The 144179-nt window shown below is 38.3% G+C and overlaps 3 protein-coding genes across 8 annotated transcripts; 2 read left to right on the plus strand and 1 right to left on the minus strand.

Moving 5' to 3' along the window:
- Positions 1 to 136: 136 nt before the first annotated feature.
- Positions 137 to 21951, minus strand: LOC132111699 (cysteine-rich protein 2-like). Its single transcript, XM_059519252.1, has 8 exons — positions 21794 to 21951; positions 10334 to 10428; positions 7812 to 7869; positions 4499 to 4633; positions 4184 to 4252; positions 3979 to 4073; positions 483 to 540; positions 137 to 230 (listed from the first exon to the last, which is right to left on the minus strand). Exons 1-8 carry the CDS (start codon positions 21834 to 21836, stop codon positions 163 to 165), a joined length of 621 nt encoding a protein of 206 aa, XP_059375235.1. The 5' UTR covers positions 21837 to 21951; the 3' UTR covers positions 137 to 162.
- Positions 21952 to 42426: 20475 nt separating this feature from the next.
- LOC132111700 (metastasis-associated protein MTA1-like) lies at positions 42427 to 98335 on the plus strand. Of its 2 annotated transcripts, none has more exons than XM_059519253.1 (18): positions 42427 to 42721; positions 64063 to 64130; positions 66152 to 66245; positions 82992 to 83118; positions 84911 to 84974; positions 85435 to 85552; positions 87224 to 87326; positions 87603 to 87702; positions 88926 to 89114; positions 90261 to 90335; positions 90429 to 90487; positions 90604 to 90731; positions 92798 to 92949; positions 93234 to 93423; positions 94126 to 94215; positions 94302 to 94475; positions 97593 to 97735; positions 98203 to 98335. In XM_059519253.1, exons 1-17 carry the CDS (start codon positions 42694 to 42696, stop codon positions 97700 to 97702), a joined length of 1869 nt encoding a protein of 622 aa, XP_059375236.1. In that variant the 5' UTR covers positions 42427 to 42693; the 3' UTR covers positions 97703 to 97735; positions 98203 to 98335. The 2 variants fall into 2 exon arrangements, with proteins under 2 accessions (XP_059375236.1, XP_059375238.1); XM_059519255.1 differs by having other exon boundaries at positions 94302 to 94454.
- A 2765-nt stretch (positions 98336 to 101100) lies between these two features.
- On the plus strand, positions 101101 to 111155 carry LOC132111702 (transmembrane protein 229b). 5 transcript variants are annotated; one of them, XR_009424841.1, is made up of 3 exons: positions 101101 to 101333; positions 105377 to 105482; positions 105644 to 106393. XR_009424841.1 is itself a non-coding variant. In XM_059519257.1 (3 exons), exon 3 carries the CDS (start codon positions 110344 to 110346, stop codon positions 110908 to 110910), a length of 567 nt encoding a protein of 188 aa, XP_059375240.1. In that variant the 5' UTR covers positions 101101 to 101333; positions 105377 to 105482; positions 110334 to 110343; the 3' UTR covers positions 110911 to 111155. The 5 variants fall into 5 exon arrangements, 4 of the variants coding, with proteins under 4 accessions (XP_059375240.1, XP_059375243.1, XP_059375242.1 ...); XM_059519257.1 differs by lacking the exon at positions 105644 to 106393 and adding an exon at positions 110334 to 111155; XM_059519259.1 differs by lacking the exons at positions 101101 to 101333; positions 105644 to 106393 and adding exons at positions 103273 to 104624; positions 110334 to 111155.
- Positions 111156 to 144179: the final 33024 nt, after the last annotated feature.

The raw sequence follows: 144179 nt of genomic DNA on the forward strand, positions 1-144179 counted from the left end.
GAGCCCAAGGGACTGTCAGTGGTGCAGTTGGAGCTCAAGGCAATGGTTGTAGTATGTGCCGTCACTTTCTGCAGAAAGATCCATGCTGGCACATGTTCTCCGTGATAAGGCAAAGAGTGGGGCATATGTAAAAGTGTGTTGGGCTTCCCAAGGACTGAAAAATCAAGGCAGAGCCTCTGTGTTGGGCTCCTTGTCATAGATGTAGCTGCCAACACCCCCAGTGTTTACACCTACAAATCCAAGAGAGACTGGGTTATTAACTAATTAAAAAAAAAGTTATTTAACTGGGACTTATCAGGTTTTCAGCATGCATTATTAAATTATGATATAAAGAAAGCAGGAGAATATATAAAAGATGTATAATTGCATGTATATTAATCTTCACTCTAAATAAAGAACTACAGCACTAATTTGAAACAATGTCATATTTTTTTCAGAAAATAAAGCAATGGCTCCCCCTTGAGTTGAAACTCTCACAGTACCTTTTGGGCCGAAGAGGACTGCATAACATGGTTTATGGCAGTAGGGCTGACCATTGTGCTACAACACAAAAACACAATTTAGGGTAAATTCATGCACTTTCATTGTAATATTTTTGTTAATACCTTTAATTTTTTTAAGACCTGCACATCAACTTGGTACTGAGGTGCTCAAAGTGTGCCAAGAAAATATTCCCCACACCATTCACAACCACCAGCAGCCTGAACCACTGAGACATGGCAGGATGGATCCATGCTTTCATGTTCTTTATGCCAAATTCTGACCCTACCATCTGAATGCCGCAGCAGAAATCGAGACTCATCAGATCAGACAATGTTTTTCCAATCTTCTATTGTCCAATTTGGGTGAGCCTGTGTGAATTGTATCCTCCGTTTCCTGTTCTTAGCTGACAGGAGCAGCACCCGGAGTGGTCTTCTGCTGCTGTAGCCCACCTACTTAAGGGTTCGACGTGTTGTGTGTTCAGAGATGGCATTCTGCATACCTTGGTTGTGACAAGTGGTTATTTGAGTTACTGTTGACTTTCTATCATCTCTAACCAGTCTGTCCATTCTCCTCGGACATCAAGGCATTTTCGTCCACACAACTGCCGCTCATTGGATAGTTTCTCTTTTTCTGTCCATTCTCTGTAAACCCTAGAGATGGTTGTGTGTGGAAAATCCCAGTAGATCAGAAGTTTTTGAAATACTCAGACCAGCCCATCTGGCACCAACAACCATTCCATGTTCAAGGTCACTTAAATCCTCTTTCTTCCCTATTTTGATGATCGGTTTGAACCTCAGCAAGTCATCTTCACCACATCAAGATGCCTAAATGCATCGAGTTGCTGCCATGTGCTGATTAGCAATTTGTGTTACCAAGCAATTGAACAGGTGCACCTAATAAAGTGGCCGGTGAGTGTGTATATATAGGCTTCTACAATAATATTAATGGTAAAAAGTGGTAATATTCTTTTTGTTTAATTTAAAGGTGCAGTGTGTAATTTCTAGCGGCACCTAGTGGTGAGGTTGTGAACCAGTCCCCCTGCTCACCCCTCCCTTTAGAGAATCTATGGTGGTCGACACAAGTAAAGATGTCATCCGTAAAGACAGCAGAGAGCAATGAGATTTCTTTACAAAGGTAAATTAAGGAATTGTATTTAATTATACAATTAATCAGTGTTATTGTACTTGTTATTCATTGTGTCTCTGCTTTATTCAAAAGAACAACAAAATGACGAAACGCGCTTTCTAGAGAGCAGTTTGACCATTTAAGGCTACTGTAGAAACATGGTGGCGACTTCCATGTAAGGGGACCCGCGGTGTATGTACTGTAGATATAATGTAATATTGTTCAATCTAAGGTAATAAAAACATAACGGTTCATTAAAGGTGCCATGTGCAAAAATTGAGCTAAAAATATTAAAACAATTACCTACACGCATCAAAAGTATGAGAAGAAATAAGGGCGATGATGTCATTCAAAAAATGTAAAGTTATAGTGCTGCAGAGATATCAACCTTAATCAGCAGTAGCATTACTAGCCCCGGCCCGACAGGTGTCGTAATACCAGTTTCGGCCATGGGAGGCGGTATGCGGGCAACATAACCACCAGCCAACCTGCAATACACGAATAACTCGCACGGCTTGTGGGCGTAATCTAACCTGATGTCAATCAAGCGGAAGGATGGTTGAAGCCCTTGGCAAGAGACCACCACCCGCTACAGGGAAACAACCGCGTTCAGAATCACAAATCAAATCCGATAAGAAAAGGAGCCGAACCAGAGTAAACATCGGCACTGCTTTCAATCGCTGGAGACAACTGATGGACCTGAAAGAAATGAGGTGCGACACCGAACTTGCAACATTTCTTTTGGATTGGTAAGTTAGATGCTGTTAGTATTTCGCTAGAAGTTTGTTTTAGATGTTTGTGTATTTTTTTTCGGGAAGTTATAACATAGAAATGTATCGAAGGCTGTTCTATAAACGTGCTAATGTTAGCGATGGCTAACCGTAGCTGCGTTTGATAATTAGCTAGCTATAACTTACCCATATTTTTATATCATGAGTAACCTGCTCTGTCTAGTCTGTTGGTCTCCGTGTCCTCCTTGCTTCGTGGTTTTTCTGTACGTGAGAAAATTGATGTGTGGCGTGAAAGCGTGTGAAAAGAGTCAATTGCGTGTGTCTCACGGTGAATGCTTGAGAGTTGGCAGCTCTGGTTACGCTAGCTTGGTCAACATCAGCTGTCTGATGTTGAAAAATGATGTTGACAGAATGCTGTCTGTCAAATTAATTTAATTCCAATAATGTGTATACAACTCAATGTAATATGAACAAAATGAATATGAACATATTCACTGGTAAAGGTGAAGGGGAGTAGCTTGAAGATGTCATGTTTCAAAATCACTTGACATTACCCAACGTTCCTCTGGAGGCAAAACGTCCTCTTATAGCAGCGGTCATCAATTCCAAACCTCGCACCCCACCTCTCTGCATATTTTGCACGTTTCTCTTTGTTAACACACCTGATTCAGATAATAAGCTCGTTAGAAATGAACTCCGTGCATGAACTGTTTTTCAAATGTTCATTGCTCCCTACTCTCTGAGCAGGGGAAATCTGTTGAAGTTTACCTCACATCGAAACATTCATTCACTGATTTGTGCTGTGCAGCGTCTTTAAACATGGACAACTGTGACATCATATACCTCTGTAAATCAATACAATTTAAATTCATGTCTTGCACACTTTAATGCACTTTGATTGGAACATATAGCTACGTTCACTTCGAACTGGAATCATGGCTGAATATCCTGTGATGACCACTTCGCAGGGCACTTATGTTCGAATAGAACAAATGTCTGAAGCTCTAAGAGAAATGTTCAAAATGTGCAGAGCAGTGGGGCGCGAGGTCTGCAATTGAGAACCGCTGTCTTATAGGCTTCGGCTATGCTCTAGTGTTGTTGTGAAGGTAGGGGCGGAGCATAGAGACTATGCCGTTTCTCGTTTGTTACTCTAGAGTAGACCAATTCACTTTATTGAGGCATACTGCCCCCATCTGGTATGGAATGTGGAGTATGACTTGATTTTTTTGCCAGATATGACAGATGGCACCTTTAAGTAAGGCCTTTATACACATCTGAAAACATAGTTATGTATATTATATTGCATTTCTGTAAATAGATAGTTGTAAATATTACACATTGGACCTTTAATCTAATTATCACAAGTCATATTGAGATTTCAATTTATTTTGATTAATACAGCCATATTCCCAAAGGAAATATATAAAAATAAAAACTCTGTGAACTTTAATTTAAGACTTAATTTCCAGGAAACTTATTTATAACCTATTGATACTTTTTAATTATCCACAGATGCAGCACAAGTTATTCAAGAAATTCAAAATATTACATTCTTTTACATGAAAAGAATCAATAAAAAAAAGAATCATGGCAGCCATCTTTAACACTTCTACTATTAGCAACTTCATCTTCCTCTTACCTCTGCGTGGCTGCCTGCTGCCAGAGTCTTACTACATCTCTCACAACGCAGGCATGGACGATGCCAGTCCTTCCCCAGTGATGTCACCTTCTCAGCTGCCATAAGTAAGCAACGGGACATGTCATTATACTAGTACTAAAGGCAGCATGTCCCATCATTAAAATCCAAGCCACGGTATGAAATGTTAGGATAGAGAGAGGCATACCAAAATAGACCTTCTTGTTGCATCTGGGACACAAGTTGGCTTCCCCAGAGAAGGTTGTGATGCTTCCAGCTGAAGTGAAAGATGCATACACTTCATGATCCAAATAAACACTGTGCAGTTTGTCATACGTCTTATTGCAAAACATTTAGAACGCAATGATTTGTAGCTAAAGGAAGATGCACACAAACTACAACCTTTATGTTGTGGCCTTAGGCTGACATGATTCAGCGATAGCTGTCGTTGACAGTAATACACACTCAGCCTGTTTTAGATCAGAATATGTCAGTTGCTGTTGATCTCTGCTGCTGTCTGTACCTTTAGATGGCGGCCTTGAAAATGCTTGGACCCGTTTCTCCTGAGGTTTTGGTGCAGAGTCCACATTGGATGCAGGTGGGGAGGGGTTGACAGGAGCCTCATACACATATGAGCCTGCACCCCCAATGTTCACACCTACAAATTAAACAAGGTTTCATGAAAATATCCCACTATCATACAACATTCACAATATGAAATGTTTGAGATTACATTTGTTCATTAATTAAAATGATTTCGGTATCATAAACTAGCAATACATTTACCACATTTATTAAATCTAATTTAATGTTGATCTCTACTGACACGAATATATTTTACTATGTTAAGCTGTAGCATTATTGTACCATATAAATTTAAAAATTAACAATAGCATATAAATGAACAATAACCTACATTAATAACATTGAACCTTACTGTAAAGTGTTTTCAGTGATTTCTTCCTTAAAGGGATGGTTCACTTAGGAAATTAAATTTGATAAGTTTTAGCTTACCTCAAGGGCATCCAAGATGTAGGTTTCTTTGTTTCCGCAGTATTTCCCATTTTGATATTTTTAGGTCAAACCATTCTTGTCTGTGACTCACATAATGCAGGTCTATGGTCACCACCTCAAAGAGCGGGCACAGAGAAGTCCAAATTAAACAATTCCCCATCATAAGGACACATTGATGACCTAAGACACGAAACAAGCGGTTTGTGTAAGAAAACGAACAGTATTTATATTGTTTTTACCTCTTGTACACAACCACATTCAACTGATCTGAGTGCGCGAGTGCTTCCTGATGTGACGTGTGCGCGCTCTGGCTTAGTCTGCGAAAGCGCGGAAAGCGCCGGAAGTGATCTCTCGCGCATGAACGTCACTCATTGTTTACACTTACTGTCTATGGTTTACACAGAGATTTCGGAAGTGTTACCTTTCACTGTGAAGATCTAAACATATTTAGACGTACAGGAAATTGCAATGGAAGACAATTTCAATATATCCATAGACAACGTTTAATTTTTTTCACAACCATATTTATTTGAACCAGAATACACAGATCAAGTACTCAGGAGCGATCCGCTGCAGCAGCACGTCTTCAAGCCTCAGAGAGACGGAGATCTCTTCAAAATTGGTGGTGTTTTAGTAGCAAGTGTTGTGAGATGCCAACAGAAGTGGAGAGCATATGTTGTCATGAATGGAACAACTACAAGACGACAACGAGGACATTGACAGTATCGCATCACACACCTGTCTGACTGAAGTTCCTGAGTTTTCTCCGCTGTTGAGACGCAGAGTTTTGCATGTTGTGTTTAGTTTGCCACGTAAAAACTGGAGGCGACGTCCAATGCCAGAGGGACCCAATGGCACGCTGTCAATAGAGTGAGTAATGTGTTGTATTTTATCATAATCGCAACGATTATAAAGTGCATTATAAACAAATTAATTAATTACAATTACTGCATTATATTTCAGACAGTGCAGATTGGTGGTGTATCGTGTGGTAAACAGTAAACAATGAGTGACGTTCATGCGCGAGAGATCACTTCCGGCGCTTTCCGCGCTTGCGCAGACTAAGCCAGAGCGCGCACACGTCACATCAGGAAGCACTGGCGCACTCAGATCAGTTGGACGTGGTTATGTACAAGAGGTAAAAACGATATAAATACTGTTCGTTTTCTTACACAAACTGCTCGTTTCGTGTCTTAGGTCATCAATGTGTCCTTACGATAGGAAATTGTTTAATTTGGACTCCTCTGTGCCTGCTCTTTGAGGTGGTGACCATATAGACCTCCATTATATGAGTCACAGACAAGAATGGTTTGACCTAAAAATATAAAAAAGGGAAATATTGCGGAAACAAAGAAAACTACATCTTGGATGTCCTTGAGGTAAGCTTAAACATACCAAAATTTAATTTGAAAGGGAACTATCCCTTTTAAAACAAGAATGTTCCTAATGCTCAGCAGAGGGCACTCTTTAATTGTTCAAGAACTAATATATATATATATATATATATATATATATATATATATATATATATATATATATATATATATATATATATATATATATATATATATATATATATATATATATATATATATATATTAGTGCTGTCAACGTTAACGCGTTAACGCATGCGATTAATTTTTGTCTGGTTTAACGTGTCAAAATATTTAACGCAATTAACGCAGCATCCGTATTTTCTGCCATCCGTTGGCTAGCTTTACATTATATGATCACGCTCTTATTCATTTAAATGCTTTTAAACATTTCAAGCGCGGCAAGACAAAAGAGAATGCGCTGTCTGTGAATGCCCTTATGTGACACATACACACGTACACACACACACCACACACACAATGCATAGACAGGGCGCCAGAATTCAGTTCTCTTAAGCGCTTGAACTAACAATAAACATCCCAAAGTGCCAGTTTTGTCGATTATACTCATAAGAGCAATCTTAAATGATTTATATAAAGTCTAAAATGAACAAAAAGAGTTGTGAGAGAATGAGGCGAGATCCATAGACAGTATATAAATGGTGAGATCCGCGTGTCTGTCTGCTCTTAAAGGGACAGCAGCCAATAAAGCTTCCTGTCAGTAAAGTTAAAAGAACAAAGGGAAAAGAGAAAATGACTCGCTGCTCTTGACTAAATAACTTTTGTAGCTTTAATAAGGATTAACTATTTAATTTTTAGTTTATGCAGTGCAGACTGCATATAACTTTGATAACTTTATTAAATTTCGGTATATTTCCTAACTGTTAAGACAGGAAGGGCAGGAGTAAACATGACATTTATTATGGGTTTATGTTAGCATTGTTTTAAGTTTACTTAAATTAAAAACTGTTATATTTTTGAAGCCTAATAATAAATGTAAAAAAAAAAAAAAAAAAAATCAGTAGCTGTATTAATATCAGTAATACTGGCCTTCATTCATAAAAAGATGCCATTTAAACAAGTATTTAAAATATACTGTCTTTATGTTGTTTCTACATTAATTTGATTAACTGTGAAATTATTACATTAAAAAATATATTAAAAACGTACAAAAACATTTCTTTTTTTATTGCGATTAATCACAGAAAAAAAATGTGTGATTAATCTAGTTAAAGTTTTTAATCGATTGACAGCACATATATATATATATATATAATTTACTCTTGTCATGCACTATATGTACAAAAGTGCAAAATCTCGGTCAAATCAATCATTTCATAACACAACATATTGTACATATATACAGTAAACGGCCAGAGATTACAAGTTAGTTCCATGTCACTGTTGTTGTCACATGATTTGTTGTCACATGATGTTATCTCATCTCACCTTTTGGTCCAAAGAGGGCAGCATAGCATGGCTTGTGGCAATACGGTTTCCCATCATGCTGTTAGGATTTAAAAAAAGAAGAAAAAAACATGGTCATTCCAGGCTTATATTTCATCATTTAAAGACTCTACAAGTCAATGAGTCTGCACTTGTTGGTCTAAGTTTGCAATTTAATTTGCTGCCTGTAGACCATCCTTAATGTATAAACGACACAGACGGTGCTTATCTTGGCGTCCCCTCCCTGATAATACTCACAGCAGTAATAAGGACATGTTCTATGTTGATGGAAAATGACACCAAGAGTGTTCTATGTGTCTCTGTGTGCCTTGAGTTTATCTGTGTGTACATGGAAGGACTTGGAAGAAGGAACATATTTCAGTGGCAGTTGTTCCCAGAGCCCTTTGGTCAGGGCCATGGTGGGAAAAGGTTGCCATGGGAACCGTCAGACGGCAGCTGTGTGACCGTTACAGCTGCGCAGGACAGGATAAGGAACGGAAGCGACTGAGAACTGTGGCCTCATGCCATTACAAAAGAATGCTAGGGGAATTTTTTTTTTAATGAGCCCCACATTCCAACAAAGACTAGCAGACTCCTTCCTGCCTCAATTCCAATGACCGGAAAACTTGTTGATGATGTAAGAAGTGAGTACTTCTAAAAAAAAAAAAAAAAAAAAAAAAAAAAAAAAAAAAAAAAAAAAAAACAAAAGCCAAAAAAAGTTAAGATCCTACAGGGGAATTTGAAGTGTATGGTTAAGGAAATCTACTTGCTTTGTTATGAAGCTTCTCAAAGATTAAATGCCATGAACCTCTCAAATGTACCAAATCCAATGACTAGTTCTTCTGTGGAACTGGTAACTAAAGTGTTGACAGTTCAGTCACCCAATAGAAATAGAAACCTTTAATCCTTTACTTGACTGCAGTATCCAATAGTATTAGGCAGCAGATCACTCAAGCTTTACCATCTGTACTCTCACTGGTAATGACCACATAGAGTCGCTCTGCATTGGCAAGTAGTAATCAATGGTTTCGGGATTCATGTCACTTCAGCTCACCCACTTCTGAGTACTTTTTTTTGGGACATCGCTGTCAGTTGCACGCCCGTTGTCTGTGGGAAATTGCCAATCAAAATCAGATCTTGTTTTTTTTTTGAGAAATCTCTTGGCATATTGTGTGCAATATATATCAATGAAAAGTCTGTGGGTGTGATGTCTATGCCAGATACAACGTTTAGTCCATCAGCTCCCATTAAAGTTCTCAACGGTCATAGAGCAGCATACAAGCCCACACTTTTCCCAGAGCCTCTCACATTCTGGTAACGGAATCCAAACTCTCTTCATTCTGCATGTATTTAACATGGCTATTCCCATAAACCCTCTCGCTTTACCCTGCCAGGATCCACGGAGGACACTAAGGGATTATCATCTTATCCACAGGGACAGTTCTTGTTCAGTCAATGTTCTTATAGAAAAAATTGCTGCACCCGTCTTCACTTTAGCCCATCCTCATTCCTGTACTGTGTAACACCCAACAGAAATCTCCCCATAGATTTAGGCTGATGTGAGCAGTGAAGATGCTAATGTACTTACGCACAGATTACAGAGAGAACTCCTTCTATTTGTGACTTTTCCTGGAGGTAAATGCAACACTCAGGTGTTTCCTTCTCTTACTCTTATTTGGAATACAGGCTCAAGGCAACATGATGACTGATGATAATGATTCCTCTGGCTATAAAACATCACTGCTCTGTCCTTTGCCCTCTACTGCCATTACGATCTAGACACAGTCGTGAGTTGTCACTGTGTTATGTAATGGGATGCTTGAAAGGTCATAGAGAATTTCATTTGGCTTGCCTTGCAGTCATGCACATAGGGACACTCTGGATGTACAAAACTGGCCAGCAAGCTTTTAACAAACCAATGAAGACACAAGCATCATGAGACACGATTACACACAGCTTTCCAAAAGAGATAAGGTGGGGAAATACTTGTTGTAACATGCTGTAGGTTTTGATATGTTCAGTTGGCTTCTGTATTTTCATATACAGGTGCTGGTAATATAATTAGAATATCATAAAAAAGTTCATTGATTTCACTAATTCCATTCAAAAAGTGAAACTTTTATATTATATTCATTCATTACACACAGACTGATATATTTCAAATGTTTATTTCTTTTAATTTTGATGTTTATAACTGACAACTAAAGAAAATCCCTAATTCAGTAATATAGAAGTTTCACATTTTGAATGGAATTAATGAAATAAATCAACTTTTTGATGATATTCTAATTATATGACCAGCACCTGTATCATATTTACCCCTTAAATTGTGTTTATGTCATGCTAGCTCCCAACACTGCCGTCCAACACACATAATGTCACGTAACAGGTTCTGGACTCTTTAAATAGACCACTGATCCTCTGATGGAAATGGAAAGCGCCATAAAGTCAATACTGAGCTGTCAGAGTTTAAGTTTCCCCAGATAGACTGCAGAGAGGTAGTGTGTGATCTCTGATTTACTCACCTCAGCATGGCCACCCGCTGTGAGGGTCTTACTGCAGCGCTCACACTTCAGACAGAATTTGTGCCAATCCTTCCCCAGTGATGACACTTTCTCAGCTGGGAGATAAGAGAGAGAGAATAAAAAAAAAAACATATATAACGTATACAATTGTACCAGGAACTTTTTTCCCCAGGAACTATTTTCCCCCCAGACCTGTTGCTTTCTGCATTTCCACCGCAGTCTAAAGTACCGGGAAGATTAGGCAAATAGTCTGGTGATGTAGGTCTGCGTGCGTTTCTCAATATCAAGTACACAAATTTTGGACTTGCATCCTCGGTAGTTCAGACTTTCCGTATTCAACTCGGGAGTGTGATGTCCGCGACAACGGAAATCCAGTAATTCTGCAAACAGCAGCGTACTTGATAACATCAGTCAGCTCACCTTGGTTACTGCAATTTTCCTCACTTTATATTTACAATGAAACATCTACATTCTCGCCTGAAATACTTTCAAAATTACATTTCATGACACAATAACAGTAATATTTTGAAAATGATCCGAAAAAATGGTGGTCAACCAATCAGCATGTTTACCGCCCAAGTCCCGCCCCTGAAAGTTCCGGAACTTTGAAAAAGTACTACCTTGCCAGCAGGGACTTTCTGAGGGGAATTTATTTTTTACCTGGAACTTTATTTAGTTCCTGGTTCCTGCAGTGGAAACACACCAGTACCAGCCCAAAGTCGCTAGTTCCTGGATAAAGTTCCTGCGGTGGAAACACTGTTTATGATTGAGGCATTGCTATTTCACCTCTCAATTTGAGGTTTAATAATTAGGTTTGTTCAAATCTTTAACTTAATTGATTAACAATAACAACGATGCTTGCCTTAAAATATATATGAAATTCATATGTGATGCCATAATTTGTATGCAACCTCATATAGATTTTATATTCAAATGGTACAGTATTTAGCATGATTTCTTTTGATATTTATGATAGACTATGGCTGCATCTGAACATGCATCTGAAATACTGTATACTAGGCTCTGAAGTTCACTGTATGTGAAAAGAGTAGTATTTCCTAATTCACAGTGTTCATAAAACAGCAGGCGAAAAGTACACGAATGACCTACTACTTCCAATGAGATTATGAAGTTAGCATCCAAAGGACAATTTACTACCTCATGAAGGCTCAGGAGAGGATTTGTGAATAGCAATGAAGCAAGGAAACTGTTCCTGGTAGGTCACATAACAATGACAACATATGACAGAGTCTGGATTATGTCCATACTATACACAGTACAGAATATGCAATTTTAGACACAGTCAATGTCGTATTGTGATAATAATGTGTTGCTGCCCATAGTGGACCTGCCCATAACCACACCCCAGAATCTTTTATCCACTAAATGTGGGTAGGAGCTTTTTATAACTTTTTATAACTTTTATAATTAGTGTATAAGAATTTAGATGTTACTTTTACGCTGTGAGTTACCCTTCCACTCATATATTGATGGCTGCAGCCCCTTATAAGTTATGAATGTGCCATAATCAATGAAAAGCATTGGCCGCATTGTGAGTGGTCACAGTGGTCCATTCAATAGCTGAGATGTGTTGACATGAAACACAAGGAAATGCAGTGGCGGAGGCTAATTAGAACCGGACAGCTAATTGACGACACATAGTACAGAGACCCATTTCTCCATTTCCCCTCCTGTCCCGTTTCTTCAGGAGGGTCCTAGGAGACTTCACCAGACCTAATATTACTCTTTCCAATTATATACCTCACTCTCAAGACAATAGATAAGTCAGGGCTGCTGGGAAAGCTCTCTCACTATGGAGGAAACACCTTAGCTTATCAAAACAGGGCACAATCAGCAAAAGAGAACAATCCGTTTCCTCCTGCTCTCCCCTGCTTCCAGCTTTCCCACCTAGAGAAGTATTGTTTTTGTTCGGTCAGTTTTGCAGCCCTCTTTGTCCGTTTCTCTGGGGGTCTAGGTCAGTACAAGGTCTGTAAAAAGTATGATAATCTCTGGGACAAATGTTGAAAAAGTTGGTTTAACTTAATCTCAACATTTACTGAAGAAAACTAGTGATATTTGTTTGTGCAATAATTGCCACCACACTGCAAGGGCACTGTTAGTGGTTGCCAGGAAATTGCAGGGCAGTGTAGTTTGACGCATTGCTAAGTGGTTACTACTAGGGCTGCCCGATATATCTAACGATATGATCATGCGCATCTAGTCAGAAAATCTGGTTCTGAGATTAGTGCTAAATCGCCATTCTCTGCTTTCAAATGGAGCAGCACTTAATAGACAGAGCCGTAGATCACTGACAAGCTACGCAATATCGCGTTCATTATCGCCTTCGATAATCGCCTTCGATAATGAACGTGATATCACGTAGCTTGTCAGTGATCTATGGCTCTGTCTATTAAGTGCCGCTCCATTTGAAAGCAGGTGATGGCGATTTAGCGCTAATCATGGAACCAGATTTACTGACTAGATTCACAACTCTCCTTACCCAGACACGTGATTTGAGGAACCATTGATGTCTGAAGCACACTGATAATACTCAGATCAAGATTTTACACAAAAGTATAACATGTACGACTAGGGTTTTTTTTTTTTTTTTAATTGAAGAAGTCACATACTATAAATGTAACCCTATTACTAACACAAGTCTCATATACAAATGAATTCTAAGCTCACACTGGAGAGAGGGAGAGATCCAGACAGCATACTGGTATTCCAGCAGGAAGCTAATCCAAGATAAGTGAGATTTCACAGTCAATGGTCCAACTGGGTATAATGAGAGAGAGCATCTCCGCAGGGTAGATGGCAATGCCAGCGAGTACTGTACAACGGTAAGTGTGTCTACGTGGTGCAGATGACTAGAGTTGCCATTAAAAGGGCTTCTGTTGTTGTACAAGTGGTTGCTGGGGGGCCTATTCAGTTATTGGTGTAGCTTTGCGTGGACGGAGGTAATCGCTTATCGCTCATCAAGCTGAACAGACACCTGGATGACCTCCAGTTATGCTCTAACACACATTCTTTTACTTCGGCTAAAGGAAATCAGTGTCTTCGGTGGTATACTTACAGATTTGAACGCAGTCAAAATTGCAAGCCTGGTTTCTGCTTTCCAGTTGAAATGGTGCGTCTATAGCAGTATCCTAAAAGCACCGTCATCTCGTATGTCCCTAAGGGAATCCATTTGACCAGAGAGGTAAGAGACGGGAGACAAGAGAGGGCTTAATTAGAGAGTCAGGTTACCTTGGATGCGAGGCATAGAGGCATGAAAGCTGTAATGGACGGTTGTGTAAGACTATATGAGTGACCTCCCAGTGTCCGGCTCTAATGAGCACACGCAGAGGTTACAGTGCAATATGTACAACTGATCGCTCATAAGCACCTTAGTGCTTTGTTTTGAGATACAGAGGTAATCTCTTTAGTCCCACGGGTACCGCCTGTAGAAGTAACATCTCCTGTTAGCCATTAGATCTTTTGTTTTCCCTTAGTTTAACCCACAATTAAATCAGACGAAAACACCTCAAACATCAGGTCAACTGATCCGTGAACAACACAGAGGTCTGTTTAATGTGTTTTGGTTGGCATGCAAAGGGAGGGTAAACGAAACCCTCAGCACCTTCACATGAATGAGCTTGTGCCATCTCAGCAGGACAGACACAGATGCAGGTTTGGATGTGGGCTAAAGAGACTATACACTGTGCAGTCAGCTCTAATGTCGAAAGCAAATCAGTCACAACAACAACAACTCTCTCTACCCAACAAGAGTCATATGAGATTTAATGAAGTCAGCATTACCAAGATTTATCAACCTACAGTAATATCATGTAAATAAGTCTCTCTGTAAACATCATGCCCAATATCCTGGGGTTGTTTCAGAATTAAGGAGGCTCTCAAAGAGTCTTACTTTGCCATGAGAGATGCATCAACATCAATTTCAGTTTAATCACTCTTATTACGTTTGTCTAGGCACAACAGATGCATTTATCTCTCTGGAACATAGGGATACTGTGTTTGTAATTGTTCAAGTGTTTTTCTTTAGACAGCGTGGCTTATTATTTTTTAAACCACTGTATAATTGACTCTTCCCTTTTTTGTAACTAAGGGCTCATCCCAAGAACATCCAATGGCATGTACTGTATGTAATTGGCTATATTATGCCACTATTATAGGGGCAATTGTAATCTAATGGTTAGAGTTGGACTTGTAACTTTGAAGGTTGTGAGTTTAATTCTCAGTACCCGCAGGAAATGAAGGTGGGGGAGTGAATGGAAAGCACTCTCTTCTACCCTCATTCTCCACAACTGAGGTGCCCTTGAGCAAGGTAGCTAACATACAATTGCTCTCCAGGCTGCCCCCTGCTCTGGGTGTGTGTGTGTCTGTGTTTAAGGTCATAGTAATAGTTTGCCCTTTGTTTTTGATAGAGTAGTTGAGAGGAAGTGATAGGAGAGGGAAACAGATTGAGGGTCAACAAGGTGGGTTTAAGCGTGGTCAGTACAAGGTTGTAGTCAAAAGTAGGTTTATCCACTTTATTTTTAATGTAAGCGTGTGCATGGCCATTTTTTACTTAAATGTGCAAGGCTTTTGGAGTCTACCACTAACAGTTATTTTAGCTGTACAAAAACAGTTTGCTATGCTTCTTAATATTACTATCATTTTATTTTATTATCATAATTATAAACACACTGTACGTAGTACCCTAAACAATGCCTAAATAGCTGTTTGACTACTGATTAACATTATTTCCTGGCTTTTGGTTTAATTTCAGAGGAAAGCAAGTTGTGCAAGATAAAAGATTGTGTAGACCTTTTTTTGCATTATATATAAGACCAGGAATGTGTATTTAGAAAGTAAATGTCATTTTTCATAAAAAAAGAATATCGAATGATTAGTTCTGCACTAAAGAGAAAAAGAGCTTGATATGCTGTTATATGCTAACCCCGTCTGAGATGTAATCACCACTAAACAGCGCTGGGCCTCAACAACATTTACACAGTTGAACACCCTATGTGCTCCACAGCAGGAATTCACTCTGAAATCTACTTCATCATCCTCAGCTGAGAATTTTTCTGTGTTAAAATTGATTTTTATAAAACTTAAAAAGCTAAATGACAAAAAATTATAAACAAACAAGCACTTTCTGGTTGGTACAGGGTTGACATTTACTTTGAACTGTACTTGATTTGAAGAACCAGCCATGCAAGTTCCTAACAGAATAGGATTCAAAAGATGGGCAAAATGACATGCGCTATATATTTGTCCACTCACTGTGGTTGTACAAATAGGAATCAATTTGAAAGGCAGAGATAGATGTGCTTTAACTTCAGCAACCATTAATACAATACTGTTCTCTACCCTGACTGTATCCTCTCATACTGCAAAGCATGCACGCCATCTGGGTCCAACATGGTGCTTCGCTTCGAGTCACTGATTACAGCCTGACCCGCTAGCCTTGCATCTGAGGGCCTGCAGGCCTTAGCCAAACATGTACAATCACACACAGAGATAAAACAAGGTCAAATGTGGCTTGAATGCAAAAAAATTCATTGCATGTCCTTCCTGGCTCCAATAAGCGTAGAGAAGATTGCTGTGGTTAGTTCCCATGATCCTCAGCTTTTTTAGCTATAAGCAGTCCAGATGAGCTGCATTCAAATCATGTTCTGTAGCTTTGTTAATGACCCTATACTCTTCTATGATGGCAAACAATGCCTTTCTTTCAAACCCTGCCCACAGCCATCAACTCCTGAGTGGCAGTTCCTTCTCCAAACAAATCTCAAATAGGCATCTGATTGCATGCTTGGTTTTCCAATTTGCAGTGGCTTGTGAATTTCCTCACAGTAGTGCAGAAAAGCCGGGTGTGGTTTGGGCCATTGCTGACGCAAGGCACAGCAAGATGTCTGTTTCTTCAGTCTAGTGCAGTTTCCTCTTGATATAAATTAAGCAACCTCATGATTCTCAATCGTCTGAACTGAATGAGAGCTTCATGTGCCTGTGTGCTACTGTAGTGCCCATGGCTGTCAGTACAAATCAATGCTGCCTCGTGGAGCTCGAGCTCATTCAGATTCCCTGCAGCCAATATGCAACTGTACTGGTCATCACATTTGGTGGTAGGGTGAATAACATGAATTCTGTAATGAACAGGTTGGATTACATTGTATTCCAAAATCAAAATTAAGAAATAAGACATTTCTGCTGTAAGATTTTTTGCATTGTAACACTTTCATGACAATTAAACATATTTCCTCTTCCAATTCTCATTATAGTAATGCAACAAAATATTAATGACTGAATATTAAATGTAAATTATAAATATATAATTTATGTAATTTCAGTGTAGTTTAATTGTAATCATTTATGCCAATTTAAAATTAAAATAAATAAATATATGACATTAATTTTTACTGTAATATGTTTTAAGAAATGTATAATCAGCATTGGAAAATAATGTGAAATGCTGATAAGAAAACATCTGGCTGTATTAATAATGAGAATTACAACAAAGAATGCAATGCAAAAAATTATATATATATATATATATATATATATATATATATATATATATATATATATATATATGTACACACACACACACACAGGTCTTTCTCAAAAAATTAGCATATTGTTATAAAGTTAATTATTTTCCATAATGTAATGATAAAAATTAAACTTTCATATATTTTAGATTCATTGCACACCAACTGAAATATTTCAGGTCTTTTATTGTTTTAATACTGATGATTTTGGCATACAGCTCATGAAAACCCAAAATGCCTGTCTCAAAAAATTAGCATATTTCATCCAACCAATAAAAGAAAAGTGTTTTTAATACAAAAAAAAGTCAACCTTCAAATAATTATGTTCAGTTATGCACTCAATACTTGGTCGGGAATCCTTTTGCAGAAACGACTGCTTCAGTGCGGCGTGGCATGGAGGCAATCAGCCTGTGGCACTGCTGAGGTGTTATGGAGGCCCAGGATGCTTCGATAGCGGCCTTAAGCTCATCCAGAGTGTTGGGTCTTGCGTCTCTCAACTTTCTCTTCACAATATCCCACAGATTCTCTATGGGGTTCAGGTCAGGAGAGTTGGCAGGCCAATTGAGCACAGAAATACCATGGTCAGTAAACCATTTACCAGTGGTTTTGGCACTGTGAGCAGGTGCCAGGTCGTGCTGAAAAACGAAATCTTCATCTCCATAAAGCTTTTCAGCAGATGGAAGCATGAAGTGCTCCAAAATCTCCTGATAACTAGCTGCATTGACCCTGCCCTTGATAAAACACAGTGGACCAACAACAGCAGCTGACATGGCACCCCAGACCATCACTGACTGTGGGTACTTGACACTGGACTTTAGGCATTTTGGCATTTCCTTCTCCCCAGTCTTCCTCCATACTCTGGCACCTTGATTTCCGAATGACATGCAAAATTTGCTTTCATCCGAAAAAAGTACTTTGGACCACCGAGCAACAGTCCAGTGCTGCTTCTCTGTAGCCCATTTCCTGCACACGCCTGTGCACGGTGGCTCTGGATGTTTCTACTCCAGACTCAGTCCACTGCTTCCGCAGGTCCCCCAAGGTCTGGAATCGGTCCTTCTCCACAATCTTCCTCAGGGTCCGGTCACCTCTTCTCGTTGTGCAGCGTTTTTTGCCACACTTTTTCCTTCCCACAGACTTCCCACTGAGGTGCCTTGATACAGCACTCTGGGAACAGCCTATTCGTTCAGAAATTTCTTTCTGTGTCTTACCCTCTCGCTTGAGGGTGTCAATGATGGCCTTCTGGACAGCAGTCAGGTCGGCAGTCTTACCCATGATTGCGGTTTTGAGTAATGAACCAGGCTGGGAGTTTTTAAAAGCCTCAGGAATCTTTTGCAGGTGTTTAGAGTTAATTAGTTGATTCAGATGATTAGGTTAATAGCTCGTTTAGAGAACCTTTTCATGATATGCTAATTTTTTGAGATAGGAATTTTGGGTTTTCATGAGCTGTATGCCAAAATCATCAGTATTAAAACAATAAAAGACCTCAAATATCAGTTGGTGTGCAATGAATCTAAAATATATGAAATTTAATTTTTATCATTATGGAAAATAATGAACTTTTATCACAATATGCTAATTTTTTGAGAAGGACCTGTTTGTTTTTATATATATATATATATATATATATATATATATATATATATATATATATATATATATACACACACATTTTGTGAGATTGACCCGGTTAAAATTCTGAATTTATATTTAAACAGATTCTTATAGATACATATATGGGTTGATTTATGAACAATCTAGAGGGAAAACAGATACACGCAGCATTACATTCTCCCCGTGTCTCCAGGTAGAGCAAATATATGTTGTTAAATGATGCATGGCCGCAGGCCTTCAGGTAGGTTTATTAGAATAATGTCAGTTTAAAGACTAGTCCCATAAAACACAAGTAATTACATGATGGCTTAGGTCTTGTCTTCTTTCTTGCTAACCTTGCAACAAGGGCAAAAAAAAAAAAAAAAGAGTTCATGCCTGACAGACAAGGCAAACGGCCTCCAATTCTGACTCCCAGAATTACGCAATGCCCCTAAACAGTAAGCAAAAATGGAAAAAGTGGCATTATATAACAGATTCTACACAAAGACAGCTTGTGAGGCAGCCATGTGGAAAACACAGGGTTTTAATGGGTACAAGTAGTAAAAGTAAATGTGATATAAACGTTGAGAGATGGGGACAGAAAGAGAAAAAAAGTGAGGGGTGGTATAGACAACTCCCAAATAAACCAACTATCTGTCTGCCTGAATCTGAAGCCAAAGGATGACATAATGGACATGCCCTCTCACATTTGGATGTAACTGGCATCTAAGAAAGAAGGCATTCCTACCTTCTATTCAAGAATGAATTGAGGCCTTCAAGGGAGAACCATGAAAAATAGAAAAGAAAAAGAAAAAAGTGAAAAGAAAAGTGAAAGAAGCAGATTCCTTGTTTTGCCAGATTCAATCTCATCAATGAGATTTGATACGAAGTATAAGTGAGCTCTCATCTGCCATTAATAGGGACAGGTTTTGGATGATATAAATGTTCAAAATTTGTTGTAGCATTTACTTACAATGCTTCCTTTAATTTTAGACATACATGAATTGCTTCCAAAGGTTGTGTTCAAATGTCCCGCTCATTTTGAATAGATGGGAAAAACAGGAAAGTACAGATTCCATGTAAATGTGAGAAATTAAGCTTTTATGCTTCTTGTGTAAGAAAACCACAAGATCTGCTAACAGCTGTTCAATACATGAATAAAAGTTTCAACCAAAAGTTGGGAAAGTTTCCACTCAATACAGTGGCTTACCACTTAGGTTTGAAACAGGATATAGTCAGAAAGGAATTTACAGGAACACATGCACAACTCCCACAAACTCAATTTGGAAATACAATCTGAAGCTAGGTTTGCAACCAAACAATTTAGTTTTTTTTATTTAATATATTACATTTAATATTGAATATAAACTAGGAAGGTTAATTAATATTAATAGATCAATTAGAAAGAAAAAAGATTACTAAATATTAATATTATTTATCATGATTATTTATATTATTTAACAGAGCTTTATTGGTGATTTTAGCTCATTGTATGTCTAGACCGTGAATCTGGATGCAACATTCAGAGTCAACCTCAAATATTACACTATTCAAACATTTCCATATTCAGAGGAAACACACTTTGAGGACCAAAAGGGAAGAACCGCACCCCTGCTCTTCCAGAGCTTTTATGGAATGTGTCTTGGCTTCAACGTGAGTCTAATAAAAGCACAGTCACCCACATCCATCTCAACAAACTCTCTCATGACGTAAACCGAGGTCTTGGGTGAAACCCTGAATTGTCTTTTCTTCTGCCCTATGGCATCATCCACCAATAAGACTTCCTCCCTTGTGCCCAATAAAATAAAAATGGAAAAAAAAAAAAACAGCTATCATGTCTTATTTACACTTATTTAAGCCTATGATTTTGCATACATAAATGTTGTTGTCCAGTGTGAAATCTGGAACCTGAAGCAAACCAAGCTGAAGAACATTAACCTTATGAATATGTGAGCATGGATGATAAGGTCAAGTGGCAGAGAGGCTATTCAACTGTTGAATGGATTGAGAGGTATATATTGAGCAGACATCAATGCTGCTGGCCTGAACATAGAAATAAATAAAAAGAAGAGGTCCTTCGTTCACTATCTTTCAGTTGCCCAAACCTCCATAGAGCCACATGCAGTGTTAAGATAACATCCACGTCTATAAAAGCAATAACAAGAACTTTCAAGCTTTCATTTTAGTGTTTATAAAAGTAGCCAAAAGAGAAAAATAGACCCTCAACTGGTCATGTAAAACAAAATGTTTTTATAAAATGTATATATATATATATATATATATATATATATATATATATATATATATATATATATATTAAAATAACAACAGACAGGACTTAGACAAAACTGTTTGGTATTAATGTTCACAAAAATGGGCAATAAAATTATCTGAATATAAGCTGGCTGTCTTTGCACTCAGACGTCTAAAAGTAAAAAGCTGACATTCAAAGTTTATATTTGCATATTTATTTCTATTTATGGTACTTTCCACAAATACAGTATACAAAATAGGTTCAAAAATTTAAATTGAGATTTTTTTTTTGTTTCTTAAATGGCTAGAGGCTAAATGTGATTTGCAACATTGCATCTGTGTATATAGAGTTTAAACCCATGATTTGTCAGACTTTGCCACATTTTACACAAAACATAATTAAATCTATAAAACTTATAAAGTAAAGAATTTATAAATAAAATTTATAAAATAATATAAAATTTTAAATGTTTTACAATAAAAAACTGCATTTATAAAATTTATAAAAAAAAAAAAAAATATATATTAACATAGCTTTATACAATGAACTGATATCAGTTCAATATATTGTGGAATAAATATTTAAGAAGATCAAGACCTAAGTGGAACAGGCCAAAAATGAGCAGTTTGGGGGGATAAAAACATTTGATTTGTTTAAAACTAGCCTAGTTACTTTTCATACTTAATTTACATAATTTATAAAACACGTCTAATAAAGTTAGATATACCATGAAATGTATACCTCTAAGCTTGGCAAAAGTCACAGGAAGCCGGTTGGATGGAATATGCCGCATTTTTTCGTTATCAAGTTCAAGAAATGATTTTGGGGAGTTTTGAGAGAGGTGAGTGCACAAAGTATTTACTGAATTGCTGAAGGCGGTGAAGTGAGGGATTTATGCGCAAATAAACAGATTTTACGATCTATCGCAAACTCTCAGTTGTTTAAATGAGTTTTATCAACACCTGTACAAACATACCATTGCTTTATGCATCGTGTAAGTCATGCATCATATCAAAACATAACGGTGAGTATATTTTAAATAGAGGTTCAGAATAAAACCGAAACGTATGACAAACTTACCAAAATAAACAGTCTTTTCGCATTTAGGGCACTTTGAAGCCATGGTCTCTCAAACTGGATTCTCTCAATCAGCGTGAGGTTTGTCTTCCAGGCGCGCGAGTCGACCAATGGCTGAGAGCTGAGCGCATCCTACTGAAAGCGCCTCGCTGGATTTGCATAGCCCCGCCCACATTCACAGGTCTTCTTGAGGGATTCTCTCTTCGCTTCTCTCATTGGTCAGGCTAGCGGTCAGTCACCAAGTGGGCGGGGTCCTCTGGCTGCCACTGGCTCTTCCTTTTTACATCCTTCAGCCGGAATGTGAAAGGCGTCCAACAAAGGTTCCTTTCACGTCTCATGAATAGAGATTCTTCAGCACTTGCCAGACCCTTACTAGTGGAAATAAGATGGAGAAAATATATTGGCATGTCCCAGTCATAATTACAACACTTCTCTTTTTGTTTGGGGTTGAGGTCACTGAATGGCAGCTTTATGTTTTTGACTAGTTTGTCTCTTACATCACCACGCCTAAAAATGTCTGTCACCCACATCTTTTTTTAAACTCAGGTTTTTGCCAGCTCTTACAGACTTACAGACCTCTGATCAGTCAGAAGAGCAAATGTCTATCTTTTCCAGACTCCTTCACAGTTAGATGCAACTTGTCCTTGTCCTGTTGTCTTCCATAAATCTCTAAATTGCTCAGGCGACAGAACCCTGACTACTGCCGTTAAGTGTCTCTTGATACTTAAGTGAATATTGACTTGCTGATTTCAGTGAGAGGGATGTGAATCTTGCGGCGTCAAGTTTATTTAAGTTCATTTGTGTGTCAGTAAGTTTGCTTTATTTGCTGGTATACATTCAGAGAAAAGTCAACTACATAATGAAGGTAGATTTTAAAAAAGTTGTTTGGACAAGGGTATATAGGTATGTATTCAACATTTACATTTAGTCATTTATTAGATGCTTTTATCCTAGGTGACTTACAAATGAGAACAATAGAAGCAATCAAAACTAACAAAAGAGCAACAATATGAAAGTGTGTATATATATATATATATATAAATATATACACACATACATATATACACACATACATACATACACACTCACTTAAGGGATTATTAGGAACACCATACTAATACTGTGTTTGACCCCTTTCGCCTTCAGAACTGCCTTAATTCTACGTGGCATTCAACAAAGTGCTGAAAGCATTCTTTAGAAATGTTGGCCCATATTGATAGGATAGCATCTTCCAGTTGATGGAGATTTGTGGGATGCACATCCAGCGCACGAAGTTCCCGTTCCACCACATCCCAAAGATGCTCTATTGGGTTGAGATCTGGTGACTGTGGGGGCCATTTTAGTACAGTGAACTCATTGTCATGTTCAAGAAACCAATATGAAATGATTCAAGCTTTGTGACATGGTGCATTATCCTGCTGGAAGTAGCCATCAGAGAATGGGTACATGGTGGTCATAAAGAGATGGACATGGTCAGAAACAATGCTCAGGTAGGCTGTGGCATTTAAACGATGCCCAATTGGCACTAAGGGGCCTAAAGTGTGCCAAGAAAACATCCCCCACACCATAACACCACCACCACCAGTCTGCAAAGATGTAACAAGGCATGATGGATCCATGTTCTCATTCGGTTTACGCCAAATTCTGACTGCTGCATACCTCGGTTGTAACGAGTGGTTATTTCAGTCAAAGTTGCTCTTCTATCAGCTTGAATCAGTCGGCCCATTCTCCTCTGACCTCTAGCATCAACAAGGCATTTTCACAGGACTGCCGCATACTGGATGTTTTCCCCTTTTCACACCATTCTTTGTAAACCCTAGAAATGGTTGTGCGTGAAAATCCCAGTAACTGAGCAGATTGTGAAATACTCAGACCGGCCCGTCTGGCACCAACAACCATGCCATGCTCAAAATTGCTTAAATAACCTTTCTTTCCCATTCTGACATTCAGTTTGGAGTTCAGGAGATTGTCTTGATCAGGACCACACCCCTAAATGCATTGAAGCAACTGCCATGTGATTGGTTGATTAAATAATTGCATTAATGAGAAATTGAACAGGTGTTCCTAATAATGCTTTAGGTGAGTGTACATGCACCCAAAGAAAAACAAGTAGAATAGAAAAAATAGAAAGCTACATTTTGTTACTATGATTTTATTTATAACTGTTACTTTAAAATTTCAGTAAAAAATAAATAAAAAAAAGATATTGTCTTTTGGTAGGTTTCCGTTGTGCCAACTTGTGTTGTGCCATGTGTTCAGCAAATAGTAATTTTTCCCCCTAGACAATAATGAAAATATTTAGTATCCTTTTTTATAGGCAAAGTTTATGTGCAGAAACCTGAGAATTATTCCCTGAAGTAAATAGTGTAACAACTAGCCCCGAGCCTCCTCCTTTGAACTCTACTGTTTGGAATTTATATTTCAAATGAATGCAAATAAATTTGATTTCACATAAATGTCAAACTTTGTTCTGTGTTTTGTGTGTGTTTTCCTGCGAACCAATCTTTCTTGAGCACCAAATCAGCAGATTAGAATGATTTCTGAAGGGTCATGTGACAGAAAAATTTTATAATTGCAGCTGAAAATTCAGCTTTGCGATCACAGAAGTTGTGATGTTAAAATATATTAGACTATTTAAAATACATATATTTTAAATTGTATTAATACTTTACAATATTACTGTTTTTGTCAATATTACTGTATTTTATATCTCATAATTGCAAAAACTGGTGAAAAATAACTTTACAAATATTAATGACCCCAAACTTTAGAGTGTTAATATATGTCATTTTTCCTTAAGCCTGCGCAAATCCATTGGGACAAGTGGTGAACAGGTGCCTAAGGCCCTTTGCCCAAATACCCAGTCTTCCATTCACACCCGTTTCGCACGGGACAGATTCAGAGCCACGTGTTTCCCCAAAGCATGTGTGTGTAACCCTTAGTGCCCACACCCAATCACCCACACCACCCTAAACACACCCCAAACAAGCCCAACTCTTCACACACGTGCTCTCGTGATTCATGTGGGAACATAAGCATCATTAAATGCTTCTTAAAAATAATAGAAGCAGATTTTCAAGACATAATCTAGGCGTGGTGAATCATTTAGGCTCTTAATTAGGAGATTTCTATGTTTTCCTTACAAAATAATAAAAATAAAACAAGATTTGTTGCTAGTTGATAAGGTGTTGTTAGTGTTGTTACTGTTGACTAAAACTAAAAAATAAATAAAAAAATTGTATGTTATCTGAAATAAACCTGAATTTAAATCAAATATAAATATTACATGAAAAATGTTTAAATGTTGTCTTGGCTACTAACTGAAAAAGTTTACAAGTTTATAAGTTTCAGTATTAACTGAAATAAAAATGATAAACATTCAAAAACTGATAAAAAAAACATAAAAATGTAACTGAAATTAAATGAAAACGTATATATACAGTATTTCCTGTGGCTCAAGTGGTAGAGAATTGCATTAGCAGTGCAAGGTTGGGGGTTCGATTCCCAGGAAACACAGGTTAGGTAAAAAATGTTAGCCTAAAAGCACTGTAAGTTGTTTGGATCTGCTATATGAATTAATTTAATATATATATATATATATATATATATATATATATATATATATATATATATATAGTCACATAAGTGTAACCAGTCGTGAAGCTATTATATCATATGCAAATGTGAATGAGGATCCAGATGTACTGAAGCCGAACTTGTCTATTATTGTATTAAAGTAGTTCTGGATTACTATTATTAACCGCAAGAGACTGAAGGAGAGCGTTTGGTATCAGACCTCTTAAGGGTGTCTACAGTTAAAGAAAAAACAACAGCAGGTGTCTGTGGAGACTGATAAGGCGGACAAGGCACAGACTCCATGTTATCTCCAGCTAGTCTCTAAGCGACTCAAGCAAACTTTACTATCAGACATTCACAGGTCAGAAACTGGAGAAAGAGAAGTGACCTTAACATGGCACTATAGCATAAATGGCATCACTGCAAATGCCATTTGTCATACTTCAAGTTTCTGAAAATGGATGCTGAGGAATGTCAAAAGTCATCCCTTGGTGTTTTTCTTGATTCTGTGCCTAAGATAACAGTCGAGCGACTTCGTCCTCCACTCAGCACACACTCTGAGATTGTAGTGATGGGAAGATGTACTCAGCTCTCCAACGGTCCTCCTCTGGGAGTATCTTTGTTTTATCTAATCCGAGCTACTTTATTTAGTTGGTTTGCTTACACATTGCTCATGTCTTTGTCGAATCATTGTTTGTTTAAGTTCAAGTGGAAAATGAACGCTTTCGGTCACATGAACGGGTGACACAACCACAAAAAGTCACAGGAGAAGGGTGAGGGAAATATCACATGGATTCAAAGCTTGTTTTGATGGTATGAAGTACTTTCCAGCACCTGACAGGAAAATGCTAATGGTTCATCTCTTGATTAAGGAGGGAATTTTTTATAAGATGTTGAGGATGTTTTAGTTACAGTAGTTTGTTTGTGTGTGGTTGATGTGGATATTACTTAGCAATAGGCATCTGTTATTCTGCTCTTTGTAATTCACCTGTTTAATCAGTGATTTCTCCGTTGAATGAGTTAGTAGTTAACAGTACATCTTGGATAGTAAGTAGCTCATCAGTGTATTTTATAGCAATATACTATATATTTAGCTTACCTTTTGAAGTGAAAAGGAACATCCCATGCACATAAATAATAATAATTAAAATAATAAATAAATAATATTTTATTGAAAATGTTATAAAAAATAATAATAATACATTAAAATAAAATACAGTATTTTACTGTGGTACATATTGTGCTGCTTTTAAAGGCTTTTGTGCATGAAGTACTTTTATAAAATGATAAAATGAAATAAATTTTTTGGGCCACTGTCTTATGACAAGAAAGCTTGTGCTATCTTTTTATTTATTTATTTATTTTTAGCAATGAAATCCACTTAACTTGAAGGGTTAAAAATGTCTAAATACTTTTTAGACCCTGTGCATTAAATTGCATTTCTATGAAAACTGTATAGATTTTCCCCAACCATTTTCTTTTAAAATTACAATCTTCGGAAGCTCATTCTAGCAACTAGTTCTCTTTTTGCCTTTTCCCAAGACAGACTTTGTCTAAAAGCTGCAAAGATAACTAAGAATAATATTGCTTTTTACAGTTGATGCAACTGTTCTTTCTTCCTTTTTCTCATATGGCATATGAGATCACTTCCACAATGTTTCAAACTGAACCTGTTCAGAGATGTATTTTGTATTTTGTCAAAACGGCATGTGAATGCCCAGGCAAAAATCCCTAAACTTGACATATTCAAACCAGACAGAGCAATAGCAGATCCATTCCTCACACACACAGCCGTCAGAGGTGCATTTGTCTCCCTGGCGCAGGACAAACACTTAGTGTATAATCTTTGGGTTTGGGTCAAGAAAGTACAACACAGATCACATCTGTAATTTTGCCTTTGAAGTATATAACACAGCACAGAAAAGAAGAAAAAAAAGACAGACAGACCAATACAATAAAGGGAAAAAGTCCCAGTTTTACTTAGAAAAGTGAAACATTTTAAACCAAAACAGATCCACTCTCTGTGTGAAAGCAGTTTCGTGCTCTAAAAATACACAAAATAAAAACTAAAATTAAAGTACAAAAAAGATCATTGTGCGAGTTTATAAGTTGGAGTATGTGAGATATTAATTCACAAGGTATACATTGATAGTGATGTATAAATTATACTTTCCCTTTTATTAGTCACATTTATATTTGTAATTTATTTAGTTTTACTCTTGACACCGAAAGTAGTTTTACTCTTTCATAAAAAGTACACACTGGGATATTTAAAAAATATTTATTTCAAAATGTAAAATCTTTGTGAACTAAAAGCAAGTGATTTCCCCCACAATATAATTTGAGTGTTCAAAATGAAGGTTAAGACCTAAACTCTTATAATTTTTCTTTGTGTAGAAGACAGGGTTTTGCAGTATTCAAGGACTAAATTCAGTTGTGTGTGTGATGAACAAGTAGGCTGTCATGTACATCATTATACAACGAACCACAACCACAGTGATTGTAAATGACAAGATTAACAATTTGTGCACGCGTATATGCGCATACATGAGTTCATGCATGAACCTTATAAAAACTATGCATAAAACTATAAGAGTCCGTTTCTGTTAAACTGACAGCCTATAGGGAAAAACATCACTCATAGGCCTTTACTGACCTACTTTTATCCAGATATTGCTGTATATTGTGCAGAGCAGGGAAATGCACACAGACATGCACATTTGCTCAAAAAAAGATCAATTGATGGACATATTACACTTTTGCATGCAATGCACCCGTGCGTGTGGAGCCAGTAACCCAGCCCTGTGGTCTCTGGGGTCAGCTGCTGCTTTCTTCCACAAGATTTCTGGCATACAGATGACTCCACTGTTCTCTTGCCAACTGTCCATGTCCTGTAGAACAGATAGCAGGCTAAAACACAGACAGTTGGCGTCTTGCAGGACCTCACACCCTTGATGCCTGGTGCTTTGTGGTTTTGGTGTAAGTGTCCAGCAGGGCAGGGCAGATGGAGACTATGTTAATGCCAGTCAACAGCAGCTGAGAGTTTGAAAATCCTGTCGCTCCTGGTCAGAGCAGAGTCTTTTTTAGTCATTCACTTTGTTATTCCTTTCTCTTTTTGTGTCTCTGCACCCCTATATACTTTCTTGTAAACCACTGTGCTTTTATCTGGTTTATTGTCATTCTATGTTGACCTTAAAATCAACATGAAATGGTATTCGCAACCCCAACCTTTTGCAAGTCAATTATAATGTACATACTGTTCAGAAGTTTGGGGCATGTTGGAGCTATTTAGTGCTGTGTTTAGATTTCATTTTTGATAAATTTATTCATTTTTGATTTAATTATGATTACATTTCTGTTAGTGTTTTGTTAGTTTATTATTTGTTTTGTTTGTTTCATGCACACTAGGGGGCACTATAGGTTATTTAGGTAAGCACACGGCAGGGTTTAGCATGCACCAGGTTAGGAATATGGTTTTTTACCAGAGCGGGAGAGGCACAGGAAATTTCCTTTGTTCTGTGTTTGCTCGACTTCAGTCAAAAAATAAATCACGTTTTTCTTGAATTTTAATACTTGTTTGAACCTGATGTTTTTCCCACCCGCGTACACCAAAACACACGGTGCATCAGTTGTCTTTTGATTTTGTTTGATTTTAACTTTGACTTGAGATTTTTGTTACTTCGTTGACAAACGGCCACTATATCAAGTAAAAAACCAGCCTTTGAACTCTTCAATACTGGACTTATCGGATCGCTTTGATGTGGATTTGTGGACAAAGGACATTAAGAATATTTTAGATTCAGCCGAGGTGGCGACAGGGCGCGTTCCGGCCCAGACAACAAAGGACGTTCGACCTTCTCAAAAGAAACCGGTAAGTCAGTGATATAACTGTTTAGAGCTGTAATGGAAAACGGCCAAACGAGTGGAGTTTGACAGTATTTCACAAGGAATCGGTTGAATGTCACACGTCTACCTTTACGCATGGCCACGTGCCTTCATTCATGCATAAAAAGTCCGGCAGTGTGTGTTTGTTTAATGAAGAGGATCTGATGATCAATAATCATCGTGTGTTGTGTAAACCTGCTCTCTTGTGCGTCAATGAACTGTGTGATTTGTTTAAAAAAAAAAAAAAGGAAAATAAATAAAAGAAACGGAAATGTCTGACGTTGGTGCAAACGATACTGAAAAGCCAAAAAGAACTGTTAAAATGTCTGCTAAAGGTATAGAATATAGTGTGATGACACTCCAGGAAAAAAGGAGTGAAAAATGCAAACAGGCCAAAAGGTGTATGAAACACATGAATGAGTTAATGACATCATAGGAAAATGTTGATTCAATAAAGAATGAGCTTTCTGTGTTTGTAAGGTGTTGCGAAGACGCACATGATGTCCATAAATCTTTTATGAGTCTACCTTTGCCCAAAGATGAAGTTGAAAGACAAAGTAAATATTTCACGGACAAAATGACAGAATATCGTGATTTCACTGAGAAGGTAAAAGGATGGCTCTCTGATGCGCATGATTCACGTGCTGAGCCAAATAAAGATACTCCTGATGATCAATGCAATGCTGATGAAAAATATCCTGAAGATAGTATCTCCAATATTTCAAGTGTAAAAACGAGCTTTGAAAAAGCACACTCTCAACTATCACGGACTTCTTTGACATCACACGGGGCGGCAGTGGCTCAGTGGTTCATGTAGGTTGTTTACAAACTGGAAGGTTGGTGGTTCAATTCCCGGCTCCACCTGACCAAGTGTCGAGGTGTCCTTAAGCAAGACACCTAACCCCAGTTGCTCCCGACGAGCTGGATGGTGCCTTGAATGGCTGACACTGCAGTTGGTGTATGAATGAGTATCTTTTTACAGGGAAGTCGTGGCCTAATGGTTAGAGAGTCAGACTTGCAATCGAAAGGTTGTGAGTTCGAATCTCGGGCCGGCAGGAATTGTAGGTGGGGGGAGTGCATGTACAGTTCTATCTCCACCTTCAATACCACGACTTAGGTGCACAGTTGTCATCACTTTGGAAATTAACACAAAATTGCTGGTGCATATATGGAAAAGATACTTAACTGGACACCTGTTAAAAGCGAGGATATTAAAGGGTTGCAATCATTTTCTTTGTTTCTGCGTGGATGTGCAAATTTAACAGAACAGTTGATGCACATGAAAGAGCTGGACTTACCATCAAACATGAGGAGTATCATCTTGAAACTTCCCTATAAATTAAGGGAAAAGTGGAGAAATGTTGCTTGTGATCTGCAAGAACGAAGAGGTGATAGAGCAACGTTCACTGATCTGGTGGGATTTATAGAAAGACAAGTCAAGATTGCTTCTGATCCAGTCTTTGGTAACATCCAAGACCTACAGCTCACCAACTCCAAAACATCAAATGCCAGTCACTTCAAACAAAGGAAAAGAGGGAGCAGTTTTGCCACCAATGTCACTACAGTCAAAGAAGGAGTTATAACTCAACATACAGGAAACAATGCCAGACACTTTACTCTCAATTGCCTGTTTTGTTCACAAGGTAATCATTCATTGGATCAATGCTCACAGTTCGAAATGAAAGTACACAGGGACAAGATTAATTTTATTAAAGAAAAAGGAATCTGCTTTGGATGTCTGAAAGTGGGCCACATAAGTAAAGATTGTAGAAAACGTTTGGACTGCAATGTGTGTCACCAAAAGCACCCAAGTGTCCTTCATATAGAGCGGCAGGATAAAGGAACATCCTCCAATCAACAGTCTGTGAGCTCAACAAATGTTTCACCTTCAGTGTCTCAGACTTGTGGCCATATTGGGGCTGGTCATAAAGATGCCTCAATTTTTTCTATTGTTGCAGTCAAAGTCAAGAGCCAGAGGAGCAACAAAACTGTGCAGACATATGCTTTCTTGGATCCCGGGAGTTCAGGAACGTTTTGTACAGATAGTTTGGCAAGAAGATTGAATGTAAAGGGTAAAAGGACAAGTATTTTGTTAAGAACAATGGGTCAAAAGAAGATTGTAAATGCTCATATGCTGTCCGGTCGTGAAGTGTCTGGGATAAATATGAATGATTTTATTTAGTTACCTGGCGTCTTAACGCAAAAGGATATGCCTGTTTCCACACTCAATATTCCACGACAAGAAGATTTGCACATTGATTTGCTCATTGGAACGGATGCACCAAAAGTGATGGAGCCCTGGGAGCTAATCAACAGCCAGGATGAGGGACCTTATGTTGTCAGAACCAGAGTTGGTTGGGTCATTAATGGTCCACTTTGTGGTGGGAGCAACAGGAATAAAAGTGATTACTCTGCTGTAACATCACACAGAATCTCTGTTGAACATCTTCAGGAAATGCTGGTTAAACAGTTTAACTATGACTTTAATGAGAGGTCATCGGATGTGAGCAGCTTGAAATGTCCAGAGAGGATGTAAAGTTTATGAACGTTATGAACAACACCACAAAGTTAAATGGAGACCATTATTACATTGACTTACCTTTCAAGGAGGAAAATCCCCTGCTGCCAAACAATCGTCGCGTTGCAGAACAGCGCCTCCAGAGCTTGAAAAGAAAGTTTGTCAAGAATGATCCGTTCAAGGAACAATAAATCACATTTGTAAATGACATGGTGAAGCAAGGATATGCTGAGCTTGTGCCTTCTGATCAACTAAAGCAGAGTGATGGAAATGGTTTGGTATCTTCCTCATCATGGGGTTTATCATCCCAGAAAGGGTAAGCTGCGAGTTGTTTTTGACTGTGGAGCAGCATACAGAGGGACATCACTGAACTGTCAGCTGTTGCAGGGCCCTGATTTAACAAACTCTTTAATCAGGGTCCTTGTTCGATTCAGACAAGAGCCTGTTGCAGTGATGGCCGACATTCAAGCAATGTATCACCAAGTTCATGTTTCTGGAAAGCATATCAACTTTCTCCGCTTTCTCTGGTGGCTTGGTGGAGATACTTCACATTCTCCAGAGGAACATCGCATGAAAGTACATTTGTTTGGAGCAGTATCTTCATCAAGTTGTGCAAATTATGCATTGAGGAGAACTGCAGTTGATAATGCCCAACATTTCCCTCATGAAGTGGTAAATACAGTCAAAAGCAATTTTTATGTTGACGACTGCTTGAAATCAGTGGCCTCAGAGGAGGAAGCAGTGCAACTGGTTAAGGATCTGACTGCACTTTGTCACAAAGGAGGATTTAATCTTTTAAAAATGTATCAGCAACAGCCGAACAGTGTTGCTGTCAATTGCTGAAGACTGTAGAGCAAAGGAAGTGATGGAGCTGGATTTGGACGCGGACCAACTTCCAATGGAGCGAGCATTGGGACTACAGTGGTGCATTGAAACCGACAAATTTAACTTTAGGACCTCATTACAGGAACAGCCACAGACCAGAAGAGGTATTTTGTCTGTGGTCAGCTCACTGTATGACCCATTAGGATTTTTAGCCCCATTTACTATTCCAGCCAAACTGTTGTTACAGGAGCTTTGTAGAAGAGGCTTAGGGTGGGATGAAGCCATTCCTCATTCCCTCTCTAAAAGGTGGTTTGAATGGTTGGAGGATTTCCAGAAGATGGCTGAGTTCAATGTGAATCGCTGTATTAAATGCAGAGATTTTGGAGACCCTGACACAGCACAGCTTCACCACTTTTCTGACGCCAGCCAAGTTGGATATGGAACAGTGTCGTATTTGAGACTGAAAAAGAATGACAGAGTTCAGGTTGCATTTCTGTTGGGAAAGGCCAGAGTTGCTCCACTAAAGCAGACAACGATTCCTCGACTGGAACTCACAGCGGTGGTTCTTGCAGTCCGATTTGATAAAATGCTTCAAAAGGAGTTGCAACTGAAACTGGAGAAGTCAGTTTTCTGGACCAACAGCGCAACTGTTCTTAAATACATCTGTAATGAAACTAGGCGATTTCACACTTTTGTCGCAAACAGAGTTTCTCTCATCAGAGACACAGCAAGTGTTCATCAGTGGAGATATGTTGGATCAAAGGAGAATCCGGCAGATGATGCATCAAGAGAAATAAGGGCAGAGACTTTCCTGAAAGGCAGGAGATGGATAAATGGTCCAGAGTTTCTTTGTGAGCCAAAGGAGGTTTGGCCTAAGTTGGATGCTGATCTCGATGTGATTCCGGTAAATGACCCAGAGGTCAAAAGAGATTTGACAGAAAACTCTGTTGTTGTAGATTTTGAGTGTGCCACAGATCGCCTGCTTTATTACTTTTCATCTTGGAAAAGACTAAAAAGGTCTGTTGCTTGGTTGCTGAGGGTTAAGAGAGCTCTTGTGTTATTGGGACATAAGAGGAAGGAGTTGTGTGCCTCTGCAGACTTCAACAAGGACGAGCTGTAGACTCAAGGACCTGTAGTGGAAAGGAAAATTCAGAGCTTTAAAACCATGTTCAAAGGACAGAGTCTGATTCCTGATGATTTTTTGAAAGCAGAACATGCAATCATTCAGTATGTACAAGAACATAAATTTAAAGCTGAAATTGCATTATTGAAGAGTGGCTGCAAAAGTGTTTCCAAGGGGAGTCCGCTGTACAGACTAGATCCTGTGATGGATGATGGAGTCCTCAGAGTAGGTGGTCGGCTGGGTCGACCAGCAATGCCAACAGAATCCAAACATCCTGTCATTCTGTCCAAAGATCTGCATGTATCCATACTGATTCTGTGCCATATTCATCAACAACTGGGGCATGCAGGAAGAAATCACATACTGGCTAGGCTGCGTCAGAGGTATTGGATCATTAATGCGAATTCCGCTGCCAGGAAGGTGATATCTGAATGTGTGGTCTGCAGACGCAATAGTGGAAAGCTTCTTGAACAGAAGATGGCAGACTTGCCTGAGGAAAGGGTGTTGCCTGATAGAGCCCCTTTTACGGATGTAGGAGTCGACTATTTTGGGCCTATCGACGTTAAAAGAGGCAGGAGTCTTCTTAAAAGGTATGGAGTGTTCTTCACATGTTTCACCAGCCGTGCTGTGCATTTGGAGGTGGCACATACACTGGATACAGATTCCTGTATAAATGCTGTCTGAAGGTTCATCTGTAGACGAGGCCCAGTCTCCTCCATCAGGTCTGACAATGGTACAAACTTTGTTGGAGCCAACAGGGAGTTGAAAGAAAGTCTGGCTGGGTTAAATCATGGAAACATTCAGAGAGCTTTTGTTGAGGATGGCATAAAGTGGAACTTCAACACAGCTGCAGCTTCCCATCACGGCGGTGTGTGGGAGCGCTTGATTCGTTCAGTGAAGAGTGTTCTCACTTCAGTTCTCAAACAACAAGTTCTGGACGATGAAGGACTCCATACTGTGTTCTGTGAGGCTGAGGCCATATTAAATGACAGACCAATTCCAAAGGTCTCTGATGACCCAGATGACCTGGAGGCACTCACACCTAGTCACATTCTGACATTAAAAGGCAAGCCAGTCATGCCACCAGGATTATTTGACCACAGTGACCTGTACATCAGGAAGAAGTGGAGGCAAGCACAATATATTGCAGAACTTTTTTGGAAGAGATGGAATGCTGAATACTTACCAATGATGCAAGAGAGACAAAAGTGGATAAGACCAAGGAGCAGTCTCACTCCTGGAGACATCATCCTCATTGCAGATGCCACAGTGCCAAGCGGATCTTGGCTGATGGGGAAAATTTTGGACGTGAGAGCAGATGCAAGTGGCCTGGTGCGTTCTGTGTGTCTTCGGACAAGAACCAGCATTCTGGAGAGGCCAGTGACCAAGCTCTGCCTGCTGCTGGAAGCAGGGGTGTGACTTCATGGACTCTCTCTCTTTCTTGCTTTTTCTCTCCCTTTTTGCGTCTATCTTTCTTTGGTTTTGTTTTAGGTTCACCACAAGGAAGACCGGAAACCGAAGCTGATGTATGATATGCTATATCTAGTTATAGGTTAGGGTTGAGTGAATAACTCCTTTGGGAGATTGACGTAATTGTGATTTAATGCACAATTAGGGGCCGGAGTGTTGGAGCTATTTAGTGCTGTGTTTAGATTTCATTTTTGATAAATTTATTAATTTTTGATTTAATTATGATTAAATTTCTGTTAGTGTTTTGTTAGTTTATTATTTGTTTTGTTTGTTTCATGCACGCTAGGGGGCACTATAGGTTATTTAGGTAAGCACACGGCAGGGTTTAGCATGGTTTTTTACCGGAGCGGGAGAGGCACAGGAAATTTTCTTTGTTCTGTGTTTGCTCGACTTCAGTCAAAAAATATATCGCGTTTTTCTTTAATTTTATTTTTTCCACCCGCGTACACCAAAACCCACGGTGCATCAGTGGTCTTTTGATTTTGTTTGATTTGAACTTTGACTTGAGATTTTTGTTACTTTGTTGACAAACGGCCACTACAGGGCATAAAATAAGCTTTTATGCTCACCAAGGCTGCATTTATCTGATCAAAAATACAGTAAAAACTGTAATATTGTTAAATGTTATTGCAATTTAAAATAATTGTTTTCTATTTTATTATATTTTAAAATGTAATTTATTTTGGTGATGACAAAGCTAGATTTTCAGCATCATTACTCCAGTCCTCAGTGTCACATGATCTTCAGAAATCATTCTAATACACTTGTTATTTGATGCTCAAGAATCATTTCTATTATTAGCAAAGTTGAAAACAGTTGTGCTTTTTAATATATTTGCGGAAACCATTTTATATATATATATATATATATATATATATATATATATATATATATATATATATATATAAAATTTTCAGGATTATCTAATGAATATAAAGTTCAAACGAAGAGGATTTATTTAAAATAGAAGTCTTTCATGTTTGATAAATGTAGGGCATTCTTGCTGAATAAAAATATTAATTTCTTGAATAAACTTCTGTGTGTAGATATTATTGATTTACCCTTGTCCCAGGACCTGACTTTCAATCTTAAAATATACAAATTCATTATAAAGTTATGAATTGTTTGCTTATGTAAAACCATAATAATGTAACTAAACAAGAAAATGATCATAAACCATTTCAAAAATTATTTCCATTTATTCCGTAGTTTAAAATTAATGCTGTCTAGCAGTTTTGGTGTCATGTCTACTACACCAAACAGTGAACAGTAAACAGTGACATGTGAAGACAACTCAAAGTAAATCACTTGTGAATCATTTTTAATCAAGCTATAAGTTTGTCAAATTATGCAAAAATATTATTTAATTCCTATCATATGAAATATGTTAGCAAGGCAAAGTGAGTCGGCCGTTTTATTTTTAAAATATTGATAACGTCATTTCCACCATCATTTGAGGTGTAGAGGGAATTTGTTTTGAATTTTTATGACTTCCAGATAAGAAGATGAATTTTTCCTCCACCAACAAGGAATTCTCAGTAACTGATGAAAAATTACAATGACAAATACATTTTCTGAAAGAAAGTAAAGCGTAAATTTGATTGAGCTATTTTTATGATGCAATTCATAGAGCTGAAATGAAATAAAGTATTTCTTTTTTCTCGCCTACACACTTATCACATCTACAGTCATTGCCAAGAGTTTTGGCAGTTCATTCAGTTTCTAGATTATTGTGTAGAGTGCATTTTAAGTAATTGCTAAAAGCTTCATTGGCCAAAAATAAATAAATAAATAAATACATAATTTCACTGTTTTTGACCCTGACACAAAATGACCCGCTAACATTAATTAACTAATCATACCAGCAGCACATGTGAAAGTGTGAATGAGTACTAGTCGTCAGGTAAAATCAAGATTGCAAGAGCAGACTGATTGCTATAAAAGGAGCGAAGAAGTGCTTCCAATCATTGTGTTCTTGTTAGCAATGTTTATCTCCAAAGAAGCACAAGCAGCCATCAGGTTATGAACAACAAGGGTCAGCACAGTAAATACTGAATCATTGTATTTTATTTTTTTTTTCCAATAAAAGCCTTTAACACGTATGGTATGCTTATCATTGTTTTCAGTATACAATAGAAACGTGGAATCTGCAAAAACTGAAGCAGCAGACTGTAAAAGAACACAATTTATTTCCCCGACAGAACTTTTAGCCATGACTGAACACCAAAACAATCTTCGCTGCTATTCTAATACGCCAAAACGGGAAGAGGAAAACAATAGTTCTGGAAAGAAAAGCTTTGCACTACACAATGAGGTCAGCGCCGGGGTTGCTGTGACAAAATGTCATCAGACCCAAATCTAATCTCCTGATGTGTTATGAAAGAGGAGAGATTAGTCAATTAATTGGGTGTCATTTCCTCTGTCAGCGGTATCAGTGCTGCTGTGTTGTGACGACTCACATTGTCATTGTACACTTTGCGAGCACGTGAGGACAAGGACATGTGTTTAAAGATGGTTTACTTGCGCCCCCTGCTGATCAGTAGTAGAATGTGCATATCAATACAGCGCACTGGCAGAGCTCACAAACAATGCTTTTTGTGATAGAAGAGAGCTGAAGTAATATCTTAGAGGCAAGCAACATCATTCCTTCTCATTTGTTTAAGATATTTTCATTTATTTTTCTCTGTGGGCCTAATGCAAAATATAAAGTACATTGCTGCCATCTAGTGACAGCCAGAATTTATTATGATTATTTACTTTTTTATTTTCAAATGAAATGATTCATTTTGTGAGAATCTTTGTACAGCTTGCAGATAGGTGACATAATGTAAAAACCTTAATTATAACAAATAATAACCTTATATCATCTATTAGGTTTTCAGTCCTAATTTTAAGAATTTTGTTCATGAATCCCTCTGTACTTTTTTTGCCATTTAAAATTTGGTATATTTCATAATAGTCTATTCTAGTTATTTTTTAACTGTGGGTTTAATGGTTCTACAGACATCACAGTGACCTGTAGTTACCAAATACCTGTTCACTGTCCAATTTCATATAAATATATATAATTCATATAAAGATACAACAAGTATACAGTTTTATATTTCAGATTTTATATTTGTCAATTATAATTTTGTAAGACACAAATCAGTACAAAATATTTCAATATACATCATTCAGTATGATTAACATTAAACAGTATCACAAATCATACAATGTTGCTACGGCCTAATTCTGCATTTTATAGAATTAGCATTAACCAGTTACCAGTTGCACTACCTTGTTAGATACCAAGACTAACAAGATTAATATATAATATTAAAATATTTTTATAAAGTAAAAAAAAAAAAAAAAGCAGATTTAATGGTCAGGAACAAGCCATAGACAGATCAGTGTCTTCTTATTTGATCATTTGATTTGTGTTTGTCTGTTCTGATGGACTGCACCAATAAATCTTGGTGTCCAACAGTGCTTCTGTTTCTGTGTTTCAGCATTTCTGATCGAAAGTCCTATTACACCTGATCATGCAGAGGTTTCATTTGTGTACTTGAGATGTGTGTCTATATACAGCAAACTGCATGAAACTGATCAGCAACCCTCCTCTGAGCAGGTTCTAAGCGCACTGGATCCAGATTCACAGTCATGCCCATGGACAATGGTTATATTATTTGTGAACCGTGTTTGGCTGTAATAAAAAGAACACGAGAAAAGACTGAGCTTGATCGGGCCACACGCTTTAATTGATTTCTTCTGTTTCTCTAGCAGTTGCCCGCTGTGTGAGAGCAAGGGCCCTGGGAGAAGGCCAGCTGGGGCTCTGCCGAGAGCAGCTAGCAAGAGCATAGAGGACAGAAAGACAGAGTACAAGAATCCCAAAACCTTCTACTATACATCTTGTTAGAGGCTTTTAGTCCTGGGTATAGACAGACTGCAGCAAATTAACATTAGGCCACAACTTTACATCATTACATGATAACTGCTTTAGCATACTGAGATCAATTTTATTGCTTTAGTTTGAAGTCAGGACCCCAAAAACACACATACTTATGAAAAAATACATAGACACAGACACAAATCAGCAGTACGGACTTGCTTTGTTGTGAGTCTCCATGGAGGGTAAGTCGAAGGCTGCCATTGGCTGAGGCCAGTCATGTGATTGGAGATTACAGCTTGAGGCAGAGCTGGGTTTGTAAGGTTTTCATATGGTGTAAATCAGCTGCTCACCACAGCATTCCACTGACAACAACCACCAAACATGAGGTGCCCTGCCATTACGTGCCAAATCCAGTGCTCACAAAATCCCACTCGCCTCCCCAAAATGACATAATTAACAACTTGTCACATGTCAAGCCTCGTCTAAATAGTCAGGAGGGTTTATAGTCACATATGTTTGGCATCTTTATATTTATTTGCTTTATTCATGGGTCCCCCTCCTTTGGGCCTAATGAATGGGTTCTATATCATGGTTGTCCCCCTAAGGACAGCCCTGTTTATTCTTGACGTATTTTCGTATGTCATATCTATGTACCAGTGTGAGATTATATTTTTTGAACAGGGAATTGAATAGCAGTGTCTTTTTGTGGTTATAAAACGTTTATGCCAAGGATGTAGTTTTCAATGTTAAACATGTAAAAAAAAAAAAAAATGTCTATTATACAATGAAACCAAACCTAAATATCTTAAATGACAGTCCTCTCTTTCTCCCTCTCCCTTTCTATGCGTGTGTGTTTATATATATATATATATATATATATATGTGTGTGTGTGTGTGTGTGTGTGTGTGTATGTGTATATATCTGACTGAATATATTAACATTTAGTTAAATAAACTGAAAGGAATCTTATTTTATTTATAGATAATTGCATTATGAATAATAAGATGAGATAATTATCATATAATTTGGTCCAAAAAATTTTTATATGTTTTTTTTTTAATTCAAAAGAATTACAACATTAATCAATTTGGTACAAAGAGATATTTTTATCTTTTTAAAGATATTTTACATTTAAGGATGTGTATGTAATATCGAATAAGTCCTTTATGGATATGTTGTGAGTGTAATTTAAAATGTTATAAGTTTTTGTTTTGTCTACACACACACACACACACACACACACATATATTTATCTTAAAAAAAAAAAAAAATATATTTTAAACACCACACACACACACACACACACACACACACACACACACACACACACACACACACACACACACACACACACACACACACACACATATATTTCTCTTAAATTAAAAAAAAAACTATTTTAAACAACACACACACACACACACACACACACACACACACACACACACACACACACACACACACATATATATATATATTGAGATTAATTAATGGACTGTTTTTTACATATGTGACACTTTCCTCAGCATCAGTAGTACTAGAGGTCTCATAGTTTTAGTGTCTCTTGCTGGTTTAAGGGTCTATTGCTTGTGTTTTTCACACATTGAATCATTCAATGCCTAAAAATCCTGGAACATGTGCCACCCACAACAACTTCTGAAAAGCAGTGTTTCATGTTTTTCTCTGACCAAACTTAGAAGAGGCTAAATCTTTGTAGTTGTGTACGCAGGGAAGGTATAATTATAAACTGGCTTTCGAGACTTTGAGCTTATTCCAAGGCTAGAGAACAAATAAATAAAACAGGATTTGGACTTACTCTGGTTTAGTGACTGTCAACCAGTGTTTAGACTACTTGCTCGGAACTTAAACAGAATTAGAAACTTCTTTATTATGCTCCAGAAGACGCTTCAGGCTGAAAGACAGCTTTTGTATAATCTTTTGGTAGTCATTTAAAACATCTTCTCTACCTCCACAAGACGTCCTCTCCATTAGGCTTTTCACACTTATTAACCAAGAGTCACTTTTAAGCCTTAGCTAATGTAATCCTATATGAATGTATCACATTGTACACCTTGAAAGTGGTTAAAGAAGTGCTACAAATGTTAATGAAATGTTATCCAGGGTTAAAAATGGCCTCAACCTGGGATTAATAAAATATGTTAACCCACAGTTAAGCTTAATGTGAAAAGCCTAGTTAATATTGATGGTGTTTGACGATAAATATTCTTTGTGAACTGATTTATTTAGGTGGAAGACTGATGAAAAGACCAGCTTAAATTTCCACTCTCATCTAACTTTATTTATTCTGGGTATTGCTGGTTTGGTGTTAGTCTAGCTGGCTGAACAGCACAGCTATGTCGGGGACCAACTAAACTTGTGTGACTGACCAAGGAAGTCTTGCTAGTTAAGAGAGTTAAAGGGCCTACTAGAACTTCTATATCATTTGAAACACATCATATATTGGTAAGCAACTGCTGATCTTTTCACAATCCCCTAGCTGTGTCTGAAATCCTGAAATCACATACTGTCTGAACAGATACTAATAAGAGCTTACTTTGTGATTAAAAAGTATTTGCTAGGCTATAGGAAGAAATGTATGTAATATGAATGAAATCCATAGTACATTTGTGGCCTCATGTGACAGCAAATGGTCCATCAGATACACACTTCTTGATGTAAGTAGGTCATCCATTTACTTTTTTTGTTTGTTTTATGAATACTTTGAATTTGGGCATATGGTTTTTAAGTACTGCATTTTCAGACGATATGTCTCTAAGTGATGCTCGGCACGTAAGGGATTTTTCTGAAGTCATAAATCCAGTGTTCTTTTTCCAGACAAAACCTCCGCGTATTATGGAAAGACTAATGATGTTTGGCTGGCAGAAAAAAAACAACAAAGCAAAGCAATGCAAAACGACACGATATGTACCTGGTCTAACCTGAGGAAAAGCTGATCATTGATTTGAACCGCTATGAATGGATTTACACAAATGCAACAAATGCCTCATTGCAACTTCCTACCCATGCCCTAGCAACCAGTCACACACCCTAGCAACCATATTGCAACATGGCCCAGCCAAATGTCACCGCCAGAACATTATTTATAGACAGCAAGGTTTGGACTCTCAGCTCCAACCTTGTGCACCTTTTCACATTTTCTTCAAGTTAATGTTTCTTCACAGAGAGGAAAGTCTTTCTTTGTTCTGTTATACTTCTGTTAAACTCAGTCTGAGAGCAACAGTTGTTTATTTGTTGTTTCATTTCGCCTCTAGTGGGTCCAAAGTAGTACAGCAATGGTTCGGTCGTTTGAAGTAGGCGGGGAAACGCGGGAGATGCTGCCCAAACAGACCCCTTCCCCTCCCTCCCTCCAGCCTGTGGCCCGAGTCACTGCTCCAGAGTAAGGATCCCGCTTTGTTGGGAAGGTGCTCCTAAACACGCGGGTGATTCTGAGCTCGATCGCTCACACCGCTCCGTGGAACGCGGCTGCATAGAAATATGTGCACTGTCTCTTTAAGATCCCTTCACTAGTCCGTTTCGTATTGATCAATCCACCATTTTCCAGCGCACTGCACTCAGCGGCGGCGGCGGAGAGAGAAAGCCCTACCTGGAGACGCCAGGCAGGACCGGGGCAGTCATGGCAGCAAACATGTACCGGGTCGGAGGTAAGAGATCACGCTCGGTAAAACAAATGTCGTGCCCTTTTGTGTGTGTCGCTCTCGTTCATGCTTTTTCGCAACAAGGCTTAGCAGTTTAAGGTTTGTCCTTCCTCTTTTATGTTTTAAAGTACTGTAGGACTACAGTGAGAGGATGATGATGGTGATAGCGAACAGCGAGATGAAGAGGAACACTCTCGTTTCGGGACTCCGAGGATGTTTTTACTACTAACTAACGCAACATTTATTGCCGTTAGCACGATGTAGCGCGTGCGAGTGTCATTGAGTATTAGTAACAAACTCAGAAATTTACACAGAAGAGACGCGTTTGAGCTTTTAAAGTTATATTTTGAGCCGCACGCCTCACTTAAGACACCCTGACGGGTCGGAAACACTGTTTTAAAGGGAGAGGACGGTACAGTGTCGAATCTTTGTCTTGTAATATACTTTTTGTAGATATGGGATGTAATGGATGGAGGGAGAAAGTTTTGGCACATAGACGTAAAGTCAGTAGATTGAGTCCAGTGGTCATGGAGAAGCTTTAGTGTATGGAAGGAGAACAACATTTAGTGAATATGTCAAAGAATTAACTTAATTGAGATGTATAGGCTCAAAATAAAGAAGGAAGATGACAGTTCTGCATTGCTGTTGTTATAAATCTGGGTCATATTTAAAAGGGGTTCACAATTATCTGTAATTACCTGATTTATATGTTATGGCTGAAGCTAAGGTACCTAGGCTATTTAAAGGAACAGTTCTCCCAAAAAAAATAAATAAATGTCATTTACTCATCTTGAGGGTATTTCGAACCTGTATGACTCTTTCTTCTGCAGAACACAAAAGGAGATGTTGGGCAGAATGACAGCCTCGGTTGTCCATTCACTTTCATTGCTTTTTCCATACGGTGAAAATGAATGGTGAGTCTGCCTCGTTTTGTGTTCTGCGGAAGAAACAAAGTCATACAGGTTTGAATCATCATGAGGGTGAGTAAATTATGCCAGAAGTTTCATTTTTGGTTTGTCTGTCCCTTCCAGTGATTGCACTTGGCTCAGGAACTGATTCCCTGTTGGTATCAATTATCCATTAGGATCCTGGCTGTGCTGATTTAGGGAGAATGAATGTGTGCTTGCAGTGTCCAATGTGTAATTATTGGTATAATGAGTGTATTGGGCTTCGGGAGCTGATGAACTTGGTCTAACCTGAAGAAAAGCTGATCTTTGATGAGGAGCAACATGAGTGAATTTACACCAGTTGTGGTTCACAAATCTGTTCAGCAGCCCAGCTGTCCTCAAATTCTTGTTTTCTGCCTGGATGTTTCTGTTTAAGCATTTTCCTGATGTGTGAAGTATACTGTATACAGTATTAGGATGTTTTGTGTTTATAGAATATCTGGATTGTCTACTACATTTGTGAACGTGTAGCATACAGACATGCAGTATGATTACCACAATGCAATGCACTAGACTTACCTTTTTAATTTGCAGTTTTGCAATTAAACTGGAGTAATATCTGCCAAAAATGACAATTTTTACCGTCTCTGAAAGGAATAGTTCAGCCAAAAATGAAAATGATGTCATTATCTGCTCACCCACGTCGTTCTAAACCTATAAGTCTTTTGTTGAAGATGAAAATATTTTCAATATTCTCTCATAATTTTTGTCCATCGCAAGTTGGACCATTGAAAGAACCATTGAAAGTTCACAAAACTTTGATGCTTCGAAAAGTTCATAAAGACGTTGTAAAAGTAATCCATATGAATCAAGTGGTTCAATCCAAGTCTTCTGAACAGACACAATCGCTTAATATGATGAACAGATTTAATTTAGGGGGTTTATTTAAATAAAATCATTGATTGATGCACATCAACTCTACTAAAAATGAAATTGCTCGTCACACAAGGACTGACCTCACTTGGAATGACATGAGGGTGAGTAAATGATGACATAATTTTTATTTTCAGGTGAACTATCCTTTTAGAATGTTCTTATCTTTCTCAGGTTTTAATTTAAACATATTTAAACATTGTCATGTGACAACAGTGTATTATACCATGGTTTGAAATAGTTAGCGTTGAAGAATGCATAAAACAAATAGAGTATTTGGTCTGTACTACTCAGTATGCAGTGCACTATATTCTAAACAGGTCGCTGTTCTCACTGGATATCCTGTACAGAGATGAATCACAGGTTTGTGAATGCGTTCGTTCAGGACTTTAAGATCATTGCGTAAATATCTGTTACACACTCCTCCCCGTGTTTGCAACATCCTTGGCTGCTGAGGCTGAAAATGGCCCCAGGCACTCCATCCAGCAGAGAGTCTCCAAGGGCCTCCATACCTCTGGCTACTGCATCACCTGATACATATCGACATCTCCTGCGCTCTCTCCATTTCTCTTTTTCTCTCATTGCTCTAGCGTGAACCAAAAGAAGCACACTGACCAACCTTGGATTGGAGCAAAGCCAGTTTTGCAGTATTTTACACCTCCCTGTGTTTAGACCTCTGCTGTGCACCCTACACTTAGCGCAGCCGTACTAATAGCTGATTGCTGAAATGCACCATAACTATCATTTGGATCTCGTTAAAGCAGCCCAGACAGCTTCCCGTGTTGAAGCGTTCAGAATTCTCCTGATACCTCCAATGCAATCATCGTTTTCCATTGAGTGGATTTTAGGTTATCGAATTTGGAAGCAGGGCCATAATGGTTAAAACAATTCCCTGTGAGGGGAAAAACAAAGCCTTAGCGTTCCTTGCCTCCTTTGTCCTCCCTCACACTTGATGGAGAAGGTAGTCGGCCTGAATTCTCTCTCATTGAGCTAACAGCTTTTCTCTGGCTCTCTTTTCTTCTCCCAAAAGGGACTCCGGCATTGAATAAATGTGCCAAGAAAATCAGAGGAAAACAAATTCAGAACAGCCACAGAAATAATAGAAATGGGCTAAATCACTTTGCGATTGGTGGCGTTGAATTCGAAATGGTTCAGGTTTGAGCATGGAGCCATTGGGCAGGACACACTGAGCAGAGATATATGTTATTTGGGAAGCTTTGCAAGGTGTTCGCTATCTTTAATATGTGTCCGATCAGTGTGGGCCACAAAGCAAGTGGATTTCAGATTTTTCTGTCTGGTACAGTAGCCGTAGCCTACTGTATTACATGGTACATTTTGAAAATGCCTTTTGTTCCCCATCCACCTTATTAGAGAAAGTGCGGTTGCTTTAAAGTTTTGTTCATGTTGAAGTGAGTCTAATAGAATCTTCTGTAAATCACAGGCCAAGCATCTGCCTGCAGAACACCGCATGAGGGTCAATGTGACGCTCGTTGTTTTCTTTCGTTGATTTCTAACAAGTTTTTCTAAATACTTGAACATTTCTGTTCATAATGAGTGAATTGAATATACCTCTTCGCTGAGCATGTTTTTTTTTTTTTTTTTTTGCATTTGAAGTTTTTTGAAATTTTCAAGGGTGGTAATACTGTTGAGATGTCATAATGAGGATAAAAGCCTCATTAAAAGAATTAAATTCTTGAGAAGAAAACTTAAGTTGTTTGGCACAATCTTTTATTATAAAAAAATATATTTGAACAACTGCATTACTGCTTGCTGATATTTGAAAACGTTTGAAATTGTGTGACAAATCAAAATCATGGAGCCCAGCCAACGTGCAAATAAAAAAAAAAAACCTTAACAGGCAATTGTTTTTTAGACAGGCACTTCATGTCTTAGTCTTATGGTGTTTGAGGGCCAAACAGGGAATACAAGTCAGATTTTCCTACTGATTGTAAAATGTTATTGTTTGACTTTTATTAATTTGAATTTTTTTTCATTCATACATTTTATTGTAATTATTAATAATTATAATTGGTAAAAAAAAATTCCCTCATGTATTAAAGGTGTACGTTTTTTTTATTATTATATGTGAATTATTCTTTACAATTTTGTAATATATCAAATATACGAAACCAACATTAATTCAAAGAGCATAGTTTTAAGATATGGTAAATTTTTAAGTGACTATACCATTTCTATATTGCGGCCATTTATATATATGTCAAGGAGCCATTTATATATATGTCAAAGATTTCAGTAGAATTGAATGTGCTCGTCTTCCAAAAAGTTCTACTCATAACTGATGCTAATCGTTCATTTGAGTATGTGTATTTATAATCAATTCACAGAAGTCCTCTGCTTTCACCTCAGCACAGCTCACATCGTAAAATGCAGAAATAATTTCCTAGATTCTTCCCAGGCCTGTGTACAAAACAGGACAACAGGAAGTGTAGTTCTGTCATATTTAAATACAGGTGATGATGGCATTAGAGAAACTGTGAGCTGTCTTTGAGTAGCAGATCATCAGTCGAGGCTGCTCTGAGCACTGCGGAGTCCTGAAGCACCTCCCCAGGAGCAATTATCTCTCTAGTACAGTTGTGTGATTGACAGTTAAAACAGCAACATGATCATTTATTCAATAGTTCCTCAGCTGGCAGAGACTTTTTAATGAGATGAGTGGAATGGAGAAAATGCTCAAAGGATTAGCCAACTAACCAGTTTCTGCCATTACTTTTGTGGTAGCTTCATTTTATGATATTGTGTTTAAATCATTGATTTTTTTTACATTTATTTGACCCTTGATCCATTAGCACTAAAAAATACCTGCAAGTAGTTGCTGTGCTCTTAGCAAACTAAATCTGGAGTTTTCATTCATTGCTCCATTTTTGTTTTGTTTTTGCCTTGACAGCCTTTGCACCTGTCTTACTCCATGACCTTACTAAGCTCAATACCATGTAATTTTTGTCCTAATGACTGTGACGATGATACATTTTAGGTTTCTATTTGTCACTTTGCACCGGGATGTTCCACCAATGGTGAAATCTAATTGGTCCAAATAATGCCAGTCCAAATTGGTCCCATTTACTTTCTACTGCACATTCCTGGTCATGTTATTTCAAAGAAATAAAATGTTGCTGTCCTTTTGAAATAACTTTACTTTTTGGCCGTTGTCAGCTTTTTGGGTTATTGGTAGTTGTTAACCAAAAAGCTGTTTTGGCATTGTTTTAGTCTACAGTTGTACAGTTTAAAATCTTGCCAATTTTATCACAGTGATTCAATTCCTTTTAATTAAATAAAGATGATACCAGTAGTATTGGCCAAAATAATCAATTTGATAAATAAGCTTTGAGGCTCCATACTGAACCTTTGGAATTCAACTTTTGAAAAAATACATCACAAAGTTGATGCTGATTGTATCTCCAGCATTTTCAGGTCTGGCTTAATTGTCATTTACCCATAAATAAAGTATCAGAATCAAGCATTTTATTTCTCCTTGAATATCACTTGTAAGTGAAAGTGAACCGTAGTGAATGCGATCTGATGTTGGCTGTAATCATCAAATACTTTATGCTGTGATTTTTGTCGCTTCATGCAGCTTTTTTGCTTTTAGTGTGGATAAAAAAATGGCTTGGTGCTGAATACTTGTCACATTGTGGACGTTGTGTCAGGATCTTTGTGTACAGTATATGTAGGTGGGACAATTACAGACCCTGCAATTTAACACAAAAGCCTGGTTCTCCTTCCATTAGAATAGTCTGGTCTAAACAACCACAGAGACGTATAAACACAAACATCACTGCAGAAATCCATAGCTCTTATAGTCTGGTGACTAGTCAAATGCTTAAAAAAAAAAAAAGATATCGCTTTTATACAGAAAATTTACTGGTACTCGTCCCGTTCTCGTTTTCTGTAGTTTAGAGCTATCTCAAATGATGCTGGACAACATGATCACCATGTTTTACAAATAGTCTCATGCAACTTCAGTGCTGAAATGATTTAATCTCAGAATTTATAAATAAAATAGAAAATGTGTAAATTTTGTATTTGGGGTCAACAAGGCTTTAGGAAATAAATAAATACTTTTTTTTTTTAGCAAGGATGCATTAAATTAATCAGAAGTCCAGGGATTAAAATTGTCTGTTGCTATGGTGGATCTCTGTTAACTTGATTGCAGAGAGGCCATGCATGAGCTCGGCACAGGTCAGGGTCAGAAATTAACAGGGGCTTAGCGCAAAAATTAGAGCCCGACCGATATGGATTTTTGGGGGGCCGATGCCGATATTAACTCGAAAAGAGCCGTTTTATAAGCCGATATTTTGATTTTAAAAATAATCTTAGATTACAGTCTCAATGACTAAACAATTGCACATCAAAAGTATATATTTTTTAATGATCAAAAAACAGTCTGGTTTTAAACATTTAACACTTTTACTTTCTTCCAGTTGAAGCTGGTTTTAACAGTCTGTGTGTGTACTGTAAATAAATTATAATACTAAAGTTAAAGTATTTGCAACTTTGCTGCTACAGCATTCACCTTTTTCAGCCATCTGTAGGCAGAAAGAGAGACAGAGAAAGAATAAGCATGTGTATTAATAATATCACCATGTATCATTACTCATGTCATCATTAGAATTATAATAATAATAAACCCGGGATCTCCTACATAGGCAAAAATGAGAAATATATATATATTTTTTATTTGTCAAGCAATAGGTATTACCTACTTATATTTAACAATATTATTTCAACATTTTCCTGTTATGTCTGTAAAGCTGCTTTGAAACAATATGTAAAAAAAAAAAAAAAAAGCGCTTGTTCAGCTCACATTTATTTACATGTCCCCTCTGGTTTAATCATTTCTGACGCAGCTACTGTAGTTACTGTAACTACACTATATTTGCTCTCACAGAACATCGTCTTGCCTACTATTACCGGAAGATTACGGAATCAATTCAAAGTTGAATGGTTAACGTTAGTGTCATGAACACACCGCTGTCAATTTTGAGAAGAACCACCTTCAAACAAGTTAATAGCAAGCATTTAAGGGGCCTGCTAAAATGGAAGCTATTAGCGTTAGAGTAACGTAACCAGCCTGAATTCACCAATTTGTTCTCTGGACCTGAGGGTAGCCTCTTCTTCCTTGCTTCTCTCTTAATTCTCATCAGCAGGACTAGCGCTATCGCTCGCTTCTTACAATGGGACAGATACATGTTTGCTGCTGACCGAAAGGACGAGGAACAGACTATGAAAGAGCTCCCACTAAACGTTTTTAAAACCCCGCCTACGCCATAGCGCAGCGCAAATCGCATTGTATCTGAAGGGCAACGCTGAACCCAGCGGCATACCGCGTCCTGTGTGAAAGGCCCAATTACGCGGTCATTATGTGGGAAACACACCGCAATAGAATAAGAATAAGTTAAACGCTAACGTTATAGTTTGACCTCCTATTAACGTTCGCGCTCTTTCACTGATAAACATGGTATTAGCTTTGTGGCTAATCTAATATAGCAATGCATTAGCGGCTGTAAGTGATGTTACAGAATATTTAGAAGTGATAATGATAGGACCGTTAGCTAGAACTACCACACAGTTTTTATATACAGGGTATGAACTAAATCTACAATCATTTCACATGATGAACGACAGACTCACGATCAAAACAGTAAGTTACATCTCCGTGGCTTGGCTGATCGCTTTCTTCTGTAGTGGACTTCTGGCGCTGTTGTTAACTCTGGAGCTGCAGAGCTCCCTCTGGTGGGCACACTATGCAACACTCATAACATGAGTGAAGCATAAGACTCTGTTTCTCATGTTTCATCGGCCGTTATAAATGCCGATGCCGATTTAAATGCAATTAGCTTATATCGGCCGATAATATTGGCCAGCCGATATATCGGTCGGGCTCTAGCAAAAATGCCACCAAAATGAACATAAATGCTAGGGGTGGGCGATATCTCTATTTAAAATATATCTCAATATTTTTTCAACACGATATGAATTTTGACATATCGTATATATCGATATATTGTTTATATTTAATTCTGATTCCGCTACTTTGCTTGTTTGCCTTCTCTGTGCTGTGCTCGCCCCCGCTCGCTCACCCCCCGCCTCCTTGCTTTTGTCCCCCCTCCCCTCGCGTGTAGAGAACTAGCCAAAAAAAAGGACAACTGGCTCCATTATATGGATATACTTTGGTTTTCAGACGTCGGGCGAACAGCAGGCAGATGTCTACTGTATGGCCCAATGATTTCCATGATGCAGAAAATGTGGAGGGAATCGCGGAATCCATTCATAAAAATGGAATTGACAGTTTAACGCGGAATGGCACGGAATTTGTCAAATTTTGAATGAATTAATCAAACGTAGGTCAATGCACTTACATCAAATCGTGATATGGACTAATATCTGCAAATATTAAGCCGTAAAGGTCTATTTAAATATGAATCATGCGTGTCTGTGTTAATGAATGGAGCAGAAGCGCGTCTTCATTCATTAAACACACGGAAGTGCGTGTGACGCTCGCGGTGATTTCAGAGTCTGTCATCTCACTAAATCGGGACGTAAACACATGAAGAACATCTCCAGAACTGCTCTGAGAGTCACTTCATGAGCATCTGACCATTTGATTTGAGTAAAACTAGCGTCATATCACATCATAGACTGTAGTATCACATACACAGAACTGTAACGGTTCGTCAAAATAAAAGTATTTGCCAGAAATCTATTACTATTGTTCAGCAGAATGTACATAGCCCACTACTACTACTATTAAAAAGAAACGAACATAATTTTTAAAGGAATAATCACACAACATTTCTTCCATTTTTTATTTTTAATAGTAAATCCCCTTTATTTACCAAAAAATTTTGTTTGCTTAATTTTAAATAATTAAAAGATAAATTAAATTAATGTTTTATGCCTTCATTTGATAAGCAGAAAAATGTAAATACACAGAATTTCTGAAGGGAAAAACATTTCACATAAGGCTATTGTAAGAATTTGTGTACAATTTTTAAGAACTAATTAAGTTGTTTTTATGCATTTAAATAATTACACATGCTAAAACACAGAATTAGGTAACAATAAAACGTATGGTGAAGAAAAAATAAAACGTTTCATAGAGCCCTAAACATGTAATATTTGGCATATTTGTTTTTGCAGTAGTTTTAGGTGGGTTATTTTTCCTGTAAAGATATCGAGATATATATCGTATATCGAGACATAGCAAAATATATTGAGATATATTTTTGCTCCATATCGCCCAGCCCTAAATGCCCCCCAAAATAAAGTACAGGGGGAACAATTGCCCCTTCAACAATTAAACTAATTTGTATCTGACTGTCATGATTAAAGATAAATTTGAAAATTTATGAAAAGTGTCAATTGCGGCATTACATTTAGATTTGTTCACAATATGGCAATAGAAAAACTGTTTTATTCAAACATCAGAACACAAAAACAAAAAAACTTTTGTAACATTTATAATGTTATAAAATATTTCAATTTCAAATAAATGCTGTTCTTTTAATCAAAGAATCCTGAAGTGATTCATGGTTTCCACAAAACTATTAAACATCCATTTTCAACACTGATAATAATAAGAAACTTTTCTTGAGCAGCAAATCAGCAAATGATATCTGAAGAATCATGTGACACCGTAAGTTTAAGTTGTGGGTGGGATGGGTGGGACATTGGTAATTGATAATTATATTGCTGTAGGTATGTATTAAAGGGAAAACAAGATCAACAAATCATTCTTTATAATCTAATTAGGGTAATAATAATAATAATAATAATAATAAAAAACATGACTCCTTAAGCATCCATAACTCGTGCAGTAACGATCTGGTTTGCAGCAGTTGCACTTTTCGTAATGTCATTATAGCAGTTTATTTAAAAAATGGATCCCTTCCTTGTGCTAAGTAGGCCTGCCCTCTACTAAAGATTTAACTAGTCGCACTTTGTATTAAATTGAATAATATATTAACCATACTTTAATATATAGGCAGGAGTATTTGGCTAGAGCCTATTCCGCGCTCAAGCTCGCACATAAAGCAATTGCCTCAAAGCACCAGCAAAGTGATTATGAACGTGTCGGGGGGGGAGAAGACATTTCAATTATTTATTAATAAACTAGTGCTTAGTGAGTCAGTGTCGGGTGCAAAGATGAGGTTGCCGAATGCCGACGCTGGCTCAACATCTCATGGACGTGCCCTTAATAGAACACCTTTTCATATGGACTACAAAATTAAAGAATATTACAAAATCGAGTGGATTAGTTATAGTGTTGTCACGGTACCAAAATTTCAGTATTCGGTACCGATACCAGTGAAAATCCACGGTTCTCTGTACCAATTTCGGTACCAGAGCAAAACACAAAAATATGCTAATGAAGAAAAAAAAAAACTTTCACTACAAATAAAACCAATGCCATTCTTTATACTTCTTTACAATTGTGTTTAAAGTTTTTCTACAAGTAATGTAATTATGAAAAACAATAAACAAGTTTCACCCAAATTTAATTTGTCTTTTAATGCAATTTAAACACATTTTATTTTTTTTTAAATAAAGGGGATTTGCTATTAAAAATAAAATATGGAAGAAATATTGTGTGATTTTATTTCTTTAAGAAGTTTTATTAATTTTCAACAGTAGTAGCAGTATCACATACATTCTACTAAATAATAGTAATATTTCTAGCACAATGCCTTTATGTAAAAATGAACTTATTTTGATGGGTTGCCGTGAATACCTTTAAATTGACACTGGTTTTACTCAAATGAAACGGTAAAATACTTGTGAAGTGACTCCATGTAGTGACTCCATGCATATCCATGTAGGAATATGGAGATTTCATTTGATTAATGTATGTTAACTTTGACAAATTCCGTGACTGTCCATATTAAAATGTAAGTTTCATTTTCATGACTGGATTTTGAGATTGTGTCCACGTTTTCAGCTTCGCGGAAATCATAGCACTGTATGCGTCAAGAACCGGGTTGACCGGGTCCTCTGGTACCACCGGTACTTAAAGAAACCTGGTACCGTGACATTTTCATTTTTTTTGTACTGAGTTGTACCGAAGTACCGGGTCTTTTGACCACACTATTTTATTATTCATATAAAATAATAATAATAATAATAATAACCTGTTTTGGTAATATTAACTATTAATTGGAGGTCTCAAGACTGCAACTGACTAAATTTTGTGAGCTTTCGCACTGGCACGACCACTGCATTGTTCAACGCATAAAAGCTGCCATTTCTGTTGCATATGTGCAGCGCTTCGAGTGTAGAGCCTGGTTTATACTTGCCACGTCAGTTGGAGCACCAAAGTGCGCTCCGCAAAAATGACGTGAATTTTGATGGTTTTCAGGCCAAAGTAAAGTTATGCCACTGTGTGACACTGAAGACTGGAGTAATGATGCTGAAAATTCAACTTTGCCATTTAAAGAAATAAATACAATTGTTATATATATATATATATATATATATATATATATATATATATATATATATATATATATATATATATATAAATAAATCATTTTTAATTGTAATACTATTTTACTCAAATAAATGCATTCTTGGTGAGCAAAAAAAACACGTACACAAAAAAACAACAACATACCAACCCCAAAATGTCAACCTCACTAATATCGGACCAGTCCCTACGATATACAGCGAATCATTTAGAGTATAATATGATCTTTGTCTTTTGATTTTTTTTTGCATTCCGGCCCACCACAGTTTTTTCCTCGTGGTTCTGTGTTGTTGGAGAAGGTGTTGTATAACCTGAATCCCTGAGCTGGAGGCAGAGAGCAGGAATAACCTAAGAGCTGCACTAATGCTCTGTGTATGTATTTGGCGCATAAGCTTGAATTAACTTGTATTGCCATAGTAACGGATGTCTCCTTGGTCCCAGTCTGATTGTCCTAAAATGGGGATTGAATGGCCTCTGTGCACTTCCAGGACCTGTGCAGGCTGGGGTCTCTGCAGCGGCTGGGCCATGGAGAGGCCAACTCTGGGCAGCCTACACTTCCTGAAGTCCAGCCTGATTGCCATTGTGCTTGCATGCTTTTAGACCCTCAATTTAATTAAGTCGACAAGTTTATGCAAATATTTTTAATAAAATTATATATTACATTTTGAGTGTTCCTCCATGCAAAGACTTTTCTCTCTTTTTTTTTTTTAAATGACTGTTGGCTTGTTTGTTGTATCTCTCGGTCTTTGTCTGTCTCTCTTCACTCAACTTCCTCTGGCCTGGTTAGACTCCCAGCACTTGACTCTCTCCCTCTCTCACGTTCTGTCTGTCTTTTTTTCACCCTCAGTCTCAGTAAGGCTCGGCAACATGCACAGATTGGATCACAGGAAATTTGACTGCACTGTGATGTCACAGGCTTGTCGCGTGCTGATTGGTGGGGGGATGGGGGCACAGCAATCGCTGTGGGCACAGGCAGGAGGCTAGGCAGGAGGCTTGGCAGAAGCTGTGAGACATGGTGGTGATGCCCCCAGGTCTTCTGCGAGCTCCTCTTGGTTCTCTACCAGGTCCTGTGTGAGGTTCTGACTCCATGTCGGGTTTTGCTCTGAACCGGGAGGCCTCTGGTAGAACTTGCACTCTTTTAATAAGCATCAAAGAGGTGTGGTCCTAGTCTTACATGCATTTACACTGATAGATACAGTCAGAGGCACATGGCTGAATGAATCTCAGATGGAGGACTGTGAATGTCAGGGGTTCACAACCTTTTTTTGTCATCAACCATTTTTTTTTTGGGTTCCAAAGTTCTTGAGATCCAATCATCCTAGTCATATCACCGAATTAAGCTGTACACTGGATCTCGCAGGCAGCCAATGACAATCACAAGAATAACAATCCATTTACTATGCAATCAATAAATTTATGCTTTATTGCTTGTAGCTGTCCTTGTTGTAAGTGAAAGTGTGGATCTGATCTAAACTATTTCTGGGGACACCAGAATATGATGATCCCCTTTTGAGAGACCTCTTCCTTAAATAATAAAAGTATATATCCGTAAAATAAAATAATATAGTTAGAAACCAGAGTGAAAAGGGGAACAAAATTTTCCTCTAAATTTTCCACAGATCCCCTACTACTCTAAGCCAGTTTGAAAACCCGTTACGGGAAATTTAGATCAATACTTGGTCATAGTGCAAAAAACTTCTGCTGAATCTTACGTTGCTCAAGTTGCTGCATTTTTAGGGCTCTTGGTTATTGATGCTATATATTAAACAGTTTTCTTTTATATCCATGGAGGCCTGTGTTAAATGGAACATTTTAATTGCAACAGAAGCTACAAATTTTATATAACACATTTTTTAATATGTTTGCAATTGCAAAGTCTCTTTGATCAATTTACTGCAATGTTGCTGAATAAATAATTATTTTCTTTCACCCTTTTAAACGGTAGTGCATTTTAATAAGTGTAATCTAAACTCTAAAAAATATGCTTTAAAAATTGCATAAAAAAAAAACGGAGAAAATATTGCATCTACATATCTGGTTCTGTTTAATTCTTACTGACCGCCAGAGGCAGTGTAAACACTGGTGGTGTTATTAGCGAGTAATTATGGCTCACAGCTCGATCGCCACTGGTTTCCCACTGGCTTGCAAGCTTTGCCCTAATTATCTTCTCCCTGACGACGGTCATGACATTTGCCTGTCGTGTTTGGGTATTCAACATCTGCGAGAGGCTCTCAAGGACCCGTGCATGCACTGCAGCCTTTTGCCTATGTTGGAACGGCAGCTCCGTCTTGCCGAGTTAGACCCTAATTCAACGGTGAAACTCTGGCAGTTAGATGTAGCCGCTTCGCGCACTCGGAAACGCAGGGCGTCGGCGGCTGCTGGTGCCCCCCCCCCCGTCTTAGAAGGCCAAATCGCAAGGTGATGTACAGTCACATGTTGAGGAAGGTTCGTTGTCTATGACGGTATCGGCGCTTTCTTCAGAGATGGCAGAACTGAAACGCCTGCTTCACTCCCTTCAGCCTGACACATCTGCTACACCTGTTAATATGACGCAGAAGGATGAGAATGTTCAGAATCAAGGAGCCAGGGAACAGTCTTTTGATTCCCCTTATTTTTCTCATCATTCAGAGTTTGATGTGCTTTCTACAAGTACTTCAGATTCCTGTTTTCACAATCATGGGGATACTATGGATGTTCCTGCACAACCATCACCTCAGTCTGTTCTCACTGGTCAACCAGCGGCGGAGGGGTCTAGTGGGGGGTCAGTTCAGTCGTCTGGACAACCCCAGTCCTCCTCTGATGATACTTTGGCTGTGCTTCGAATGGCAGTTGCTCGTCTAGGACTTGATGAGTCACCTGTACAATCTGCCCAAACTAATGTGTTTTTCAGATGGGCCACAGCTGCAACTTCTTTTGCCATGCCACCATGTAAGGATTTTGTGACTGAATTCTCTAATGCTCTCATAGGTTCTGGTCCGCCTAAGCGGCATTCAAAGATTGCTCGAACGCTTGCATCTATGGCTGAAGCAGATGCTATCGGGGTGGGTCGTGCGCAGGAAATTGAGCAGCCCGTGGCAGCTTTGGTGGTGTCTCCTGATGAGGCCCTACAAGGAAATGTGCGATGTCCCAGTGCGCAATGCGGTCGTACGGATTCCTTGCTATAAAAGGCATATGAGTCTGTTGCCTACATTACTCGAGCAGAAAACACAATCTGCCAGTTACTTCTGGCGGCCACCAGTACACTGGAACCTGCAAATGCGGATCCCTCTTTTTCACAATTTCTGCAAACTGCTTTGCTGACAGCAGGCCTTGTGACCCGCGAGCTGGGTAGTCTTACAGCCACGCTTCTGGCAGCCCGATGTCAAGTGTGGCTTGCCCAAGCACGACTGCCGGAGGACTGTAAGAAGACCTTGAGAGATCTTCCATTTGTTCGCGGGCATCTTTTTGGTCCAAATGTCCCGGAACTGTTGGAAAAGAGGGTAAAGCTGTCTGAAGCCACTCGTCAACTGACACAGGGGCAGCGCAATCCTGCTTTTAGGATGCCAGCGGTTCAGACCCGACATCACTATGCCACACCAGAGCTACGTTTCCACCGGCACGCTGCACCTCAGCCACAGCCCCCTCAAAGACCTCGTGTTCTTGAAGATTCGAAGATTCGTGTTCTGAATTTGTTCCTGAAGGTCCTTCCTTTTCGAATGTTTTCTACGGCAGACGTTCTTCGGTCTGTGACTGCAGATGATTGGTTCGTAAGTGTCGACCTGAAAGATGCATACTTTCACATCCCAATTGCTATACATCAAAGAAAGTTCCTGCGTTTTAGTTTTCTAAACCAAGCTTACCAGTTCAAAGTGCTACCCTTCTGCCTTTCCCTTGCTCCTCGCGTCTTCACAAGGTGTGTGAGCGCAGCTCTGTCTCTTCTTTGGATGAGAGGTATGCGCATTCTTCCTTATTTGTACGACTGGCTTCTCTGTGCACCGACACAGCCACAGGCTATACAAGGCTCCAGAATGCTTTTGAGTAGGGATGCACCGAAACCGAAAACCGAAAAAGAGAAAACCAAGGCCGAAAACCGAAACCGAAACACCGAAAGAAATTATGCCAATTATTATTACCATTGCATTTATTGCTATGACCATGTACTAACTTTACTAAAATTAAGACATTGCAATTGCATAAATTAATATTAGTTTCAAAGATAATTACAGTTACATAAATTACTTAAAAAAAAAACACAAAAATACATAATTAGAAATTATGCAAATATTTATTAAGCACATTGCAACAATGCACAGTATAAAATAAAATTCAAACTAAAAAGTTATCCCACTCATGTGTATATTAAATAATAATGTACAGGCCTACTGGCCTGCAGAAAGGTTTTAAATTGAACTGGTCTCTCATAAAAACAAAGTGCATTTAGGTGAAGTGCATTTGAAATTGTTCTCTGTAGGACTAGAAAGTGCATTACTTCTCCAGTAGGCAAGACTGTTTTCACTTCTGGGGATGGGGGACTTCAGACAGAAAACCATCTAGCTTTTTGAGCAGTTGAGCTTGTCATCTACCTGACATTTGAGAAATATTTGAGAGAGTGTATTTAAATAGGTCCAGGGCATAAATAAACATTTTTATCAAAATAAAGCAGAAATCTAGCAGAAATATGGCTACAATCTGATAGTATGTATGTATATGTGTGTATATATATGTGTATATATATATATATATATATATCCATATCCTAAGAACAAAATAGCCAACGTATTATTATTATTTGAGGCACTTTCTTGCAGAATTCCACTGAACATATCAGACAACGAGGGTGCATGCCCCTCATCTGGTGCACAGACGAGTCTTTTTTTCTGCGCTCTGATCTCAGTCTCCTGTGCTTGGCGCTTCTCCGTCTCCACGCGGGTTCTCCGCATCCAGCGCGGCCTGGATCATTTCTCGTGCGCGTTGCCTTATTTCCGCATCCAAGTAATGGTCTTTATAACGCGGATCAAGCACATTCGCGATGAAGTGCGGAGGATCCGAAAAGATCTCAGTGAGACGTGTGCTAAACAGACTCTATAAGACTGTACTTTTCTTTGTTTTCACTTCGTAGTCCGTCTCAATCTCTTTGTTAGGAGACGCTTTAGTGCTGCGAATAAAGGAATAAGAATAGAGAGAATGTTCTCACTGGTGTGAAGTGAATGTCGCGGGGAGCTCGTGGTCTGCGCTATGCAGGTGCCATAGGGCAGGTGCACATGCAGGTTGCGGTTTCTGTTTGCGTCATCACAACATTTTGGCCGTGTTGTTTCGGTGATAAAAGTCTTATCGGCAGAAATCCGAAAATGCACTTTTGGGCCATTTTCGGCCGAAAATTTTCAGTGGCCGAAAATTCGGTGCATCCCTACTTTTGAGACATGTGCAGAAGCTGGGGTTTTCTGTGAACAAGAAGAAGAGCCGCCTGGTCCCATCACAGACCACTATGTTCATAGGAATGACCCTGAATTCCTGTCTAATGTCTGCCTCCCTGTCTCAGGAACGTGAGACGAATAATCTGCAGCTTTTGGCTCGCTTTCGCCCGGGGGTGTCTTTACAGTACGAGGTGGTCCTACGACTTATAGGGATGTTAACAGCAGCTACGATGGTGATCCCCTTGGGTTTACTCCACCTCAGACCACTCCAGTTATGGAACAACAGTTTACGGCTAGATCCCACCAGGCCCGCCATCGCCTGGTTGTAATTTCTCACCGTTGCATATGTGCGTTGAGGCGGTGGAGACCGTTAGAGTTTCTGAAGGCAGGAGTGCCCCTGGGTGTTGTTCCCTCTCGTCGGGAGTTGGTCACAATAGATGCTTCCCTCACAGGATGGGGGGCGACGTGGAATCGGAGGGGTATTTGTGGGCGCTAGACACCGATCCAGGCCACAGAGCATATCAACCTGCTAGAACTAAGGGCAGTGTTTTTGGCCCTAAAGTATTTCATGCCGGTTCTGGCAGGCCGCCATGTTCTTGTTCGGTCCGACAATACCTCAACAGTGTTCCATCTGAACCACAAGATCCCGCAGGTCTCTACGGTTGACTCACGAGATCCTGACATGGTGTCAGCCATGACTCGCTTCACTGAGGGCAGCTCATATACCAGGAGTGTGCAACCAGACAGCGGATGCTCTTTCCCGGGATCAAGTACATCCAGGAGAATGGAGGCTTCATCCAGTTGTAGTGCAGGAGATCTGGCTACAATTTGGGAGAGCAGAGGTGAGGACCACCTACTGCCGATTATGGTTCACAAGGACAGAAATGTCCAGTCCACTGGGCCAGGATGCGCTGTCTCACGAATGGCCGGACTGCCTGCTATTTGCGTTTCCACCTATCCCTCTGTTATGGGAGACGTTGCACAGGATCTCGCTGTGCAAGCACAGAGTGTTACTTGTGGCACCACGGTGGCCAGCCAGACCATGGTTTCCTTTGTTGCTGAGACTTCTGATAGGAAATCCATGGAAGCTTCCTCCCAGGAAGGACCTCCTCTCCCAGCTGGAGGGCAGTGTTTGGCACCCGGACCCAGCTCATCTGCAGCTTTGGGTCTGGCCATTGGGCTAAATCCTTCCCTGGAGCATTGTGATCCGGCTGTTATGCACACCATCTCTAATGCTAGGGCTTCTTCCACATGACAGATTTATGCCTCCCATTAGAAGCTTTTTTCGGCATGGTGTGAAGATCAGGGGTTTGATCCTGCAACGTGATGTTCCGAGTGTCTTAAGCTTTCTTCAACGTTTACTGGAGGAAGGAAAAGCACCTTCCACGTTGAAAGTGTACGTTGTTGCAATTTCTGCATATCATGTTCTAGTTGGTGGCTCTTCTCTTGGCTCTCACAGTCTTGTCTGCAGTTTTCTGAAGGGAGCGCGCTGTCTGAACCCTGCTCGGAATCCTCATTTCCCTGTGTGGGATTTGTCACTCGTGCTTGCATTCCTCTGCTCACCCCAATTTGAGCCCTTGGAAAGCATTGACATTAAGTGGGTGTTGAAGACTTCTTTTTTTATTAGCTATTGCGAAACGAGTCAGTGAGTTGCATGCGCTGTCTGTTAGCGAACGTTGCTTGCACCGGTTAACAGATGACTCCGGGGTTGTTCTACGACCCAATTCTTCTTTTCTTCCGAAGGTCCTTCTTCCTCAGTTCATAAATCAGCACATTGAACTGGCCCCTTTTCAGACTTCTTCAGAGTCTGACTCAAGTGCCCAACTTTTGTGTCCTGTTCGTGCCTTGAGGTGTTATGTGAACTCTACTGTTCAGTTTAGAGAGTCAGACCAGTTATTTGCTATGGTGGTGTGAAGAAAGGTGCTCCAGTATCGAAGCAGAGGTTGTCGAACTGGATAGTAGAGACCATTATGCTGGCTTACAAGGCAGCAGGGAGACCATTGCCCTGGGGGGTTACTTGCCATCCCACTAGGCCCATCTCATCTTCATGGGCTGTTTTTAGAGGAGTTTCCCTGGTGGATATCTGCACGACTGCTACCTGGGCTTCTCCATGCACTTTTGCAAGGTTTTATAAGGTCAACGTTGCTGCTCATCACGCCGTTAGTTCTGCGGTTCTTTTGGAGCGGCCTTAATTTTTTCAGGTAGGTGGCATTCCTCATGACTATGTTGGTATGTGTCATCCATAGTGTTTACACTGCCTCTGGCGGTCAGTAAGAATGAAACAGAACGCTAGTTACGCATGTAACTGTGGTTTTGTGAATTCTGGATGACCGCCAGAGTTCTCAGTCACTCGGAATGCGCGATAAAGGCGTACAGAGGAAGATTGCTGAGCTACTGTAGCCTATAACCTCCAGGGCTCAGCATATGTCACGCCACGTGACTTTGTTGTTATATTCTCTCGACCTATCTAGCTGGCGCTGCGATAATCCATAGTGTTTACACTGCCTCTGACGGTCATCCAGAATTCGCAGAACCACAGTTACATGCGTAACTAGCGTTTTCTGTGTTTGTGTTCACTTATTTTTTTTTATCGGAGTAGACCCACTGTGTATTCTGTGACATTAAATAGATCTGTCCCAAAGTCTGAGCGATGTGCTACAAATCACATGTTTGCAGAAGGGTCAGCATACACTTTTTGTTAGAAGAAAAAACTACAAACAGGAACATACTGCCTTCCCAGACTTTCCAAGACAACATTAGATCATCGTGTAGAGAACGTACCAAAGCCACTTCCTGTTTTACTCTTTTACAGCCAGCGGTGCCGTAGACCGAGCTTATTTGAACAGGGCCAGCCCTGTGTTCGCTCCAGGCCTGATGGTATAAAGTGACGGGTGATAAAAGCTATCTGTTACATGTAAATCTAAGTTTCGTCCTGCTCCATGTAAACAACATTAAACGTCAAATATATTCTAAATTGGATTGTGTTAATTGACTGATTATATTGCCTTGAAGTCATTTAATCTAGTATTATAATCTATTTCATATAAAGGATTTAACATTTGTAAAACTTTTAATGATTTTTTGAGACCGTACTACTGTTTAAAGGAGATAGTTCACCCAAACTTGTCATCTTTTACACATCCTCATGTTGTTCCAAACCTGTATGCATTTCTTTCTTCTGCTGAACACTTCAAAAATATATTGAAAAATGCTGGTAACTAAACTGTTTCGCTTCCCATTGACTTCCATTGTATAGACCTAAATTATAATGGAAGTCACTGAGAACCGAAACAGTTTGGTTGACAACAAGATCTTGTTTTGTGTTCAGCAGAAGAAAGAAAAGCATACAGGTTTGGAATGAATTATTGCCCTTTAAATTCTCAGGAAAATTATATATTTTGTTGTATTAGTAAACTGACTTCTCTCTGAAACAGGAACTGTTGGCTCACATGGCTGTGCTAACAAACACTGAATTTGCAAGCGTGTTTTCGCCAGACTTGATGTTCTGTTCCCCTCACCCCCCCACCACCACCAAACCATGGGATTACTGTGTTAGCGTGTTTGTATGTGTATGCCGTCTGCTGTACATGGGGTGTAATCTGCCAGAGGTCCTGGCACACATGGGGTTAAGACCAGGCACCCCACCAAGCCTGAGGCCTGCGGGGGACGTCCCACAGAGCTGTAAGCCTGCACAGAGCCCACACGCCCTGGAGCAGGGCCAACAGCACACGCACAGAACACGAACACACACAAATACATCGGAAAAGGAGGGTTGACACAAGAAAGACAGAACTGAGAGAATTGGTAGGAGGGTCAATGGCTTAAGTGGCTCTATGATAAAAGAATCTTTTAAAAACTATCTATCTTAGAAATGTTATAAATTTTTTTGGAACCGAATCACTTTAAAGGTATCATGTTTTCCTCATGCCTTGAATACATGTGAGTGCAAATCTTCTTACATTTATAAAACATATGTCAAATTCTCTGAAATTTCAAGAGGCTTTTTGACCCTGAAACACAGTCATGACATTCTGCAGGGGTGGTCTCCGACAGTTTCCTGTTTTTTTTTTGTCTTTCTGCATGTTGGTCGCAACACGACCTTGATTGTGGTAGACAATGTTTTTCAAACAATACTTAGGCTTTCTTTTCAAGAATTTCATTTCTTTCTTTCATTACATCCCTGACACTTTTGCTAATGAGTTTTTTGAGTTTCGTTTTGAAACTTGAAATGAATTGAATTCCAAAGTAGAGTGGTTTACATGCCATGATAGAAGAGCTTTATTAAAATTGTGTATTTGAATTGTATTCCTTCTTCATTTATCTATTTTTGAATGTTTATTTTAACAATAGAGACAAAAAAGAAAAAAAGTGTCATGCCTGTGATTCTGACATGCCATGTTGTTTGGTGTCAGTCAAAAGTTGATGTTGAAGGTTATCTATGAGGTTGAGTTACAAACGCCATAGTTTTTCACAGTGTCAACGCCAAAAGGCAGCGTCGCTCCTGTCATGTATCCCGGCGGAGAATGCTCTGTTTAGTCTCTGACACAGTCCGGTAAGCCCCAGCAGGTGTGGGAGCGTGACAGGAGATGCTGCCTGTCGCTGACAGACTGTAGGTGTGTGAACACTAACGGTTGTTTCTTTTTCTCCGCACAGATTATGTTTACTTCGAAAACTCCTCCAGTAACCCACTGCTGATCAGGCGAATAGAGGAACTCAACAAGGTGAGTGAAGAATGAGAGTGTGTGTGTGTGTGTTGCTAAAGCCCATCGAACACTGCAAGATTGAAGCTGGTCACCCTTTAATGCTTTAAGTCTACTACAAAAGCCTGGATTGTAGCCAAGTCACATTATTCTGTTAGTATACTAGTACACTTGTGAGCAAATATTAGCAAATGGCAGCGCAATTGCAAGAGAGTGGAAAAATTTTTGTCATGAAAGAGAAGAAAGACTGGGGCTTTCAGACATCAAAATGAGTAAAAAATAAAAAAGTAAGTTATCATAGAAGTGGTCTGTACAGCTTGTGTGCTATATTCTAAATATTCTGAAGCCATTTGAGTTGTTTTTGTTAACTAGTAATAATAATAATAATAAGTTTTATTTATATAGCGCCTTTCCAGGGCTCAAGGACACTTTACAATAAACAAACAACAATAAAGGCAGTTGACAAAGAGAGCAGACAGAACAACAGTAGGCAATTGAGAGTGCAAGTACAGTAGTGAGAATTGGGTAGATGGGGCAGCAACCAGCAGGAAAAAAAAAAAAACTAAGACCTATAACATTCAGAAAATAGGTGTGTTTTGAGCATGGATTTGAATTCAGAAATAGTGTTAACAGAACGGAGTGATGGGGGAGAGAGTTCCACATTTTGGGCGCAACAACACTAAATGATCTGCCCCCCATTGAAGCAAGGCGATGCCGAGGGGCAACGAGAAGGCTGGAATCAGCAGATCGTAAAGAGCGAGTAGGGGTGTAGGGGAGAAGCAGGTTACAGAGGTAGGGGGGAGCAAGGCCGTGCAGAGACTTAAAAGTGAGAAGGAGAATTTTGAATCTAATACGGTAAGCCACAGGAAGCCAGTGAAGATCATGCAGAATTGGGGAAATATGTGCAGAACGCTTGGTGAGTAGTCTGGCAGCAGAGTTTTGAATGTATTGTAATTTGGAAATGGAGCTAGCTGATAGGCCAATGAAAAGTGCATTGCAGTAATCAAGACGTGAGGTGACAAATGCATGGATGACAGTTTCAGCATCTGAGATACTGATAAAGGGACAGAGCTGAAGCGGAATGAAGCCAATCTTTTATTTCATGTACACAAGCAGAGATTTTGTCAGTTGTGAGAGATAAAGTTGATGTACAGGTAGTATATATTTGAATGTCGTCAGCGTAAAAATGATAATTAAAACCATGACGGCGGAGGATCTGACCAAGAGGTATTATATAGATTATAAATATTAATGGCCCAAGAACGGATCCCTGAGGGACACCTTGCTTCAGGGGGACAGTGGGTGAGTGAAAATTCTGAAGTGAAATGTAGAACTGTCTGTCAGAGAGATAGGAGGAGAACCAGGAAAGAGCAGCACCAGAAATACCCACATCCGAAAGGCGCAAGGGTTAACTAAAACTAAACTGTCGCTTTCATTAATTTAAAGGAGAAATAAAATAAAATCAAATATAAATATTACATGATGATTATTATTATATTTAAAAAACTTATTCATACTAGAAATGTTGTTTTTATCAGCTGAAAAAAAATAAAATTAAAGATAAATATAAATGTTTATAATAAAAATAACACTGATAAAACGTCAATTAAGTTCTTTTATGGTGGTTTTTGCCGTTTTTGAAACTTGAGAGGTCCGAGTCCTCATTCACTTTTATTTGATTGAAATAAGTGGCCAGAATGTTCTTTCAGATTTCCCCTTTTGTGATCCCTTTTAATATGCAAAGGGCGACAAGCTTCGGTATTGTAGTGAGTGTTTTGCAAAACCCCGCACCTAAATGACTGATCTTTTTTCTTACAGTTGTTCACACTTTTAAGCCTTTAGCATCCTCTAACGTCACACTGCACCCCCACTGTCTGCCCTCCTCATCCTCTCTTCATCACAAGACCCTCTCAAATCAGCCAGGAAGTGCAGAGGTGTTTAGGTCACGGTTATGATTTGATCCTCAATTTGCATATTGAGGCTTCCCCAGGAGCTGATAGGTCTAGAAGCTGTTGCTGTGACAACTCTATTTCCGTTTGCAGACGGCGAATGGGAATGTGGAGGCCAAAGTGGTGTGTTTCTACCGACGCAGAGACATCTCTACAACGCTCATCACCCTCGCTGATAAACATGCACGTGAGTAGCGGTCAAACACTACTTTACCCACAATGCTTTGAGCTGAAACGTAGGATGAGATAGGGCAGTGCAATAAACCATATATCGAGAAATGTATGTTGATGACGATGATAAACACCGTTTACTTAATATGGATTAATCTAACAGCTTATCACACAGCAGAAGTAAAGGCGACAATAGCTTGTCAGTGCATTTTGTCTAACAAAATTAAGTCTGCTTGTTCTGCCTGTGTCTGAGAATGAAAGGTGTGGTTTCGTATACTACACAAACTCACACTTGAAGCTTGCGGTGTTTTCTGCATCTGCTGTCTTAATATAGGAGTTCACATGAACTTCATCTCCAGAGATGTTTTTAGAGTCACTTCACAAGCTTTTCATCATTTCATTTGAGAAAAACCACTGTCGAAAAAAAACACACACACAAACTGAAAGATTTTCATGACAAACCACTGAAATAAGTATTCGGGTTTACGTGAAGAAAGTATGACAGATATAATTTACTATTGCATACTAAATGTACCTTTCAAGGTAATAGTAATGTTATTTTTTTCTAAGGAATATTATAGAATCAAGAAATTATTTTTTCATCCGTTTTCATTTATACAGATCTTTTGAGCGGCATCTTATTTGACAAAAAATGATAAAAATAAAAAAAATTCCAGGTTTATTGTAAATTACCTTAGTTTATATCTTATTAATTTCATTAGACTCAATTTCTGATTATGAATTTGTATTAAATCGTAACAGAATTCTGAAAAAATAAAACATCAAAGGATGAATTGTTGTTCACAATAACATCTATAAAATGCATTTACAAAATAGAGTGGGTTTTCATTTCATGCCGACTTGAACATTTAACTATTCTACTGAAAATTAATTATTCATTGGAAGTTTTGTTTGTGCCTTGCTGTCTACTACCTACATAAACCGCAACCCTCTACGGATGCATCCTAACTGAAATGGAACCTCATAACATCAGATGTGATTTTGGACAAAATACTTTTTTTTTTTTTGTTTTACCAAATTATTAGGCAGGATTATTCTAGTGCAAAATTTTTTGGGCCTTTGTGTTGGGAGTGTATCTAGGCAGCTGTCTTCCAGTTTGTTTGTAGTCCACAATGGCCACCCACAATCAGCTCACTGAACCTGAAATTTGTTTCCGGAGACATCTGCCTGGCGTCTGTTATCATACAGAGCTATAATAAAGTCAGTTTATCCCAAGTGAACGTTCATTATATTTCAGAAGTTTGTTCTAGAATGCATCTCTTTTCAGTATTCAGTTTTGGGCACCTTGTAGTGAAAGATACATTTGCTTCTTTAAAAACATGAATTACCATTCACACACATTTGAATTTTGTATTACAAGTTACAAGTGAGTGGAACCAAATATACATTGGAAAGTAATAGTTGGAGGTTGATTTTATCCATTTAGATTTTATTGGATAAAACGTATTAGGCTAGAATAGTATTGGTTGATATAGGTAAATATTTATTATATACATAATAATATGTAGAATATAATTTTTTTTGGTGGGTTTTTGATGTGATACATAAGACCAGTGATATTTATTAAATGGGGACAGTTTTATCTTTTATTTTAAAGTCTTTAAAATTCATGCAGTTAAGGCCCGAGCACCAATGGTTGCTCTGTTCATTCTACTACTACTTCTCCAAATTAAATCACATTTTTGAGGGCCTAAACATGCTCCAAAACTTATGAAACATTGCATACGCATCAGAACTGGTGCATAGTAGTATAGACGAAACCAAAATGATCTTTTAGCCAAACCCATTTCTCACAAGGTTATCTTATTATATTATTGTTACCTTATAGACTCAAGAATACATCCATTCCAGACACGGAGGACGCTCTGATTTGAATTTACAACATTTATTTTACCAACCAAACATGTTAGAAGTACACACATCGGCCCCTTTCTCTGTGTCAGACTTAACTTTGTTGTCGTCTTCTAAATAATGCAGCGAGTGGGGCTTGAGGAAGTGACGTCGCCTGAGTCTGCGCAGTGCGACCTGATGCAGCGCCTGAAGTGAGACACAGGAAACAGAAATACTGCAAAATAATAATAATAACACGAATAAATGAGACGAAATAACGTTATAACATTGTTTCGCCTCGTTTTGGTCAACTAAAATTACGAGACATTTTAGCATAGTTTTTATTTTGTAAACCACATTTAGTCTCGTTTTTATTCGTCAACAATATAACTTTATACATTTATAGTCATTGTCACATGACCAGGATTTACGTTGCATCTCGTCTCGTTTTCGTCACGTGCTAAAGGTTCGTTGATGACGATATTTATTCATAATCTTTGTTGACGAAAGCAACACTAATGCCCATATTCAGTTATAGTCATAGCCCCACCTACTGTCAACTGGAAGTGACATGTTTAACACTGTTATGGACTCATAGTACCATATTAAAAAGCATCAGCAAGTGTTAGATAGGCTAGCAACACTTAGCTAAGTGCTATTAATACAAAGAAACAGGAAGTTGCTTTAACTCAGGCATGCAATGTCCAATCTACCCCAAACTTAACATGTTTGGTAAGAGTCCTTGCCTAAAGACATCTACATGCCAATATTCAGTTAAAGTCATAGCACCACCTACTGTCAACAGGAAGTGACATGTATTAGCAACACACTAAAATAAGTAATAAAGTGCTAAAGATGCTAGCAACACTTACTGAGTGCTAAAGCATGCTATTAATGACATGAAATGGGAAGTTGTTTTAACTCAGGCATGCAATGTCCAATCTACCCCAAACTTAACATGTTTGGTAAGAATCCTGGCCTGAAGATATCTACATGCCCATATTCAGTTATAGTCATAGCCCCACCTACTGGCAACCGGAAGTGAAATGTTTAACACTGAGATACACTATTAACAACATAGTACAATATTTTTTTGTGTGGTAAACACTATGTGGTAAACATGCTAGAATCATTCTAGCAACTCTTGCTAAGTGATAAAGCATGCTATAAATGCCACGAAACTGGAAATTGTTGTAACTCAGACGTCCAATCTGCCCCAAACTCCACATGATGAATAAACCTGAACACATCTAAAGGTCAATATTCAGTTATAATCATAGCACCACCTGCTGCCAACAGGATATGTCATGTTTTACACTAGCTCAAACATTTGGATGTCGTTGAGTGGTAAGTCATTTTGATAGCAGGCTGATTTTGATCTCACACTCATGTTTGCTTCTCTGCATCTGTACATTAACAGAACACCACAAAAGTGCTGATTGTGCACCTTAACTTATTTCATTCTAGAGAGTCTCTTTATAATCTTTATTTAACGTTTAACCACATTTGTTGTCACTTTCTCATTCAGATGCATTGTGCAGAACAACTTTAATGCTTTCGTTTTTGGCTTTGTGTCTTTGGTTTAAGGCAACAGTGTCATTTGCTCACCTTCATATCCTTCCAGACTTGTATGTTCATCTTTGTTGTGAGGAACAGATATATAGATATTTAGCAGAAAGTTCTTGCTGCTCCATATAATGAAGCATATAGTATTCCAAATCATGAAAGTGAATGACCAGTGCTGTCAAACTTGCCAAAAAATGCTATAAAAGGGTCCCTTATGATGTCAAATATATTTATTGCATATCGTGACTGATTGTCATTGGCATCAAACCTGGTTTAGTGCTTTTTTTTAACTTTACATCCCTAGCTCTCATTCGTTTACTTTATATGAAAAAAGCAACCTTGACATTCTTCTGAATACCTTTATTTTTGTGTTCCATGGAAGGAGGTGGGTTTGGAAAGACATGAGGATGAGTAAATGAGTAAAAGGAGTGAACTAATCCTTTAAATCTTGTTAGAGGTTCAGGAAAAAAGCTGCAAGATATTTGTGTCATCCATTATGCAATGTTCAGATGAGTGACAGCCCTTAAAACGCCCTCCTCTCTTGAATGAACTGTAGTTGTGAGTCTATTAAAAGAGAATCTGTTCCTGCTGTGAACAAAACCTTCCTCCAAAATGGCTGCTGTAGAGATTTATCATCAGAGGGGTATCTGATTGGTTGGTGAGTACGGGGGTTAGACACGGTGCTTATGCGTATAAAAGAGATTTCGGCTTCAGTCCGCAACACACAAGTCTGATTCTGAGGCCATGAAGCCTATTTGTTTATATGGACCACACAGATGCAGTCAAGAGGAACTCTGTTTATGTGTGTGTGTGTGTGTGTGTGTGTGTGTGTGTGTGTTATGGATCTCTCCTCAATGCCAGCAGCGTCTCCGTGGACCTTCAGACATTTGCAATATGTGAAAAATGCATGGCAGGAATGGTTGTTCACCGCATGGGTGTGGGCTACATCCTGTCTCTGCTTTTGGAAAAGGGAAAGGGAGTTGAATAATGAGTGGAAGAGCGTAAGGAAAAAGAAAAGTGACAGAGTAGAGGGAGAATGAGGGGAAAGTCTAACCAGTGAGGAAGACGGAAGACCCAAGTTCAGTGTTGGCTCATGTGCCTTCATACAAGAGCTAGAGGCAGCGCTGTGACCCATTGTGCATTATTAGTGCTTCATTCATTCATTCATTCTTTTTTTTCTTTCCTTTTGATCTATTTTCTTATATTTTTGTAATTTATTTTTTTGCTCTGTCTTTCACGCATTTATTTTTTTAGATATTTTTTATCCATTTTTATTTATTAGTAATTCATTTATTCTGTTTTTATTTTTTTTTTCCTTTTAGTTCTGTTCTTTTTCTTTCATATTTATACATTCACTTTTTCTTCCTTTTTTTCTTTCATTTTTATCTTTTTTTTTGGTAATTTTGGTTTTTGGTTATTAATCTTTTACTTCTGTTCTTTTTCTATAACCAAATGTATACTTTCCTTCCTTCCTTTCTTTTATTCATGCATTTATTTCTTTCTCTTTATTACTTTTTGGCAAATTATTTATTCTTTTTATTTTAATCTTTTCCTTTTTTATTTGTATTTATTCTCTATTTTTTTCTTCTAATTTTATTTCCTTTTAATGTATTTTCTATTTTTCTTTTTCTTTTTAGTCATTTCTTTTCTTTTCTCATTTATTTCTTAATTATATCTTTCGTTTTTATTTATTTTCTTTCTAAGTTCTTTACGGGCAAGTTAAACTCTGACTTTCTCCAGAAATTGTAGAAATCTTCTTTTTAGTGCTCTTTGACCCTCGATATAACCCAGCAGAGCTTGTGGTGTGTAAACTCGACTCCCAGCGTTGGAGGAGTCAGCAGCGTGCGGGTGCTGTGACTCACAGATGAAATATTTTGCTCTCTGTGATGCTGGCTCCGCCTCGCTGGGCCCTGAGAGCATGAGGCAGTGAGGCGCCATGTGTGACGAGAGAGAGACCTGGCCCTGCTGTGAACTACTCACTGGAATCACCTCATTCGTCGGCCTCAGCCGCTCCACTTCTTTGTGCTTTCTGCTCAACCTCTCAGTGTTGAGCGCAACCGCTTTGAGTCATGGCTGTACTAGTGAGCTATGTTTGTGTGTTTCACATTTCTTCCTGAATTAGAAGGGCACAAGCCTTGGAAAACAAACAAGGGTTGGAAAAAGGCTCTGGAATTCAACTCCATATCTTCTCATTTCGTTCTCAACAAAAAGGTTGCGTGTGGTGTGGGATAATATGAATGCAAGGGACATACAAAGCGAAAATGTGTGTATTTCTGGCCACAGCTTCTTGGATGGAGGCTTTGGAGCATGGTTATGGCTGTACCTTTTGTATTTAGTGTCTGTGCATGTGAGGGCAGAATAAAAACATACCTTTTGTTTTTGTTTTGACAACTTTGAAAATTTGGCAGTGGATTTCTAGTTTCCACATGCTTTTCGTAGGACTCTATAGTGGCATTAGATATTATTTATGCGTTTTTAATAAAGGAAAAGACATTTGAGTGTTTAATGCTGTTATATTTAACAGCTTGTGGTTAGGTTGTGGGTGGCTTCGTGAGAGTACTCTACATTAACCATATGATCAATGACTGTGCTAATGCCAGTGCCAACTAATATTTTACTTGTTCATTAAATGTACATGCTAAAAAGTTACAATGAGCATTTGCTATGCTAACTGTTCATTTCAATTCAAATAAATACGATTAATTGGACTCGATTATGTTAGAAATTAGTAACAACTTTTTTTAATAATTTACTTAATTTGTATTTATGCTACAAATTAAGTTTCTCTAACTCGTCGTTTTTTTGGTTGAACGTAATTTCATTAGAGGTTTTCATAACTCAAGAGTTTTGTTGTTGTTCAGCCAAAACATTTGTTTTTAGAGTGCGCATATTTTGTGTTTCAGTGTCCCCAGCATTAGTAACACATTTTAAATGGTTTAAAATGTAATTTAAACCATCTCATCTTTCTCCTCAAATTCACTTCAGACTGCAACTTCACACATCTTGTTAAAATTTCTTTTGCAGTGGTGGTAGATTGAGTAGTGCTGCAGTGCCACCGCTGAATAGTGCTGCAGAAAACGCTGTCAGAGTGTTTTAGTACAGCTTTCTGTCTATATTAGTGCAAGAATAAAAAAAAATAAAGAACAATTAAAATAATCCAATGTCAAGAAAATCCTTTTCAATGAAGATAATGGAATAAGAACAGTTTGAAGATTCCCGACCCTACCTCGGTTATTTGTCCTTAATTTTTTTTCCCCTACATAATTTGTGCTATGGACATGAATCATTTGGTTTGTTGAGGAGATATTTGCTATTACTTTTTGGATATACAACAACAAAAATCATCTGTCACATGATAAAACCATTAAAAAATAGGTTTACAGAGAGTCATATCTAGAGACCAGAATATCATAGACATATGAGAGTGGACTCTTTCTACTTGAACCAGAAAGCAACTGTAAAGAACCATCCACAACACCCTGTAGCTTCATAGTGAGTTTTGCATGGACAAGCATTACCATTTTGTTCAGAAAATGTGCAAATCTAGTTTAGTCCTGATTAGAACCCAACAAATCTTCACATTTAAACCTTCACATTTACCTCATAAACCTCATGTTTCATGATCAGCAGATGAATGCAGACGTTCAAGAACTGCTAACAGAACCAAACACATTAAATCATTCGAAAATGAAGATGTTGTGAATAAAAACGGTTCTCCATTCTCAGCCCGACCTCCTCTTCTCTTCTTCCCCTCCGCCTGGTAAGGCGATTCATTCATCAATAATTGATAATTGGTTAAGACAGGTGAAATGGAGAGGTAATTTGTTGAGTATAGGCAGGATACAGGGCCAAATGGTTGGCTTTTTTCCCCTCTCTCTTTCTCAAAACTACAACTAGACACAACTAGAGTTCAGCTCCTCTCTTCTCGACGGCTCTCAAGGACGCGGCAGGCTGCTCATAGCCACAGGGCTGTTCCTCTCTCTCTTGCCCTGTATATTTTGTGTCATCGTATCCCATTCAGTCTCTGTTTCAGGGTCCATCTCTATCCCTCGCTCCACATGGATCTCAGCAGGGAGTGTTGATGCTCCACGCACGGCTGTAATAGAACGGTTACTGATGTGCAGCTCTTGTAAAGTGACCACTCGCTCGTGTTTACTATAGGTTCAGATTTCTTCATAGCAAGATAAAACCAGATAGCTTGTGACAGGCGGACGTGTGTGCTAAATGTTGGAGCGTGTGGTGAAGAGGAGGGAATACTTATTGATTTCAGACAAACATCTTGTTTTTTTTTTAATCTCTTGTTTCTTTTTGTTCTGCTGCCTTACCCTCCATCTCCATCTTTCTCCATCTGTCTGTCTCTTTCGCTAATGAAACTCCAAATGAATTGAAGCACACTCGCTGGTTTCTCTCTCTCCCTCCCTCCCTCTCTCCCGACTCTCCCACTTATCATTCTCTGCCGCACTCTGCCTCCATACAGCACATATATGTGGGGTTTGTCAAGACAGGCTTGTTTTTTTTTTGTAAAAATAAATAAATGCATAAATGATTTTTAGTATCATATTTAATTCATCATGCTTTTGTGGTCCATAGAGTATGATATAGTGAGAATATGGATCTCTCACTCAAGGATTTTATTTAAGAAAAGTATGAACTATCATTCAGACGACAGAAGGCATGTAGTGGGTTGTGTACAACAGGTTTTTCATCAAGGGTTTAATCATATTGTTAATTTAGAGGCCTTTGCATATCAAATATGAGACATTAGACTATACAGGGTTAAATGCCCCAAGGTTTTACTTGTTTGTTGTAAGTTGCTGTGAATAGAAAAAAATAGATGGGTAGATGCATGTATGTTAGTCAAAGGAAGACATCATATTGAATTAAATTGAATATTGAATTTAGTGGATCAGAATTATGCTTTGAGTGATACATTTACAGGCTGTACAAAGACATGCGCTGTATTAAAGTCCTAAATAATTGGTTCTCAAATCAGGAGGTCGGGGGCCACTAGGACTTCAGCGTACTTCCAAGTGGCCTCAAAATGATTAAAATTAGACCAAACCACAAAAAAGAAAAGATCATTAATATTTTATTCACCGTTTAATTTCTTTACTTTATAGCAGTGTTTTTCAACCTGTGGTCCACAGTGGTATTGCAGGTGGGCCGCCAATTATTTTCTGTTTATTTCCAGTCCATTCTAGGGCTGTGCGATTAAAAGAAATCGTCATAAAATCACGATTCGAGCGTGCACGATTTCTAAATCGCTTTAGCACGATTTTCCACGGCCCTGACCTCCCGCGGTATGCTATCCGATCCAATCAGAATGCAACACCCCTAGCACGAGAACAGAACAGACTGGGCATATGTCTAACTCCAGGTTCACACACTGTCTGTGATGCGCCTTTTTTCCGAGCCCATGTTGACGGATCAGAGCGTTCACACTGCACACAGTAAAAGGCTAGAAATAAAAACGTGCGAAAATAATTAATATCTAACACATGATCATAGAGAGAGTTGTGAGTGCACAGGATGCAGTTTAAGTGAGATAAGACACGTTTTCAGTGCACACTCTCTCCGCGCAGAGCAGCATGTATCTGAGCAAGCACGTCTGGTTTTGTGACAGCGCAAAGGAAATCTGCGTGCGAACTGAGAGATTTGCACTCATGCATTATTTTAATGTGCTTTCGCGTTATATTTATGCGCTCTCGCTGCTGTCCGCATACACATACTGTATACACACTGCAAACACCTGAGGCACCGCTACAATTAATGAGCTCTATGAACAATGCATGGCAAAAAAAAAAAAAAAGTCCCTGTACACGGGATTTATACATTTTGTTACATCTTTACTATAGGGATAATTTTGACTTATATATGTTCTAGAGCCGTTACAACTTTTTGATAAAGTTCTTATTGGTCTTCTTTTGGAAATATGTTTCAAATTAATCCTGAATGCATTTATGACTGTAAAAGTATATCGGTGTGTGTCACAATCGCAAAATTTATCAAAGAAATCTCAAAAGTTTTTTTTTTTTTTTTTTCCATATCGCACAGCCCTATTTCATTCAATAAATACAGTTAACAATCTATCTTCTGAGTACTACAATAGCGGGGTCAGTTAATTTTTTTGAAGTGGGTTGTGTGGGCCGCGAGTTGAAAAAGGTTGGGAACCACTGCTTTAGAGGAACCAGAGATCCCACTGTCTTGTTGTGATTTCTAGACCTCAGTCATATAAATGAATAAATATTAGGCATTTTGATGAATAATTTTATAGTTATGTCAAGCTCTAAAATACTTTATTGGGCAAATCTGTAATCATGAATTCATGGAAATTCATTGGTTAAAAAGAGTGAGAACCATGAAGAACATTCAGCTCTTGTAGTATCTATTTTTAAAATTACAGTCAAACAAGTTGCGAACCACTTTCCTAGATCACATAATTAAAAAAATTCAATTCAATTCAATTCAAGTTTATTTGTATAGCGCTTTTTACAATACAAATCGTTACAAAGCAACTTTACAGAAAATTATGTTTCTACAATATTTAGTAGTAGCTAGTAGTTTGTGCACGTTTGACAGGATTTTAGAAAAATAAAAATAATAATAATAATACAAGACGTAGTCAGCTAGATGATGAACTATCAATATTATTAATTAATAGTAATTATAGGATGCAGTCACACATGTGGCAATAATTGTTAGTTCTGTTTGTTGATTCAAGGTTAGCATCATCTGGGGTCCTCTGAGGGTCAGCATCATCTCTTCTCAGGTGTTCTGGATCCAGACTGGAGCTTGTGTAAATCCTAGTTACCACTGGATGTAAATCCCGTGGCAAAACATAGAAACAAAATAGAGACATCATTAGCATAGCTGCTGATCCAACAAAGTAAAATTAGTTTAACCCAAGCTAAAGAATAAAAATGCAGATGCAACTACACTCACAATTTAAGAGATACATTATTCGAATGCTTGGCGAAAGAGATGCGTTTTTAATCTAGATTTAAACAGAGAGAGTGTGTCTGAACCCCGAACATTATCAGGAAGGCTATTCCAGAGTTTGGGAGCCAAATGTGAAAAAGCTCTACCTCCTTTAGTGGACTTTGCTGTCCTAGGAACTACCAAAAGTCCAGCGTTTTGTGACCTTAGGGTGCGTGATGGGTTGTAGCGTGGTAGAAGGCTAGTTAGGTACGCAGGAGCTAAACCATTTAGGGCCTTATAGGTAAGTAATGATAATTTGTAACTGATACGGAACTTAATAGGTAGCCAGTGCAGAGACTGTAAAATTGGGGTAATATGATCATATTTTCTTGACCTGGTAAGGACTCTAGCTGCTGCATTTTGGACTACCTGTAGCTTGTTTATTGACGAAGCAGGACAACCACCTAGAAGTCCATTACAATAGTCCAGTCTAGAGGTCATGAAAGCATGAACTAGCTTTTCTGCATCAGAAACAGATAACATGTTTCGTAGCTTGGCAATGTTTCTAAGATGGAAGAATGCCGTTTTTGTAACATTGGAAATATGATTTTCAAAAGACAAATTGCTGTCCAATATAACACCCAGATTTCTGACTGTAGAGGAAGTAACAGTACATCCGTCTAGTTGCAGATTGTAATCTACAAGATTCTGTGTGGTGTTTTTTGGTCCAATAATTAATATCTCTGTCTTATCTGAATTTAATTGGAGAAAATTATTTGTCATCCAATCTTTTACATTTTTAACACACTCTGTTAGCTTAGATAATTGGGAAGTTTCATCTGGTCTCGTTGAGATATATAGCTGAGTATCATCAGCATAACAGTGGAAGCTAATTCCGTATTTTCTAATAATATTACCAAGGGGCAACATGTATATTGAAAATAGAAGGGGACCTAGGACGGATCCTTGTGGCACTCCATATTTTACTGATGATAAATGAGATGACACCCCATTTAAGTAAACAAAATGGTAGCGATCGGACAGGTAGGATCTAAACCATCTTAGAGCCTGCCCTTGAATACCTGTATAGTTTTGTAATCGATCTATGAGTATGTCATGATCTATGGTGTCGAACGCAGCACTAAGATCAAGTAAGACTAGAAATGAGATGCAGCCTTGATCTGACGCAAGAAGCAGGTCATTTGTAATTTTAACAAGTGCAGTTTCTGTGCTATGGTGGGGCCTAAAACCTGACTGAAATTCTTCATACAGATCATTTTTATGCAGGAAGGTGCTCAATTGAGCAGACACAACTTTTTCTAAAATTTTAGACATAAATGGAAGATTTGAAATAGGCCTATAATTTGCCAGTACACTAGGATCTAGTTTTGGTTTCTTAATAAGAGGCTTGATAACCGCCAGCTTGAATGGTTTTGGGACGTGACCTAAAGATAACGACGAGTTAATGATATTGAGAAGCGGTTCTTCGGCTACAGGTAACAGCTCTTTTAGTAATTTAGTGGGTACAGGATCTAATAAACATGTTGTTGGTTTAGATACAGTGATAAGTTTATTTAGCTCTTCCTGTCCTATATTTGTAAAGCACTGCAGTTTATCTTTGGGTGCGATGGATGAAACTGAAGTGTTAGACGCTGTAGAATCTACATTCGCTATTGTATTTCTAATGTTATCTATTTTATCAGTGAAGAAATTCATAAAGTCATTACTATTTAACGTTGGTGGAATATTTGAATCAGGTGGCGTCTGGTAATTTGTTAATTTAGCCACTGTGCTAAATAAAAACCTTGGATTGTTTTGGTTATTTTCAATGAGTTTGTGGATATGCTCTGCCCTAGCAGTTTTTAGAGCCTGTCTATACCTGGACATACTGTTTTTCCATGCAATTTTAAAAACTTCCAAGTTAGTTTTTCTCCATTTGCGTTCAAGACTACGAGTTACTTTCTTGAGAGAGTGAGTATTACTGTTATACCATGGCACAGTACGTTTTTCTCTAACCTTTTTCAATTTGATGGGGGCAACAGCTTCTAATGTATTAGAGAAAATAGTGCCCATGTTGTCAGTAATTTCGTCTAATTCATGTGTATTTTTGGGTACAAATAGCAGTTGAGATAGATCAGGCAGGTTATTTGCGAATCTGTCTTTGGTGGCTGGAACAATAGTTCTGCCCAGACGGTAACGCTGAGACATATAGTTAATATCAGTTATACGCAGCATGCACGATACAAGGAAATGGTCTGTAATATCATCACTTTGGGGTACAATATCTATAGCAGTAAGATCGATTCCATGCGATATAATTAGATCTAGTGTATGATTAAAACGATGAGTGGGCCCGGTGACATTTTGCTTGACTCCAAAGGAGTTTATTAGGTCAGTAAACGCAAGTCCTAATGTATCATTTGCATTATCAATGTGAATATTAAAATCTCCCATGATTAGCGCCTTATCAACTGTAACTAGAAGGTCTGAGAGGAAATCTGCAAATTCTTTTAGGAATTCTGTATACGGCCCTGGTGGTCTATACACAGTAGCCAGAGCAAGAGATACATTAGATTTCTTTTGCATGTCTGACAGTGTAACATTAAGCAGAAGTATTTCAAAAGAGTTAAACCTGTATCCTGTTTTCTGGGTAACATTGAGAATATCACTATATATTGTTGCAACACCTCCTCCACGACCAGTCTGACGGGGCTCATGCTTATAACAGTAGTTTGGTGGAGTAGACTCATTTAGACCAAAATAATCATTTGGTTTTAGCCAGGTTTCAGTCAAGCAGAGTACATCAAAACTATTTTCTGTGATCATTTCATTTACAATAACTGCTTTGGGTGTGAGTGATCTAATATTTATGAGCCCAAACTTTAAAAATTGTTTTTGTTCATTTACTTTACATTTTTTTGGTTTAATTACGATAAGATTTTTTCTAGATCCTACATTATATTTTGACCTCACTATTCGGGGAACAGACACAGTCTTAATAGTTTTTACAGCACAAGTACTTTTATCATTTAAGCGGGTGGAACAAAAGTCATCATAATAGTTATTAGAGAATTGTCTTACTAGTCACATGGAGCGAAGTGTCCTGGAGATGTTGTCAGAGAGCAGCTCCGCTCCGATTCTGCTGGGGTGTAATCCATCAGCGCGAAACAGCCTAGGACGCTCCCAGAAAAGATTCCAGTTATTAACAAATAGCAGTTTCTGTTCTTTACACCATGACAACAACCATTCATTTAAAGCAAAAAGTCTACTGAACCTTTCGTGTCCTCGTCGATACGTGGGCAGTGGTCCAGACACGACGATCGTCGCCGCGGGCGTCATGCTGCGAACCGTCTCGATCAGGCTGCTGAAGTCCCTCTTCAGCGTCTCCGTCTGCCGCAGCGTGGTGTCGTTAACCCCGGCGTGAAGCACGACCGCTCTGGGCCTCTCGACGACCTTCAGGATCGCGGGTATCTGCGCAGAAACATCGAAAACACGAGCACCAGGCAAACAATGAGTGTGCACTTTACCTTCGGCTAACGTAGCACTTACGTGTCGGACGATGGAGTCTCCGATGATCACAGCGTCGCGTCCTGTCTCGCGGAGGGGAGCGAAGCGGTTCCGGATGGAGATGTCGAAGGCAGGAGGGGGAGAAGTCGTCGCCCGGGACCCGGCTCGCGTCCTCCGCTGTGGATGCACCCAGGGTCCGTGGTGTCCCGGCGTCGCAGTGAAGGACATCTGGGAAGATCGCGTCCTGGGTGCACCGGGCCTGTGCAGAGAAACACACGGAGTAGACGTGGTGGGACTGTTAGCAGATCGCTGTATACTTACCCCGGACTTGTGAGCGTCAGCCCGGGATGATTCCAGCGCGGCTCTCTGCTCTCTCAGCTGGGCCTGCCTCACCTCCAGGTCGCGAATCTGCTTTCCCACGGCCTCGAGCTCGAGCTGCACAGAGTGGAGACATTCATCCGCCATTAAAGCAAGTAACAGTGAGTACAGCAGTGGTAATGTGTGTGAATAGAGTATTAGCAATGTTAGCGCAGTTAGCTGCAACCACGCCGCTGATGCTAACGGGCTAAAAGCTAATAGCGGACCCGGGAGATCAAAATAAAACTAGTGATAGCGAGGCGCTCTGATTGTTTTTGTTGTAGAATACAATAGAGGATATATTCACACGTTATATAAACGGAAACGATGATGTATAAAATTGATTTTTGAGTTAAAAATAGTTAATGAAAAGAATATAGTGACGGAGCTCAAACGCAGTACAGCCGCCAACAACAAAAAACTCATTACTTTAGTGTGCAAAAACTCCATAAAGCACTTGGAATATTTTTTTTTTCTTTTTGGAAAAAGGTCTCTGCTGTGATTACGAAGTGGATTTTAGTGTGCTGCTAATTTGCTATGCAGTTTTTAGGGTTGTAGTGTTAGGTTGCAGGTTTTTTTTTTTTTTTTTTTTTTAGATACCTGGCTTTTTATGTGATCAAGTGAGATCTGATAATGATCACAGAAAGGACAAGTTCATTGCAGGTTTAAAGAGGCCTAAAATATCTTGATCGATAGATATGTCTTATATGGTTCCTCCTTTATTGTAGTTTACATGGGTTTTTCTCCTCAACAAACCTTGTGATTTGGGGTTACATTCATAACAACTAGTGCAGTGTGAGTTACAAACCGAAGTGCAATACTTTTAGTCAGGTTGTAATCTATGACCTTCAGTGTGATCAAAAGTAATTGTGATAGCCTTAGGGGTAGTTCATACATAAGGGGTTGTTGTGTTTAAAATTGCAAGGCACGGCAAAGAAAAGAAAAGGTCTCCAAGCACATTATTTAAAGTTGAAATTTTAACTTGAGCACCACATTTTTAGAACAAAATCACAAGTGCAATGGTCAAAAGGATAATACTTACATAAAAATAATGAAAAAGCAGTAGAGTGAAATGCAGAAATTCTATAATGAAATGCATGAACTCTACAGTACATGTATGCTCCTTTAACATTACTATTAGCTTGCCAAATAGTGATTGACTGACATTAGTTTTTCAAATTTCATTTGAAATTTTAATTGGAATATGTTTTGACTGGATGGGCTATTTTTATATACCATATTGCATTACATCATGACACATATGATATGAAATGACAAAAAATTGCTTAAAGGTGCTGTACGCAATTTTAGTTTTTACTGTACTAAATTTACAACATCACATACTTTTTTCTCTGAAAAACAATCCTACAGCCTGTTATTCTACTTTGAAATGTTGGTTCCATTGTTGGAATGTCTGTTTTTGTTTTGATCTGTGTGATTCTGCCCACTGCCAATTTATCTGATAGTATTTCGTCACGCTGGGTTGACCAGAAATAGTGTTGTCAAAAGACCTGGTACTTCGGTACCAAGTCAGTACTAAAAAAATTTAAATGTCACGGTACCAGGTTTCTTTTAGTACCGGTGGTACAGAGGACCCGTTCAAACCCGGTTCTTGACACATACAGCGCTATGATTTGTGCGAAGCCGAAAACGTGGACGCAATCTCAAAATCCTGTCATGAAAATGAAACTTACATTTTAATATGGACAGTCACGGAATTTGTCAAAGTTAGCATAAATTAATCAAACCAAATCTCCATATGGACCAGGATCTGTAAATGTTAAGCCGCAAAAGTTGGTTGAAATATGAATCCTGCATGTTCTGCGCGTCTCTATGTGAACTGTGAATGAATGGTTTGTTTACTACATAGACTGAAGCGTGTGACGCTTGCAGTAATTTCAGTATCTGCTGTCTCAATGAGGACATAAATACATAAACAACATCACCAGAACTGTTCTGAGTCACTTCACAAGCATTTTACCGTTTCATTTGAGTAAAACCAGTGTCAATTTAAAGCTATTCACGGCAACCCGTCAAAATAAGTTCATTTTTACATAAAAATTTGTCACCTTCGATTGTCAGATGTGCTCATTCCTGTTGCATGGTCCTCAATCTGGCAACCCACGTGCGTGGCAGGTCTGAGGAGGAGGGGGCAGGAAATACAGCTCTCTCCAGTATTTTGAATTTGTACCATAGTACCCATTTCAACCACTAGCTGTCAAGGTTTCACACTGCACCTTTAAATTGCACGAAATATATATTATTTTGAGTAAATATTGTGTTAGATCATTCAGAAATAAATGAAAACTGATAAATGTTACAGTAGGTGCAACTGTCACATGGGAGAACCTGGAGACAAGAGATTTGTGGCTTCAATGCCATTTATAATTTTCATGTTATGGCCAATATTAAAAATTCTTACTACTTTTAAACATTCTGGTGCCTATGTAACTATGAAAATCAGCCAATTAGCATTAACATACAGCATCACCTCTGTAATAGTATTAATAAGAGTATAAGGTGGACAAATTAAGGTTGTTTATCTTTTCCCCTTGCCTTTTAGGAGAAATGGAAGAGGAGATGGAGAACCCTGAAATGGTGGATCTCCCAGAGAAACAGAAGCATCAGCTGAGACACAGAGAGCTCTTCCTCTCCAGACAGCTGGAGTCTCTGCCTGCGACACACATCAGGTAACCTACAAAAAGCTTTGTGGATATTAAGGATATGCTTCATTCTGCGGCGTTCTCTCTAACAGCCAACTGGACTCTCTCTCATTAGCGTCTGCGTGTGAGTCACACATCTCACACACATACTGGCTCCCTTCAGTCTTTTTCATGTTCTGGCCTAATGGAGTCCCCAGCACAGGAGAGTATTAACCTCTCGTTCATTCACGCTGCTCTCTCATCGCTACGAATTCAGCGGAGAGTAATTGAAAATTGAGTCAATCTTGTTTTTGCTTAAGGGCTTGTATTTTCGTCAAGTCATCTGTATATGTGAATAGAACCATTTAATGAGGATCATGCCCACTTCTATTTTGGAAGTTGCTATGAAGTCGTCGCTCTCAGGAAGGCTGCCCTTTAAACCACCACATCCGCTCGTGTCCTACTTAGAAACCGGAGTTGCTGGCCAGGTCACGTCTGCCTCGTGAACATTTAAATCATCTTTTGTGTTTGCGGAGAAAGTCGGACCCAAGGGTGGAGTGAGCTTGACATTAAACCTTTCTGGATGAACAGGTTCTTTCGGTGATGGAAGGTGGACGGCGAGCATCATCTGTCTCTGGGGTTGAAACAGTGACTCAGTTTTTAAATATGGTTGATTGGAATTTTCCTTCGCTTTTATTCATTTGCAGTGACCTAAAAACATGGACGGGGTACTGGCAGTGAACACCAAAAAAAGGATTATGTTTGGAAACCCCTTTATATAAAAATAGAGAGAATTGTATTTAAATGTTTTTAAAATGTAACTGGCATTTAACAACACAACTGAGTTAAGTTAGAATTCAGGATTTGCTCATCTCATATGAGGGCTTCGGCTACACTGCCAAAAACATTCCTTATTCAGCATTTTAGTTTTGTTTTTGAGGTAAATATCGAATTAACCTTAAAACAAGGTACATTTAATTTGGGAAAAAAACTTAAGTCTGTTTGTTAGAAAAACTTAATTAAAATGGAAATATAAGTTTATTTTATTTGTCAGTTGACCTTGCTTTGGGGATATTTCAAAATTCTTACTGGAAAATAATTTGAATAAGAGAGATTTTTTTTTAATGATATTCTTGGCCGTTTTACCACAATTTATATTGATATGATTCTGGAAAGATGAAGGATATTTACGCCAGCTTTAATGTTTGCATGTAACTTTGTTGGTTTTATGTTCTCTAGATCTTTTTTAGCTCGGGGATCTGTCAGGAGTTGTAATTCATGCAAACTTGGTCAATTAAAGTACAAATAAAATTTGAATTATAAGCAAATTCTATGCATTATAAGCAAATATCTTAATATCTTGGGGACCAGGTTTTTTTATTTAAACTTTTTCAAACTTTATACATAGTATGACCTTTGATTCACAAATCCTTGTGAATCAGACTACTACATTTATTTTTTTTAATCAACATAACCTTTACTTGCAAAACTAAGCTCAGTTGAAGCCAGTCTGCTGTGAACAAATGCACCGGTTTAACTACAACCAGCAAGGAAGTATCAATTTTCTGTTTCTGAGACATTTGGCTTCCAATATATTCAATAGGTTTTTACATTCTAAATTGTGAGATACATTTTTAAATGGAATGATATAGCAAATGTCAGACTATATGCATGATCATTTCACTCTAATATGGTCATTTCTAAACCACAGCCAAACACAAAATTCTGTCCAGCAGTACTGTGAATGAACTATGTGAAGTGATTCAGATCTATTTAATGTTATATAAGGTTATGTGATTCAATCCACTGATAAATCTGCTTGTTTGTGTGTTTTTTTCAGGGGGAAATGCTGTGTTACACTTCTGAATGAGACAGAAGCCCTCAAGTCCTATTTAGACAGAGAGGTGAGTGTCACAGCATTGTTTCTACGCATGTGCAAATGCTTTCGATTGCATGAATTTGCTTGCACTCTTCGTATCTCTATTCACAGTATGCCTGCAAGAGGGAAATGTTTATCTGATGTATGTGTTTATGAGAGCTAGTTTTGAGTCCTGATCCAGATGAATAAATCAGTGTGTTGACCCACTATGTTCCTCCTCATATTTAGAAATGAGGAGACTGGAGACTCTACAAAGAGTCAAGCCAGTCCACTAATATCTCAAACACTGGTTCATTTGTCTGTGTTTATATTAAAGGCCAGGAACATACTTTACCTGTGCATGTATGCACAAGTTTGGTCAACGCATCACAAGTGTGCTGTACTTGGGTGTGCATTCCTGTCTCTGATGCAACGATGCAGAAAATTAAGCTTTGCATTTGTTTACTTATGTTTTTGGCCTTAAAAGGTGTCTCTTGGTTTTGCAGGATGCTTTTTTCTATTCGCTGGTATATGACCCTCAGCAGAAGACTCTGCTGGCTGATAAGGGAGAGATCAGAGTGGGAAATAAGTACCAGGCTGACATCACTGACCTCCTCAAAGAGGGTGAGATGTCTCTTCGACTTATTGAGTTAGACATGGTCAAAGCTCTGAGCTCTTCAGATGAGACCATTTACCCACCATATTTTTAACAGCTGTTTTCTTATCTTGCATCTCTCCTTAAATGAACATCTAACAAAAATCTTAAGCAGCACAACTGTTTTCATCATTGATAATAGGTACTGTTTTGTGAATAGAAAGTCAGCACATAAGCATGATTTCTGAAGAATCATGTGATGGCTGCAGAAGAAAAAAAAAAAAGGAAATTGTAGTAATGTTTTACAGTTTTTATCATAATATTGCTTCATTTTTAATCAAATAAATACAGCTTTGTTAAGCCTTGTTGAGACTTATTTTTAAAAAATCATAATTACCGTATTTTCCGGACTATAAGTCACACTTTTTTTCATAGTTTGGCTGGTCCTGCGACTTATAGTCAGGTGCGACTTATTTATCAAAATTAATTTGACATGAACCAAGAGAAAACATTACCGTCTCCAGCCACGAGAGGGCGCCCTCTCGTGGCTCTAGATGGTAATGTTTTCTCTTGGTTCTAAATAAATGCGACTTATAGTCCAGTGCGATTTGTTTTTTTTTTTCCCTCATCATGAAGTATTTTTGGACTGATGTGACTTATACTCAGGTGCGACTTATAGTCCGAAAAATATGGACACTTTTCTGTATTGGTGGTTTTATGGATTTGTTTTAAATGATAAAATCACTTTGTTTAATGGAAAACAAGCATGTTTTAAAGTATACTGGACGCTGATTACTATACAGAGATATTGAATAGGAACTGGAGCTTTCGAGCTTCGCAAATTATTCGGATCATTGATAAACCAAGCTTGCTTTTCCCAAAAGCATCATAAACATAAATAGATAATAGAAACCATTGCCTCCCATTGCTTTTTAGAAAACACAGCATAGATTGGTGTCATTTGTTTAGAGCAGTTTGTGTGAACTGAATCAGCTGATTCATTAAAAAGATCCAAGTCAAAGGAACGGTTGTTCATGAATCACCCAAATCAATCACAGATAGAGGAATATTGTTTCACTTGTAAATATATCACATTATGAAAGTAAAATGCCATTTTATGATGAGAGTTTACATGATTTGACAATATTTTCTGTATGTAGAATAGACTCAAAAATAAACTGAATTAGAAGAATGTTATCCATTAAAAAGCAGGAGAAGAGGGTAAATACTTGTTACTTGGCCAAGCATGGCATCATGAATTCAAAATGGACAATTCTTATTTTTATATGAAATATTGCAGTGTTTATTATAAATGATTTATCTGTATAAGTCATTATTTTTTAAATTTATGCACCCTTATAATCTTTACTAAAAATATCGGCATGCCCTCTCCTCGCAGAGACGTCAGTTTTCTAATGACGTTTGATCTGCTTAGTAATCTGTCACAATAGAGATTTGCAATTTGTGATTTCATACAGACTTAAATACCCGATTGGGATAATCTCAAAATGCCAGATAGCACCCAGTTCAACATCTTGGTCATTATATTGATGTAGTTACACTATAGTTATACTAATTTTAAGAACTAAATCAAGTTCACATTAGGTGAAAGCTGGCTTCAGGAAGAAAGCGAAACAAAAGTCTGATTTTAAAGCAGTGTGTCCTGTAGTGATTGTGATCTGTGCGTGTTGGTTTGTCAGGAGAGGATGATGGTCGGGAGCTGGAAAAACTGGAGGAGAAGGTGTGGGATCCCAGCAACCCCCTCACCGAGAAACAGATCGACCAGTTCCTCGTCGTGGCTCGGTAAGATTCTGCAGCAGGAACCGGTTTGGTCTATTTTTCCTGTGTCAGACTGTCGTGAACATATCACTGAGTTTAAAAGACAATAAACAACAAAAACCTCCACTATGAAATTCTGAAGATGCCTCCCAAATAATATATATATATATATATATATATATATATAGTACTATTCTATACCCGGTTATTTCAAACTGCATATTTCGATCTCTCTCACTCATTCTCTTTCACTTTTTTTCCCCCCTCTTTCTCAACTTCCCCCACGCCCCTCCCCTGCAGGTCTGTGGGCACGTTTGCGCGGGCTCTAGACTGCAGCAGTTCAGTTCGGCAGCCCAGTCTGCACATGAGCGCTGCGGCAGCCTCCAGAGACATCACACTGGTACAGCACATCTCACACGCTCCACACACTGCTGGAAGACTTCACACTGTAGTTAAGCTCAGAAGGTTCATACTAATTAATGGCAGTCCAATTCTGATGACTGCCAATGTTACAGATTTTCTTTTCTTTATAGTGAATCAAACATCAGATGTTGTATTATAGCCAGATAATATTACAATACATCACAATGCATTACATTACATTATATTGTGACATTTATTCCTGTCAACAGAGGCATAATAAATGTCTTTTCTCATCTTATTCTAAAATGTTGAATACAGCCTAGCTAATACGATAGATAATCCTGAACATCCGTGATGCATTTTCATCATTATTTTTCATCATCATCTTTTCTCATCTTATCTTTGTCATTGCATGTTATTTAGCTTTTTTCTGATACCCTGTATAGACAAACTGGAATATAATACACTAAAAACAGAAAATGCCAACAGTTATAAATAAATATATATATAAATATATATATTTATATATATATTATATATATATACTACTATGACTACTACTATATATATATATATATATATATATATATATATATATATATATATATATATATATATATTTATATATATTTATATATATTTCTCTATATATAAGATTTTTTACTTTCCAGATTTCTCTAACGACCTCCTGTAAAACTAGTCCCGTCCGAATAGGGCTTTAGTGTCCGATTTCCATTTTGCTTAAAAGTAATGTGTGCCAAAGTTCAACAATGCCATTGGCCAGTCAAACTCATGCCATTTGTTGAGCTAGTGTTTCTGTCAGGATGCTCAAACTCCTAATATGAGTGGCAAAATGTGATTAGAATTTAAAGTGCACAGTGATCATATCAAATAATCCCCACTAGGCGATTATGTAATAATAGCGACAGGCCTATTGCCAGCTCAGTGTTCAGTCTCAGCATATACGCTGTACGAGAAGAACATCAGAGCATGCTTTTCACTCTCCAGCCACCCAACTCTGTTGTGTCTCTCCCATTGTGTACAAAAAATGAAGGAAAGATGCCAGAGGGCAACACCTCCATGCATAAACATTCACAGTCTCAAGCTGCCCACACAATTCCTCTTCATCTAGTGTCAATGTTGTTCCCAGGATTGAGCAATTCAGATTTTCTGCTGAAAACAATTGGATGTTTGGATGACGAATCTTGAATTTGAGCCATCGTTTATGATGTTTTCTTAAGTAAAATTTTTGATTTTCAGTTTCACGCCATGGACACGTTGCATAAGAACGGCTATGACATGACGCGGGCCATCGCGGCACTCGTACCCCAGGGTGGGCCGGTGCTCTGCCGGGATGAAATGGAGGAATGGAGCGCATCCGAAGCCAACCTGTTCGAGGAAGCGCTCGAGAAATACGGCAAAGACTTCACTGATATCCAGCAAGACTTTGTAAGTTCATCCCAAGTGGTGTTTGCACAAGCAGAAGGGTGATCAGGCTGAATTTCTTTCATTTGTACTAGAGCATAGCATGGCTTTGAAAAGATTTGAACAGCATATGCTAAGGTAATTGTGGCAGTAATGACTGATAAACTGCCTTTGTTTAGGGGACAGAGAGTGTGCCAAGTGTGTGTTTGACTCTGCCATCTGGTGCTTGATGGGTGTATGTGCAGCACTGAGTGTTTCGGCTCTGGGTTTCAGTCTGAAATCTGTACTTAGAGAAACAGGGAGGAGCCAGGCATGGAAAATGGGCACACCCTAAAGAAGTGAAGCAGCTTATTCAGGGACACAAAGGATGGGAAATGGAGGTTTGCCATCACAAACAGATTTCCTTAGAAAAAAAAAAAAGATTCCTTTCACCAAAAACTCATCATTTACTCACCCATTTGATGTTGCTTTTTCAATCTATATGATTGCCTTCTGTGGAGCAAAACAACTGATATGTTTAAATATTTTAATGCATTAAGAAAAGTTACAAAGACACCAAAAAAAGCTTTATAAAAGAGTCCATATGACTCATTTCAAATCATCTGAAACCATAAGACCAAAACTGTAATTATGATTCACTCATAATCTACACCTGCAGTGAGCTGCACCTGAAGAGTCACTGCAGCTGCATCAGTCAGTGATTTGAACAGTTTCATGTGTGAGGGTTTTAAAAGGTCATAAACTTTTGTTCATCTCCAGAACACAAAGAAAGGTACTTTTTAATATTCTCTCAGCCTTTTTGTCCTTTTATTTAAAGCCCATGTAACCAAACTTTCACATATATTTACCATATGTGATGTTCTCTTGTGATCAGTGTTCATATGTGGGGAAAAAATCCTAAATGTTCCTTATGTAAATTGATCATGTCTCTTCTGAAGACTTTAAACTGCTCAATTTATAGAGACAATGTCTTTAAGCATCAAAGTTTTGGACTGTGTGAGTGTTCAATGGAGGAGCAGAAATCTCTCCGATTTCATAAAAAGTATCTTAACTAGTAAATAAGTAAATTCTTGTATCCTAAATGGGGTTAAATGTAATAAACGGCCGTCTTGTTTATGATTTTAGTATTCAAGTATTCATTTTAAATGATCTTTTTTTTTTTTATTCCAGCTTCCTTGGAAGTCTCTGACCAGCATCATTGAGTATTACTACATGTGGAAGACCACCGACAGATACGTTCAGCAGGTAATCCAGCACTGCTGTCTCAATTCTCTGTTTACAAGTAGAAAACCTAGATAGTGTTGACATTGAGACTAACTGGCTCTTTGTTTTGTACAGAAACGATTAAAAGCAGCCGAGGCTGAGAGCAAGTTAAAGCAGGTTTACATCCCAAACTAGTGAGTATTTCAATAGGTTGAAGCTCAACCCTGGATTTGGCATTTCACCATAAGCTTTGAGTGATTGCACTTTGACCAGATGAAATCCAGTAACTGTCATGGCCTTTTTTCTACAGTAACAAGCCCAACCCTAACCAGTTGAGCGTGAACAGTGTGAAGCCAGGGCTTGTGAATGGAGCAGGGGCTCTTCTGGGATCACCAGGCCAGCCGGTCGGATTGGGCAGAGCATGCGAGAGCTGTTTCAGTGAGTTCTTTTCTGCTATACCTTGATGAATTCTACATCAGTGTTGTTATTGTTAACTAAAGCTCTGTTCGCATGGGATTAGTATTATCTGGGGAGCATTCGCACAGGATAAGCGAAGCCTGTGATTTTACTCAAATTTACTGACGTATCTCCCAGATATGAATGTTCCTTACTGCATGCTGCTCTGTCATCCATCTCCATCTAATCATTCTTTTTGTTTTCACTATCTTCTGATGGTTTTTAGCTTTCTCTTTCAACAAATTGTGCAGTTGTCATGGTGTATAGTGACAGGGGTGGTTCTAGCCCCTGTTTATGTGGGCTTCAGCCCCCCTAAAACTATCTGAACGATTGGGCCAGTGCTGCTTCCTCTAAGTTTATCATTCTCGTGTGTTTTAAGGCTTGTCAGTTAAAACCTTTTTAGCTATTCAAGCATAAAATGGCACAAAAGAGATCTGAATGCGGTACTTGTGCATAAATTGTCTCTGTGCACACACACAAAGAAAGATGTCTCTGAGACATCAAGCAAATACCAAATAGAGTTATTTTTTTCACTTCTTTGGCACAAAATTGGCACAAAATAATCTCTTGATGAGTATCGACATATAACAGTTGGTTATGTCTTAAGTGAATGTAAATAGTCAAGAAAATATTTGATGGGCATAACCCGTGCATTTCTTAGACTGTTAATAATGTTAATCAAACAATAAAAGAAAAGGAGAGAATCACTCGCTGCTCTTAACTAAGTAACTTATGTAGCTTTAGTTGAAATTTGTGTATATTTATTCCATACAGTTTAGGCAGTTTGTATCTATCTAATAGTCTGTCTGAGGGCTCAGCCATAGACTGTAAAAAAAGATGGACGGCATGTCTCCACTTCCTTCCACTATAGAAAAGTGAAGCTGAAGCATCTCAGTAAGGCCGCTGCCATCTTGAGTAAATGACGTAGTAAATGACATGCAGTAGTGTCGGGAGGTGGAGCACTGGTATCAAACTCCTGCCCAAAAGGGGGTAGTTGTGGCCTAATGGTTAGAGAGTTTGACTTCTAACCCTAAGGTTGTGGGTTTGAGTCTGGGGCCGGCAATACCACGACTGGGGTGCCCTTGAGCAAGGCACTGAACCCCCAACTGCTCCCCGGACAGAAAAAATCAAATAAAACGGGATAAAAGGTGGCCAAAGGGGAAAAGTGTCCAAAATAAACAGGAGATCTGGTGTACTCGTCGTGCTGTGGGGTTCGTGTGGGTCGGGCAATGTTCATGGAGGAAGGGTCCAGGTAAGGGGCAGAGTCCGGCAGCCGCACGCGCTCCCCTCTTCGGTCCGGGGCGCGAGGGGTGGTGGCTTCTTCTAGCAGCCGCATCACTCTCGTTGGCCCGGGATCCTGGCCTGTCAAAGTCACTGTTTTCATGAATTCACATTTTTGAAGTTATAATAGTATTTTTTTCAAAAACTTGCACTTTGATACCCATTTTCAAAAGTTTGCATCAGATCCCAAAAACCCATTTGTCATGTAGTTGAAAGGTTAAAAACTGTGTTGTGTAAAATGTGTTTTTTTTTTGTTTTTTTTTTATAAAATAAAATTAGAAATGATGCCTTGGCAACTAACTGAAATAATTTGAGTTCTAAAATGATTCAAACTAAAATTTTAATCAAAATAATTATAGTTAGTATGAATCATAAAAAGAAAATTATAGTTAAATAGTAATATTGTTACTAATAATAATAAAAAAATAATGACAGAAACGGCTAAATAAAATAAAAATAAAAAAGCTAATTCAAAATATCAATAAATACAAATAATACTATAGTAACACTATTCTGCATGTAAATGACATTTGTCATGTTTGATTAACCTCTTGGAATAATTGCACATTAAATAAGCAAGTAATAATGTCCCAACCAGTACAGGATGAATATAATAAAGTAGTTGAGCACTGATTTGACTTATATTTATTTAAAAAAAGAGAAGATAAATCCTGTTCTCTATTATGTGCCAGCTTTAATATTATTTGAGGTTACAGCGAGTAGAGCAGAGTGGTGTTGGAAGTTTTATGTGTTTTGTTTGTGTGCAGCCACTAGCTCGTATCAGTGGTACTCATGGGGGCCGCCCAACATGCAGTGCCGACTGTGTGCCTCCTGCTGGACTTACTGGAAAAAGTACGGAGGTCTGAAGATGCCAACCAGACTGGATGGAGAGAGGCCCGGACCTAACCGCAGCAACATGGTGGGTGTGAAGTGGATTCTCTCCAAACATGCTCCAGAGTCAATTCTTCAGCTCTCTCCCCCGAGTTATTTTATTTAGTCTGTTTTTTTCTTTTACTGTGCAATTATGTTTTATTAGGACTCTAAGTGACTGTTAAATGAATGTTCTGAATGAGCGAAACTTTGTCTTTAATGTTTAAAAGATGTTTAAAAGTGAAATTTGTGGACTTGAACTAAAAGTGAAATGCAATATTTAGATTTTGCAGTCACCCAGAACTTGACTTTCATCTGGCTATCTGTGTTCAGAGTCCTCACGGTCTGCCCATGAGACACAGCGGAAGCCCTAAGTTTGCCGTTAAGACCAGACAGGCTTTCTACCTGCACACGTCTCAGCTGACGAAAGCTGCTCGTCGCGTCTGCCAGGACCTGTTGAGATCCAGTTATTTGGCCAGACACCCGTACACACCTGTCAACACTACCGCTATCAAAGCAGAGTGTGAGTATCTGCTGTGAGACGTGAATATGGTACTTCAAGTTTAAATTGCTATGATGGTATTTCTTAGGGAATTTATATATGTAATTTTTTTTAAGTGTGGGTCAATGACAAATAACAGTATCTAAATTATTATTATTATTTTTTGTATTTAGTTTAAAACATGAACCAAGTTCTTAGAAATGGCACACAAATGTAATGTTTTGTAACCATCGTTGATATCTAATATTTTAAGAAACTTATTGATCTTGTCAGAGCCCTGAGAATATTTTATTTTTTTCTTGCTTATGTATATTGGTTGTACTGCAGAACTGATTTAGCAAACAAATTATTTTTTATTCATATTAATTTTACAGTAATAATGTTTCATCAAAACCCCTTCATTGCATATTTTTATATATACAAGTTCTAATAAAAAAATATACATAATAAAAAAAATATGTAAACTACCATTACTACATTTAAAAAAACGTAGTCAAATCAGTTGTTCCACCCAGATTTAAAAAAACTAACTTTTTTTTTTGCATTTGTTTGCCTTGAAAAAATTATCAAAATATTATGAAAAGCATGTTCATTACAAGATGAGTTTTCAAGAAAATAAATGGATTTTGTGTGTGTTTGTACTTCTGAATTAAAAATAAAATGTGTCATTGACCACATGAACCTAATCAGAATACAGAATTTTAATGGCATTTCTCATTTCAGGTGCCATCAGGATGCCAGATATGTCCAAAAAGCCTCCATCTCTCAAGCAGACAGTAAGGAAGCCTTTAGAGTCAGTGGTTCGGTATCTGGGTGAGTGAAGCTGTCTTTCCTTCAAATTCTTTTTCACATTTTCAAGCAAAGCCATTTTATTCATGTCTTTTCAAACCATTTTCCAGAGGCCCACCCCTGCCCACCTAAATCAGATCCTCCACGAGGAGCCACCATTTCCGTGGGCAGCCTGACGCCCATCAAATCCACTCCCATCCTCAACAACGGCTCCCCCACCATCCTGGGCAAACGCACCTATGAGCAGCACAACGGTTTGGATGGTAAGCCATCGGCTTGTGTATGTAAGTCACTCTTTCTGTGCTGCCCACGCAACACACTCTCTTCCTACTCTTTTTGCGATGTCTCATTCACTTGTCTTAAACTCTCCCACTCGTGTCTTCACCAACCCCCATATAGGAAAACACACACACACACACATGTGCTACTTTAATCTCCGAATGGCTTTCAGGGTTGTCATGGTAACGGATCAGCAGTGACTCACATGGATCATTAGTCCTGCGGGAGATCAGATCCCAAAAACACAGACTAGGGCTGGGCGATATACAAAAAAAAATGATATCTCGATATTGTCAAATTTTTTACGATATTCGATATATATCTCGATATGTTTGCATTTGCATTTAAATAATAAAAAATAAAACATTATTTTCTTTTGCCCATTAAAAAAAAACAAAAAAACATTTAGATTAAACAGCTAATTTAAGGAGTTAAAAAATCTAGACCAAGAGATCACTTACTGCTTTTTATTAAATGAATACATGTAGGCCTATATGTAACTGAAGCAGTGCAAATTAAGTAACAATTACAGAAAGTGCATTCTGTCAACTTTTTAGTGCATGCAATTCACAATTTAAACTATGCAACTGGGATAAGTATTTTATTTTAATTATTTTAACAAGTTTTTAAGCTAAGAACACATGTCTGTGGTTTTAAGAGAAGCTCTGTGGCATAAAACTATGTTCCTACTGACACTAAAAACCCTCTTAGATGGGGAGCTAGTTGCTGAAGCACATAGCTATTTCTTATATATAAATATATATATAAATGAATACCAAAGACTTTTGCATTTTCTCTGTCTATATTATGGAAACTGGTAAACATATTAGTGAAATTCCCCAATAGTAATTCCAAATGGCCATAGCCTATGTTTCTCTATTCAAACATCAGCGGTCGAGTAAGTGCATTTATTTTGCGATCACAAATGCAAACAAAACAGTTGAGATCTCACGACAGAACACAGGCCGTCTGAACGACGCTTTCATTAGATCGCTCAATTCCAGCTTGTTAGTGTTTTCAGATTATCGTCAGCGGCTCTTCCGCAATGAGGAGTGAGCACGTGCGCATGGTTGCCAGATTGCTTAAAATAAGCAAACACCGGGCAGAAAATGTATCCTTGTAACAGTAGAGCTCTGATTCTGAGATTTAAACTCTTGTTATCTGGCAACCGCTATCATTACAGCTCTCGTAGTAGAGGGGCGTAGAGCAGTCAGCAGTTACAGGTTCCTTTTTTGGACATTCGGCGCGTTCTTTTGGGAAAGTATGCTTGAATTTTGAAATATTCGATATTCCCGATATATTCAAATTGTACATCGTCGTCAAAATTATTCCGATATTATCGCTAATATTCGATATATCGCCCAGCCCTAACACAGACTGAAGGCACCGTAACCTTAGATTCAAAAGAAGGGCTTCCCAAGCATTATGAACACTAATGTGTGATCCGCTGTCACGTAGTGCTTCATTACTGTCGTCTCTGTGAAGGTTTTGGAGAGAAACTAGTGTTCAGCAGTTATATACGTTTCTGATGTATATAATCCTTTTTCAGATTTATTTTTATATTTTAATTTATATTTGGGGGTCTTAATGCACTGATTGATATGGTTGTGATAAATGGCACATGGTCGTTTCCATGTTGCCGTGCTCAAACCAGGTCCTCAGTGCTGTGAGCAGCATGTATTATGTAAAGGATGGAGTTAGCAGAAGAGTGCATGTAGTACCTCTTAGAACCAGTAGGGTGACATGACTCTTCAGGGTGAACGAACGGAACAGGATCTGGAGTCTATACTGTACTGTACTATACTCTACTGTACTATATTACCGTAATTCCTCAAATAAAAACCGGTAGTCAAATAAACGCCGGGCCTCTTATAGTGGCCATGGGCGTGGTCAACATGGACAAATAAAGGCCGGGGGAAAAGTTTGTGCAGCAGAGCCAGATAACGAACGTACATGCCCACTGCCGGAGCGTTTCTCGTTCTTGAGTCAAGAACCGGTTGCATCGGTTTTCGGATCACCAGTACACTGAACCGAGAACCATTTCTGTCTTCTTGATTCTGAACTGATTCTGTGCTAATGTTATAATCTCTGTCCACTGGAATGCTATCGCTTTTAATTTAAAACGGGTTATTTAAAACAATTACTTATCAAACCAAATATTTAATATACAATACACAACACAAATGTATGTTCATATTATGCAATTTATTCAAATTTTATGTAAATAAACATTTCTTTTGATAAGTAGTTGCAAATAGGGATTTATCTCCTCTTACTAAAAACCAAAATACATATTGTAGTATATGCATGTATATGCATTATTTTTTATATAAATATAACCTTTTATGTATTTGTTTTGGCAGTTAGTTGCAAATACATTTTGCTAACATATATAGATTAATTTATCTCCTCTTTTATCACAATTAATATTTAGAAATTTATTGTGTGTGTGTGTGTGTGTTTTATGATGTAAATTCAAAATTATATGCAAATACTTTTTAGCAACATGTATACAAGTTTAACTTGTTTCTTAACATAGACTATGTTATATAGTTCACAATACAAATATATGTACAAATAACAGTATGTATTTTATTTATATGTAAATAAAACTTGGACAATTGCAAAATGTTTGACAAGTTGCAATTTTTGTTTTCTTTTAACACCGTGTATAAGATTGACCATCTACTTATCATAATTAGTACATTCATTCAATTAGAATACGCTTTTATTCAAACTTAAATTTGCGGAAAACAGAAAGCGATTCATCATAAGGATAAAAAATAAACACAGGAAGTGCTTGTAATATGAGGTTTCAGACATTTTTCGGATTAGAACATGCTGGACAGAAAGGGATTGAGGAAAGAGAAAGCTAAGGATGCAGTCAAATGTTGACAAAAGAGATGAGTTTTCAGCTGTTGCTTTTAGTATTTACAAATGCACACAATATTGAATATACATCAGACAATACAAATATATGTACTTAAAATGGTGTGTGTGTATATATATGTGTGTGTGTGTAATTATTTTTGTAAATTGTTCATTTATTCATAAATAAACAGTTAGGTGTAAATATTTTTAGATGGATTCATCTCCTCTCTTTCTCTCTTTATGTGCGTCAGGGTCCAAACCCAAAGTTCTGGCTCCTCAGTGGGAAATAATGGCCAAGAGGGTGTCTGAAGCATGTCGAACTCCCTCTGGCCTGCAGGATGAGGTTCATGAGCTGGACTGACCAGTGACTGCTACACTCTGAGCAGATGAGCAGGTACAGCTCTCCTGACCAATTCAAATGCAGATTTTCTCAACAGGTACAATTTGTAGATCATTTAATACATTTGAGCTTAAATCTAAAAATGTTTAGATTTAAAAAGAAAAAACGAACTTTCCATCCGAAACAAATGTCAAATATGTATATACACTCCAGTTATTTTTATTTTTTTAATGACACAATCTAACCATCCGCAAACTTTTAAACAGTACTCCTCCTACTCCTTAAAAATACTCCTAAATTTGATCTTTTCTGGCCTATTTTCTTTTTTCATTTACGAATAGGGATATTAATTAAAATTTTGAATGTGTAACTTTCAGGTGTAAGTTTAAATACTTTAAATAGCTTAAGTCATTGTGTTATTTGTAATACTGATAATGTATGTTTTTAGTACAAAAGCAAAAACCTAAGTCTTGTGTGCTATTACAAACTCTGACAGCATCTCTTTAATGCTTAATTTTCAGGTGACTCGAGCGATTTTTTTCAGCTCTCAGCGACTGATGGACCTAAGAACGGATCTGCGGTCAGAAAGCTCTGTCCAGGCGGTCCATTTTTACAGCTGAAGTCATTGAAATGACTGCAAAGCCCTGACATTTCCATGGGTTGTCTGTTTTTTGCAGCCTGTGGCCAATCGCAGGACTGACCTGATTGTACAGGACTGATTACTTTTATTATTTACCATCGGCTGTTACTTCTGTCTTTGTAATTATAATTATTACAATTATTATTACTATTCTTTTTTTTATCAAGTATAACCATTTTCTTTTTAACGTCTTGAGAAAATGTTAAAATCTTGAACGTTTCATGAAAAAAAATCTTCCTTCCAAATCATAATGTAAAGGTGGGACGGACTGTCATTTTTGTCTTTTGCATCGTTTTGTTACATGTCTGCTCCGAGTCGATGTGAAGGACTATATGACGTCTGTTTCTCTTCAATTGGATGCTTGTGTTCTCCAGTTCTGTTAGCCCATCCTGCCACAGTGGTTTAAATTATTCAGAAAGACAACAGAACGTTCTTTTTCTACCTTTTTGATGAGTATTGCAACTGCTCCTGTATGTAATTTCTCTTTTGTGAATATGTAAATGAAAACAGGAGGGAGTCGTTATTGTACAGTGGCGCATTTTGGGCCTTTGGTGGTTATCAAAGCTTGTTGTAATGGATTTGCCATACACAGCGTATTCTTTGAAATGTCTTTTTGTAAGGAAACCTTCCTAGCTCTCTCTTGCATATACAGAGAGGTGATGGGAACTCTGGAAAGGTACTACCCTGTTAATACAATGATACACCTTCTTAAGAATCAGCTTGAACGAGAGTGTGGTTTTTTAGTTATTCCTCACATATGCACGCAGCAAAAACAGACTGCTTCAGGCCAGGGATATGTGATACAACCCAGTTTACTCTGCAGCTGGCTTATCAAATATTGATATCTTTAGGCCAACTTAGAGCTTCGCACACTCATCGAAAAAAATTTTTTAAATATTAAAATGACAAGGATGTATACACATACAACAGACTGACTTTGTTAACAAGTAATGTATGTTTTGACACTTGCAACCAAAGATACTGAGCTTAGCGGTTTAAAGGATGTATTTTTGGACAACAGCTGGGGAATGATATTTTTATAGACATGTTTTCATGAACTGCCATCATATCTAAAACAGAAACTGTAGAGTATACTTTCATTCCTTACAAAAGAGATGGAAATTTGGAGTCAATTGTGATGGGGGAAAAATGACACCACATATATCAGGCAAACAGTATTTTAATGTTTTTCATTTGTTATTAAAGGGATATTTAGTCCAAAAATAAAAAGCTGTTGTTTAATCACTCTCATGTTGTTCAAAACCTGTATGGCCTGTATTTGTTTCTGTGGAATATAAAAGATATTTTAAGAACCATTTCAGTGTTTTTTGTCCATACAGTGAAAGTCAATGGTATCAAACATTTTGTTATCAACATTTCCTTAAAATACCTTTCTTTTGGTTCTACAGGTTTGGTATGACATGAGTAAATGATGACAGAACTTTCAGATTTGGGTGAACCCCCCAAGTGAGGTTATATTTTCTAGAAAAGATTATGGTCCTGCAGACACAGGGCATTTATGTTTATAGCTGTAAGTAAAGTCCAGGTTTTTAAAATAAGACACCTCATACTAAATGTTAATTCAACTTAATTGTGATATTGATATGTACCTGTGATTTTTTTTTTTTATTATATAACTGCCACACAATCGGTCACTGTCTATGAGTTTTACATTTGCAGTGCCTTGTGTCCAGTTGCATGGGCTCTTCAGCTCGAAACCGTGGAGCTTTAGTAGGTGTATTTGGTCTCAAAGCTAACAGGGACTCTGACATTTTGGACTTCGAATTTTTTCCTAGTGCAGTCAAATTCATGTCATGTGTAACATGAAAGATGAAGAAGTGCAACATAAAATTAAGATAAGACATCAATTGGTTAAGGACATGGACTCGTCTTGGACCCAACAAACCTTATCCCCACCGGCTGTATTCTGATCTTATACCCCAGGACACAATATTTAAATTTTGCCTGTTGTTTATTTTTACCATATTAACATACTGTATAAAAGATAATGGCATCAATATGTCATGGGGCTCAAATGTATTGTAACACAAGATTGACTCTGAAGATGAAAACAGCAGTCAAAAAGTTAATAGTGGACACTTGATATGAGTGTGTCTTAAAATCTAGTGAACTACAAACCTAGACAGTACTTTTGGGCTTAGTGGGCACGTACCATCAGTGGATCGGAGCTCTTTTTTTTTCTCAGTAGGCTAAGTCTGTGTTTTTTTTTAAACCGTTATAACACACACACACACACACACACACATATATATGTGTGTGTGTGTGTGTAATTGAACTGTTTATTTGAAATATGACGTTGTCACGCTGTGATTATTAATAGCGGTGTTCTTTAATTTTTGTTTCCCAGTTCAGTATTCAGCTCCTAAAAAGCAGTTTAGATCCTAAATGTGTTTTACATTTTACAATGTAAATTGTTTATATGTACAAATTACAAAAATACTTTACATAAATGGCTGAAAAGATTTTGCACGTTTTAATAAAATGCTAATAAAACTATGTTTGTTTCGTATGTGTGTTGATATTACTGCTAAAAAAAATAGTTTCATTCTACTTACAGTCGCATCTTCTGATCACTCCGTTCTCGGCTCATTGCGAATCGAATCAAGCATGCTCGAATGAGACGACTCATGATTCAGTTGAGTCAGTGAATCCGAGTCAGACTAATTAACTCGGATTCACGAAGACTAGTTTAGTGAACCGATTCAACCAGTTCATCATAGAGATCCGAATCAAAAGAATGATTCGATGCCGAATCGGACGTCGCCACTAGGTAGGCAGCTCGCTGTGTTTTGAGACGGAGCCGGTGTGTGAGCGTGTGCTGTACTGCTGCAGTGAAGTAAAATATGTCAGTTATCACCGGACAGCAGCGAGAGCCGGCTACAAATGGACTCTGAAAGACAACCGGTGCAACGATTTTCTGTTTAATTCTTCCGTTTAACACCAAAATGAGGCCCGGCTTCTCCACATCTACAGCGGCGGAACAATAATAAGGTAACGTTACGTTAAGTCTCGCAGGCTTTTAGGATGTTTCATTAAACCTGTTCGGATTTCCAGCATTGGTCATCCCACAGTTCACACGAACTACACCGGTATCATTCACTGCACCTTTCGGGACGTTTTCTCGGCCACCTGCTCGCTGTTTAACGGACTGTTGTCACCTAAACAGCCGAAGGAGGAAGTCAACGCTGCCTTCTCCATCGCGCACTTCATCCCTTAATTACGAACGAACTTAAGTTTTAGCAATTGCGATATTGCACCTGCCTATGTCATTATATGTTTTCCTATACGGGAGCAACAGGGAACTTTATTTAATGTTTCTCACTATAACGAGGTGCTTAAAGTCCGTGCAGGTATAAATCAGACTGTGTTGTGTCTGCGCAGGCGACGCAGCGCTGCAGGGCTCGGTTGTCATGGAGGCCTGCGCTGCTGCTGTCACGATTGCGGTTTATTGAGTCTCACACGAAAAACCCTCAGATTTACATATCCCTAACAATTCGTTTGAACGTTAACATACGAGGTGCTAAATCAGGTCGCATCATTCTCAGCTTGTATTTTGACGACACTTCAGAAACAGACAGTATTTTGACTAAACAGACCAAAAGAGTTCAAATTCTTCACAAGTATTGTGCTCACTGGCTATAAACAACCTTTAGCGCTGGCTTCTCACTTCTTCCATCTCAGTCACCTAATATGTACTGTATACAGTACGGTTAAGCGTATATAAATATGATACGTGCCCTTTAAGAGGTCGTTCCGGGATAGTCTGGATGGGTCAATATTTACTACACTGACTCTGTCCTCATATTTCAGACCGCTAAGCTGTAGCCCCAGATCAAAGACACTTAAAGCTTACTTGATTAAAACTGGGGATTTGGAGTTCAGTGTGGCAGTTCGGATCCACAGGTTTCACTTGCCCACATCTCAGTCTTGACTCTCAAAATAAGACGTGTAATTATGGTAGCTTAAATGTTGGTTTGTCATTATTCTTCATGTCAGAATCAAAGACGTCTTGCCGTGTCAGTCTTTGTCAGCATCACTGTGGCTTGGTGATGTTATGTGACAAACCCTCAGTATTAAGGCTCAGAAGTTTTAATCTCTTGGTGCTGACCCATATGGTTCGGGGACATACTTGTGGTCCTGTCGGGGGAACAAACTGAAAAGGATAAGCTCTTGGACTGCTTCATAATCACTTGAAGTATAAAGTATATAACAGGCCCGATTGCAGAGCGGGACTGGGTGGTCCTTATCCACCTAATCATGAGCGTGGCCCTCCCTGAGAGTCGTGGGGGCCCACCTTATATTTTACAGCTGGAGCCAGACCATATCAAACTAGCATGGTAGAGTAACAGTGTTATTTAGGTATCATTTATACACTTATAATAGTAATTTAATTAAGTTTAAAAGCATTTTATTTCAGTGAGTTGCAAAGGCAGCCTTTCAATTTTTTTTTTAAGTTTTCCATTTAATTTTATTTATTTTTTAAATTGAATTAAATTTCCAATAACAATTTTTTTTATTAATTAACAAAATTAATTAGTTAACAATAACAATGCTGAATTATTGGTAGCGCTACAGTACTTTTTAGTCCTTAAAAAATATATTTATTATATTTTAATCACTTAATAATGCTAGGGAAGATTTTCTGGGTAGTGCTAGACAGCATATACATGTATGTATAAATTAATACATATATATATATATATATATATATATATATATATATATATATATATATATATATATATATATATATATATATATATGTAAACAAACTTTTATTTTGAAATCGAATAATCACAATTAATCGATTTTTAGACCTATTTAATGTCTACAATTTTGCTTATTTCTCTCTACCCCACACACAGACATATTATTATTACTACATATAATGTTATGTTAGTATTGACACCTGCCACTGAAAAACAGTGTGTTATTATTTAGCCACTCGTTATTACTAAAAGCTTTTAACTACTATTGTTTAGCATTTTGTTTCATTTGTGCCTCATTAACAATGATGAGTGAAACTCTTTATGAATTGTCCGTCTCATGCTGAAGAATTTAATGAAACTAGTTCTGCCGCCATCTGAAACATGATCATCCTTTAAAAGCCCTTTGGAGTCTTCTCAGCAGCACTACTCGTACCTCAGGAGAAGAATGAAGGCTGTGTGCGAGCTGGAGCCAAGGTGATATCTAGAGTAACTGAGCTGTGTGTGCTATTGATCCATTGCCATTTATATCTGTGCAGAGTGGATTGAACTCATGGCAATAGACCAGAGCTCTCATCAGTCACCTCTAGAAATAGTGTCAATAAGAATGCATCAGAGCCGGTCATTCCAGTGCGTCAAAAGAGGAATTTATAGTATATTGTCCCTGCCATTGATATGGCTTTGTTCTTTTGGCAGGTGTGTGAACGATACTGACAAAAGAAGGACAGTGGGAATAACAAACAAAAAAAATGGATAGTGTAGCCTTTTTTATGTCTGATATTCCTGTAGAACTCAAATGGGCTTGTCGAAAAATGCAAAAAGCTTCTATGCCATTATTATGTTCCATGGAACACAAAAGGAGATATTTAGTAAAATGTTCAAACTGTCCTTCTGTATCTTCTTAAAGGAATCAGCATTATTTATATCCTGTTATAGTAGGGATGGTAAGATTCACAGATTCGCATCAGCATAAACGTTAACGTTGTGATGCATTGATTTTAAAAAGTGTACATCAGATACACGTTGGCATTTGTATCGCGATGCATCGTTTCAAACTTATTTGCATTGGTTAAAAACGATTAATGTCTAATTATTAGTATTGCACTATACTCTTATTGTTTAGAAAATTGTGACCAATATTTTATATGTAGGTAAATTGATTGACTCTTTGTGAATGTGTTCCCTAATCTAAAGTGTTACCAAATGTAATTTTATTTTGTTTTATTTTTAAAATGATTTGTAATCATTTTAGTAAACAGTAACCACACTAAAAGAAATGCTTTGGGTTTTGGATGCGCTATACAGTGCATATATGAACTTCCATTTCATGCCCTCACTACAAGACAAATTCTTCATAACACAGAACCAATTTTTATCATCCACTGTCACATAAACAAGCACTTTCGCTTGTCTTTCTGCTTTGATGCTGCTCTGTGCAGCTGAGCTTGCATGTCTGAGTGGTATAATGATGGCCAGGCTGTCTGCAGTGACTGATCTGTTCAGGTAGATGAGAAGGTCGATAGAGGTTTGACAGGAGGCGATCAATAGCAATGCTGACTGCAAGGCCAGTAAACAGGTAACATGCAAAGACCGTAACTTACATTGGGCTCCTATCAAACTATTGGTAATGCCTCTAGGTTGTCCGGATGACTGAGCACTTGTGTCTTCTATTGTGGTACAAGAGCTGTCTTATCTCAAAGCATAGATTAATATTTTATAATGGTCTTTCCATTAGAGTGCAGAATATTAGCCTTTTAGCAGTGTGTGCTGCACTCTCATGGAGTTTCCAAGTATAAAATGCAAAAATTGTTTTTCAAATCAAGTGTTTTTTTTTAAAATCTTTTTTAGTTTTTAATTAACAATAGACAAAACAATGTCTATTAACAGTATTGTTTAAATGATACAAAAACAATAATGCAATCATATTAATGTAAAAAAAAAAACTGTAAGATAAAGAATTAATCAAAAGTGATACTTTTAAAGTTTATTTGTTTCAAATAAATGCCGTTTTTTTTTTTAACATTTTCTTCCTCTAAGAAATTCTGAAAAAAAATGCATCATACGATTTACAAAAAATCGTTATCAACAAGATATAAGAAATGTTATTTGAGCACATATGATAGAACATCTTGTCCTATAGACTTCCATTGTATTACTGGAAACATAAATATTGTTTGACTTTAGGGGCACGTTAAAATGAATGTCTGTGGTCATGGACAGCATTTCATTAACTTGTTTTGCACTTTTAACATTCCTTTATAACAAAGCTATTACTCCACTCAATTTAACAGGACTCTCTTTCTTTCTTTTCTTCCCCATTTGTTTCAGTTTAGTACATGAGTACCACATTAGCATTGGAAGCAAAGCTGAGAAGAACTGCTCTCTTTGGACCCTGACAGTGTGGAGTGTGGACAGTGACACTGCCAGACAGCAGGTTGAGTAAAATCTCACCCCCCATTAATTCCATTTCTTGTTTGTTTCTCTCTCCATCCAATGAATCCTAAGTCTAGTTTAATCACAGCACGGGCTATATTAGTTTTTGTTTTTCAAATAGGCTTAGCAGATCTATTTTTAATGTCATTGTACACTTTGTAGAGGTGTGAATTATAGAGTCACTTGAGTTCCCATGATGCCCTTGGAGCAAGACACTTAACCTCCATGTGTCCCCGGATGACTGTCCCTACAATTAACCTACTCTAAGCAGCTTTGGCTGAGAAAAAAAACATCTGCAAAATGGCAAGTTACCAAAGTGTAATTGATAGGCCATAATGAGATCACATTCTCCTCTAATTCAGTTTCACACACATCTTCAGCAGCAGCTGAATATCAAAACAGTCATAATTGCCTTAGAATTGACCAGCCATCTCTATAGTTTCATTGTGAGGTTGGTTGTACACAGATGAGCTGTTTTAGGACTTTAAGCCCTTAAGAAGCCCTCTGACACATAATACTCTTTAAGATGTGTGTGTGTGTGTGTGTGTGTGTGTGTGTGTATATGTGTATGAACATGGATTTACAGCAAAAGACAGTTGAAAGTGTTGATGGCTCATGTAAATTGGCTCAGTTATTTTTCTCTCATGTCTGAAAGTGACCCTTGTTCATGAATCCAGCTCATATACTCCTTGGGATTATATACTGTCATTTATTAAAAGTACATTGTAGATGCTGTTACTGTGTGTTGTCATGCAACATTTTTATTTTGTTGACCATGTTTGGAATAGTAAACTACTCTAATAATTTCTGCAAATATAAAAAGACCTACTGTTGAAAGGCTAGGTCCTGATATGATTTTAATGTTTTTAAGTCTCTTACGCTCAACAAAGCATTAATTTGTTCAAAAATACAATAAAACAGTAAAATTTTAAAAGGGTCATATGATGTGATTTCAAGTTTTCCTTCCTCTTTGGAGTGCAACAAGCTGTTCATGAATAGATAAGATCCATAATGTTGCAAAGACTAAAGTCTCAAACCCAAAGAGATATTTTTAATAAAAGTTAAGACTCGTTCACACCCTCCTAAAATGCCTCATTTAAACACGCCCCCACACGACTACGTCATGATGTGGGAAGATTTGCATAACGGCGAGCAAATCATAGACTGAAGACCAAGGTAAACAATGAATTATACTATTTACAAAAAATCGTTATCAACAAGATATAAGAAATGTTATTTGAGCACATATGAAAGAACATCTTGTCCTATAGACTGAAGACCAAGGTAAACAATGAATTAATCTTCTAAATTTTTAATAGCATTATAGTTTTTTTTTGTTTGTGATGTGATCAACATTTGCATAAGTACTAGTAGACATGTTAGGGAACACGTAACATTTTAATTATATTTTGATAAAAATGAACGAAATGAATGAAGTGACTCGAAAAAAGATTGGTTAATTTTGCTGAATGATACTAAAAGTTCAACGTCTGTAAAATTATCACAACTTCCCATCACTAGTGAAAACTGAATGTGTGTCAGTATTGCATGCCTTCCGTCTTAAGGGACAGCATTCCTACCTATCCGTTTAATTATAATGTTAACCAAAAAAAGATGTTAAGTAAATATTTACATATTTTGCAAATTTATTTATCCAAAAAGTCAAAATTTTGCCAAATGACATACCATTTGCATTAAAACAACCAAAAATGGTCAAAAAAATTTAACTGCAAATGACCAAAAATGTCCCTAATGCAGCACAAGGGTTAAGTAAACCTGCTGTATCTGAAAAATTTGTTTGTTTCGTATTCGTCTTATTGTCTTATCCTGCTTCTTTTTTAAAAAATTATGAATTATATATATGAAATATATTATATATGAAAGTTGCTCCCTTTTCAGTACTGTTAAAAATGGATAGTTCACCCAAAAATGAAAATTGTCTTAATTTATTCAAGTTTTTCCAAATTCAATCCTTGATTCAAATTGATCATAAGCGTAATTGATTTGGTCTAAAGAGAGAAGAATTGATTACTATTTTTGTTTGAAGACATAGAAAATAACTACCAAAATAAATATTGGTAACTGCAGCTTAAAGGTATAATTTGTAAGATATTTGCAGTAAAATATCCAAAAACAACTAGGCTAGTGTTATATATTTTATCCAGCTGATTACTAACAATATCCCTAATGTTTTAACTACTTGTAAATCATGAGAAAATTCCCATTCTAAACCGTGACACGGGGCAGTGCAGTCGCCTGTCAATGACTTTAGTTCTTCTTCTTAGTTTTATGGCAGATTGCAACCATGGCTTATCAGGTGCATACCGCCACCTACTGTATCGGACGTAGAAACCACATGACAACAGTATTGTGGACAAATGCGGAAGTAGCTTGGCGACAAACTAGAAAGAGATGCCGATCTCGCTTGTGTACTACTCGACATGTGAGTTTTGATTCGTATCTTTACAGTAAAATTTATGCTATTATAACGATCAACAAGATTAGTATAATGGGGCATACACGCCAAAACGTGGTAGACCCGTGCGAGGATGCGTCGGATCCATAGTCTGATCGCGTCTTTGCATTGACTTTGTCTGTAATCTACTCGCGCAAATCGTTGAACTCGGGTTAAATCCATAATTTATGTTTCCTTCTGATTTGCTGGCCGTGAGCGGTTGGGTAGAAGAACAAATCCCGTCACTCCACGCTCCTCCTTAGCGTCATCAAACCACGCGATTGTTGTTGGTTTGATAGTGCGCCCTCTAGTGTCAGGTGCTACAAACTGTACCTTTAACTAAAAGTAATGACTAAAATTTGACAAAAAAATTCAATTACTTTGTAGATTAAAACTAGACTAAAACTATATAAAACTCATATGACTAAAATGTGACTATTAAGCATTTTCGTCTCAAGATAAAGACTAAGACTAAATAAAATAAAAAAAACCTGTCAACAGGTTTTAAAAAATTATGCATTTAAGAAAGGTGGAGGATAGAGGAGAAACAATAATAATGTACATTATATGGAAAATGGGTTTTTTGAACCTTAAACTGCATAAACACATTGCATTACACCAAATACACAAAATAAAATGTTCTTTTTAGCAACATCATATGACCCCTTTAAAAATATCACAATTTAAAATTTAGCTGCTTTCTATTTATTTATATATATATATATATAGTAAACCATGCTGCTTTTTTTCTGAACTGAAAATTCAAAACATTTGTTCGACATCGATATCTTTTGTATCATCATAAATGTCTTTACTGATTTGTTTGAACATTTCAGTGCATCCATGCTGAAGTATAAATTTTTTCCAACCCCCCCCCCCAAAAAAAAAAAAAAACTTTTGAAAGGTAGTGTAAATTGGGTTCCAAATGCTGATTTTCTCTATCAGAGGTGGTGAACGTGAAAGCCACAGCCCTGCAGAGTTTTGCTTTAATCAAACACACCTGAACAAGCTAATCAAGGTCTGAAGGATTACTAGAAAGCTACAGGCATTTGAGTTTTAATTAGGATTGGAGCTGAACTCTGCAGGGCTGCAGCTCTCCAGGAGCTGAGTTCACCACCCCTGTTCTATGTGCACTAATTACCCAAAGGGCTTACTATTTGGCCCAGATTTTCCAACAGAACACCCCATGTAAAATACTTATATATATAATAAATGTAATGCACTCTGGAAGTAATATCGGCAGAATTTTATACATTTTTTAAACCTATTATTTCACATTCAAAAGACACAAAAAAAACAACAAAAAACAAAAAAAAACCCACACACACAACAAACATAACAGATCTAACTTACAAAAAGGGGTACTTTCTAATCTCTCAAAACAAAATCAACAACAAAAGTCTTACCTTACTCCCTTTCTAGCCAAAAACAGGTGAAAACATAATAAAAGAAATGGCGTCCTCCTCCCTACAGCTCCAAAATTAATTAAACTTTCACCTTAAGGTGTAACCTTGGGAGCTTACTTGTACAAAAAACAAATAAACCACAACTCTCCAAAGTTACAAACTGTATACACCAACAACAATGTAAACAGACAACTAGCACACATGCTATGCTATGGTTTGGGGCAGGTGAAAAGTCTCCAGAGGCAGCAAAGGCCAAGAAGGGCACACTTCAGATGGAGTCTTCATCTTTTATCCACAAGCTTTCCCTCCAGCAGCCAATCAGAGCAACCAGGTGGATTGATGACAACCAGAACCAGCTGATCTTCATTACGCTTTTGGATGGTGTAGAGAGAGTAGAGAGACAAAACACTGCCAAGACAAACTGTAATCAACATAGTGGCAATAACTAAATACTGCACAAATAACACCTTAAACAAATTACGCCTAAGGATGTAACAATTGCATAACCCCATTTGCCAGTGCTGATAGATACCATAACTTTCTTTCATAAAATGTTTTGCTAGTAATATATAAAGAGGAAATATTTCAATTTTTTAAAGCAGATATTTTACCAGTGGTCATTTTTAAAGTCTTTTTTAATCATTTAATTAAGCGTTATTGTGGTATCACTAGCCAGTTATCTGCATTTCATGATGTTATTTTACTGCAGCTCCAGAGCCATAAGTTAAGATTTGCCAAGGTAATTTGTAAAAAAAAAAAAAAAAAAAAAAAAGAAAAACCCTGGGCCCATAACCAAAGATGGCACCTGTAGGTTGTGGACTGCTATTTTACATACTATTTTGAAAAACAATAGGCAGTTTACACTGTCCACTGCATAGAATGCAGTATGCTAGTATTCCATTGAGGACATAGCCTATGCTGCAATGTGGATTTATAACACACTTTTTTTTTTTTTTTACTTCCTGATGCCTATTAACTCCACACATCAAAGTAAAAGGAAGATGGTCATCATGGGAACCACAGTGACCCCTGAGCCCCTTACGGCTCTCTCTCGATGGTACTTGTATGCCATCCACGGTTACTTCTGTGAAGTCATGTTCACAGCAGCCTGGGAGTTTGTGGTGAACTGCAACTGGAAGTTTCCCGGCGTGACGAGCGTGTGGGCGCTCTTCATCTACGGAACCTGCATCCTGATCGTAGAGCGCATGTACATTTCTCTGCGGGGCCGCTGCAATGTGCTGCTCCGCTGCATCATTTACACGTTGTGGACATACCTGTGGGAGTTCGGCACGGGTTTGCTGCTACAGCAGTTCAACGCCTGTCCATGGGATTACTCAGAGTTTAAATATAACTTCATGGGCCTGATCACAGCAGAGTACGCTGTGCCGTGGTTCTGCGCCTCCTTTATCGTAGAGCGTCTGGTGATACGCAACACGCTTAGGTTGCGCTTCGACGAAGCTGCTGATCCCAGCCAAGCTGAAGATCGGTCGGAAACAGGCGGAGGGCAAAGAGGACGAGATGCCAGAGCAGGGGCCACCAGCACAAACGGTTACGTGAAGGTGGACTGAAGATGTTGTCAACACCTTTTCCCATCTCAAAGCTCCCATCACCCATGACTCTATCCACACATCTCTCAGTCTCTCTCCCAGCTGCTTCCAGGGAAAGAGTCGCTTGGACTGTTGCACAAGTGTGAAGACCTTTATGATTTATCATCCAGTTGGTGTTATTTTCTCATGTGGAGGGACGTTCATTTGTCACCTCAGTGCTCAACATGTACTGCCCTCATTTTGGGTGAGTAGCTGTTAGGTTCAAAGTATGTATATGTAGTAGCAAAGCAAATAACTGTTAGGATGTCTTACCTTTCGAATGTTAGTTTTTGTTATTTATTAATATCTAAAATGTAGTTAAGGATTGTCATGATAATCTACAAAAAATGTATTGTATATATATATATATATACTGTATAACCTAAGGCAATGCCTTTTACTTGAATTTGGTGTTTTTTTTAATTCATCAAAAAATAACAGTGCTTGAACATGCATGAAAGTTGTCTTCCAGAAGATCTGTTCATATTCAGACTGATCTTAGATGCTGTGTACAATTTATTTCCTCATTTTTATTTCTTTGTTTATATTTCTCATGGAGATGAAGACCCAAAGGAGTACTGTATTGTCTTTACATATATAGAGTCCTGGTGCTCAGTACTGAAACCGTAAAAACATCAGTTTCCTGTTTTCACTGGAGAGAATGAGTTATTGCTGTATATTTGTTGATGAACTGGTGCTAGATTCTCATTGAATTGCTTCAAGGGATCTGACGATAGTCACAATAAAGGCATCTAGTATGTAGGTTCACTGACCTCAGGTACGTAACTGATTTAATCTCCGTCTCTCATATGCCTGAAGCAACGGATGAAGAAAAAAAACAGAAATATTGGGGCAAATTATTTAAAATGCCAAAAATCACCTTGATATTTCCCGCATGGCTACAATTTCAGGTTATTGATTTGCCAGAATTGTTTGTTGTATTGGTTATGTTGTTCCTGACCAAAAAAACAAAACAAAAAAGGCATTAAAGCAAAAATTTTTGAATGAAAGTCCTGTCTAGTTTCCCCTCAATTTTATTTGTTATATATATATATTTTTTTTAATTGAAAAGGTCTGTGTAGTCTTTATCTCAACCTTATACAAAAGTTGCAATTAAAATATCAAATGTTATTTTCATAGCTTTGATAGTGTAGCTGTGCAGCTATTGTTCTGAAGTTTATTGTAATATCAGTGTTTTGCATGCCTGTCCCTTTGTTGCGCTATATACAGTAGATGATTGTTAAAGTTATACATTTTAAATGATTATCACATATAGTCTCAGTGTTAAAAGTCATGAAAGTGATCCGTCTCATGCATGTAGAATTTAGGAGAAGATGGCCTGGTCGATGACCGAAGTGTTGCAGTGTCAGTTAGGTTGGACACATTATATAGTATATTTTCGATATGCGATATGTGTTTATTTCCTTTAATAGTGCTCAACTTAAGGGTTAGGTGTCCAGAGGAGGTGTCTGAAACCTATAGTGAGCATTATGGCTGCATCCGAAAACTGGAAAATGCAGTCTTCGGTGGACATATTTCAAGGTAGGAAGCCATGAAGGCAATGTCAGCTTCACTTCCGGTCTCCTGAGATGCCTTTATCTGATCGATTTTTGAAGGCAGATATCAATCCTTCACTGCCTTTGAAATCCCACAATCCTGATAAAGCAGCAGGTCAGCAGCCTAGGTTTTCAGATGCAGCCTATGTGCTCATTTGATCCCATAATGCACCACCTCACTTTGAGAAGGGGACACCATTTGTAGGGACTTTACCGAAGAAAAGTGAACAACTGAATCCACCCTGAAAGCACACGTACATCGGGAAGACATCTGTTTGACACCTGCATTTGCATCAGCAAAAACATTTTTTGAGAGTTTGCTCATCTGCAATACATCTATAGGATGTTTCCTATCAGATGTCAAATAGACATTTAGAAGATATCTGTAAGATTTGATTTAGAATGTATGTGAATCTGACATCTCAGAGACATCTATCAGAAGTTTATACACAACATATGCTTTCCAGATGAAGCGATCTTTAAAAGACATATTGCAGACGTAAGTATGTTATCTGGGCAGTGGCGTTGCAAGTCGCATATGCAAAAATATTTGTACAGCCCCCTCTAACGTTATAGGTTAATGTGGGCTCCAACGCCCCATATTGTTGTTTTTTCTGAGGAAAATAACATTACATGACTGTTCACCAGCTGTTTATTTATGGTTTAAATGGTTGCAATTAACATTTAACGTTTTCAAGTCTATTATTTGTAGAACGGCAGCCACCCAATAACACAAATCATAGCCTTTAAATTCGGTAAATTTTATGACAAAATGTTGAACCATTTCACATACAGACACTTCTCAAATCTGAAAAAAACAAAAAACTAAACTTAATTTATTTCATACGCGGTTGGACCATTATCAACGTTTTACACTGAAGTTAAACGCAATTTAATTCATAAATGTGATGTTGTCTTTTGACCACTAGATGGCGACGTATCACCAGTACAGAAAATGGATTTGGCGCCTTTACCATCAAGTTGAAGGTAACTTGCTTCTGCTAACAAACCGGAACTACTACAGCTATTAGGAATGTAAAATCATTATAACTTATTATGGGACCTCCTTTAAGCTTTTCAGTTTCCAGCATTTGCTAATACCAAGTTATCACAGTTGTATAGTGGCCATCATAAACGTAGGTTACCACAGTACGTTTTGTTATCTTTTGTATAATATGATGTCTTTGGCCTATGTGAGCTGTGCATGTGTTTCTGTGTCAGACTGGTCCACACCTCATATCCCCATCAGCTTGTGTCCTACAATGGCTGGAATCTAGAGTTACTTCAATGAACATGATATTTTTCGCCCATTTAGCTAGTTTTTCTATATCTATAGACCAGAGCCTTAGGCCAGATTATACAATTTGTACAATTTGACCAGTTCATATAGTTTCAGACATACACATCTGATTGCATTTTGTCACTCAATCCTATGCATTTTAATCCTTGTCACCATATATCATTGAAAGGCTTTTCAACCTATGTGCTATCTTGTCTCCAGTTTCCTGGTCTTTTTGTGGACTCTTTCAAAAACCCCTTGCGGCTATAGGGCAATTATGCGTCACCTTAAATCCTTCAATTGCAATTTGTTAACAATTCTCTCATCGCCTTTGTTTGCAGTGACAGCACACCTGAGCTCACCTGAATATGGTGGGTGTGGTCTGCTAAGATGCCACTGCACTTATAAAAAAAACACCTAGACTCCGCCTCCAGCAGCAACACAACCAATCATCTGTCAACACTCCAAATATGGAAAGGTCCTTGCCCTTTAAAAAGCAGGTGAAGCATAAATAGCTTTTATTTCCTCTCGATGTGGCCCTCTCTGTCTGATTTCAGTGCTGTTTCTCTGAATTCATTCCAGCTTAATGAAGCAATGAAGCGGCTCACAATCGAAGACTCCAGCTCAAACTGCTCCAGTACTAACAGCCCAGGAGGGGTTTGGTTAAATGATGTGTCTTGCATGGGAACTGAGTCTGTGGGGAGGAGTATCACTTCAGTATTCTTTAAGCCTGTCAGTCATCAAAGCTGTCAGAGAGCAGTGGAACAGACGATGGCTTCAGGCTGCATTGGGGTGTGTCGAGAGTAGCCCATGTTGAATAGATCTGAGTGTCAGGGCTCAGATCCATTCATAAAGCAGGTTAGAAATGGAGAAATAGTCCATATAAAACATAGAATGGGAAGAAACCTGCTTTACAACAGCGCTCATGTCAGGTGGGGTATTGAAGACAGATGTCGAATGGTTGTGACTGGAGAAAAACTGGCTTTGTTTTAACCACTTCATCCCTATACTTAAAGCATTTTAACTGCAGGCTAGTAGAGCAACTAGATTTTTATCTTAGCTTTACACAAACATACACACACACACACACACACACACACACACACACACACACACACACACACACACACACACACACACACATATATATATATATATATATATATATATATATATATATATATATATATAAATATATAAATCCTGACACGTGCTACACTGTGATAGTAATGGCACAAGGTTATAAACTGGGCAGTCTATAATTAATTATACACACAAAGGTAATTGAGAATAATATAATATGTGATCTCATAAATCATATCTGCCGAGTATGAGTAATAATATTTGGCTTTAGCTAAAAGGGGTAATGTACCTCAAAATGATACTCCTGTCATGATTTACTCACTATCATGTCATTCCGAAGCTTCTTCTCTGATATATCACAGAGGATATTTTGAAAAAATGTCTTCAATTTAATTTTTTTATTTTGTTTAATTTTTTTTTTGCAGTGTTGGTTGGACTTTTAAAACATTTCAGAATTATTGTTGTTATTATTATTATTATATTTTTTTGTATGTATCATCTCTATGCAACATAGGTTTAAGGGCATAGTGGAAACATGATGCTATGGTTTGCAACATGGAAAAGTTTCAAAAATAATCCGGGGTTATTCTCTATCATATTTTACACTGTTTATACCAACATAATCATGAGAAAGTTTTATGTAGTAGGGAATTTTAGAATTTGTATACTATTTTACATTTTAGCGACTTGATGGTCAATTGACTCAATTTGTATGCTTTCACATATTTTGATCTGTATGAAAATGCATGATTATTGTTATTTTTTTTAATAACATGAGCATAAGGTCCACCCCTAACCTTAAGTGAGGTATAAGCAGATACAAAAATAATGTATGAATGAGATTAAATGAATTCAAATAGGCCACCAATTCGCCAAAACGTGGGTAGCTAGCAATTGTTCGCTAATAGCCTAATTTTTAAAAGCCAAAACAAACAGCCACCTGACTACCAAAGACTGTACTTTGTGGCTCCCTATGGCAGTTTTTTAAAAACAGTGGACAGCTATATCTCTCTCTCTGGTTCCTTGTTGCCGTTATGTAAACGTCCATTGCTTATCTCCCACTCAGCTTTGCATAACGTTACACAGAGGTTACCCACACTGCTTTGCATTTTTACCAGGGTATTTGAGCAGCACGCTTTTCTGTTTTCTTTCTCTTTTTGGAGATAAGAGCAATAACTCTTGCCTCGTTTTTTTCTTTCTGCTTTATGCATCTTCTGTTATATTTAGTGCTTTGCTGCTTGAGGGTGAGGCTTCAGTGTAAACATTAAAGCAGATGCCAAGTGGCTGTCAACCGCTGTCACATCTCAGACTGACTGTTATAGAGATGTAACTCAACTTTAAAATGAACTTGCATAAACATGGCCATTCCAATTTAAAAAAAAAAGATCCTTAGCAAAAAAAGCTATCATATATATATATATATATATATATATATATATATATATATATATATATATATATGATTAAGCACAAAAGTTTACTACAATGAACTACTGCATCTTTTCTGTAGTTTTTTATTTTTTTCTGTAGTGCTCATTGCAATTGATTGGAAAACAGTGTCATGTGCACATCTTCTCAATCCATCTTTTTGTATTCTAAAAATCAGATTCTCATTTCTGTCATGATTAGAAAATCCTATTTAAAGCGACCTAGGAGTAAATTATGAGAGAACTGTATCTTTTGGTTGAACTACTTGTTGGTTCATTTCTCTCTTCCTCCCTCTTTTCAATTCAGAATTCGAAGACTTTTCCAGACTTTTTTAAATCCAAAACTTGTAAACCACACTAAAGCTCTCCAGGTGTTCTGCAGAAAGTGTGAATTATGGTAATGGCTCCTGGCAGGGAAGAAAATAAGTGCAGTTATTAAAATGAATAGCTGCCGCTCATCCTGCGGTCTGGACCCCAGGCAGGGGTGGGGAGCCAGGCCTCCAACTTTCTTCCATCTTGTACCTACACCTCCATCACTGTTGTGTATGTCTTCCCATTACATGTCAAACCCTTTCTCTCCAGACTTTTCCTTAGTTGGTTTGGCTCGGCACTTGATGGTCACAGAGTCCTCTTTCCGGTTCTGCCTAACATCCCTAACAAGCTCCATAAGACTGCCAACGGACTCAGTTTGTTCCTGAAGAACAAATCCACCCCAAACTTTGGCCTTTGAAATGGGAATATGAGTATTTGGTACAACCCAACGTCATAGATCCCAAAAGTAAATTTTGCCTCAATAGGCTTAATCTTTGTTTTTGCGTCCATTTTCCGAAACATTTCTCAGAGTCTTTCAAAGGTTCCATCACACACCAGTTTTTTTGTTTTTCCTAGTGACAGATTCAAGCCATAAGACATTGATCCAACCCTTAAAGCTGAACAGCTGTGCATGTAAGAGCAGGTAACAGATTTGCTTGTTCCGCTCTAGGCTATCCAAACAGCTGTATGTTTTCTTTGATAGTCAAAAGGTTATGTAGAAAAAAAGATCAGTGTCCAACTTATTTTTCCCATATATCTATAGTCATTTACTGAAGGAACTGCAGGAAGTTGTTAGTTTTCATTCGGTTCAGTGGAACTAGATTCGTGTTAATATATTACTATAATAAAGATAAAGGTATCGGTTATGTTCTTAATGAACTATGGGTAAGCGTCTCCTTCAAAGCAGCTGTTGGCTGTACAAACTTTATGATAAGTAACCAAGTTTTAAGTGTAATGGGTGTGTGTGGTTTTATTAAGATATTAAGACGTGAGAGCAATTGTGAGAGCTATGCGTTGGTTTCCACAAAGAGCATCCAAACCAGCCCTTGACGAGAAATGATTTTCACTATAAAGCATTAACTAGCATTGGCTGAAGTGATTATTTACTCAAATCCGTGACTGTGTATCAACCTTCACTTGATTTCATTACTGTGGTCTGATCTTGATCTAACACAGATTTTAGAGTCCGAGAATGTAGATCTTGGTGACAGGCGACAATGAGGCCTGGGGACAGAGTTATGGTATAGTGGTCTTGGCTGGGGTGTTTGGTGTAAGAGCACACCATTTGGGTGTAAAATACAGTGGGATCTGTGTTATTGCAGGTGTGTGTGTGCATATTACATCTGATTAGGAAATATGTGAGAAGTTTCACTACCTCTGTTTTTTCAACTGCCTGGTCTGTGTTAAAGTGGCCATTTGAGGCTTTAAAAAAAAGCAGCGAAATTTCTGTTTCTCGCACGAGAGAGAGCTGCTGAGAGAGAGAAAATGTTTCAGAGTATGTAGAGCTGAGAAAAAGATGAGGTTTATTTTAAGAAATGTTTGCTGGATGATTGACTGGAGAAGTGCATTATGGACTCTGAAGGTGGGGTCACCTATGATCTAATCTCCGAGTCATGTGTGTTTGTGAATAAACACTGTTTTTGTTCATAATGGGTGTTAATAAAAGTTCATATACCCCTTGAATCAAATGGGCGCAGAGTTTGACCAACTTTTCAGCTAGTTTTAGACTGTATTTATTTAAAAACAAATTGTAGCAATGCTTCAATGACATTCTTTTGGTACAACCACACACGTGCAGATAGACGTCTTTGGCTATTGCATTGTGATTCGAGTGCTTTGTGCCACACACACAGGTTGCGTTCATGCCACTTTGGAATTCTGAGAAAATATTGAAGGACGCAGAAAGCATAGCAAGTATTAATTTCACTGCTCAAGCTCCTACAGCTTTGGTTGTTTAAATGTGACATCACAGTGGTCAGGTAGTACAAGTTGTCTCTCTCTGAAAATTGAGTTTCCAACCTTTAATTACAAAGTTGACGCAGGCGCAAATGTGGGAAACCTTTAATTACAGTAATTCCAACATGATTGCATCAGTACTACTGATTACTCAGCTAGTCATTCAGGCAAACCACCAACTAGTTGACTTCAAAAATTGTTGTTTTGTACATCCCTACAATATAATACAACATAAAGCTATTATTTACAAATCCCCTCTACTCTTAGAGAGGGGTTGGTCTTCATGCACTGCTGTACAACTTGCTGAATCGCTTGCGGTCTAGTGGTTTTCCTCTCTGAACATAGTAGTCCCAATGGGCTCATTGACTCTCCGTGGACCTGTAAAACGCAATGGAACCACAGGAGCTCAAGCAAAAAGCTCATTTGGGTTTCTATAAAAAGCTTCAGATTGTAAAAAGCATGATTTAGTTAAATGAAAAAAGGTCACACTTGCATTTGGCACGTTGTTTTTGGACCAGAAGCAAGTTTGAGTTTGGTTCAACGCTAGCTGTTTTCCCTCAGGACAGGGTCTCTCTCACGGTCACTCTGTGAGCAGCTTGTTGTTCATTTATACCAAACATTGATCATGATTATTATAATTCCCTTTTGAACTCAAAATAGTCATTATGAGTGGAAAAGCACTCAAAAGTTATTTATTTAATACATTTAACAAACATTATTTTTAAAGAGAGCCATCAATTTAATCCATATTTAACAAAATGTACTGTATCAAAAAACAAACAAACAAATAAAATACATTGTAAAAAAACAAAATGATAAGAGGTTATGACTTAAAGGTACCAAAGACTTTTAAGAACTTTAAGAAGACAAAATTGAATGTTTGCACACCAAAGTTTATGTGTAAAATCATATATATGTAGGCCTTTATGTGTGTGTTTGTCCGCACACGTGACTGATTTATTAAAGTGACACAATTAACCCAAGTATAATTGCCTCATCTGTTTATCGTTAAGATGGTCTGACATGGCGTAAGCTATGCATAAGCCAACTGATCTACTCATCGCAGATCATTATGACTATAACAGAAATCTTGTTTTGTTTTTGTAACCAGGGCTCTGAAACAGGCCTCTATGTTTGCCTACAAATGGCTGAGAGGCTTAACAGCCAATGAGGTGCTTACCAGTGGGATTTGATTGGCTGACATCTCGTCACCAGACAGAGGTAGCAAAGCCCAACTATGTTATGATGTGACAATGGGAAACATCTTTTCAGACAGCTCATGCTCGCTGTTTTTTGGGCTTTTATTTTGTCATTGATGAATTGACTTGTAAACACACACACACATGCACACACACACACCAACTGACATATTATTATTAAGCTTGCTATACCACCTCATTCATGTTTGTTCTTGCTTTTCTGAGATGTCAATCATCTTTTCTCACCCTGATGAGAATGAAAGGAGTTGACAGTCAGGGCAAAGGGCTATATACTGTACATTAAAAATAACTTTCTTAATCAGAATTATGTCATGCTCTCCGTACTGAACATCCATAAAACAAGATAACTAAAAGACTTTTTACATAATTTTTATTTTTTCCCCTAAACAATTGAAAAATAATTGAAAATTTTTTTCCAAAAAAATGTATCTTACACATTACATTTATCATTATTTAAGACTGAAAACAGACAAAATGCTGATAAAGAAAAATGTTTTTACTGGTCTTAATGCTGCGTGACCTTGTTCTTAGTGTGAACTCAGAAGACAGGGAAGAGTACATCTGAAAAGAGTTAGAAAGAGATCAATGAGACAACAACCTGTAACAGATCTGAGAATGGCTGCTGTGATCCAACTCATAGCAGCTTGAGTAGTGTGCGACCGACATATTTTCAGGTATACAGACAGACACACACATGCTGCATCGGGTCACCTCTACATGCGGCCCGCCTGGTCATCACGTTTGATCTGGGCTCCTCAGTTTTCCTTAGCGTCTGTTCTCCCTGCGAACTTCACATTCCTCGGCCACATTACAGACCACCCGGTTTTCAGATTGCTCAGGCCTGCGTATCTCTATCGTGTCTTTCCCTCGAGCCCTCGCCCGAACCCTCAGGCCCATCTGGGTTCACGGTAACCTGCCCGCTCGCACAGTCTGCTTCGTGTTCAAAGTATACATGACCAGACTAACACTAGACATTGAATCTGTTCTATCTAGTATCTATGGTCTAGACAACGAGGGTCTGTTGCCCCTATTAAAAGGTATCAAGAACTGTGCAGTTCTGTTTGGGGTTTTTAGGGTCAGAGTTGAGATGTTTGTTTCTGTGATGAGGGTAGCAAAAGCAACTGCAAAAGATAAAGATCCGCACATCATTTTGTAACAAGCAAATCCAAACAATGTCAACAGTTTTGGTGCTTGAGATGTTTTCGTAGTCTCAACTTTGGCTCAAGCCAGAGTTTATTTCCTTGTATTGTGGACCAACGATCTCATCCAAATGGATGAAAAACATCTAGTAAAGTCTTAAAAGATACATGTACACATAACATGACTCCTACATTTTCTTCATTTAGATCAACAGTGTCCAGGAGATTCCAGGAGGCCTGTGTTTTGTTACTTAGCATTCATAAGGACGCTGTTTCCTTTTACACAAAGCGGAATAGCTGAGCTGTATATGAGAGAATTTATGGATGTCTGGAGCAAGTGTGAGATTAGAGGAGTTGTAATGAGGGTGGTATAACCATTCCCGTGTTTGTGCAGATAAGACTTCGGCCATTATCTCAATCGTTGCACCCTTTCAACATGACCGAAGTGTAACCCACTTTTGCGTATGTCTTGTGATTACATAGTATAGTGAAATGTGATGTCAGATCTTCATTGGTTAAGTAGGATTTGTGGTTAAGTGACTCAAAAGTTTCAGGCCGTAAGTCAGCCGGTGTACATGCTGGATAATTTGTTTGAAGATGCACACTGTTTGTCCCCGTCGCTTTCTTTCGCCAGCCCTGTGTGTTTTGTTGTGGCTGTTTGCCTCTCAGTTCTGAGCACTTGATGAGTCACCATACCTGAATGGGACGTACCCCGAGCACGCTGGGAAAAACAAATCACAGCAGTGCCTCTCACTTCCTTATCAGGTTATTCTCTTGGCAATCAGGCCATCACACCAGTAAGCACAAGCCTTCTTCAAACCACTGGGGAATCTCCAGTCAGTTCTTTTCGTCAGAGCGACTCGCTGATTGACAAGTGAACAATCCAGAATGTTTGCTTGTAACAAAGGCTTTTTTCCACCATGCTTGCCAGTGATATGTTTATTTATAAAAGCAAGAAAAAGATTTGGAATCTTTACATGTTCCAAGGTCTTTACTCAACATGAAGTGCATGTAAAACTTGGTGTGAGATCTGACTTTAATTGAACGTAATTTGGGTCTTTAAAATATTTTACAATAAGATTACCTTCAGCGGCTGCACAGAACTGGCTGTAGAAATTTATGAGCTGAAACGAGATCCAGGACCTGGATTCAGTCCATACTGCCTACCATACTGTATACTGTTCTTAAATACAGCATCTGATACTCAAGGCAGTATCGCACTGAATACATTTCTGTTCTAATAGAGAGAAAAGAAATTGACACAAACATTTTTTTTAACTACTTATAGGTTTATTCATATTCACATTGGTATGCAGCTCCCATAGTGTTTTCATGACATTGCAGTGCCGGGGAATTCCCGCTATCAGACAACTCAATTAAATAAATGGCAAAACGTAAAGTCCACATGCTCTTGAAAAACAAATTGGCCAGATATTCCCGTATGCCTTCTGTTTTTTAAAACGCTGAAGTGGAAGTTTGAAGATACACTGCAGAGAATCCTGCTCTTCAGAAATATTTTTGTTGTCTTTTCCAGTTAAAATATTAGAAACTGTTCCTTAATCCTTGAAATAATATACATTGATTTGAGAAGCATCAATGCATAAGAGAATGCTTTTTTTTCAGAGAATGACTCTTTAATACATTAAAAAATAAGCATAGTTTATTGTCAGGATGATTTTAGTCTAAATTTGTATGTTAACATGTGATTTCAATATTTTACCACATTTTACACTCCTAAATTTCAGAGTGCAGTTTTATATATATATATATATATATATATATATATATATATGTTTTATATATATATATTACAGCTCAGGGGAAATTCCAAGTTTTGTAATGATGCCAAATCAGGGCAAAATGCAGACAGCACTGTATTACCCTCGCCCATATCTTTACAACAATTCTGATATAGAGATTATTGCCCCCTTTATTCTCTGGAAAACTAAATGAGGATGTGTGGAGTTAAACAGGGTGTGGTTCACATTTGTAGTGTCAGGTTTGCTTAGATTCCCCCATTCACCTTCAGGGAAAAAGAGAGATGGTTAGATACTGAGAAAAGCAGTGCAAATGTCAAAACCATGCAAACAAAATCAATCCATTTCTCATCTAATGTTCTGGGCGCACTATGTGTCCTGTACCTTTCTCATTGAGATATTTCATGACCTGTGTGTAGAGGTTTAAAATGTGGAAAAAGTCATTCATCATATCTTTGAGAGAACTTTGTATCATAAGTGACAAATAATTGTCATGGGCAGTGCTCAAATTGAGACCGTTTACTGAATCATGTGATGGAACTCTTTGTAGGACGAAGGTTGTATGCTCAGCCAGTGTGAGTGATATCAAAGTGTTTTAAATGAATGATGTCTAAGAGACTGAAAGGGTTTAGTTGTAGAAAAAAAGCTCGTAAATAAAGCTCGTAGCAGTTGATCCAGCAGGGGGCAACGTAACAGTTCCCAGAGGAGATTTAAGGGGGATATCTCTCTTTGTAAACCATCAAGTGAGGTATATTGAACTTTTGGGTTTTCATATAAAATGACAAGTCTGACATTTTCATATGCATGATCTCAAATGTTGTATATGTTATGTCTTATATGCCAAACTCACTTTCCACATGCACATACAGTTTCTAAATGTAAATTTCACTCAAAATATAAACATCTTGACTCCTAAAATAGACCACATGCTTCTTACATATTCAGCATCATGATTTCGTTTTTCAGTGTAGTTCTTCACACAATCACAATCTGGGCTGTGCATTTGCTTTGTTCACTTTCTTTTCCTCTATATCAGTAAATCACAGTTTACAATCTCAGATGAGAGGCCGATATAACAAAATGAGCATGTCTGCAAAATCAGGTTGCTGTCTTTAAGGAATAGTTTAAAAAAATAATTTACTGAACCTCATATCATTCCAAGTGCTTTGGACTTTTTCTTTGGTGGAACACAAAAGAAGGTATTTTGAATAATGTTCTAGTTGCTCTTTCCCGTGTAATTACAGTAATGGGGTTCTTTTTGAATTTGTAAAAACATTTGGAAAATTTTGGTCCTCATTTTATCTTAAATGTAATCCATACAACTTCAATGTTTTTGAACCTTATGAAAAAAAGAAAGAAATTAAATTAAACCCCTCATTGCCAGTGATTTGTTTTCCACTGCAACCAGATCACTGAGTCAGTTTGTCATCAAGACTGGTATGATTCATGAACAAATAAATAAGAACCAGAGCATTATGATCCCTGTATGAATCAATCAGGCTGCTTTTGTGAACTAGATCAGCAAACAAGAGCATTGAAAAGATCTGACTCCAGAGGATAAGTAACTCTCAAAAAAGTTAATTTTTCTCATGAAATCTCATGAGAGTCTCCTATACCTAAACGGATACCGATTTCTTGAAATGTTACAACACCAGAATCTGAGGAAGTGAAACCCGAACTCCAAAAAACTGTCATTTTCAGCATGTGAATCATATGTTGTGAGCACACATTCAGCCTGCTGAGGTTTGTCCAGTGTCAGAGGGAGTTTTGTGTGTGTGGTGAGTGGGTGGTTTGGTTGTCTGGCTGAACATGGAAGTTGATCGCTCTGGTGGGGACCTCCAATCATTCCCCTGATATGGTGAAAAGTGCAGTTCTGCAGAGATGCATTCCAGCTCGGAGCGAGAGCAGCGCGGGTTCCACGACTATCAGGTTCTCCTGCACGCCTGTGGCTTTGGCCCAGCGCAGCCGCAGTGGGGAGAGAGAGTTAAAGAGTATACATTAGTCGTTCTGAATTGGCCAGACCAGACACAAATTTGGTCTCTTGAAAATGAACAGTTCTGCCAATGCCAAGATGAAAGCGGGTGATAAGCGAGAAGTCCAGTTCTAGCGCTTCACTTTGTGTGTGTCTTGTGTGTGTGTGTGTCATGTGACGTAGGTGTTTTGGGCCCTGTCTGCATGTCCGTTCTCTTGATGCAGTCCAAACAGATGGATCAGCTTAAGTCAACCTCTGCTCACACACTTGTATGTGTGTAAAGAACAAAAGCTGTTACAAAACCTGAAAAGTCTGGAAAATGTTGATCTTTCTTTTATGTAATAATGATATCTAGAATATATATAGATATCTAGAATAAAATATAAAAAAAAAAATAGATTAAATTTTTTAAATCTTTGTGTATTTTTATTCTTATTAGGCCATCTGTTTACTGCGACAGTTTGTAAATTGAGTTTGTTCATGAAGTCATTTTAAATGGAGTTCAAATCAAATTTGGCCTTAGCGTGACTCTCTGTTAGAAATTAATGACTTTTTGATTGTTGCAAACAGTGAAAAGGTGCCTTTTTAGAGTGCTGTTTGTTAGCTTAGCAACATGCTAACATTGTTTCCACTGAATTTGCTGCCTCAGAAGGCAGCTGCAGGCAGTAGACAGCAAGGCACAGCTCGCTAGGTTTTGAAACAGAGCTAAAACAGAGTGCATATGTGGAACAACAAAGCGGTGAAGGAGGCAGAGAGCATCTTTGGACTACTAATAAGGACACCCACATGACAAAAAGCCCCTAGTCGCATCATGGCTATGCTTAATCACATTTGATGTTTCTAAACGATGTCACCAGCAACTGTGCTAATTCATACTAATCATCTGAGTTTAGCATCAATACATTGTTTAGGTATTTTCTGTAACGAATCCCATCCACAGCACAGGTTGAATCTATCAGGCTCATTTTTCCAGGGGCAAATGTCTATCAGACTGCGAGGCGGAGCTTCACTGTGTTTTTTTACCTTTTGGCTGAATGCTGGAATTCTTTGTGTAGGCTTTTGAGTTGCCAAGAGAAAGGGAGGGCGAGCTAAGCAGGGGAGATGTATGTGGGCCTTCGCTCCCTCGCTTCCTTACTTGACGTGGGCCCTCATTGCTTATTGCCTTCTCCCTTGCAAATGAAAAGATAACACAGATTTTTGTCATTCCCATTTGTTAGTCTCAGTCAAAACGGCTCTGTCCACTGTCCATGCCAAATCACATATGGAGCATTGCCTGTTTACTTATTGACTCGGCTTTGCATCCACATGACTGTGAGTGCCTTTGTTGGTGTTTGTATTTTTTGGCCGCTTGTGACCCGTAGACAAACAGAGCGACTCGCCGAGAGACGGGCCACAGGAAGAGCAGATGTTGCATTAAAACACTCTCACTTCCTTTTATCAACTGCACTGCCCTCTATCCACTTCTTCTTTCCCTTCTTCTTTTTATACTCTTCTATAGTTATGAATATGTGTTTTGATTTTTTATAATGCTTACATAAAATTTAGTTTATTAGTCAAAGCATGGTTAAGAGAGTTGCTTTAATTTTTTCTCTTCCACACGTCTAAACCAAGTTGGTTTCAGATGAGATGAACTGTAAAAACTAATTCAGAACTCACACCTAATTCACGTGACCGTTAGGGGATTTTGATATGAGTTCTATATTAAGTGATGTGTCGTCCTACTGTACACATTTGACAGTGGCCAGGCTGTGTTTTGATATGTGTGGGTGGTTGGGTGTTGCAGAGGAAGTGATTCTTTTTTATGTCTGAATACAGATATGAGTAGTTTTAGAATTTTACTTTTGTTTGTTTTACGTTTCAGCTGAACTGAAACTCAGATGAAAGTGTTTTTATTTCATTCTGATTGCCAAAAAGTGTTCCTTGCTGAAAATACATGCAAATATGTGAAAAACTATTGCCAGAACGTCCAGCATGGTGAATGTTTGCACGTGTCTGTGTGTGCATATGCACGCAGCGTATAATTGAATCTCTCCACAATGTGATCTAACACACCTGTTAGTGTGTGTGTTCTTTGAAATCCAAGACTTTGGATCTGTCATGTAAAAACAATGTTTTTCTCTTTTCCCATCTGGCTTCGCATAATGGGAAAGAAACATGGGGCGCAATGTCCCGATGTCCTGTATCCGATCCAGTACTCTCATTTTACTAATTAGATTATTTTATTAATTTATGCTTTATTAGAAGACCCATATGGAATCTGCAGAGAAGCCCCAGAACTCTACAGAAATTGTATTATTTAACAATTTGACTCATTTGATTATGCTTTGTGCAAAATATATCCATATTTGTACCATATTGATTATTACAGATCTCTTACTTATTGCTATGTTTTGATATTGTATATTTAATTGTGTGCTTGTTTCCCCTATTTTTACATTCTTATCACCTTTGTCATCATTTAACGCTCACTTAAAGTTAATCTTAAAACACTAACAAATTAATAACACGGTTAAATATTATCTTTATCTCCAAATCTAAAACTAATATCTATTTTCAAACTGTAGATTATAATGCTGTAATGCCTAAATTCACTTGCAGCCTTGGTTGTAGTGAAATTTTTTTTTTGACAATATTCAATAGTTATTTTTTGGATTTGGCCAAAATGTTCATATTTTTATATTTCATTTTACCATTTTAAAATCCATTCTGCAGTTTTCCCCCTCGAAAATGCTGTTCCAGCCCATCCAGTTTGGCTGGTTAAAGTGTCATCCATCTACGCCACTCCATGTGGTACCTGAGACAACACAAGGGAATTGTGGGAATTTGCAGGATGGCCACATGTGTGACGGACAGAATGAGACGAGACGTTTTTAATAATCTGCTTCATTCAGATGGAGCGAATGATCCTAAAAGTTCCATAACCTAACATATTTGTCAGATCTACAGGGTGTGAGATCAAACACATGGAAAATGAAGTGTCTGGTAAGTCTAGCAGTAGAGAGACGCATGTGCTTAAATGAATTAGGATGAAAACGGTTTCACAGATCTATAGCACCTTTCTGTTATGTTTATTTCAATTCTTTTGAACACGTGTGAGACACATGTATCAGCTGCGGCTGAATCATTCTTACTTTCTCAACAGGTTTGACCTTTCCATGTCCAGATTGGCCAAAATCAGTGCATGATGAGCCTTAACATAAACCTCATGTACTTGGGCCTTAACATTTTAAATTGGACTTTATGTGGTAAATCAATCATAGGTACAATAAAACTGCCTAACACAGCTTTTTTTCTTACCAAACCACAACAATGGAAACATATGGCTAGCAAACATGTTTGTTACTCACTTACCATCATTTCGATTTCAAAGACATCTCAGGATTGTAGAAGACGAGACCATTATCAGCATGTCACGTAACTTCCTGTTCCTCTGCGTCCTCCCATTCTGCTGGACAAGAAGTGGCTGGTATCTTCTTTCTATCCTCTGTCATCTCCTCATTTATTTTCCTTTCCTCATGCTCCGAAGCTTCAGCGGGTGCTTTGCAGTGACCTACTTTCATGAAAACTCAATAGCAGGGCCTGTGCCAAGCGCTCTTGTGTGCCAGTGGTTTCGCCTTGAAAGACAGGTCTGAGGTCTAGCCATGCCATGGTGCATGAGAATGGGGGAGATCTCTTGTAAACCCCTGAGCCAGGGTACGGCAGTCTCCCTGCCGTCACTGAGACCGGAGCCCCTTGTAGAGGTAGCCATGACGGTGCTGAGCCTTGTGGTCATTAAACAGATTTATGGCACCGGTGAAGTTAATATGTATGAACTAGTGGGAAAATCAGAAGTGTACATTACAGGATGTCTTATATTGGGCTCTTAATGCAGTTTTTAATGTGACTAGTTCCCAACACCCCCCAAAGCCACCTCTCCCTTTTTCTCCATTTATCATTTTAACTGTAGTCTGGTTCACCAGCTTCCAACACCCTTATGCACAAACCTGCATAATGGAAAACCTGCATCATTACTGCGCTCACGCCCCAAATAGAGTGCTTTACTACTACCTTAGATCCACAGGCTCAAACACTGTCTTCTGCGTATCTTTTTGGTCCATGGGGCCTGTACAGTTCCCAGCTTTTGCAGCTGCACTTCCCATAGCCTTGATTTGGCATGTTTGGTGGGACATGGAAGATTGTGGACAGGTTGCAGTGTTTTTTGGTGGGTCACCCTAATGAGCAGCTCTTCCACTGAACCAGGTTTATGGGGCGGCTGCCAGCGTCATTAAGAGTGCCTCATAATTGCCCTTTCCAGCCAAAACCCAAAGCTGAAACATCTGCTGGCCCCCATCCTCCTCTCCCAATTTCCTCTCCTATTCTTCAGTTCCTGCCCTGCACCATGTACAATTAGAACCCACGCCAGCCAGTCCTCCCAGCAGCCCGGCCAGTACAGGACAGTTACGTTCCCAAACTCACAATGAGGAGGTTTTGCTGCAGAATGAAGTATAGTTTTTAATAAGTAGCATTTTCTACCAGTGTACCTTAAAGAGGAACAGCCTAGACCATCTAAAGTGGTGACTAGTTTACTTCACCCAGATTTATAGGTATAGTTGTCCCAAAAATTATAATTCTGTCATCATTTACTCAACTTCATGTCATTCCAAACCAGTATAGTCTGACACGAAAGCTCATTTAAACTACAGTTGCTATTGGTTATGTGTAATCCCCTCACAGAAGTGCTAGTCAACGTCGGCATCTGTTTTTGTTGCCGTCTCTAGTGATGTGTTGTTTTTCCATCTCATCCTTGACAATGTTCCAGACCAGTGATTACTAATGAAACTAATAATTAAAGGCATTTGTGCTGCTGAGTGCACATAGTATGCGTGTACTCGAATCTCATGAAGAAATTTATGGCACACACATAGAATGCATGCCCTAGTTTATGACTAAAACCTAAGTATACTTTGGGCTTATGGCTTTCTTCTATGGAACGCAAAAGATGAGGTTTTGAAAAATGTTAACTCTATTTTTGTCCATGCAATGATTAATGAAATAAGTTTCATTAAGTCAGATTACCAAGGTAAGATTTCTCTGCCTCTCTGACCATTCCTGCTGTCCTTCTGTTTTGGCCTTTCTGCCTTCCAATGGAGACACCAATGATTATAAACTTAAAGAGGACAATCCCTCATTGTCCCACCCGAGGTCCCTAATTCACTGTGTGTGACAGACGGAAGGGTGCTGTTGCCGTCCAGTTATCTGCCTGATAATGCAGCTACTGTCTGCAATACTCTACCTCAAGTCCTTTGTGAGTAAAAGAGGCGACTATTAAAGCTGGAAAGAGAAAGACCTGAATGTATGACAAAGAAATGAAGGAAAACATCTTTGCATGCTGTTTAATGTAATATCCGTTGCAATGGCAAAAGAATAGAAAGAGATGATGCAAAATGAGTGCTGTATAGCAGAGCTTTAATAATTGAGATTGATATCAGTTGTATGGTAACCATACTGGAGCAATTGTCTGATAGCACATTTACCACAGGACATACACAGCACTGCACAAGAGAGGAAACGGATGCTGAAGCACAGATGTGTGTACAAAACTTGCCATGACAGCTCCAGCAGATGACAAACAGTCACTTGTGTGTTGCTAAATTTGTTCTACTCTCATTCTAAGGCTGTTTTCACACTCGGTTGGATTTCTTGGTTTGTAGCTGAGTTCATTTATTGAGAAATGCATTATGCCAAATGCATTGATTGTCATCTGAGCTGGCATTCTCTGATGGTGTAATAACACCAGTGAGACCGGTGACTTCAGATGTGTGTCAGTCCAAAGAAGAATCTTTGACTCAAATTCTGTACAAATATTTTGCAACTGACAAATCTGCCGACAGGTTTAACTTGACCTCTGAGCCTTTTTTTTTTTTTTTTTTTGTGAACTGTAGTGCCATCATGGATCACGTCGCAGGTCAACGTTAGCTTGTTCCACAGTGGTAAGCACTTAAGTCATAAGTCTTGAGCAAAGAATTAACCAGGTTTCCATGAGGCACGAAAGCATAGTGATCATGGCCAAAGGTTGTTCATTGTTGTTTCACTTTAATTATCTGTATTTTATACTGATACAGAATTATAAGTGGAGTTTACTAAGGCAAGAGCAAATCATTAATCAAATCATGTTAACTTGTTAGAGAGACTAGCTATTACTTTAAGTAATCAGAGATTTTTTTTCTTTATTGTAAGTCAAAGGATTCTTCTGCCCATTTTAATGTGCAGAAGAATCCTTTGACTTACATTAATGGAGCTATATCTAGGATCCAGAATATCGTAGAGACTCAGGGTCGTAAAAAAAAAAACAAAAAAAAAAACTCTGGCTCTATTAATTGAATTCCTGTGATTTAAAAAAAAAATAGAAATAATTCATTACAACCAAATTCACTGTTCTTTGCAATTCATTGACCTGTTTGCTACTTCAGTTAAAACTTGGAAACTAAATTGGAATTTAAAAGTCATTCTCAATTCAGTTCGAAATGCATTATTAACAACCACCCAGAAGATGAGTAAGATGGATAAGAAGCCAACAAGCAGAATCAAACATGGCCGTTTTGCACGATGACAGATTTGTTTAGCGGGGGTAACTTTTTTCTCAACTGGGCTTTTCTAAAAAGGGGAAAAACAGTTCTGGGCAACTGCTCAACTCTCAGGACCATGTTTTGTTTGGGTCTGTTCTTCCAATCGATCACCTGCTTCTGTGGGACAGAGAGAATGAATGGAATAAGAGAGGGGAGGAAACTGTGTGTGGCGGTAGGCGCTGTGGGACGGCAGCCTGCGGACAGCTGGACCGTCGGTTCGAGTTTCCCCGCTTAGCAAGGCTGAAATTTCAACCCGTTTCAAATCGAGGGCAATAAATGATTTTGGCTCAAAACAACTGTGTAGTGTGAGTTTCCCGCCATTTTCTTGTTCTTTTCTCTTTTTTCAATCAATCCATTATGCAAGGATAACCACAATGCTGCCTTTATGCAACCTAGGAAAAATATCTACAAATATTCAACTTAAAACAGCATATTATATCATTTTAGAGGGGCCGATATATAAAGCCAGCTGGTCTTACCAGAATATGTGGATTGGCATATCGTCAAACTTCAGGTGTTTTCCCCTGATCTGGGGTCAGTCGTTCCAGTATGTTTGTACTGTACTAGGAAATGTTTTAGGGAAGTATGGGCTGCTGACATGACATTTAAGTAAGGCCACACTCGCTTTAGGACAGAACACAACAGGATGAAGTAAAGGCTACGCACTGGCCTTGGTGATGACTGGGGAAATGTTCAGCGCTTTGAGAAACACATATAAATGCCAACACCAACTGGACACACTGACTCATTCTTTGCAGCATACTAAGGGCCGAGATTGCCAATTTAGCACTTACAAAAACATATGTATCTGTCAGCACAACCAGAAATAGTGTGCAAAACTCAAACTCATCAGTCAAACAGAGAGCTCTTAAGGCTGGCTTTGACTGTATCAGGCAAGTAATTAATAAGTACATATACTGTATGACAAAAGACAACTTTTTTTTTACTCTGGTCTTGATGTCAAACTTATGAAACAGATGTACAAAAGACATGCACACATTTAATAAGCAGACAGAATGTTGAAAACCATGCAAAAAATAAATAAAAAATCAGGCTATAAGATGTGTAAAAAATAGGTGTGCTTATGGGTTACACAATAGTCTAATAGTCACATTCTTCAAAATATCATATTTTATGTTCAACAGAAGAAAGAAACTTGTTTGTAACAAATTAAGGGTGAGTAAATTGACAACATTCAACTTGCACTTTTGAGTGAACAATCCCTTTCCTTTTTAACCCTTTATGTTTGTGTTTGAAGTTAGCAGCAAAAGCTTCTGTAACATGTATAAACCATTAGGCTGTTTGCAACTACAAAGAGGACTTGCTGAAACCCAGTGGACACATTCATTCAATTTCCATTACATTTAAATTGTCACGCAGTACTGCAAACAAATTAGAGGAACTGGCTTAATCATATTTTGTGGAAGCCAGCAGTAATATGTTAAAAGGGCCTTGGGGTTGAAGTATAAATTATAAATTTGCAGTTCTCCCTGCTATATATCCAACACGTGCCAGAATCTGCTCCATAGGGGATGGCTTGTGTTTCTCAAAAGCATTTTTTCCCCCCTCAGATCATAGGCAAGTATCTACTCTGGGTCTGGATCATCATCATCATCATCATCTTATCTTTGAGCTCCACTGCACTCATCCTTCCTCTTCATCTCTCTTATTCTTCCTCTCTCCCTCCACCATCTCGTCTTTCATTTGATGAGTTGGGGTTGTGAATTCTCTTCAGCCTCCCAGGGTTTCTGCAGCCGGCCTGAAACAGCTGAACAAACAGAGGCTGTTCTGGAGCACTGCTCAACCATAGCAGCACATAACTAATGGGCTCACTGAGTGAATGAGAGGTGGGGGTTCGTGTCCAAGGCACTGTTTACAGATAAGATAAAACTTGAAAAATAATTTGCTTTACTCCATTTTGAATGTTGCTTTTTCAGATGAGATAAAACAATTAGCCAGTTGCTTATTTTTGTTAGCTGTAGATTTATTATTCTCATGCTAAAATGCACCTTTGAAAACATACAACGTATATAAGTGCATTCAATCATTGTGACGTCTTCCGCCTTCGCCGACCCTGCCAGATTGTGTAAATGAATCTCTGCGATTCATTTTAAACGTGGCCATTGCAATAACTCATGGTTGTTCTGCATCTTTATTATGGCTGTGGTGGTGACATTCAGCTTAACGTTATAAAACACACAGTAGACCGCTGGAGGCTCGACAGCTCTGTAACGATCTGCAGACGGTGAGTCAACTATTCTTAACCCCCTCCCCCGTCAACGGATCCAGCCAGAACATTCCTCACACATCTGGCCCTCCAACGCTCTCGCCTGTGCCATAATTACCCACAAAGCCTGGTGCTCTCCTTTTCTCTTTTCTTTTATATTAGCTGCAGAAACCCTTCCCTCATCAAAGTCCCAGATATGGGAGGGATCCTTAGAGGAAGACTTTGTAGAACAATACTCTTGCAGATGACTTAGCCTTGGTGGAACATTCTTATTGTTTTGATGCATCACGCTGAACTCAGAATACTGTTCAACTCTAAAAATAACAATGCTACACATTTTGTTTTTGAACAGTGTTGACTGAGTTGTCACGTTTTACTGTGAGAGTTGTGGCAGCGGACTTACTAAATAGCTGTGCCAGTTTTCAATGTGGTACGTGTCAGCACAAAAAAACATCTTCACTAAAAACCTGCAATCCAGTCGCATATTACCTGCTCAAATTTTAATGGAAAAAGAAGCATTTTTTATGCACCTTGTATATATATTTTATTTACATTTGAGAAAATTAAGAAAGCAGAATTGTCATTTGAATAGAATTATATTTTTTCATCATTTGAAATTTTGTCATTTTGGTTTTACTTTACACTTGACTTTTAAAAAACTTGATTTGTTTTTGCGGTTTATATATTTAACATTAATATATATATTAAACAGATTTCTTTATTCTGAATAAGTAAAAAAACACCCCTTCACTTTCTAGTCACTGCTAAAATTTAGTACCATGAAAGAAAGAAAGTAAACCTTGTCTGCAGTGATGGCAGAATTAGAATTTTTAGCTGAACTATTTTTTTAATACAGACCAGTATTCGTTTGGTATTATTGATATTTTAAATTTGTTTTTATTTTAATATTTGTAGTTTTCATTTTAATTTTAGTTTAAGTTTTAGTAATTCTGTTATGCTTTTGTCATGTTTTTGACATTTCTGATTAGTACTCCAATTTAAAACTGCAGTCATTGACAATTTTCTTTTTTTTGGGGGGGGGGTTAAAAATGATCCAAAATAAATTTTTGAGCAATAACCAGCCAGTATTCAAAACCATCTCCTTACTTTAGCCCGATTCATAATGGTAAGCTAGTAAGAATCTGTTCTAGAATCTGTACATAAAGGGTGCTTTCACATCTCTAGTTCGGTTCATTTGGTCCGAACCAAGGGCAAACAATTATACATTGTAGCATTTTGCTGCTTTTTTAGTTCCTTTTCACACCACATTGATTGCTTTGGTCTGAACCAGTTGAAACAACCAAAATGCAGTCACATGACAACATCCACATCACTCATTGGCCATGACGTATTTCCTAAACTGCTTTTCAATTGGTCAGAATTTCACATGTGGGAAAATTCCAACATAAGAGGAAAAGCCAGCAAACAACACGGAGACAACACAACTATGGAGAGACGACTGCTGGTTTTGTCCCTGGCCATAATCTAGTACATTGTTTGTATACACCACGATACGCAAACAATACATTTCTATAATGAAGCGCAGATCATGTATAGGATCATGTTCTCACCACAAACGAACCGCTCCAGAGTTCGTTTGAAAGCATACCAAGGCCACCTCTTCAAGCAGGTCTCGGTACGCTTGTTTGGTCCACCTTTGGTGCACACCCGAGTGCGATTGCTGCTTTCACACCTGCCCAAACGAACCGCACCAAAGGGGGAAACGAACTCTGCTACGTTTCAACCGAATTAAATGAGGCAGGTGTGAAAGCACCCAAAGAAGGAGTCCTGGCTAGAAGGCTATATTGCGTGTTTCTTTTTCTTTTAATGACATTTGAATGTTATGACAATTACTGATTAGACTACAGAAATGGAAATCTATACAGATTTTGATTATTATACAGACAACAATAATAATAATTTGTGCGGTTTGACATGATCTGAGCTAACTTATATGTTGTATATAATATATATATATATATTCACACATACATTTTTTTAAGTTGTTCATGAAATATTTGTTTTATTTCAGCTTTATTTTAATTACCAAGGTGATTTTTAGATTTATTTTAGTTTTAGTTAACAATGACAATGCTGTTATAGACTAATGCATATTTGTAAATGCATGTGCTGTGAGTGGGTGAGAGTTGTTTTAGTGCGTCAGGCACATGTCTGAGCACCGGCTCTGCTCTGAAACAGGAAGTGAGGGCGCATGCAAGGGGCATGCAGAAAGGAAGAGGCTTTGTTGGTATTCTTTGGCGGGAAGTGAGATTGTTGAAAGTACTCTGTTGTCTTCTTCCTTAAACAGTTGTACTCCAGCTCACCACTTAATCACATTGTATTGGCTGCCTTCTAGCTTTCTGTCGCTAAGCTCTAGTGGTTCTATAGATACGGTCCATATATCACATGACAAGAACAATCAGGTGCTTCTGAGTCCTACACAACACCACAAGACCGACGTGACTCTGCTTAGGGACAGTACTCACGTCCTGCACGTCCTACAAAACACTTTAAACAAAATTGTGTGCTTCCTGTGGCCCACTGTTCTGTTTAGTGCTAGTGATAAATTTGATAAAGTCTCTATAAAAAGTGACAACAGAGTGAAAAGTGTTCAAAAGTTGTGGGGTGTCTCTGACATTGAAATAATTCTGACATTGTTTACTCACCATCATGCCATTTTAAACACAAATATGTTTCTTTAACATTATGTGATAAATACTTTGTTTCTTTTAAGTATTTTTTGTTGAAACAGCAAGACAGGGTGAAATACATATTTTTAATAGATAATAGACTTTAGTTTACATTATAGCCATTTTCTATATTCTACTGATAATCAAGGACGGGTGGTATTAGAAGGAGTGACGTTCTTATTATAGAGAGAATTTGATTGGACGAAAAGTGTGTACATGCCCTTGAGTGCAGGATGAGTCATCAATATATATAAATGTCATTGAGCATCTGTTGGCCTAATTTTTATGGTGTGTTCTGCATTGTCTGCACTGGTCAGACCACTGTTGTGTTTTTTTAGGCCAATTTAGCAGGTTGAATCATTGTCAGAGTCTTTGGTGAGCGAAATCACTTTGATTGGAAGTTTGGCTTTGCAAACCAGTGAATGAGAAGAAAAATGCAAGTGATGAAAGCAAACAAACAATAAAGTCAAGAGGGCACACTACACTTGCTCTTCTGATTTTACATACTCATCTTATCTGACCATTCCAACATGATTCACATTCAAAATGATAAGAAATAGTTTGTATGTTTGCAGTCCTAATTACAGTTTCCCTTTTTGAATGGCGAATACATACTACTGATGTACTTTTCTCTCTCACACGTGCAGAACATATGTGCTAGTTGGCTGTTGGCTGTCATCTTTGCGGTGGGTTCTAGCCCGACTTTTTTAGCCCAGGCGCAGGCAAGGAGAGGCGATACTACAGTCAGCTTTCATCAGTGTTAGTTATTTTGTGTCGACTTGTTGTGATGTTGCCTTAAAACTGCTTTTGTCAACTTTCAAGAGTAAACTAACACATACATAGGCTCAAATCTAACAGATATTGACTAAAAGCCATAAAAGATCCATTCTGAAGTCATGTGGTGTATGGGAATCACTTCAGTGTTGTGTTCAGAGTTATCCTCCTCTCCCACTGGTGTGCCAGGATGTTTTGTAAACTGGGATATTGCTTCTAATGGATTCCAAACACCGCAAAAGTTTATTAGTAAACAGAGCATCGTAAAGTTAGAGGGGAGTGTATGTAAATGAGTGTGAGAGAGACTGTGGGGACAGGAGGTTTGGTTTGTGGAGATGGTGGCATCCCATAGGACAAAAAGCATCACATTTAAATATGTGCATGTTGAAGTAGTAGTCAAAACTGAAAACTGCATCGATTTTTTGTGTATTTTGGATTCATGAAAATTTATATTTCAAATTATTGTTTTTTATTATTAAATGAAGTGCTTACATGACATAGGACAGACATTATACTGCTTTCCATATATAAAAACACATACAGCTGCTTTCAAATAAATTAACTTACATAAATAAGGCAATGCACATAATAAGATTGGAGAGAAAATCAGATCAGAGGAATGTTCCATCATAAAGCATTGCTGCTGCCGTCTTTGTGCTTTTTTTGGCATTATTTCCATAAAGATACTTGTAAGTCATCTTAATCACATTTAGAAATGAAGAACACAGGTCTTCTATAATGTACTGTAATTATGATGAATGACGCCCTCAGAGACCCTGTGTTTTCCCCTCCTGTGGCTTTAATCTAGAGCTTGTCATGGTGGTCTTGTATAGTTATGTGCACGGTTAGAGAGAGGAGATATTAGTGTGAAATGCCTTCCTAAATGACAGAACTGAGATGGGGAAAGGCCACTGAGGATGTGTGTGTGTGTGTGTGTGTGTCCCTCCCTCTCTGCGTCAGTGGACCTATTTGCTCATTGTTTTCACAAAGCCCTTCTTTGATGTGCTGCTTCCTGCTTCCTAACAGGGCCGCTGTATTAAATTGAGTTTGCCTCCCATTGAATGAATTAAGCTTTAATAGTGTTATTGATCAGGCAAGTAGAATCCTATACAGCCTCCCACACCACAGGCTCCCAGGCAGCACAGATAAGTAAAAAACAAATTATGTATACTACTGTTCAAAAGTTTGGAGCCAATTTCATTGCATTTCCAATAAATGCTGTAAATAAACCAACCATGCATCCATACATATATAAATAAATAAATGGATTGAAAAAGTACTAGCTGATTTCAAAATCAGCTTTGCTATCATAGGAATAAAGATTTGAACATTTGAAGATGTTACTGTGGCAGGGGGGGGCGTGGTTTAGCGAAGTCGGCAGCGGGAGAGAGAATCAGGAGACGAGCGGTAAGTGAGTGCAGGGGTGTGATTCTTCCGGAAAAATCTGGAAATCCGGCTTTTCTGACCTGAAAATGATGCTCTCGTATGTCATGCTAAAAAAAAAAAAGAAAAAAAAAGTGCGGGGGGCATTCGGGGTGTAGGCGGTTGCGATGGGTCGGGTATTGGTAAACATAATGATCGCTCACCGCTGTCAACGTTTTTTGTGCCTTTGAATCATGTCGTCATGTCACTCTGCAAGTAGTCCAATAATTTGTCACAATTGAAGTTCAAAGTGTACGCGCACCGTTCTGAATGCCACACACCCAACCATCTACTCACGTGAACAGCTTCAGTTGACTGACGAAGACCGTGAACACGTGTGATTCATGTAAGCAAATCCAATTAAATTGTCTTTCATTTTTATATCCAGGTCTACTAAAATTTAACCATTCAATTGATCACTTTTGTCATGATTCCATAACATTAATGTTAAACGATTCTGGTCTAACTTTGCAAAGTAGGCTAACGCCATGTTGGTTATTGCTTACTTCTAGCTAGAAAGTTTAGCAGCTTCTAGAAGGCTCGAAATTGCCAACATTTTTGTCGCATATGCTCCTGAAATTTAATCTGTGCGACCTAAAAATATATTTGGGAGTAACGTTATATGCGCAGAGCATATGAGCATATCTGTCCACTAACGACACGTCCGATTTGCGAACTAATGACTCCTTTGAACCGATTCACTTTAATGAATGCTTAAATCTGATCTGGGTCGAGTTTCCCGATAACAATGTATCTTGGCTCTGAAGAGCGCTCTCAACGTGCAAGGTTATAAAAACGCTCGCTGCAATTCTACGTGCTTTTCCCAAAAACTTTACTTGACATGAACGCGTTCTGCGTGCTACTTAAGAGTCGCTGTCCATTCGCGAAATTCGTGCTGAAATATAACCTATGGAATCGTATTCTGAACGTTCAACCTAATAATCATCTTCTATTGTGAATTAGCAATCGTAGAACTCTATAATAAAGCACTGACAAAATGGCTGAACAAAAACACAAGAAAAGATACCTTTCAAAAATATAGAGGCAAATAAAGATGTTATTTTTAATAGATGTAAAGGACACCATAGTAATAAGGAAAAACAAAACATCTGGGAGGACAAGAAAAATGCCCAAAAAATGGCTAGTTTTCGTGCACGTCAGCAGCAAGTTATTGACAGATTTTTTGGATTTCATCCCTATTTTGCCCAGTCTTTGAAGCATATTTCCCACATTACTCCTTTTATGATTTTTTTTTGTTCAATCATTTAATTTAGATGTGTATTTTAATTTAAGATGTGTCTTAATTATTTAATTTATAAATTCATTTAAACAAAAAACAAGTACAATATTTTTTATAAATTTATTATTATATTATATAAATTATATCACTGTGTGCGTGTGGTGGGGGGGGCACTATACGGTGCATAAACTATGCACCGTATAGTTTCCTGCTTTTTTGTCCTTTGTCGATCACACCTATGTGAGTGGTTTGGGCGGAAATGATCAACACCTGTTTCTTGTTTCATTAATTGGCGTGGAGAGAGTATACAACGCCAAGAGAGACAGAAGCAGTCGAGAGAGAGACGGACTCCTTTCCTCCTGGTCCCGGATGTCCCACAGGCCACCCCCTGGTCAGGCAGGAGAGTACCAAATACCCGTGAGTATCAAGGGGGGTACATATCCGGCCTTGGTGGATTCAGGATGTAACCAAACCTCAATCCATCAAAGCCGGATTCATCCGGGGGCATTGGATACAAGCCGCGTGGTTAAGGTGCGGTGCGTACACAGGGATGTGGTGGAGTATCCGGTTGTCCCGATTATTATTCAGTTCAGGGGTCAAAAGCATAGTGTGGAAGGTAGCGGTTAGTCCCCACCTCCGGCATCCGATAATTTTGGGAATAAATTGGCCCCATTTACTGTTTTATTGGGGTCGTTATGTGCGGATGCCTCTTGGGGAAATAAGGCACGGAAGGGGGCCACGCGGGTGCAGGTAGGAGAAACTGAGCCAGGACCACTGGGTTCTGCTTCAGGGGAACCGAGCGAAATCGGGAGACTTATTCTCTCTGAGCGTGATGACTTTCCTTTGGAGCAGTCTCAGGACGAGATATTAAATCATGCTTTTCAGCAGGTCCGCTCCATCGATGGCCAGGCTCTCCAACCTGCCCATCCGCTCACCTATCCTTATTTTGCCATTTTAAGAGATCGCTTGTATCGAGTTACCCAAGACGCTCGGACAAAATACAACCCAGTTGTTGATTCCAAAGACCCGCAGGGAAATGCTTTTCCATGAGGCTCATTCTAATCCTATGGCGGGCCGTTTCTTTTGGCCGGGCATTCATGACAACGTGCGCAGGTGGTGCGCGTCTTGTCCAGAATGTCAGTTGGTGAATCCACCGGCCGCCCCAAAAGCACCTTTGCGCCCCTTCCCTTAATGCAGGTCCCCTTCGAGAGAATTGGTATGGACCTCATCGGGCCATTAGAGCGATCTGCACGGGGACATCGCTTTGCATTAGTCATAGTTGACTATGCAACACGATATCCTGAAGCAGTGGCCCTCCGCAAAATTTCCGCTAAAAGTGTTGCGGACACCCTGTTTCGTCTAATCTCCCGGGTGGGGGTTCCGAAAGAGATCCTCACCGATCAGGGCACGCCGTTTATGTCATGTACGCTACGCGAACTGTATGGATTATTGGCCATTAAATCGATTCGAACTAGCGTCTATCACCCACAGACCGACGGCCTGGTCGAACAATTTAATCGCACACTTAAATCCATGATCCGGAAATTCGTTCAACAAGACGCCAAGAATTGGGATAAGTGGCTAGAGCCATTGTTATTCGCTGTGTGAGAGGTCCCACAAGCCTCCACGGGGTTTTCCCCCTTTGAGCTTCTCTACGGATGCCAGCCTCGAGGGGTGCTGGATGTACTGAGAGAAACTTGGGAGAAGGGGCCATCTCAGGGCAAAAACGAAATTCAGTATGTGCTGGACTTGAGAACAAAACTCCACACTTTGGGGCGGCTATCAATGGAGAATTTGTTACAAGCCCAGGACCGCCAAAGCCAGCTGTATAACAGGGGAACTAGATTGCGCAAATTTGCACCGGGAGAGAAAGTACTTGTATTACTCCCCACGTCGAGCTCTAAGTTATTGGCTAAGTGGCAGGGACCGTTTGAGGTCGCACGACAAGTCGGAGATCTCGATTATGAGGTAATACGGGCCGATAGGAACGGGGCACATCAGATCTACCACCTCAACCTCCTCAAAAAATGGAATGAGGCGGAATCAATGATGTTGGCAACGGTGATTGGCAGAGCGGATGATCTCGGGCCAGAGGTGAATGTCAAACCACAATCCCCAACTCACTGATCTAACGAAATTACAGGCCGAATTTGCCGACGTGTTCTCGTCCCTACCAGGCCGTACCAACCTCATTCAGCACCGTATCGAGACGGAGCCGGGCGTGGTAGTTCGCAGCCGGCCGTATCGCTTACCTGAGCACAAGAAAAAGGTAGTTCAGGCTGAATAAGGTGCAATGCTCGACATGGGGGTAATAGAAGAATCCAATAGTAACTGGGCGAGCCCGATAGTTTTAGTTCCGAAAACGGACGGCTCAGTCCGGTTCTGTGTGGATTACTGTGTCGAATGCTGTGTCGAAATTCGACACGTATCCAATGCTGCGGGTTGACGAGTTACTTGATCGGCTAGGCTCGGCTCGTTTTTATTCGACATTGGACTTAACGTAGGGTTATTGGCAGATCCCCTTGTCTTCATTATCCAAAGGAAAGACCACTTTCACGACGCCGTTTGGATTACACCAATTTGTTACCCTTCCATTTGGGTTGTTCGGGGCACCGGCTACCTTTCAGTGCCTCATGGATAGGATTCTGCATATGCGGCTGCCTACCTAGATGATATCATTATATTTAGTAATGATTGGCAGCGGCATATGCAGCATCTGAGGGCTGTCCTGAGATCGCTGAGGGGGGCTGGACTCACGGCCAACCCAAAGAAGTGTGCGATTGGCGTGTGGAAGTAAGGTATCTGGGCTTCCACTTGGGGCATGGACAGGTGCATCCCCAAATTGACAAGACAGCCGCTATTGCGACCTGTCCACGTCTCAAGACCAAAAAGGATGTAAGGCAGTTCTTGGGGCTGGCGGAATATTATAGACTGTTTATTCCTAATTATTCGGACCTCACCAGCCCTTTGACTGACCTTACTAAAAAGGAGGTGTCAGATACGGTCCAGTGGACGGAGCCGGATCAGCAGGCCTTTACCCAGGTAAAGGCTGCCCTGTGTGGCGGGCCGTTGTTACACTCTCCTGATTTTTCTCTCCCTTTTCTGTTGCAGACGAACGCATCGGACAGGGGGCTGGGTGCAGTCCTGTCGCAGGAGATAGAGGGGGAGGAACGGCCGGTGCTGTACATTAGACGGAAGCTCTCGAAGAGAGAGGCTAAGTACAGCACCATAGAGAAAGAGTGCCTTGCCATCAGATGGGCCGTCCTCACCCTCCGCAATTATCAGGAGAATCAGGAGACGGACGGTAAGTGAGTGGTTTGGGCGGAAACAATCAACACCTGTTTCTTGTTTCAGTAATTGGCGTGGAGAGAGTATAAAACGACAGGAGACAGAAGCAGTCGAGAGAGAGACGGACTGCTGACTGGAACCGGAAGGAGTTACCCGGAAGCGTTTGGCGATAGTGTGTGCGCTAGTGTCATAATAAAAGTCACCGTTGGTGTTTGTAAAGATTACTTTTTGTTTTATTATTAAAAACTTGTCAGCAGTCCATCCGACCCCATGTCCTCTTCCTTTCCTCCTACGAACGTACTACAGTTACATTTTAAACATTTATTTAAAATGGTAATATTTCACAATATTAAGGTTTTTCCTGTGTATTTGACCAAATAAATAGCATAAGAGACAAAAAAAAACTTTAAATCTTACGTGTATATATTTTTTCCCCATATGCATTAACAAACTACATGATATATATAATATAAAGAATACAATATACACCTTAGCATAATGTCACATTTTCTTCCTTAAAATCTAGATCTAGTTTTACATTCTCTAAAGAGTTTGTGTGTTTTTCTTTCTATCTTTTATGAGAATTTGATATGTTCATATAATCTTTTTAAAATGATTTAAATAGAGTTTGCTTGCTGTGCACAATCGAGGGGCTAGATGTGTCATATTTGTGTCCATATTTATGCATTTGGCAGAGGTTTTTATCCACAATGAAGTTATACATCGTGTTCTCTGGAAGTCAATATTCTAGCATTGCTATTGAAGCTCCTTTTTTGATACTGCAACTCAAATAAACAAGAACAGAGTTTCCTTCTAGGAAAACTGCTTAAACCAATGACATAGACATAGTAATGAGCAGGAGGGTTGACGTAAAAAAAAAAGTTTGTTATTCTGGGAGATTCACTGTTCTATGATCGCAAGTTAGCCGTTAAATCGCCTGTTTTGTGCTGCTGAACCATGAGTGATGTCTAGCTGGGATCATAGGGTCAAAGCACAATGCTTCCTGGAGGGACACACTGATTCTGTCAGTAGCAGTGTGCTTCCTTCTCCTGTAAACCCTCTAATATACTCTGTTAAACTCAAGCTCCCACTCTTTATTCATCAGAATCAGGATCATTTTCAAATTACTGCCAGGTGAGAAGGACACACAATAAAATATATGTGCTCATGACCATAGAGAATTATAAAAGCTAGTAATATTATTGGAGAGGATTATATTTTCTAAAGAAAGCCAGTAGTTTTTAGAACATTGCTTTGTTTTGTATTGCCCATAAGTGAACAGATAAACTTCAAAAACTTCAAAA

The sequence above is a fragment of the Carassius carassius genome, chromosome 31, assembly GCF_963082965.1.
Source record: "Carassius carassius chromosome 31, fCarCar2.1, whole genome shotgun sequence".
Taxonomy (NCBI): domain Eukaryota; kingdom Metazoa; phylum Chordata; class Actinopteri; order Cypriniformes; family Cyprinidae; genus Carassius; species Carassius carassius.

What these genes read in the sequence shown, in the direction of transcription:
- LOC132111702 (XM_059519257.1), top strand. Translation starts at nt 110,344, where the DNA reads ATGGTCATCATGGGAACCACAGTGACCCCTGAGCCCCTTACGGCTCTC.
- LOC132111700 (XM_059519253.1), top strand. Translation starts at nt 42,694, where the DNA reads ATGGCAGCAAACATGTACCGGGTCGGAG. An exon ending in CAGTTCCTCGTCGTGGCTCG is followed by an intron (nt 87,327 to 87,602) that starts GTAAGATTCTGC and finishes CCTCCCCTGCAG; the next exon opens with GTCTGTGGGCACGTTTGCGC. An exon ending in CCTCCAGAGACATCACACTG is followed by an intron (nt 87,703 to 88,925) that starts GTACAGCACATC and finishes TTTGATTTTCAG; the next exon opens with TTTCACGCCATGGACACGTT.
- LOC132111699 (XM_059519252.1), bottom strand. Translation starts at nt 21,836, where the DNA reads ATGGCTTCAAAGTGCCCTAAATGCGAAAAGACTGTTTATTTTG. An exon ending in CAACAAGAAGGTCTATTTTG is followed by an intron (nt 4,074 to 4,183) that starts GTATGCCTCTCT and finishes TACTTATGGCAG; the next exon opens with CTGAGAAGGTGACATCACTG. An exon ending in CAGCAGGCAGCCACGCAGAG is followed by an intron (nt 541 to 3,978) that starts GTAAGAGGAAGA and finishes TTTGTGTTGTAG; the next exon opens with CACAATGGTCAGCCCTACTG.